This window comes from Talpa occidentalis, unplaced genomic scaffold, assembly GCF_014898055.3.
Source record: "Talpa occidentalis isolate TD23 unplaced genomic scaffold, MPIMG_talOcc4v2.1 talOcc4.12, whole genome shotgun sequence".
Lineage (NCBI taxonomy): Eukaryota > Metazoa > Chordata > Mammalia > Eulipotyphla > Talpidae > Talpa > Talpa occidentalis.
This window is the reverse complement of record NW_023601212.1, coordinates 21,803,286-21,947,464: the sequence shown is the minus strand read 5'-3', so window position 1 is coordinate 21,947,464 and position 144,179 is coordinate 21,803,286. Positions and strand designations below refer to the sequence as shown.

Below are 144,179 nucleotides of genomic sequence, written 5' to 3'. Positions count from 1 at the left end.
CTTTACCAGAGTCTTAGCAGTTAGCTACTAAAATTTAAGACTAGGCTGTCTGACTGTAAGTAATATGATTAAACATTGTGCCAAGTGTCTTCCTAAATAAAACTTCCCCTAGTGGAATTTGTAAATGGAAAGTTGCTCGGACTGATTGGGTTCTATAGACATGTGCATTGTGTGGTTAAGATACTGACCTGATGTTAGAACTGCAACCAGGACAAGACTTTCCTCAGCATAGAAGAGGTAAGGATAGTAGAATTTATGATGGCCATCACCGTCTTGTTAGCTCACATCAGAGACATGCTTTTTAGATAACTTTGTTTTTCTTTATTCCAGTTTCTTTTTTTCTTTATGAGGTTTTGGCAATTGTTTAAAAAGTTTATGCATTTTTCAGTTGTGTTAATGGGAAGCCAGGAAGGAAAATCATCCTATCTGGTTTCAGGATTGAAGCTTGAATCCTGAGCCCGCAGACTTGTTGAGAACCCAGAGTGGATGGAGGTGGCAGAAGATCTTAACTTGGGGGATTCTTGGTGCCTCTATCTGTGCTAGAAGACATGGCCCCTCACCTTCCTGCCACAGTGTTGATTCACAAATAGACTCATGGCTAGAACTTGGAGCTGAGACACGGATGTCAGACTTTGGGGCAAAGAGACTTGCACAGGTCCCGCTGTGGAGAGCCCAGCTAACTATAGAATACCCCAAAATGTAATGACATAAAAAAAACTTGGTTATTGCTCATGATTCTGTGGATTGGGTGGGCAGTTTTTCATCTGGTCACATCTGGGCTCACTCATACAGCTGCTGCATCAGGTGAGAAATTGTCTGGGAGCTGAGCTGAGCTGGGAGCCTGGTTGGCTTTCTTGATATGTGGTCTTACATCCTCCATGGAGTTTAGTCCAGGTTTCTTCACATGGTCAGGACTCAGGACAGTGTTCCAAGAAAAAGGGGGAAATTATTATGGCCTTTGTCGTTAAGAGGTGGAAGCTGTTTCTTCAACCTAAAAATTTGGGACATCCTGGTGATATTCTTTGACCAACAGAATGTGGCAGAAGTGATGTACAGCTGCCCAGATGGGCCTTGAAGCAGCTCCATCCTCATCCTCCTGGAAGATTTTCATCATTAATGGAAGAAGTAGATTTAGTCTCCTTGAGGATAAAAAACATGTGTGGAGAGGCCCAGTTTTGGTGGCCTTCCCAGTTGAGCCCAGCCCCAGTCTATCCAACAGCAGAACATTGTCACTAGTGAGTCCAAGAGAAGTGATTAGAAGGACCTCCAGCCAACACACAAAACTGTGAAAAAGAATATGTCATTGTTTCAAGTCACTCAATTTTGTGGGGATTGTTATGCTGCAGTAGATAATTACAATACTCCCCCAATTGCCCTGCTCAAAGGGGCTTCCCAAAGTGTGATTGGTCTGCACTTACTTTGATTCTCTGATTATCCTCTTAAGTCATTTTTCCCTTCAAGGTAACTAGAGACTATTTCTGTTGTTTCTGATGAATATGGGTATAAAAGAACCCTATGCAAAAGGAAGAAACTAAGTATATTCTGGACCCCCTTGGGGGATCTCTATCCATTTGCCAGGATCTTTACTTTGAAAAATTTATGCTTTATGTCTTTTTTCTTACATTGAAAATCTTGGATCCTGACATTAGTGTAGCTGCTTATCTTTGCACAATACATAAAATAGTTTTAAAATAATCAAACTAATATTATTACCAACCACTAGACTACCAAATGAGGTTTAAATTTTCCAGCTCTGCCTCAGAAAATATTCCTTTACTATTGTGGTATAAACAACTTGGAATAATTATTTTCTCTGAGTGTTCAACAAATTGTTTTGTAATTAATTGCATTTGTTATTAAGTGTTAGGGATTACTTTTTATATAATATCACTTTTGAACACATTAAACTTTTGTTTTCACACTTGATCTTAGCCAAAAGGCCGAGAAGCGATGAAACTTTTGTTTTCAAAGTCAAATTTGTATTGAGTATATTTAAAGAAATCTTGCTTCCCGCTATGCTCCTGCCAATCATTCCCTACTTTTATTAGCTTATGTTTGTCTATTGTTTCTTTTTGCCAGTATAAGCAAATACATATGTATATTTGTACTTGTTTTCCTTTTTTTTTTTTTTAACACAGAAGGTGCATTCTATATACAGATATATTCCACATCTTGCTTTTTCAGCTCATATCCTGGAGCTCACTCTCACTTCTATCTCATTACCCCTTACAGTTTCAGAGTTTTCATTCCATCACATGCATGTCAACGAGTTATTCATGGACATTGGATTATTCCCCATCATTTTCAATTACAAATAATGCCACAAAGATTAACTTTGTGCAAATTTGTATCTTTGGGATGGATTCCTAGCAGAGAGATTTTTGGGTTAAAGGTTAAATGCACATGCAATTTTTCTAGATATTTACAGATCTTCTTTTAAGACAGTGATGCCACTTTGAGCCCCCCAAAACAACAAAAGAATGACTATTTCCCCACCTCCTTATTAACAGATATACTCTTGAGCTTTGGGGTTTTTGCCAGTCTGGTAGATGAAAAGTAGCATCTCACTATAGTTTTATTAGTTTTATTTTGCATTGTATCTTCTCATATGCAGGATGACCTTTTTTTTTTTTCTTTTCTGCTATAAACTGCCTGCTCAATTCTTTGACTATGTTGACATATGACAATCGTTAATCTCATAGCCACCCAATGAGGTAAGGGGTTGGTATCATGACTCTTGCTTATAAAAATGAGAAAATGGCAGATTAGAGAGGTTAAATTATTTAACCAAGGTTACACAGATAAAATGTGGCTGAAGTTAAGCTCCCTGACTATTAGGCCCTAGGGATTCTCTATGGATCTATTTCCAGGAGTGAAATTTGGATCTCCTTTGTTTTGTTTTTAATAAAGGATCAGTATGTGGATTCCCATCTCTCACATAGGTAGGTGTCAGGAGGTTCTATCATGCTTGGCCTGGGGGTGGGCAGCTGAGGTTGTGCTTGTAAAGGGTGGTACACAATGTGTCACCTAGCAGCACCCAGCACCCTGGGGCACTTGGAATCTCAATGGTAGCAGACAACAGTGAGAGACCTGCAACCTATTTAATTCTGTTAGAGAATCAGTGAGGTGCTTGATGAAGCCATTAACTGGGGTTCGTGTCTCCCTTCTACTTATAAGACTCCAGGAGGGCAAATGCTGATGGAAATTTATTGATTTCTTTTTCTGCCTTTACCGAATGGGTCAAAAACATGGGCTAGCACCGCTGGTTCCAATTAAAATCACCTGTTAGCTTACAAAGGTTGGCCCTCTCCACCCTCCTCCTTCCCCCCCATTTAAAAAGGGTTTAAAAGATTTTCATTTAATTGATTTGCTGTAAAATGCCCTTTACAATTACCCAGATAAACTAGGCGTCACCTGTGGAGTAAGAGCCAATTTGAGCTGTTTATCAAGACTTCGCCTCTGGCCACTTCTCACCCTGGGATCTTGAGTCTCTGTATTGATAGCTTGCATCTGTCAACATTGGATATTTTTAGTGGGCTGCAGAAAGCTTTTAGGGAGATGGGGATGGTGGGGCTGCATCTTTGAGCAGGTGAAGAAAGCATGATGGTTTTTTATGTTTTTGTTTGGAATGAAAATGCCTATTGTGCTGAAATCAGGTTCAGAAAATCGGTCCTAGCCCCGTATGCCTGAAAATTATCAGAATTGGCCCCACTTAAACTATAGGCAGTGGGTCTCAAGGAATGGGAATGTGGGCAATGAATAAAACTGGTTAACAAATTTGCCCAGTTTGTCTAGGTTCAGGTTCCATGTCAAGCTGTGTTTATTGTTAAGAAGGAGAAGTCAGGGAGCCTCTGCGAAGTGACATTTGTGTTCTTTGAGCTGATGGGGGTTGTGGGAATTTATTGAGGGTGAGAGACAAAGAACAAATGATGGAGGGGGTGTCTTTATTCTAGGTCTTGTGCATTTTTGAAGCCACATACTTGAATCTGCTTAATTGTGGAGGCGGGTACAGTTCTGGCTAAAGAATTAACAAAACTGGTACTGGAAAACAAGAGACAGGTAAATATGGGCGAAGAAGATAAATTCTGCTAAGTATACACTAAAAACCTTGAACTTGATCATGACAGCATTCTGGAATAAATTACGTATACCCTTTGATAACCTTTGAAAAAAGGTAGTGGTTGTGAAAATTAAATGGGCTAATTTTATAAAGTACTTAGAGTGATGACTAGCATCCAGTGAGCATTATAAAATAAATGGGAACACATGGGAGGGGGGCTTCTAACCCAAGTGTTTGGAGAAGTATTTAAGAAAAAATGTTCCAGAGCAAGTGACAAGTAAGCTGAGACTCAAAAGGCAGAATGACCAGTCTTTGTGAAGGAAGGCCTGGAAATGAGATAGTGCAAAGAGAATTGCAAAACTGAGGATGGAAATGTCTAGAGGAATGAGTGGTGAGAAATGAGGTTAGGAAGCTAGATAAGCAGGGACACAGGAACTTTTACATTGGACTAAAGAGTTTGGGACATTCCCTTTTAGGTACTGGAAGCCATAACAAGATTGAGGCAAGAGGTGATGTGACCAACTTACCCTTTAGAATGATCTCCAAGGCAGCCGAGTGGAGATTTACAGACTTTTGAAGGGTCATCTTGGAACCTTAGGAGTTTTTTTTTTTTTTTTTTTTTTTTTTTTTTTTTTAATAGAGGCATGTTTTGTTTATTTATTTATTTATTTGTTTGTTTGTTTGTTTATACATGCACTGGGTACAGTCAGAAGCGCGGGAGGGTGAGAGAACTCACCAGAGCCAGAGCGGGGAGCAGAGCAGGCAGAAGGACCGAAGTACACTGCTGAGGGGAGCAGCGGGCGGCAGGAGAGGTCTGCGCGCCATGCGGGACCCTCCTCCGGTGGCCGGGGAGCAGCCAGGGATCGAACCGGCGCCGCAGATGCTGCGGGCAGCTTCGCAACCCAGCGCTCAACCGCTGCGCCACCGGGGAGGCCCATTTTAGGAGTTTTTTTTTTTTTTTTGTTCCAATTAGGAGGTGGTGGCAGGCAGGACAAAGGGAAGTGGACAAGTTTGAAAGATGTTTAGAGAACTGAAAAGATTTGCTTTTCACTAAAATATGGGCACAATTTAAAAAACATCTTTATTGAGATAATAATCTACTTACCATACAATTCATCTATTTAAAGTGTACAATTTATGGATTTTTAGCATAGTCACAGAGTTGTGCATGCATTATGACAGTTAATTTTGGAACACTTTGTCACCCCAAAACAAAACTCCTTACCCATTAGCTGTTACTCCACAATTGTCTCTAAACCTCCTTTGCAAAACCCCTCCCCCCAGCCCTAGGCAGCCATCCATCTCCTTCCTGTCTCTTATGGCTGTGCCTATTCTGGATATTACATATAAATAGAATTATATAATATACGGTGTTTAGTGACTGGTTTCTTTCACTTAGCACAATGTGTTCAAGGTTCTATGTTTTAGCATGTATCAACACTTTATTCCTTTTTATGACTGAATAATATTCCCTTGCAAAGATATATACCACATTCTATTTATCCATTCTTATGAGTTGGAGATTTGGATTAGTAGCATTTTTTGATTATTAAGAATAATGCTGTTGGGCCTCCCCGGTGGCGCAGCGGTTGAGCGCTGGGTTGCGAAGTTGCCCGAAGCCTCTGCAGCGCTGGTTCCATCCCCGGCTGCTCCCGGCCACTAGAGGAGGGTCCCGCAAGGCGCACAGACCTCTCCTGCCGCCCGCTGCTCCCCTCAGCAGTGTACTTGGGTCTTTCTGCCTGCTCTGCTTCCCGCTCTGGCTCTGGTGAATTCTCTCACCCTCCCGCGCTTCTGACTGTACCCAGTGCTTGTATAAATATAAATAAATAAATAAATAAAAAATATTAAAAATAAATAAATAAAATTATAAAAAAAAAATAATGCTGTTATGGACATTTGCATATAAGTTATTGTGTGGGCTCATGTTTTTGTTCTCTTGGGTACATAACCAAGAGTAGAATGCCCAATTTCATATGGCAAATCTATATTTAGCTTTTTGAGGAAGTACCAGAATGTTTTCCAAACTAGCTGCCCATTTTACATTCACAGAGCTGTATGAAAATGGAGGTACAAAAAGTCTTGGTAACTTTCCCAGCAGCTAGTTGTGGAGCTTGGATTTGAATCCAGACACTATGTTTAGGTTGTGTGCTATTATATTCTGTTGCTGCAATTGCTTAACACATCACAGAAGGTAAGGATTATGTTGAACTTAATCATTGCTGTATCCCAGCATGAGATTTAGCCCATAGTGGATTAATTTAAAACACTGTTGAATGAATGAAACAATTAATTTATTAAGCTACAGATATGTAAGATGTATGAGAATTATCCATTTGTAGCTAGTAGAACAATGTTATGATAATGATTTGATATTATATTAAAAGGCCTCTAATTTGTAAGTTACACATCCCAAGAACTGGTGTTCTGGTAAAGTGCCTTGTAAATATATGATCAATAGTCTTTGCTTGTTATTTTTAAAAAAATTTCATTTTGAATTAATGTAAGACAAAAAATCATAAAAATAAGTTGAAGAATTACTATATATATTCCTTACCTAATTTCCTCGACTGTTAACACATTGTATAACCGCAGTACAATGATAAAACCAGGAAATTAATTACAGACCTTATTTGACTTATTTGATTTCCATTAACTGTCCCACTAGTGTCCTTCTGGTCCAGGGACCTATCCAGGATTACACAGCACATTTATATGTCATGTCTTGGTTTCTTTTAAACTGGGCTAGTGTTTCAGTTTTTTTTCTTCTTTCACAGCAGCATAATTTTGAAGAGCGCTGGTCAGTTATTTTGTAGACTATCCCTCAATGTGGGTTTTATGTGTGAAACAAGGAAATAAAAGTGGAAGGAAGGAAAGGAGAGAGGGAGAGAGATGGAGGGAAGAAGGAACGGAAGGAAAGTAGGAAGGGAGGACGGAAGGGGGAGAAAATCACCCAGAGTAAACATTACAGTACTAATTATTTCAATAAATCATCATTAATAGATGCTAGAACTTGTGGCAACCAGAAACATGATATTTACAAACTAAACTTCCCATTACTTCGATCCTACCCCTATAAAATCTTTTGATACTTGTAAACCACTTGGTAGCTGGGGAGTGTTCTGTGCTACTATCAGTCCCACCAGGATCCAGTGTCTTCCTGTCTCTGAGCTAAGGGACACCACCAGGTGGCGCCTCAGAGTCCACTGCTGTCCCAGTTTGAGCCAGCTTTTCTAGTTAGGTTAACTTTAGCTAGTAATTCCATTCTTGAGAAGGACCAGGGTCATTCTAGTTCTCTGTTAAATTTAGTTAAAACAAGAACTATTTTATTTAGCTCTTCATATTAGCTCTCAGGCAAAATGACAAAGCAGCACATTTAGCCCAGTCTTGTCTTTGCCTAGAAACCTTGGACTATTCCTTTCATTAAAACTTGTGCCATGGCTCCCCGGTGGCGCAGCGGTTGAGCGCTGGGTTGCAAAGCTGCCAGCAGCTTCTGCAGCGCCGGTTTGATCCCCAGCTGCTCCTGGGCCACCGGAGGAGGGTCCCACGTGGTGCGCAGACCTCTCCTGCCGCCCACTGCTCCCCTCAGCAGTGTACCTCTGTCCTTCTGCCTGTTCTGCTCCCTGCTCTGGCTTTGGTAAATTCTCTCACCCTCACGTGCTTCTGACTGTACCCAGGGCTTGTATAAATAAATAAATTTTAAAAAGAAAAGAATATTAAGATAATCATAATGAGAAAATGATAAAAAAAAAAAAAAAAAAAAAAAACTTGTGCCATGGAAAAAATAAGCACACAAGTTTGTTTACAGTCATAATGGCTTTACTTTCCAAAGGAGGGGTAGGGGTGTGTGTGTGGACTTCTTCATAGTAAGTGTTTCTGAGCTCCTAGGTGCCTCAGCCTCTCTGCAAAGATTAGGCTCCCCCCCCCCCCCCCCCCCCCCCCCCCCCCGGGCTACAATTCATGTAGAAACTTCACCACCATCAGCTCTTCCTTGAGAGTTACTCAGCTTTGCAGACTTCAATTTCTCATATGTAAAGTGAAGGGATTACAGAGTTCCATGGTCTCAAGCATAAATCCCTTAGAAACAGGAGAGATCATGCAAATCTATTATGAGGCTAAAGATGGGTTTAAAACAATAGGAAATTGTGTGTTACCTAGCACTGGGGTCTCTTCCAGTTATGCATAGATCAGGTTTTTTATTTTATTTTTTCAGATCTGGTATTTGGGAAATTGGCTTTATTTGTGAATTCATTGGCAAGCAGGTTGTTGATGAACTCAAATCTATCTCTCAATTAAGAAAAGGAAATGAGGTTATATAGGTTTGGGGGACAGGGCTGAGAAAAAAAAGTTAAATTTTGGCTAAAAAGCAGGTTGGGGCAAAGAAATGTGTACTTGACTGAAGTTCTTTGTCTATTAACTGAGCACTTCAGACATGAAGCATAAAGAAACTTTTTTCAGATCACTGGAGTTTGAATTTTAATTTTTTAAATTTTTTTTAGATTATTTTTTATTTATACAATAGCTGGGGTACAGACCAGAGGTGCAGGAGGGTGAGAAAATTCACCAGACAGGAGGGGCCTGCTGCACCATGTGGGAATCTCCCTGGCCGGCTGGGAATAGAACCCACACTGCAGAGGCTGCGGACAACCTCACAGCACTGCTCTCAACCCGCTGCGCCACTTGGAGGCCCTGGAATTTGAATTGCTGTGGGTGTGCCCCTGCTTTTGGGTATCCCCCTCCCCCTGTCCATTCTCAATCTCTTGCTGAACTTGGAGCTCAACTCAGAGTTGTTTGCTTCTACTTTCTTAGGCTGTATCAGATAAGGTCCTGGCACCGATGTCTATAAATACAAACCTCAAAGAGAAAAATGTAGATAAGTTTGTTTTTTCTTTTGTGCTTTTAGGGTCTGAATGTAATTCTATTAGGCTTGATTTCACAAATACTGTTATTTGTTTATACACTTCTGTGTATAACATTAGTGATAGCTGTTGGTATCCATCACCTCTACATACCTAAATCCTAATTTCTTCTTATAAAACCCACATTCAAAAGCCACCTACTCCAGGAAGTTTGCCTTGATTTGTCCCTCTTTAAGTTGGAAAATATTTTCTTTTTCCTCTGGATTTTTCTAGCAAACTAACATTTTCTTCATGGTCATTATTGCTTCTTTTTGCTATATATTAATTATGTGTTGCTCATCAATCTTTCCCTACATATATTTTTTTAGGCTCCTTAAGTACAGAAGCAATTTTTTTTTAAGATTTATTTATTTATGCATACAAGAGCTGGGGTACAGGCCAGAGATGCGGGGGGTGAGAGGATTCACCAGAGACAGTGTGGGGATCAGAACAGGCAGATCCACCGAAGTACACTGCTGAGGGGAGCAGCGGGCGAGACAGGAGAGGTCTGCTGTGCCATGTGTGGTGCTCCCTGGCCAGCTGGGGTTCGAACTTGTGCTGCAGAGGCTGCGGATTGCTTCATAGTGCGGTACTTAACCCCTTGCACCACCAGAGAGACCCCAAGGGCAGAAGCAATTCCAACTGAGTTTGGTATCTCCACCATCTGGAAAATCAGTTAATGAATATTGAGCTCCTACTCTGCGCTAGACATGGTTTTAACACTACACTCAGCACCTAGTGGTGAGGACTCAAGAAATGTTTCTTAAATGAATGGTATTGAATAACTAACCAGAATAATAGAAATGAGAAAAACAGATAATACCGAGTATAGGGAAGATGTGGAACATCTCACACTCTGCTGGTCTCCATCACCTTTGCCTCCTAGTGTCTTCCCATCATTATTGTATGGTATGTGGCAAAAGGGATTTTGAGGATGTAATTATGGTTACAATTCAGTTGACTTTAAAATATGGAGATTATCTGAGTGGGTGCAGTTTAATTATATGAGCACAGAGTTTTCTTCAGCTGTTGACAGAGGAGACAGTCAGAGATTCAAAGCCTGAAAAGGACCTGATGCATTGTGGTTGACTTAAATGGGCCTGCAGGTGACCTCTAGATGACAAGAGCAGCCCTCAGAGGGTAGCCAGCAAGACAATGGGGAGCTCTGTCCTATATGAGCACAAGGTACAATTTTGCCAATAACCTGAATGAATTTGGAAGCAGACTGTTCCTCAGGGCCTCCAGATAAGAGTCCAGACCGGGTTTCACCTTGATTCTGGCCCTGTTAGACCTTAAGCAGAAAACCCAGTTGAACCTACCTGGAATTTTGACTACGTAAGTATGAGATAACAAATGGCTGCTGCTTTAAGTTACTAACATTGTGGCAATTAATCAGGCAGCAATAAAAGACAGCTATAGACACTCAACCAGCACTATGGTGAGACCCAGGGGAGAGGAACTGAGGCCTCCAGTAAAAACTAGCACCAACTTGCCAACTATGTGGGTGAACCACCCCACCATCATGCTATGGCTCTTCCAGCTTCAGATAAGACTTCAGATAATGCAGTCTGGATCAACATCCCAACTGCAGCCTCACAAGGGATGTAGACCAGGAAACCCCCGCAATCAAGTTGCTTCTGAAATTTCTGACTCAAGGAGATCATAAGAGGAAAGAAATGATTATCATTGTTGGGAACCTCTAAGTATGAGGGTCGTTTGTTGGGCAGTGACACGTGGCTAATAGAGTGGGCGCTCAGTAAATATGCAGGAGGTGTCAGCCTCCCTTAGTGTTATAATCAAGCAGGGGCATTTTAGGCCCTTTGGTCTTTGGCATCCCAGAATTCAGACCATGTGGGCAGCCTCACACCCCTAAGGCAGGTCCTTCAGCTCTTTTGCCCAACTCTGCTACCCTCCCACCTGGCCCTACTTGGAATTCCCACTCTGGGTTCTAGAGCTGCCTGAGTTGTTCTCAGGAGCAAGCTTAAGAGCAAACTAAGCTTTCACAGGAAGAAAATGAGAGAAAAATGTGATTTTTTTTTTAAAGATATATTTTTATTTATTTATTTATTTATTTATTTATTTATTTATTTATTTATATAAGCACTGGGTACAGTCAGAAGTGCGGGAGGCTGAGAGAATTCACCAGAGCCAGAGCGGGGAGCAGAGCAGGCAGAAGGACCGAAGTACACTGCTGAGGGGAGCAGCGGGCGGCAGGAGAGGTCTGCGCGCCACGTGGGACCCTCCTCCGGTGGCCGGGGAGCAGCTGGGGATCAAACGGGCGCTGCAGAGGCTGTGGGCAGCCTCGCAACCAGGCGCTCAACCGCAGCGCCACTGGGGAGGACCCAAAATGTGATTTTTTTAAAGAGAGAAACATATTTACTTCACAAGAGTCCTATTCATTAAGCGATAATGGTATGAAAACAAAAGACGACAATCATTAAAAGGTAGGAGAAAAGCTCTCTATTTATAGATATGGAACGCTGACCAAGATTAACAGTAACAGACAACAGGTCTATTTTTAAATGAAAAGAGCAAGGATCAGAATACTGTGCACATTTAGCTATCACTCTGTCATGAAAAAGATATTTATAAATATATTCTGTATAGGCATAGAATGTCTAGGGTAACAAAAATAGCCTTTTGGGAAGAGAACTGGATGGTTAGGAGGATGGGAGGGAAATCTTTTTTACTAATACTTTTTGTCCCTTTGGGATCCTTGTCATGCACTGCCTATTAAAATTTAATTCCTTTCTTGGAAAGAGAGTAGGAGCTCACCAACAATTTCCTGCTTCCTTACTGCCTTCCCTAAACATCTTACAATTAGGCATCTTTGCACACGCACACATACACTTCCCTTCCACATTTACACTTGAACAGTAAATATGTAGCCAATGCTCTCCCTCACAGCCACACAATCCAAGTATGTACACAAAGGCAGTTGTGCGTCTGTTGCACTCACAGACTTCCCATGCACGCACTCAGCATGCATGCAGTCCTGTGTATGCACATATATGTGCACACAGATACACACAGATGTTTATATACATGCTGTCTATATACATATATACCTTGTTTACATACATGCACCCATGATATATACACATGGATGTGTGTGTGAAAATGCATATACGTATGTGGCTTTCCCCCCTACCCTCACCTGTGTCTGCTTCCTATCTGTGTATACCTAGGCGGATGCCCCGAATTGCAGGGCGAAACAGGTTAAAAGTATCCTATTCTAAAGCACTAAAGGGGCCTAATTATAGGTGACTGTAAAACTCTAATTAGGGGAGGACTCATTAGCCTTTAAACAAGGGAGGAGAAAGCAGACATGAAATTAAAAGACATGAATGACAAATGCACCCTCCTCACACGAGAGAGGAGCTTAATGGCCCTTTGACAAAACTGGATGGGTAGACAGGAAGAAGGAATCAAAGGAGGCCAGAACCAAAGGAGGGGCGTCTGCACACAGCACCTGGAGGGTTTGGCTCGCCTTCCACTGCTGCAAATGAAGCAGAAAGAGCTTGTTCCTTGAGTCCTGTGCTCTCCTTCCTCCAACGCTGAGTTTCCTGCCTGGCTCCCCTTCAGGAATTCTGTTCCCACTTATCAAAATCCACTCTCTGGGGGCCGTACCATAAATTTTAATATTTGTACCATTAATTCTAATATTTATTGTGCATTTGTTGTGTAGCAGGTACCAACCTAAAAGAGTTGACATGCACTCACTCATGGATCCTCACAGTGTCCTTGAGAGGGAGTACCTTATCAGCACCGCTCCCCATTTTAAAGAAGAGGAAATAGAGTCCAGGTTAAGGAACTTATCCAAAACTACAATACTAGTAAGTAGGGAAGCAAATTTTGAAGCAAGGCAATCAGGTTCCTCAGCCTACTCTCTTGACTCTGTAGAGTTTAGGCACCAGCCAGCAGGCAGTGAATGCCATTTAGGGTATGTGGTCTTTTTAATGCCCTTGAATTTTAGCTCTAGCTAACATTTCTTGAGTGCCTATATGTACTACACTCGGTTCTAAGACTTTTGCATCTATTATTTCCTTTAATCCTTAAAAACAACTGTATGGAATAGGTGCTGCTGTTTACATTTTGTTTACATTTGATAGCTGAAGAAACTGGTGACCAGAGAGTTCAAATCAATTGCCCAGATCAGGGCAGGAGATGAATGTGAGTCAAAGTTGAAAACTCATCCATCTGACCAGCCCATAGCCTGTACCACTTACTTTTTTTTTTTTTTAAGATTTATTTATTTATACAAGCACCGGGTACAGTCAGAAGCAGGGGGGGGTGAGAGAATTCACCAGAGACAGAGCGGGGAACAGAACAGGCAGACTGATGAAATACACTGCTGAGAGGAGTAGCGGGCGCAGCAGGAGAGGTCTGCACACCATGTTGGACCCTCACTGGCGACTGGGGATCGAACCGGTGCTGCAGAGGCTGCGGGCAGCTTCGCAGCCCACTGCTCAACTGCTGAGCCACCAGGGGAGGCCCCACTTACTTTTTTTGCAGTTACTTTGCAATCTCTGCTGCCTCCTTTGTTGAAGCTTTAAGAATGGTTCCATGTGTCCAGCACATCTTGTTCTGCAAAAGGAGTGAAGTCCAGTGGGGAAGGACCTCCAGAGGTAGAGAAGAGACTAAATATGAAGTAGGAAGAGAGACAAGGAAGGAGAAAGGTGGGAACAATGTATCTCCTAAAAGTGTGATATTTTCGTACTCACTTGGGTGTGAAAAGATGATGTAGGCCCGCTCCCAAGGACTTTGTAACTTTGAGATGGGCCAAAACTAACCCTCCCATGGTGATGCTACAAATATCACATGCTAAAGAGTGCTTTGGCTGTTCATCATGGGGAGATATGTATATATTGGATGGAGTCAGGAAAACTATCCTGGGTAAGGAAGAATTGGATGTAAGTGCAGAGAGAAGAACAGTAAATGAAAATCACTGAGAAGGGCTTTCCAGGAATTGTGGTTGTGATGCCCAAACTTTTCCTTTTTGAAATGACCCCACAGTGGAAAGATTATGCCTATAATAGTAGATTTATTAAGTACAACAATATTTTTTCCTATTTATAAATAAAGACAATAAAACTGTTGGCTAAAAATGACTTAACCCTAATCCCTCAACAATCCTACCAAGCAGTTGTGATTCTTTTTCTTTTACTGATGTAGAAAATAAGAGTTTGGATAACATGCTCAAGTTCTTGCATCCTAGTTTTTTTCATGAGGAGCACCTAGAGACAGGAAACACTCCTCAAGGACAAAAGTGCTTTATTGGATTCATATAGTCCAGCAAGTTTCTGCAATTATAAGACATATACACAAGGGCCAGAAAGAGTCCTAAAGGGAGTGATGCTTATGGATGCTTGTCTATCTTCTTCAACCTGATCCTTCCATTGCTAAGTCAAACTCTTCACAGTCTCCAAGGCTACTGTCTCATATCCATCCTTCTCCCCAAACTCTTTGGTAATAAAATGGCTACCAACTTTTCCCAAGCCTCCATGACCCTAGGACTTCCCAAGAGTGTGCAAGAGTCACAGCCCCTACGAAAATTTGTAGGTGACCTTTATTTCCCTCCAGCTCAGTAGACTTGCCAGGAATTAAATCTTTGCCTGGGACAAATGAGATTATACTCCCTTTGGAGAGAAAAAAAAAAGAGAGAGGCAGAGAGAGAAACAATCTTCACCTCTTCCTGGGCACAGATTTTCATATGCCTGATCACCTGCCAAGCAGATGAGCCTCTGAGGCACCCTCTTTCTTGTTCACTTAAGGGTGAAAAATTACCAGCAAGAAACAAATTAGCATCTATATGACTAGGTCCCAAGCCTTCTGGTCCCAATTCTTTTACTTCATCCTCTACACCAGAAGCCAATCTGCTTTGGGATCTTGTCTTAATTGAGTCCAACCTGTACTGTTCTATTTGTTAATCATTGCCCCTGAGACAGTGAGGGAGGGCTGGAGGGCTGGGGCTCTATCTTTCTTTTGTCTCTAGTCTAGAAGAAGGCAATCACAGAAAGGGTATACTGCCCATGGGGTCAGAGGTCAGTGAAAGAGGAACTACCTACACACTTGGGTCACTAATTTACAAACAATGAAGAATAATAAAAAAGTATCTTGCTCGAGCACTTATTCTGCACAGATGCTATGCTAAATGTTCTCAACAACTCTCCAAGTTAGGTGTTCTTATTTCCACTTAAAAATGAGGTGAAGGGAGGCATTTAAAGGTTAAGGAGTAGTCCAAGGTCATGCAACCAAATGAAGGGATGAGATTTATGGCTTACAGGTCCTGCTCCTGCTTCTGTGTTCATACCCACTGTGCTGTGCTGCCACTCAGTGCAGTGGCCCTTTGCTGCTCTCAGAGAGCTGAGTAATCCATCAGCTGCACCACTGAAGCAAAGACAAGTTCAGCTGATGCTGCTGAGAAATCATGACACCTCGGTCTCATGGTCTCCACGTTATCTGCTGAGAGGCCTTGATGTGCATCAGGTAGGAGATGGTCCCTGAAGGCAGAGCTCTGACTTGGCTGCAGAGGGGAAATGCAGAAGAAAGAGAAGTGGCCCTAGGGGAGCCTTGGACTGATAGGGAAATGGATGTGCAAAGGACTGAGATCAACAGAGGCAAATTAATATCTGCCAATAGAGGCAAACAGTCTAAGACCCAAACCCAAGCTCCCTAGTAAAGCATAGGAGGTCTTGTGGCCTCTGCCAGCCTCCCCAGTCTCAGGGTGCTTGCCTTGGATGAAACCTGAGAAGAAGAAATCCCTCTCCAGGTTGCAACTTCTCATTTCAACCCTACTGGCAAAACCCAACATCCTCCTTGCAGGAGTAAAACAGCTTGGCTACAGATAGAAATACCAGATTCTGACCTTCTGCTTCGTAGAGCACAGCATTACCTGTTTGAAGGTCCTCTGTGGCTGGGCACAAACAAACACCTGAGGTCCCACCCCAAGTCTGAGTGGTGCATCTGGCTTATCTGAAGTGTGCCCATTTTATCTAAAGATTTTCAGGATAAAAAAAAAAAATCTAAATCCATTGTGCCAAGCAGGCAAAATCCTCAAGGTCCTTCACTGCAAGTCTCATTGCTCCCAAGTGGGAGGAGTGAACCCAGAATTCCTCCTTCCTGTGAGTTCCTTTATGGTAAGACTCATCCACCACTGTAAACGCATGGAGGGCTCTAAACCAGATTACCTGATTTTGACCCCAGTCTACTTTCTCTTGGCCCTGTGACTTTGTACAAATTATATGTCTCCCCCTCTCTTGGTTTCTTTATCTGTAAGAAGGGAGAATAGTAAGACCCACTTATGGGCACTGTTGTAGGAATTAAGTGAGTCATGTAAAGTGCTCAGAATAGTGTTAGGCATATACTTTGTGCCATGTCAGAGTTAGCAACTATCATTTCTATGGTCCCTATTTCACAGGTTCTGGATGCCGTGGACATATGCCAACAACCCACACTTCTCTCTATTGTCTGACAGCAAGGAGGTAATCAAATTATACTTGGGTTTCCCGGGGTCCACCTTTATATCTCCGTTTATTTGTTTATAATAAATAATAATTAGTAATGCTATTATTTTTATATGATACCTTAGTAATAAAATTAATTAAAAGTAATACTATTAATAGATTACTTAAAGACTTTTCTGTGAGTTGAACACCGGGATAAACATTTTATGTGCATGTTATTTCCATCTTCACATTAATTCTATGTGACATGGACACAATATTATCTCCATTTTCCAGAGTGAAATACTGAGGTTTAGAGAAGATAAATAATTTGTTCAGTCAATTTTTTTTAAAGATTTATTTATTTATACAAGAACTAAGGTACAGGCCAGATGTGTGGGATGGTGAGAGGATTCACCAGAGACAGAGCAGGGAGCAGAACAGGCAGACTAATGAAATACACTGCTGAGAGGAGCAGCGGGCGAGACAGGAGAGGTCTGCTGTGCCATGTGGGATTCTCGTCGGCCGGCTGGGATTGAACCTGTGCTGCAGAGGCTGCAGCTTAACAGTGTGGTGCTCAACCGCCTGCGCCACCAGGGAGGCCCTCAGTCAAATTTTTTTTTAAAGATTTATTTATTTATACAAGAACCGGGGTACAAGTGAGATGTGCGGGAGGGTGAGGATTCACCAGAGACAGAGCAGGGAACAGAACAGGTAGACTGATGAAATACACTGCTGAGGGGAGCAGCGGGCGAGACAGGAGAGGTCTGTTGCACCATGTGGGATTCTCGCCTGCTGGCCGGAATCGAAGCTGCACTGCAGAGGCTGCAGACAGCTTCACAGTGCGATGCTCAACCACCTGCACCACCAGGGAGGCCCAGTTCAGTCAATTTTAAGTACAAAAGTGTGCTGCCTAAATTTTATATACTCCGATACCAATATCTATGAATCTTATAGACAAGAAGTTCAGGGAACAAGGAATAAGGAAACTATTCTTTAAAAGGAAACTTCTAGGGTTTGCTTCCAGGTAATGACCTGGTTGGCTAGGGAGAGATTGCTTGGAGCAAAAGGGAGCAGAGAAACTCAAGGCTGAAATTTTCAACTGCATAGCATTCGGCATTTTATTAGGTACATTATGGTTGCCCTAGATCTTTTTTGAAACATAGTATTGCGTAGCTAAATCAAAGGCAAGTTCGCATTCTTTTTCTTGAACAATCCTCCACAACAAAATCGTAAGATAGGTATTATGATCCTCACTTTACAAATGGGAAAATGCAGATGTGGACAGCTTAGATGACTTGCCCAAGTTAAGTCCAGGGCCTGGGACTCAAATCTTCATCTTACCCATTTCCATCTAGCAGCCATCCCCTGCACTATCCAGTGCAGGAAGAGCCGATGCCACTGCCAGGTGGAGTCAGTCAAGCCACCACATTCACAACCCCACTAAATGCCATGGGGAGTCAGAGCATCTGGTTGGACATTCCTTATGCTTGAAGTAGAGGGGCAAGACATGGAGAGACTAGTTAATGATAGAAAAAATGCTCCAAAGCCATAAACTGAAAATAAAAGAAAAGCAGTTTTTAAATGTCAGTGGGGAAGTCAGTTTCTCTGCATATAACAGATTTGTGTACAAAGTATGAGAAAACTGCTGACTGGATAGATAGACTGGAGAGGGGATGAGGACAGCTGCCCTGCTCAGCCTCACAACCCCTCAACTTTGAGCTAAACTCACATGCACAGAAAGAATCCTTTATTGCCACAAAATGTCGTCTTTCTTCCAGTTGTGTGTGTGTTTCATTATTATTTTGATTGTGGGCTGGAGAATTAATTTATGACCTGCAACTCTTTTCTCCAGCATTCTCTTCACTTTAATTTGTTGAGCTGCCTAATTACCTAAATACTTTTGGCCAAAAATCAGGATGGGGATGTTGGGGCTGGTGTATCAACTGGCCTCCTCTTCCCCCAGCAATGCATCCCCATCTCAATTGGAAAAGCCCAGCAATTTCCATTGGAGTGTAGCTGCTCCATTTCCCTCCAATATTAATAATTATGACATTAGAAGGGTGATCTGCTGCAATTCAGCCTTTCTATCTGCAGGCTGGTGGCTGCATATCAATGGCATGATTAGGCAAATGAAATCAGATTGGCACTGTTATGAAATATTTACATGGCCAGAATGCATATGCTTCAATCTCATTGTTCCCATTATTAAGCCATTTTATAATCTCATAACATTTAGACTCACACTTTGCATTTCTAATTAACTTGAGGAGTGACTTCACTGGGAATTAATTGCAACTTGTGCATTCTTATACACACAAACTCGCTGAGAAACAAACTCTGATTGGCAATCATGCAATTCACCCCCAAGATGGACTCTAGGCTGACTTCTGTTCTAAACCATCCTCTCTGTCAGTTGGGAAAAGTGGCTGGTGACATTGATTTTCATTAAAATTTGGCTCCAAATCACAGGCAGAACCAATCTGAGTGTGAGAGTCCCTTTGGAGGGACTTGTTTCCACCTGAATAGCCTTTGACAAAGAAGCAGTTGGATGTGTATGGGGCAGTGGTTTTCAGCCTTTTGGGTTTCATGCATCAATAACATCTCTAAAATAATAATAATAATAATAATAATAATAATAATGGAGTTGGGGTATCTAAATAGTTATATTGAACTATTATATTTTTGTCTTTATTTAAAATTTTGTCAGTACAAGGGGTGTATCTCTCATCCTTCTCTGTGGTTAGTTACCATTTGAAAGTCTCTAATCAGAAATCCATACCCCTGAAGTGACCAGTATAAGCACTTTAACGATCTTTATCTCTGATTAACCCCAGAATTTTGTTAATATGCACAACTGGTGTTAGAAATGATTTTTTTTTTTTTACAACTGAAGTGAGTGGTGTTCAAGACAAGTGGCTTGGTGAGGGCATTTGTAATGTTTGGGGGCATTTTTTGCTGTCAACATTGTGTGTGTGTGTATGTGTTTATGGTTTGGGGTTGTTACTTGTATCTAGTGGGTGGAGACCAGAGATGCTGTTAGACATCAAACAATGCACAGGACAGTGCCCCCCAACAAAGAATAACCCACCCCTAAATCTCTACAGTTGCAGAAACTCTGGGAAAGGATAGAACTAAGACTTCTTGAGCTCACAGAAGGGGCTGTGTGACTGTTTTGACATAATTGCTAATGGTTGTGTGTGGCAGAAGTTAGTCTGAGTCCCTCTTTCACTGTAATATTTGACTTGATGGGGAAATTAGGGGAAGAAAACTAAATCCCTTTCCTCTTTCAGCTATTGGAGGATACCAAAAATTATCAAAAAGAACCTAATCATTGTGCATGAACGAATTGTTTAGGTCAGTTTGAAACAATGGTGTAGTTTCTCAGTTTTTTTATTTAATTTTTACTCAGTTTTTTATAAACTTTATTTACTCCGTTTTTTAATAAACTTTACATTTTAATTACTAATTTCAAGAGGAAACAACTGCCATCCACTATCACCATCATATAATAACAGCATAATAAACATTCCGTGGGGGTAGAGGGAGATGCCTTCTATTGGTTTGTTCTGGATGGCTAGTATTAGGCTCAGGCAGAGCTCTCCTAGATTCCTTGGCTCCCTTCTGCCCTCTTGGAGAGGTTGACCATACCCCAATGGGGAGAGGAGAAAAAATACAGGGCTGGGACCTCAAAGGGGCTCAGGGTGATGCAGAAAAAAGGGGATTACCAGACACCCAGATTAAATGTCCATCAGAACAGAGCAGAGGCTGACACAAATCCCATCACTTTTGGCAAGAATGAGGTGTTAGGAGGAAGAGCTCCCCCTAGAGGCTTCCTACTGTGCTCTTGGTGCCATCACATCTGCAAGTTGTCCTCAGCTTCAGGTAGGACTTTTTTCTGTTCTCGTTCTTTAATTTTTTCTTTTGCTATCTTTTTGCTTCTCTAACAGTTGATTGTGAATTTCCTCCTTGGATTGAAGAATGAACATTCTTACTATACCTTCATGCATGTAAGTCTTGGCTATAAAGTCATAATCTTGGTATCTGTAATCTGTGTATGCTTTTTCATTCATACTGACCAAATGTGCCCAATTTAGAAGCCAATATTACCCTTGCTGTCTTGATTCTTGGAACCAGGTAACCGTCTAGAAGGGAGAGCATCTTTCCCAGAGAAGGTTAAGGAAATCTTCAGGCAGCCAGAGCACTGGGACAACTTCCAAGCTCCTTCCTTCACAGTGCTGGAAAAACAGAAATGGTGGAAACCCCTTTACTAGGAAAAAGAAGCAGCATAATTCCCATTTTAAGAGGAGGAAATTGGCTTTAGTGATTTGTCCAAAGTCATATATACTAACGCATGTTTTCTAGTATCTAGCCCAAATCTCCCTGCTTCTAAGGCCTCATGGGAAACATCTCTGATGTGATGTGTGACATGGGCCATGGGATTCAATGGTCTTTAGTGGATCATCTAGTCAAGGGATTCCCACACTTCAACAAAATAGATCAATAAATCTTTTGAAAGATAATAATTTCATTTTTTTCAAGGAAATTTTCTTTTCAAAATCCTCACATTTACTACTAGCACCATTTCATAGAACAAAGATTATTTTTATACCAGGAAAACAGAAAGGAAATAATTCCTTCTTTCATTCATTCAATGAATATTTATCAAGTGCCTATTATACACAGGTATTCTTATGGTTGCTGGTGAAAAAGCAAGAACTTCAAAGTCCTTGCTCTCTTGGAATCTACCATCTAATGATATAATTTCAGGATAAAATATAATCTTCAAGTGAAATTAATTGAACTTGGAAACATTCATTACAGCGTCCTATTCTTTTTTAAAAAAATTTAGGGGCCTCCCAGGTGGCGCAGCGGTTGAGCACTGGGTTGCGAAGCTGCCCGCAGCTTCTGCAGCGCCAGTTTGATCCCCGGCTGCTCCCCGGCCACCTGAGGAGGGTCCCACATGGCGCGCAGACCTCTCCTGCCGCCCGCTGCTCCCCTCAGCAGTGTACTTCGGTCCTTCTGCCTGCTCTGTTCCCCGCTCTGGCTCTGGTGGATTCTCTCACCCTCCCGCGCTTCTGACTGTACCCAGTGCTTGTATAAATAAATAAATAAATCTTTAAAAAAAAAATTTAGCTGTTTTAAATGAAAGTTGTATGTAAGGTTACTTTATTCCTTCATCTTCTCAATGTTTCTCCATTGTATTTGCTCTTTTCCTTTCCTGCTGGTGAGTTTGGCTTGGCCTTCTACAATCTTTTTGTGGTCTTTGTGCAGTTTTACCTTTGTCCAGTGATACCTACCTGGTTGGACTGAATGTTTGCCTGCATTATTGTGCCATTGACCTTCTCCTCCTGCACTTGTTCCAGGTAAAATGACACATTTTTCCCTGTGAACTTGGATTATTCTGTCAGATTGCTGCCCTTTGTAATGTTCTTGCACAACCTGAACCTCACCATCCTTCCAATTGGGCAGAGGCAAAACTTCGTACATCTGTCTCAGCTGTTTGGAAAGAGGAAAGACATAATCTTCCTACGAATGCATGAAGGTGCATTGAAATGCCTTTTATGGTTCTTCTCTAATCAGAAGTCACAAAGGGATTGAACTTCATTTCATCCTCTGGTACTTCAGCAATGGCTACAAGGGGGAAGAGAGCCATACACTACTTAGGGTTCTGTAAGTTTACCCTGTGTCCTATTGTTCTCATTTCATCTAATTAATAAAAAGCTTGTCATGTGTCAGCTTTGGCCCACTGACCAGCATTTGGGAACTTTGATCTAGCATTTTTATCTGCTCCCAAACACAGAGCTCTGAAGTTATTGCAGATGGGAGGAAATCAGAGCAAAATCTGAATGTTGTGTGGATTCCCATGGAACCAGGTGCTCACAGGGCAAGTGAGGAGTGGAATGTGGCATTGTGTACTGCAGGGTAGTATGAGCCAGATTTCTGGGAGTGCAACTTCTGGCTGTGATTCAGCTGGTAGTGTGGCATCACCATTTTCTACATCACCCTTCTTTGTCTGCTTTTTCTACATGCAATGGTAAGATGGGCAAATTTCAAAACTGTTTTGAAATTTTCATTCATCAGTAGCCCCAAGAGGCTCTCTGAATTTATTTCACATATAGGGAAATTGTGCCCTGGGAAGAGGTAACCTGGCAGCACAGAAATGGTTTCAGGACCAATCCTAGCCCTTCTGCTTTTCATCCTGAATCTACTCATGGGATGAGTCAGAGAGTCATCTGTAGTCAGAGTAAAAAAGACTAGAAGCTTATTCTCCAGGTCTCTGTAACAGTACCTTGCTTGTTATTTACCCCTCATTTGTTTGGGTCCTACCTCTTCAAAACTGCCCAAAACAGTGACATTGATCTTTAGGGGAACAGGTTTGCCTGGCTAATATTTCTTACTTACTGAGCTGCCCAGCAAGCATGGAAATACCAATGAATGATACAAACACTGAAAAATTATACCTCAGGGCAAGCATAATAAAGAGGTGGGAATTAGGCAAAAAAAAAACATTTTGAAAGTCTGAGGCTGGAAGGGTCCCAAGGATCACTGAAATCTTGAATGTGGACATGAGAAGGCCAAGATCCTTGCTTTAGCTTGACAACTGGAAAATAAATACCCAGCTTCCCCTATTCTGCATGAGCATGGTTTGTTTTGCTTTAGGAAGAAGGACATTCTGGCTTCCCAAGATCTTTAAGGGCCATCATTTTTTGCATTTGGCCTCCCACCAGGGCTGTGTTTACACTACTCCTACCAGAGCTATGCTAGCCCTCTGCTCTTCCACCCATATTTCTGCTCATAGAGGTGCTCTTCCCAACTCACCTCCCATAGAAACCTCTGCTGAGTTCAGTGTGGTGCATTTACAAGCCTAATCTTGATAACTCTCATTCCATTTTCTTCACTAACTGGAATTCATTTTCCTTAGCTCATGAAGAAGGCAGCAGGGTCACCGTACAAGACCCTGGCCAATACCAAGATCATTCTGCTTGGCACTGAGAAGTGTGAAGTCACTTTTTGAAGGAGATGCATCTCTTTTTGTTTTATTCTTAGGTTAAGGCACCAAATGAATTCTTGGTCCCTGAATTGAAAACAAATGAAGAATCACAGGAAACGCAGTTAGGATGATAGCAACACCCTTGAATTAATATTTTGCCATGGATAATCTTCAACATGCACAAGTAGAAGGTAATCTTTTATATATAGCATTTATTATGCTGCCTCATATAGATGCCCATTTATGTGACTAGCTTAGTTTCTGCTGTCAATAAATGTTGGATTAATTAGCTAGTCAACTTCTGCACAGCAAAAGAGACAATAACAAAAACAAAGAGAAACCCCACCAACTGGGAGAACATTTTTGCACCCAACACTAATGATAAAGGACTGATCACAAAAATCTGCAAAGAGCTGATGAGACTCAGCAACAACAAAGAAAATAATCCAGTCAAAAAATGGGCAGAAGAGCTAAAAAGAAACTTCTCTGAAGAGGAAATGAAAATGGCCAACAGACATATGAAAAAATGTTCAACATCACTTGTAATCAGGGAAATGCAAATCAAAACTACCATGAGATACCATCTCACACCAGTGAGAATGGCACATATTAAAAAAACTAGCAACAACAAATGTTGGCGAGGATGTGGAGAAAAAGGAACTCTTGTGCACTGTTGGTGGGAGTGCAAACTGGTCCAACCACTATGGAGAGCTGTGTGGAGATTTCTGGACCTACTAAACATAGAGCTTCCATATGATCCAGCAATTCCACTCCTAGGTATTTACCCAAAGGACACAGAAACATCAATTCCAAAGAGCACCTGCACTCCTATGTTTATAGCAGCACTGTTTACAATAGCTAAGCTTTGGAAACAACCCAAATGCCCAAAAATAGATGACTGGATCAAGAAGATGTGGTACATATATACCATGGAATATTACTCAGCATTCAAAAAAGATAAACACATGCAATTTGCAGCAACATGGATGGCGCTGGAAGGGATCATGCTCAGCGAAATAAGCCAAAAAGAAAAAGAAAAATACCGGATGGTCTCACTCATAGCAGGAATCTAGAAAACTTAAATAAGGGACCAGGAAAATGAATATAAGAAAGTGAAAATCAAAATCAACAAAAAAACTATGAACCAGAGACACTTTTTGGGGGGTGGGGGGCGGGAGGGGAAGGATTGGGGTCAGAATGGGGCGTTTGCAATTGTATGGGGGAATATAAAAATAAAATTTAATATTTAAAAAAAAAATAAATAAACAAGTAAATAAAAAAAAAAAAAAAAAAAAAAAATAATTAGCTAGTCAATGAGTGAATACGATATGTATTTCTATCCAGCATTATTCAGACCACTTGGAATATAAAGTTCAAGTTGAGGCAGGCACCCTTCTGAAGACCAGGGCTAAGGGTGAAAGGTTTAAAAAAAACCATGTGTCATGAGGACTGGCAAGGCAGGTTCTGGATATTTTTTATGGGAAAGAGGTCACTCAGAATGAACCACAGAGTTGTTTTTAATGTTTGTTTTTGGCATTAACACTTTCTCAAAATTTAATATTTAACATTTTTATAACATTATAAAATATAACAATTTTTAGCTGTAGCAGTGAGTTGTCTTCTATATGATTCCAGAGGTCAGAATAGGGATCAGCAGGAAAGTAACCTGGAAATAAATTGAAGCTTTGCAGGAGAACTGCTGTGGACGTTTTGGGTGTGACACCTACTGTGAGTGGAGGTTGGAGCAGCTATTCTTCAAGGCCCTTTCTTGCTTTAAATGATATTATATGTATATGTGCATGAGTGTGTGGATAGCTGCTGTCTCTCTCCTTCTACTCACATATGTTGTGGGTTTTTTTTTTTCCCAAATGGATGGAAATACACTGTTTGAGGGAATGTGAATCTGCTTCACACATACATATACATCTAAAGATGGATAAGCACATAACATTATTGACTAATTTTTATTAAGTAGTTACCACATGCCAGGCATTGCATTAATCACTTTCCATGCACTATCTCATTGACATTTTCCAATATTCTGTGAGGAGACAGAGACCTTTTATTTCTGTCCCCATTTTACAGATGAGCCTGTCCCTGAGAGTGCTCATAGGCAATATGCCCAGGGGCAATGCAGCTAGGGGAGCTAGGAGGAACAACAACCTTGTAAAGAAAATGTGTGGTTGTATTTTAAAACACACACATATTATAAACACACACACACACACACACACCCTAAGTCTATGCATGTATTTCAGAGACCAAAGGGCAGAGCCACAGAAAAACCTGCTGCTGGTGTCACTGGCTCACCAAATGATGAGTTTGGAGAGGTGGTGAGTTAGCCTTTTTTTTTTTTTTTTTTAAAGATTTACCCATCCATGCATATAAGAACTGGGGCACAGGCCAGAAGCGTGGGGGGCAAGAGGATTCATCAAAGACAGAGTCGGGGACAGAACAGGCGGAATGACTGAAATATACTGCTGAGCGGTGCAGCGGGGGAGACAGGAGAGGTCTACTGCGCCATGTGTGTTGCTCCCTGGCTGGGGATCGAACTCATGCTGCAGTGGCTGTGGACAGCTTCATAGGTTGTGTCTCAACCCCTTGTGCCACCAGGGGGGCCCAGATAGCCTTTGTTTTAAGTGAGGGTTTCTTCCTCTCTCCAGTAGGGTCACGCACCTCACCTTCAAGTTGCTCAGAGGCCATGGCCATGCTAGGCAAAGCTGCTGATCTGGGGCCTTTTTACTAAACTGTAAATAGCCTCTGATATCTTCAGTTGAAGCAAATAAAAATTTTGGTGACTTCTTTCTTTTTGGTATTTGTGTGTTTTGTGTCTACATATATATGTGTGGGTGCGGGGAATGTTTTTATTTTTCTAAGCATGAATTTGGTATTGGGGTAGCTAGCTCTTTCCAGTAGGCAGTAACCTGTAAGTGAATGAGGATGGTTAAATGAGAGGAGATGCTTTCTATAATTTGTCTCAAACAATCACTTAATGGGCGCAGGAGATTTCTGCAAAATGGGTGAATAGCATGGCTCCATTTTATCAGCCCCTCAATGAAGTACAGGCTGCTGGCTTTTAAGACCCAGGCAGCAAACAAAACGTAGTCTTTATCCTCACACACCAAATCTGTGCGTCAGTAAAGTGCAGGCCCTGACAGGAATTTCAATTATTTAATCAAAAAGAAAATGAAAGAGGTCTTAAGTGTTGTGATTCGAAGACAGCCTTTTCATAGACCAATCTAGTGTGTGCTCACATTGAATATGAAGCAAAATGGGAAGGAAATTAAAGCGGCTTTGGCTTAAATCATGTGATTGCAAATAGTAAATTAGTTTCTCGATGTTTTCATTTAAGTGTTTAAGTGGAAGGTTTTATTCCTAATGTAGTGTAGTGACACAGAAGAGAACCCTCAGCCGATTCCAGCTCCCCCATCCTTGCTTCAGTGATGCATTTGCCCTGGGGAGGGTGAGGGAGAAAGAGAGGCTAAGATGGAGAGAAGGGAAAAGAAAAGCCTCAGCCACGTTAAGGTGCTTTTGTTTCAAATTGCTACCAAAGTAGGCTTTCACAGCAAACTCATTAATCGAGCAGATGAGTAACGTCTGTTGAAAATGTACTAAGCGAAATGCATTTAATTTGGAAGGGAAATCAGGAACTGCATTAGTCAGAGCATATAAATGGCAACATCATCCATTCGACTCTTGTTTTGCTTGATGTGTATTCACTGAATTTGTTCTTAAGGAGCAACAGTTAGGGAAAAAATGGTAAACATTGAGCTCGAGAGAAAACATGCCCCTCTGTCTCCCCAAGGCTTCTTGGGTGGTTTTGTAGGGTTAAAGCGAGAGCCGACTGTGAGGATGGGGGACTGTGTCTCAAGAATCTCTGGGGAAATACTAATTAGGTTGGACTGAGTTGACCTCTTACTTGTGCAACAAGTAGCTGGAGGTCATTTCTTTGTAAATGAGCATCCCTTTGTGTTTGTAATTAGCTTTGATTATTTAGCTGGGAGCTTAACAGCTATGCTTGGTGGAAGGTCAGGCTCTGGATATACTCTCTGTAGACCAATAGTGATTGAACTTTTAATATCAAAGTAGGCAATGAGGCGCAGCATCTCCGCATCTCCGAGTGTCAAATTGGCCAGCACCCATCCTGCAGCCCAATCCCTCCGCAGGAGGAGTGTGGAGGAAAGTGTGTCTCTAAAATTGCAGCTGCCAGGGCTCTGCTTTGATAACTGACATTCAGCCTGCCCAGTGCAAGTTCAGTTTCATTCATCTGAGTCTCCCTCCTCCATGAAATATTCCTTGGCCCCCTCAGGCTAAGAGATCTCTTTTCCCCAGACTTCTAGAAAGCTTTGGGTCTGTGTTTCTTTCTGGACAATGGGTACTGAGCGTATACTCACTTTTACCATTGTTCAACTTTGTTTTTATGGCTGAATGATATTTTTGTGCCACCTTTTTCTTTGATTTATGGAAATTTTCAACAAAACTAGAAAAACAAAATAGTATAGAGAACTTCCATGTTTGTATCACTGAAATATAACAATTACCAAGCATTTGTTATAGGTAGATCCTCTTTTTCCACCAAGGTTTAGAGTCAGCACAGACATCATGATGTTTGAACATAGTGAAACATCTAACATTACTAAGACTGTAATTCTTTTTTTTTAAAGTGGGTCATTTTCCTAAATAACCACAGAGCCATTATCACATTTGACAAAATAAGCAATTCCTTAATATCATTTACTACCTAGTATTTACTTAAACCTCTTTATTTTTAAAAATTATTTATATATATTTTACATCATTGTTCATTTTTGTACAATATTTGCTTTTTTTAAAGATTTATTTTTATTTATTTATACAAGCACTGGGTACAGTCAGAAGCGCGGGAGGGTGAGAGAATTCACCAGAGCCAGAGCGGGGAGCAGAGCAGGCAGAAGCACCGAAGTACACTGCTGAGGGGAGCAGCGGGCGGCAGGAGAGGTCTGCGCGCCATGTGGGACCCTCCTCCTGTGGCCGGTGGCCGGGGAGCAGCGGGCGGCAGGAGAGGTCTGCGCGCCATGTGGGACCCTCCTCCTGTGGCCGGTGGCCGGGGAGCAGCTGGGGATTGAACCGGCGCTGCAGAGGCTGCGGGCAGCTTCACACCCCAGCGCTCAACCGCTGCGCCACCGGGGAGACCCTTAAATCTCTTTAGTTCTCAAAAAGTTTGTGGTTTTTTTATAGTTGATATGTTCAAAGAAGCAGTCAGGATCATACATAGCATTTGATTTTGCTACTTAAGTCAACAGTCTTCACTTTACTTTTATTTTCCTCATACTGTTCCCCTGTTGAGGGAAATGGGAAATCATCTTATAGAACCTTGGACCTCCTGAATTTGGCTGCTTCCATGCAGTAGTTTAGTTTGCTTTTCTAGCCTTTGTATTTTCTTGAATTTGACTATAAACCTGATTGGATTCAGGTTAAACATTTGGCGGTAAGGTATGATTCAGTATCATAATAGGGGCACATATAATATCTACCGCCCCATTAGGGTGCTAAGACTAATCACTGAGTCGAAGTGGTGATGGAGTGATCGCATTATATAAAGTTATACTTCTTGTTAGTATATGTTCTCCTCTGCCAGGAATAACAAGTAATCTGTAGGGTGATATGTTAGCACCTTGCAAAAATCCAGTTTCCCCTATTTCACAGTTCAAATCAAATGAGGGACCCTGCATCAAAGAGTTTCCTAGTTTTTGCAATGCCAAGTTGTGAAAGATATATAGTAACAGTCAACAAATACTGGCTGGAGTAAATGAATGAAAGGATGCATGTGTGAGGCTTTAAGTGGGTGAAATGAAAAATTAACATAATGAGAACTTCTGCAAACCTACCTGTGACTATTACATTGGTGAGAGAATCCAACCCCTTTGTCATGAAATGCTAGCACTTCACGGGTTGTGGAGAGACTTGGGTTTTCTAGCCTCAGTTTTGCCACTAATTTGCTAATTTAATCTATGGTAGGCAGTGTATTAAATGCTTTAGTATATTCTCTCTAGTCTATATTATGAAGTAAATATAACTAGAAGCTCAGAAAGGGGACTTTGGACAAATCACCTTCTCTGGGATTTACTTGTGAAAGGAATACCAAAAAAAGAAAAAAATCTCTAAGTTTCTACCACCCCAAACACTCCAGAATCCTAAAAGCAAAATAAAGAATCATACAGACAAGGTAGTTAGAGACTACAGACCCTGACCCCTCCTGAATCTGTCCCCCCCAATTTCAGCTGTGCTAAACAAATCTTTATTGGCCCCTGCCTTTAGGAGTCTTCTGACGCTTTAACAGTATAATGAACAATATTCTAGTCAATCTTCCAAATACTACTGCAGGTTCTGTAGTTATGCTGAACTCAGTCTCCTGCCAATGTTCTATGTTCTGTCCCAACTGCAAGCTCTCATATATGCTGGTCACCTCAGCAGGAACAGTTCACCAAATCCATTCTTCTTGCCTGCATTCCACAATCTCTGGCAGTCTAGCTCTCGTCTTTGTCTTGCATGAAATCTTCACTGATTCATTATATTTGATAGATAATTTAAATAAAATTTTATAAAAATTAAAGCATCCATAGTAGCTAATTAAATTTTAAGTCAAAATGAGGTTTGGTGGAAAAAACCTGATCTTTGCAAGTGCAAGTCTGGGTTGAATACCTCTTCTGCTGTTCACTTGATTGGAGTGCAGGGCAGAGGTGTGGGGGCTGAGAGAACTCACCAGAGACAGAGTGGGGAGCAGAACAGGAGGATTTACTGAAATACACTGCTAAGGAAGCTGCAGGCAAGACCGGAGAGGTCTGCTGCACCATATATGGGCTAGCTCCCTGCTGGGGATCTAACTCAGGTCATTGGGGTGATAGCACTGAGACTTCACAGGAGGCCACCAGGGAGGCCCCCAGATATAACCTTTGGAAGTCCCCTTTCTGAGCTTCTAGTTACATTTACTTTGTAATATAGATTAGAGAGAATATATTAAAGCATGTAATACAGTGCCTACCACAGATTAAATGCTAGCATTGAATCTTTAATAATAATTAACATTTTCATCCTGCTGCACAATTTTTAAAGCTCTTTTGCATATTTTCCTCAAAAAATAGTCCTTACAAAGGATCTTTGAGGTGAGAGACATTATCCACATTTTGGTGATAGAATAATAAAGGCTCTTAAAGTTTAAGTGACCTACAAAGAAAAAGAATATTTTCTGATATTTTTGGTATAGATAGGAGTATAAATTAAAACTACCTTTATGGATTATAGCTTGTTAAAATCAGTTAAAATCACAAATTTGACCCAGCAATTCATTGCCTAAGAATTCCTATGGTTGAGCTGGTGTGGGTGTACTATAGTGGTGATACCTGATGGGGACAATCCAATATTACCTTATTTAAAAGTTAATTAAAAAATAAGAATTCCTATAAGCATATCTGCTGTCACGCAAAATAATATAAATGTGTGGTTATTTACCACATTTATTTACTTATTTTAAAAAATATAGATGCAGATGGGCAGACTTAAAAGTCAAGAGTTGCATTTTTTTTTTTTAAAGATTTGTTTATTTATTTATACAAGCACTGGGTACAGTCAGAAGTGCGGGAGGGTGAGAGAATTCATGAGAGCCAGAGATGGAAGCAGAGCAGGCAGAAGGACCGAAGTACACTGCTGAGGGGAGCAGTGGGTGGCAGGAGAGGTCTGTCACGCCATGTGGGACCCTCCAGCACTGCAGAGGCTGTGGGCAGCTTCGCAACCTAGCGCTCAACCGCTGCGCCACCGGGGAGGCCCAAGAGTTGCTTTTTTGAAAAGGGTAGGTTTAAGAGAAACCTATATACCCACAGGTGGTCAGCATATTGCAGCATTGTTTACATTATCAAAATATTGGAAACATGCTAAATGTCTTATTATCACCAAAGGTGATAATAAACTGGTAAAATAAATCATGGTATATCCATAAATGTTAATGATGTGCAGTCCAAAAATTAAATTAAGTAAAAAAGTGTTTTCTAATTTAAAGTTACAAATTTTGGCTGGGAAAGAAGGAACATAAATAGTGTAGCCATTCAATAAGATATGGTCTTTCTTAAAATTATTTCTAAGCTGCATTCTAGATGCTAACTATATGCTCCCCACTTGCACGCAGAACATTCCTGCTTTTATATCAACCTGCTTTTAGGTAGAAACATGGTATTATACTCATTCATCACTCATGTTCATGGTAACCCAGGGGTTCCTGCATTGATCACTAGGCTTGCTATTTTCAGTTAGTAAGACCACCATCACCAGCACCTCCACAATCACTACCACCACCATCAAATCATCACCAGGAGCAGTAGCAGTAGAAGCAGTGCTACTTATTGAACATTAACTCTGGGCAAAGTATTTTACATATATTACCTATTTTTAAATTAAGATAAAATTGAAATATTGTAGGTGCATAATTAGGGTGTATACATTACCTTAATTACTCCCCCAAACTATCTATGAGGTAGATACTATTATTATCCCCATTTTACAAATAAGAATAATGGAATTAGAGAGGGTTAAGCAAAATTTCCATGGTCATACAGCTAGTATGTAATAGTGATGGAATGAGATTTCTAACCTTGGTCTGTTTGACTTCAAGCCCTGTCCTATTTACCATTGGTAACACATACTGCCCTCAGCACTTTGAAATAATGGTGTGTGTGTGTGTGTGTGTGTGTGTGTGTTTATACTACAAAATAAAAACCTTCAGGGCCTCCCCGGTGGCGCAGCGGTTGAGCGCTGGGTTGCGAAGCTGCCTGCGGCCTCTGTGGCGCCGGTTCGATCCCCAGCTGCTCCCCGGCCACTGGAGGAGGGTCCCACATGGCGCGCAGACCTCTCCTGCCGCCCGCTGCTCCCCTCAGCAGTGTATTTCTGTCCTTCTGCCTGCTCTGCTCCCCGCTCTGGCTCTGGTGAATTCTCTCACCCTCCCACGCTTCTGACTGTACCCAGTGCATGTATAAATAAAACAAACAAACAAATAAATAAATAAAATATGCCTCTATTAAAAAAAAAAAAACACCTTCAGTCATCCTTCAGGTTCTAGTTATTGCAGGTCATGACATGATTTTATAAACCCTCTAGGGAGAAGAATTAGGAGATTAGCCTTTTAAATCAGGACCTATTGTTCCAAGTTCCACTGCACATGAGAAATAAGTAACATCTGTTATTGTCCATAATCCAGAGTATGGACTCTGAGGTCAGATAAACCTGAGTTAAAATCCTGACATATAAAGCTGAATGATCCTGTGCCCATGACTCTCTCTAAATGATCCTCCATTTCTTTATAGGTAAAAAGAAGAGTTGTGATATTCAAAGTTAGAGGAAATTATATGATATGTAATAGAAAGGAACCCACCTCATTATCCATAGCACCATCACTAATTAGTAAAAAACATTCCTCAAAGACTTTCTTTAAGTGATTAAATAGATGTTACCCCTGGTTTCTAGATGGAATTGGGGTCTGTGATCAACTTTTTGAAATTATATATGATTTATGTGAAAGTAAAGAGTTGTAGAACTTTTACTAAGGAGGGCCTCCCCTGGTGGTGCAGTGGTTGAGCGCTGGGTTGTGAGGCTGCCCGCAGCTTCTGCAGTGCCAGCTCGATCCCCGGCTGCCGGCGAGGGTCCCACCAAAAAAAAAAAAAGAACTTTTACTAAGGAATAATAACTTAGTATTCCTTATAGGTAAATGTCAATTAAACACAATTTGTACTAATTTGGGTCCAGTAACTTATAGAGAAGGGTTAAAATAATAATAATAAAAATAATTTTGTTAATTTTGATTTGGACATTTTGAACATCCAAGTTATTTTGAAGTAAAATAATTTTCTCTTGTGTTTTATGTTTAATATTATTTATTTTTGACTAAATGTTGCATTCATATCATTCTTACTCAAAGGTACAAAAAGGCATATAGGGGAAAATCTCACCAAGTCCCCAGAACCTCAGTTGTAATGGCAACTAATTTTGTGTGTTTCTTTTTTTTTTTTTTAAAGATTTATTTATTTATGCATACAAAAACTGGGGTACAGGCCAGAGGTGTGGGAGGTGAGAGGACCCACCAGAGACAGAGTGGGGAACAGACAAGGCAGATTGAAATACACTGCTGAGGGGAGAAACGGGCAAATCAGGAGAGGTCTGCTACACCATGTGGGTAGCACCCTGGCCGGGGATCAAACTCAGGCTGCAGAGGCTGCAGATAGCTTCATAGGTTGTGTCTTAACCGCTTGTGCCACCATGGAGTTCCCCTGATTTTGTGAGTTTCTTATACATCTTTCCATAAGTATGTATAGCATAAACAGTCAAATTTGTATAGCTTTCTCATCCTTTTCTCCTTTAAAACAATTGTTAGCATATTGTATTTGACTCTTCATTTAACAATGTACTTAGAGCTCTTTTCATTTTGAATTTCTGTAACTTAGCCATGGTGAAAAAATATATCTGTTTGATAAGTTTCATTTTTTTAAAAGATTTATTTATTTATGCATTCAAGAGCTGGGGTATAAGCCAGAGATGCAGGGGGTGAGAGGATTCACCAGAGACAGAGTGGGGAACAGAACAGGCAGATTGACCAAAGTACACTGTTGAGGGGAGCAACAGGCGAGACAGGAGAGGTCTGCTGCGCCATGTGGGTTGCTCCCTGGCTGGCCGGGGATCAAACTCATGCTGCAAAGGCTGCGGACAGCTTCATAGGTTGTGTCTTAACCCCTTGCACCACCAGGGAGGCCCTGTTTGATAAATTTCAGTGTTTCTGGTTTATTTCACTGAGCATAAACCAGCTCCATCCATGTTGCTGTGAATGGCATGAGTTTATCTTTTTTGATTGCTAAGTAGTATTCCATTGTGTATATGTATCACATCTTCTTGATCCAGTCATCTATTTTTAGGCATTTGGGTTGTTTCCGTATCTTACCTATTTTAAATAGTGCTGCAATAAACATAGGAGTGCATGTATCCTTTTGAATTAATGTTTTTGTGCCCTTTGGGTAGATTCCTAGGAGTGGAATTGATGGGTCATATGGAAGCTCCATTTTTAGTAGTTTGAGGAATCTCCACACAGCTTTCCATAGTGGTTGGACCAGTTTGCATTCCCACCAGCAGTGCAGGAGAGTTTCTTTTTCTCCACGTCCTCGCCAATATTTGTTGTTTCCTGTTTTTTTAATATGAGCCATTCTCACTGGTGTAAGGTGGTATCTCATTGTGGTTTTGATTTGCATTTCCCTGATTACAAGTGATGTTGAGCATTTTTTTCATATGCCTGTTGGCCATTTGCATTTCCTCTTTGGAGAAGTGTCTTTTTACCCATTCAAAAATTGTACTCAATCTCTTTTCCTTGTTGATGTGTAGAAACCTTTCATATATAATAACTCATCACTGTGTCTGGGATATGAGTTGTAAATACTTTCTCCCATTTTGTTATTTATGTTTTTGCTTTCCTTATATAATTTTTGCTGTGCAGAATTAAAAAAATTAATAGTTAATTTTACAGTGTTTTTTTCTCTGCCTTCCAAGTTATTTGTTTATACAGAATGACTTTTCCTATTTTAAGCTTATTCGAGGAAACCACTCCTATATTCTCCCTTCTGTTTCTTTTAAGGTTTTATACCATTTTAGTCACTGGAAGACAAATTTAATATTATCCTCTTACAAATTTAATATTATCCTCTTATTTATTATCTAATATTTAGTCCCATGCACACAGTCCTTTTGGGAAATGCTACAAGCTTACCTCTATACCCAACAACAGAGTTGGAAAGGGTGTTATAATCTTTTTTTTTTTTTTAAGATTTATTTATTTATTTATACAAGCACTGGGTACAGTCAGAAGCGCGGGAGGGTGAGAGAATTCACCAGAGCCAGAGCGGGGAACAGAGCAGGCAGAAAGACTGAAGTACACTGCTGAGGGGAGCAGCCGGCGGCAGGAGAGGTCTGCGCGCCATGTGGGACCCTCCTCTGGTGGCCGGGGAGCAGCCAGGGATTGAACCGGCGCTGCAGAGGCTGTGGGCAGCTTCGCAACCCAGTGCTCAACAGCTGTGCCACCGGGAAGGCCCGGGTATTATAATCTTTAACAACAGAAATTCACAGTACAACAGATAATGGTAATAATTTGTGCCCCTTTATATTCAAAACTAAGCATACTGATTTGGTATAATTGTTTGAAGTTTATTATTTTAGTAGGTGCTATGTTTTAAGACTGACAATAGAATTTGGATGGTTTAGAATAGAAGAAAAGGATATTTAAATTGCAGTTTTTTGTTAGGTTATTAATTTTTTTCTCTGGTAATATATTTGGCGGCTCTTTTAGGACTGGATGAGGAAAATGGTGAACTCCTAATCAGAAAGTGATTTGAAGATCATTTTCATTTTACCACATACCTCTCAGAGGATTCAGAAATGATATATGACCTCTCATATTTCAAATCTTTAATTCCCCACTCCAGGTCTTTCTACCAGTTGATTTGAGAAGTCAGAGAAATACAAAGCATAGAAAACTTCAAGAGAGAAATGAAAGGTTTTGATCCTGTAGACTGATCTGGTCCCATATAAGCAAATTTGGTGTATCTAAACCTCCTTACATGAGAAATAGTCTAATTTGAATATTCTACCCTTGAATGTAGTCTCATGCAACTTCCCATCCTAATTTCCAGTGTAAAAGCATTATTTGAAAATGCATTTGCAGGGAGCAGTCAGTGACTCCTGTCCTTTCTCTAGACATGTCATCCACTTTGGTAGTGCTTAAAATAAAGTACTCAAATAGAGGTAAGTTGAAACAGACAACAAGCAATATAATACAAAATGTTATGAGTAAAGTGTGTTACTCAGATCCTTCTAAAATACATTTCTCCCTTTATTTTGAAGGCCGCAGTATAGGCAACTTGGCTAATGGAACCAGTCTCTTCCTTTGATCATCAATAGGGTTATCTTTTCGGGAAACTAAGTCCCAGATCAGATGACAGTTTTAGATGAGGCTGACATGAAAGAGAAAGGGCTGTTTAATTATTAGCTCCCTGGAAAACATGTCTTTTCTCTTTTTAAATTAGTAATACTTCAGCTGAAATTGTAAGCAGAAATTCTATTAGGTCTTGCAAGCAGGATGGGGGAAATTCACTTCGTCTTCTTTTTTTTTTTCCTTAGGCAGTGTGCAGGATCTGACTTTGTGTGTCAGTCTGGCAAAGAGCTACTGCCTGATGGCTTTGGGTGACAGATTTTAGTCAAATGAGAATTAAAAAGTAAATGCAATATCAATATATTTATTTAATCTTCTTAGGTTTGGGGAAAGTTTGGGAAGGTATGTAGTGAGTAGCCTCATGTATGGTAGATGCTCAATGAATATTCACAATAATTGAATATAATGGATGGATGAAGGGCCAGCATTGAAAATGTGCTAGGCTGGCATCAGTGACAGCTTTCCATTTTCTGTGTGTTTCCATACTACATTGGGGAGAATTATGTGGGTTACAGCATTGGTTAGACATGTGTAGACAGCCATATGCAGTTATTGAATGTCTGAAATATGGTTAATCTGAGTTGAAATGTGCAGTAAGTGTAAACTATATATTGACTTTTGAAGATTTAGTATAGAAAAATGCAAAAAAAATCTTATTCATATTTATGTTGAATACATGTTGAATAATAATTTCTTGATATATTGTGTTAAATGAAATACATTAATATCTCATCTATTTCGTCTCATCTATTTAATCACCTATGTGGCTGGCATTATTATTTAATAGATAGCACGGGTCTAGGCTTTAGAAATAATCCAGGAGAAGAAACCTCTCCTCTTTGATGGGGAGAGTTGTTTCCAAGCTATCTAAAAAGATAACATTTACCTGTTACCTAGACTGATCTGAGGCTTGGTGGGAGCAGGAGAGGGGGAAAAAAGGTTTGCGGGCTCTGGAATGCCTCCCTCTTCCTTCTACCACAGGACAAATTAGAAGTGAATTTCCAAAGGGGTCTGAACATCTTGGAGCGGGAGGGAGTGGTGGTGGGGTGGGGACTTCCCCCAACCTCAGCCAAAAGATGGGTCAGTCCAGTGCCCCTAGCGGAAATAGGGATTTGCATCTGTAACCACAGCATTGCGGGGTGAATGGGGGGGGGTGGTTTCCTGCTCTGGAGCCCCACCAGCAGAGAGAAACTTCCTAGCTTTTTGGACCTCGCGATTTCCTGGAGGGCCTGCGCCCTAACTCTAAGAGAAAAGTGAGACAGGGACCAGACAGGAACTTTCCGGGACAAGACCTGTTTTCACAGCCTGCCCATGTGGGTATTGGACTCAGGTCCCACGGCCCCTCCGCGACAAACTCGGGCAGTGATTTATCTGAACACCCTGGAAGAACCGGGTCTCCACTGAAAAGGTGGCGAGCCCGGTATCCCGGTCTTGTCCTCCGCTCGAGAGAGCCCCAGTTCTCGCCCCAGCGCCCCCAGGGGCCGGCTTTGGTGCCAGCGGCCAGTCGTACCCTCTCAGCCACAAAGCATTGTTTCCCAGGGTAGCTGAAAAGGACAGAAGGGAAAGGAAAAGGAAAACGCCAGCAGTCCTCAAGCTCCTGCCGGGTCTCACAGCTTTCCAGTCTCCTCCCTCAGTATCTTAGGTTCCTACCGGGGCCTGGGAAAGGCTACATTGCTGGATTCCCATGTGAAATGACTTCAAGTCTTTCGGCTTTCGGGCAGGCAAGGTGAATCCCAATGTGATCTAGCAAAACTGGAAAAAGGGAAACCAAAGGAGTCCCTCTGACCCCCACCCTCAACTTCCCGGCCACGGGGCAGGGCCTGGGGACAGAGCCTCAGGCTGAGGGGAGAGCAGCTGAGTCCGGGGTATAGTAAATGAAAAGGAGGCTAAGGATGGAGCTGGCAGCCTACCTCTTCCCGTCCCTCCTCCGATGCCACGAACACGTTGGGCAAAGTCTAAGGTTAAGTTCTTAGTAAGAATCTGCAGTGCTGTGGCTCAGGGGTAACTATCACCCACAGACACTTTTTACTGCCTCTGCTCCCAAAGGGCTATTCAATAGTCTCTTCCTTTCAGTTATTGAGGCAGAAGTTAGTCCCCGCCCTAGAATGAAGGTGAAACCCGACCCCCCAGGGTGGGTACAGATGTGCGTGTAGGGCTGGTGTGTAGGGCTCATACTGGCAGAGTCAGGTTCTTTACTGAGGACGGGGTCTGTATACTCCGCCCCCACCCCCAGTTGCTACTCAGCTTTTAGGGTCTTTGTTAGATAGGATAGCTGTTCTCACACTTGCTGGATTCTCTTGAGTTTTCGCTGTGGACTTGAAGCTCTAGACTCACAAGTTAGGTGAGGACCGTCACTTCCAACACCGTTTCATGAGTCTTCTGCTCCCTCTAGCCCTGTGAGAGATGGTGGAGTCAGCGCTAAGGATTAAGGAAGGACTCCTGGGAATCTATTTCCCTCTCAGACCCACCTGCCCTTGGGTCTTCAGTTTTTACCATTACAAACGTTAAAAAATCACATGCTAGACTCCAGGTCGAAGTATCTTGATTTCCTTTAAATGCCTCCTCTCCAAGATCATATTTTAAAGTTATTTTCTTCTTTCTTCGTCCTTCCTCTCACTCTCCTCATCTATTTACTATTTAGCAGTTCATCCGTATGGAATACGATGCTCTCACTTCCTGGAGCACTGTAGTTTGGGGCCTAATTGATTCTGGTAATTAATTTGTTCTACCTGCTAGATCAGATGGAAATCCTACCAGCGCGCCTAAGGATTAGCACTTGGCTTTCTAACATCTCCCCTAATTATCTAATAGCATGGGTTGTGAGGACTCAGTCTCTATTAAGACACTTTTACTATTAGCTGTAGTGATTGGAATTGTGATGACGACTAGATTTCAACAAATTAGAGCTTAAAAATGGGGAGATGGAAGAGAAGTGGCTTCTTTTAATTTCCCTGAGTTTAACATCAATAATTAGAGCAATTTTCGGAGATGCGAGCTGAAATTACCCCTGCTGTGCTGTAGATGATCACCTTAATTTTAGCAAATTTTCTCCAGGGGAATAAATGTGACAGATTAGAAAAAGACAAACATAAAAAAACCCAAAAGATGGGGGGGGGTTTGAGAGAAATGAAAAGGGACTGAGAAAAGGAATGGGAAACAAAAACCTAGCACAATTATTTTGGGGGACCAGGGTTGAAAGGGCTAGTATAGCACAAATAGCACACTATGTGAGTGGAATGAGAAAGAAGTAATGAAAATTTGATAGGAAGTGGAGGCTGGTATTAAAAAGTAGCTCTGAAAATAACCAAATTACTTGGCTGATATAGATATAACTTTCCTCATACCCCTCTCCCCCAGTATAATTGAGGTAAAGAATATTATGATCATTATCAAATACTTTATCTCAACGACCCAGTCATCCCTCATTCATCAATTTAAGTTAGCTCTGGCAGATTTGAACTCTTTCTCCACGCACCTCCCCTTCTCAGTTTGCTATCATTTCTCTAAAGTTTTAAAACCCAGATGCCTGAATAACTGCCTTGTCCTTATTGTTTTGGGGTCCTCTAAATGCTTTCTTCTCTCTAAAGAGGAGTTTGTCGGATGACAGAGACAGTTTACTTTTAAGTGGCCTGGGAGCAAAGCAGCTCCTGTAGAGGCGGAGCAGAAATTGAGGACAAGAAATCTGGTAGGAACAAGGAACTGGTCTGCTCCGCAATTCCTCGGCCTGGCCGGTCGTATTCAGCACCGCAGACAGCTCCCCGCCCCGCCCCGTGTCCACCGCACCCTCCCCTCTGACGCTGGCAGCCTTGCCATTGGCTCTCCAGACTCCCCTCTCCAAGCTGCCAATTCTCTTACACGTAAACCCAACCTACCCTGGAGCTGGTGTTCTCGCCTCTCCTGCGCCCGGGGTAGCCCTGGCCGAGCAGAGAGCAGCGGGGATCCGAGCCTCGGAGGGTGGTGGTTGTTGACTGTCGACTAGGCTAGCTGAGACGCTGCCTGCTTCCAATACTTCGTCCCCGGCCCTCGCCCTGGGGCAGGCGCTCGGCTCAAGATGAATCTCAACTTCACCTCCCCTCTACACCCTGCTTCTTCTCAGCGGCCCACATCCTTCTTCATCGAGGACATCCTGTTGCACAAGCCTAAGCCGCTAAGAGAGGTGGCTCCAGATCATTTTGCCAGCTCTCTGGCATCCCGGGTGCCTCTGCTAGACTATGGCTACCCCCTCATGCCCACACCCACTCTCCTGGCTCCTCACCCCCATCATCCTCTGCATAAGGGAGACCACCATCACCCTTATTTCCTCACCACTTCAGGTAAGTAAGAGGGACCTTAAGGAATGGGGAATGAGAGACTAGGTCTTCCAGGACCGTCCCTGAGCCTGTGGTGGAGCCTTGGATAAGCAGAGCTGGCTCCACCTGGCTTGGTGGCCTCCTTTTCTAAGAGACTAAGGAAGGTAGGGGATGTAGTTGAGAACATGTGAAACTCCCTCCAGGCATGCCAACCCTCAGGGATAATTCATGGTCACTCGGTATTTCTTATATTGGGAATGTGCCTAACCAGGAGGGGGCTGGAGGTTTTCACGGTATTCTTGATAGGCAGTATTTAGTCTCCCTCTTCCTGGCCACTTTGGTCTCTCTCACAGTTGAGATTATCCAGCTTCTCCTTGCTCTGAGAGAGACCCCATACCATCCCAATGCATGCATAGACTGGAACACAACTTTCCAACTCAGGAGTTTGAAATGCTCCAGTGGGGCCAGCTCTCTCCTCCTGGGCGCTGAGTATTCATACTCTGTGGGTATAGAAGTTAATCATGGTTTGGGATGCTCTGAAGACTGAAGATTTGGGCTGGACTGCATAAGAGAGAAGGGGTAAGGAAAAAAGGAGAGGGACGACACAGCCCTCTTTAACTCTCTTTACTCCCAATATCTAGCATTTAACTCACAATCTTGGACTCCACTGCTCTCCTCTGCCCCAGTTGCCTGTGAGGTTGGAACACTGTCAGAGTATTTTGATTTTCCAGGCGTGGCGAGGAGCTGGAATCAGCAAAGTCAGGTTGGAACAGGGAGACATGGAAAATACCTGAATTTTTTCTGCCACTCTCTGAAAGGTCACAGTCAGGCTTATTTTTTATGTTTTGGCGTTTTTCATGCCATCCAGAATGGACTAGTTCCTTGAGTCCAGATGCAGAGCGTGCATCAGGACAAACAACTCTGGTGGGTTTGGGACTGTGGAGAAACATGTGGCAGTTTGTGAAATATGGGCACTGGATTGCAGGGCAAAAGCTAAAATTGTGTGAGGTAGTCAACCCCAGATTCTGGGACACTGGATTGAACAGGTAAGGTAAGAAAGTCTAGTCTTTGATGTCTATATCTGGGCATTAGCTTCACTGCCTGGCTAGCAACAGTTTCTTCTGGGCTGCACACATGTTCCCCCACAGAGCGGTGCCCAAGCCCATGATACCCAAACTGCTAGTTTGATGTTTTTGTTTTTCTGGGATTCGCCGGTATTGATGTCTGTGGCAGCTTGTCTGCTTGGTGAGTCTCTGACACAGCGGAAGCTGGAGAGTATCATGAAAGACATAAGTCTCTCCTAGGGAAGGAGAAACATGAGGAGAGTGGGAGCTCCTCAATTCTTTTGTTTGCAGTCAGAGGAAAATAATGAGGAACAGAAAGTTGGGTCTCAAGGCAACCCCAAAACTGATTAAAAAACGCGCGAGGCGAGAATTGTTCCAGGATTCTTGCTCGGAGCCTTTTTGGATAAGAGTTTTTTTTTGATCTGTTCCCTTTGGCTGCAGGCGGGAAAATGCGAGGGCTCTGAAAAGAGGTGTTTCTAGTGAGATTGGGAGGCAAGGTCATATTCACGCAGTGTCGTCAAGGGTTGAAAGGATGGGGGTATATGTTGGGGGGACAACTGCTGGACCGAGGGATGTTCGCAAGAAAACTTCCAGGGGCGCAGTAGAGGACTGGACGCAAGCAGACGCTATGGGAGGTCTTTCCAAGATGACATTTTTACGGCCTCTGGCTCTATTTTATAATTTTATGTTTCCATTTTACTTACTGTTCATTGTTTGTATTTCTAGGTGGCCTTCCCGATAATGATCTCCAAGCGCTATTCTGGCGATCTCCGCCCTCCCCCCTCGAATTCCTGGGATTAGGTTTTGGGAAGCTTTGGGCTGGAGGAAGGGAGTTGAGGGAAGCAAGAAGTGAGAGGTGCTAGGGACTAGGGGTGGGGAGTGAGGTGAAGGTTGCTCGGGAGTGACTGGGCTCTGCCCCCTTGGCTGCTCTCTCTGCAGGGGTGCCAGTCCCAGCCCTGTTCCCGCACCCCCAGCACACGGAGTTGCCGGGGAAGCACTGCCGCCGCCGCAAAGCTCGCACGGTTTTTTCCGACTCCCAACTCTCTGGTCTGGAGAAAAGATTCGAGATCCAGCGCTACTTGTCCACGCCGGAGCGGGTGGAGCTCGCTACAGCTCTCAGCCTGTCTGAGACGCAGGTGGGCAGGAGGGAGAGGGAGGCCTTGCTTTGGCTTTGCTTTTCTCTCCCGCTCAGCTCCTAACACCTTCAGGACCCACTGCAGCGTTCTTGAGTGGGAATGATCCTGCTCGCCTTTATTCCAGGATTCTCCGAAGAGCCTTAGTAAAAGCACCAGCACCTCCAACCTCAGGTCAGACTTACTGAAGCCAAATCTCTCCAGCCGGCTGGACACCAAGGAAAACCCCCCTCGGGTTATTCTGGGGGCTAGTCGCTCTGTTTGAGAACAATCACATGTGTGCCTCCCTCCCTCCTCTCGGAATCAGGGCAGCAACCCGGGTCAGGCGTAAAATGACAAGAGGTTAGGTGGGCTCCTTATGAGAAACCCACGCAAGGGGATTTCCCCCTTCCTATTTCAGTCTCTCTCACAGTCACAAGTCCTATCTCCTCCCCTCTGCTGTAATTTTAGCCTCCTATTTCCCTGTCCCGGATGGAAGAACTGTTTTCATCTTCTTCCAGATACTATTCACCTGCAACCTCAAAACTCCTTCCTTCAGGCGCTCTTATCTTCTCGCTACACCTGGAAACCCAATTTACTGTGGAATCACTAGCCCTGCCAGGCCCCGTGATTCTCTCCGAGGAGAATGAGCAAGTTTGGAGCCTTGCTGGAGCAGGTGTTTAGGTTTCACACCCAGAGGAATGTAAATTAAATGTAAAGGAGACTCATCCAAGCAGCACTCCACTAATTCTAATTCATAAGAGTATTAGTGTTTACCAAACACAAAATTTTGACCCTCATCGTTATTTCGGGACAGTTACTTCCCTCTGGGAACTTCAGTTTGTTTGATTCTCACTCGACCTAAGACGGTGGGTGACTTGTCAGGTGACTTGTCAGCACTGATTTTGATAACTTGTCAATGGAATACGGTCTATTCCCCAACCCCCGGCACACCCTCAGCTCTTATCAGTAACTGGGTACGAGGAATGACGTTGTTTCATCTTTTTTCTCCTTGAAATTAGGTGAAAACGTGGTTCCAGAACCGACGGATGAAGCATAAAAAGCAGCTGAGAAAAAGCCAAGATGAGCCCAAAGGGCCGGATGGGTCCGAGAGCCCTGAGGGTAGCCCCCGCGGTCCAGAGGCCGCGCCCGCGGAGGCTCGGCTGGGCTTGCCTGCCGGCCCCTTCGTGCTCACGGAGCCCGAGGACGAGGTGGACATTGGGGACGAGGCGGAGCTCGCCTCGGGGTCGCACGTGCTCTGAGTCCTGGGGCTGGGGAGGGTGGGTAGGAGACCGCGGGCGGGGCGCGGTTCCTTCCCGCACTGGAAAACTGGGGCCCGGGGCCCGGGGCCCGGGCGGGCCTGGGAGATCAGCTCCTGGAAGACAAAACAAAATCCACCTGTGAGCCCTCCAACCCGTGCGGAACGTGCGCGGCCCGTGGCTCGGCTCCCGCCCTCCCCCAGCTCCCGCCCGCCTTATTATCTGTCCGCGGCGACGTGCGCCTGGGTTAGTGCATTCCTGCGCCTAAGCGCGCCACTGGAACAAGGGCCCTCGGCTTTCTCATTCTGTGGGAGACGTTTTCTCCGCCCGGATCGCAGACCCCCTCGGCCCTCTCTTCTCAACCACCTGCCCCCAGCTCCGTTGTCCAGGTTTCGCGGCCTCTCCACCCGGACCCTTTGCCTTTCCTTGGGCTGATCGATTGGCTGCAGGTAAGGGGCGTCTGGGCCTCCCGCTCTGCGGGGATCCAGGTAGAGCCACAATCTGATCCTTCGAACGTCCACTCCGGGACAGACTCGCGCTGCTAGTCCTTCACCTCCCACTGGGATCCCCTGCACCCCCACCTCAAATACTAAGGCGACTCCCGTCCCTCCTCAGGGCAGCGCTTCCATCCTGTCTGGTCGCTTTCCCCTTCAAGGATTCTCAGTTCCACACCCTAGAATCCTTCCTGAGCGGTGGCCCCCGCAAATACCCGCGTTCTTAACCCCCATCCTCGCCCCCATACTGAGCAGCGCCCGCGCCGCCGGAGGTCCGGGCAGAGAAAATGCGCCCAGCAGTTTCTACTCGCCGACCTCGTCGCCCGCCCGTCTCACAACTCTTCCAAGTCCCAAGAGTCACAGATATGTTTAAAGTGTTTCTCGGGCTGTGTGTGGAAATGCTCCTTCTTGTTTGCATTTTAAAGAATATGGAGTTTGAGCCAGTTTGTGGCTAAAGGGGAATCGCATCCCTTTCCCGGCGTGCACCTGTTTGGGGATTGTTGAGGTGCATCTGGAGTTTGACCCTGCGCGTAACTCCTCCCTTCCCCCGGGAGGTCTATTCTATTCCTAGGTTTGCAGACTCAGAAAATAAAGGGCTCTCCGGGCAAAACTGGGAACGAACTCGAGTTTCCGGGAATCGTTTGTTACCGCGTCCTCCTACGCACGCCCCCAGCAGTTTCCTGTTCTCGGTGGGAGTCAACAGGGCTAAGGACCTTTCCTTGACAGATCCCACCTCCCTCCCTGGTTTTTCGGTTTTTAAACGTTTAAAATAGTGTTGAGTTCCACCTCCATGGGAATGTCCCCGCAAATGTTTTCTTTCTTTTATTTACTCAAATGCTAAAGGTATGGCGATCTCTTGATATTTGCAGTTTGAAATTATGCTAACGAATTGTGACGACACTACATACCTAGTAGTACACTTTCCAAATATAGCAGCTTGCCAGAGGCCATCCTCATCCTCAAGTTTCCGACTTCCTGTAACTCGGGTGTATATTTTCGTAAGTGAGGCCAGGAAGACTGGAGGAGGGTGAACTTGGCTCCGTGGAGTCCGGTCCTAGGTATTTCTAATGATGTGAAGTAACTAAGAGAACACAGTGTGAGCTTCATTATATTTACTCTTTTGGTTCCTTATTTCTATAATGGTATAAATCCTAAAGATCCTTCTAGGTCCGAGTTCTATGATTCTATGAATGTAGCAGAACATTTTTTTTTTTCCCACGGAAGAGTTGGGGGAATTAATTTAAGCAAAGATGAATGCCAGAGTGAGACCTTTGTCTAATCTGCACCATTTAGGAGGCAAAGCTCTTGCTTTAAAAACACAAGCATTGTATAGCTGTTTGGATTTTCCGAAGTGCTCTTTATCAGTCAACCATCTTGTGAGGCACAGATAACAAGGATTCATTTTACCCTTCATAGATGGGGAAATTGAGGCTTGGCAAGATGGAAGGAATTCCTGATGAAAATCAGAACTAGCTCAGAATCAGAGTAGGACCCAAACTTCTAACTCCTTGTTCATTTCTTTGCCCAATACATTTTTTTTCTTCTGGAAACGAAGCATTATTGGCATTTTGTCTTTACCACTATATGAATCTCTCATTAACTTAGATGGTGTAGATGTGCCATTAAAAACAAATCTAGTCTCTCTTCCCCCAGTTTAGGAAATGACAGCAGCGTTTTAAGGCAGGAGTTTTGGGCAAATGTTTTACTTGATTATAGAAAATAAGTGATTAGGAATAAGAATCTTTCTGGAAACCTGAAAGGGAAGGTGGATATTTTTATACAAGGGGAAAAAAAAATCTCAAATTCTTCCAATCCCAGGAAGAACAGCTACTCTAAAAGATTTGAGAATCTTTAAAGTGAGTACTGTGTTTTGGGGGGAAGTTTTTAAACATTAAGTGAGATGTTAGCACAAACTTAAAAGCACCAGACATTCACTTTCTTCTGCGTTCACAAGGAGATGCTAGAGCTTGTTAGAGGTTTATGATGAACAGGTTAGGTGTATTTCATGACCTTTTGTCTTGAAAATGCAGGTAACTTGTGAACACCATTAGCATGATTGCTTGATTGATGAGTCCTGCAGTCCTCAGAATGATTGTCTTCTATTCACAAGCATTAAACATGGGAAGGTGCTCAATTGTCTTACCCTGGTCCTCTGTGGTGGTTCCTTCTTTTGGGCTACATTAGGTGGGCAGGGAAGAGCTCAGGCCTGTGGCAGCCGCCACTCTGTGCCATGATTTTCTTTCAGACAGTATTCCCTGAAATTGGTAGCAAACAGTTCAGTAGCAAAGTTCTCTTAGTTTTCCTTTCCTTTTTTTATACAAGGGGGTTAGTGTTGACAGTGGAGGATAGACACAATTTAGCTTCAACTTAATGTAACATGATAGCACTTTTTGTTTTTGGCCTTCAATTCTGATCAAAGACTCCATAGGCTGAAAAGATACTTTGTCTGAATTACCCAGGCTTTTGCCTCAACTCAGTTCCACTTGGTGAAGATCTGACAAAACCACGTTCATTATGATATATTAAAGCAAGACATACATAGGTCTGATTCTGAAGAGGTAAAAACATCTTAAAATAGTCAATTGGGCAAGTCATCATACATATAACTCAAAATGTAGTGAAGAAATTTTTCTGTATTTGATCCTAATGTTATTTTGGATGAGCTGCTCAGATTGTCAGAGTGGAACTCTTGGTGATATTTCTGCTCATAGGATCTAAGAACGTAAGAAATGGACAGCATGCCATCCAGCCTGGTATTAGCTGATAAAGGCACTAAGAAATGACTAATTGGAATCCTTGACACCACTGTGCAAGAGAGAAGACTGGCTCTGGTTGATGTCTGATATCTAGATACAGAGATATGAAGGCAAGCAGAATGCTTTCTGGTACTAAGAAAATTGTGCAATAACCTATTTAGCTGAAGTATACCGACTCCCTGGTTTTCTGGAACTGGGCTTGATATATGTGCAAAAATAATGTATTAATTGAAATGTTTGTTATATTTTTGGTATAATATCTTAAAGAGGATGTCAGCAAGCTAAAATCACCCAATGTCTAGGAACCTGGATAGTAAAGGTGTGGAAAACAAAGGAATGGGAGCTTTATAGCTTGGAGAAGCAAAGTTTGGGAAGGGGTGGGGGGAAAAGATGAGCTATGGTATTTGTATCTGAAAGGTTATAGGATTGCTAAGAATCAAGAGGTATATCCATTCCGACATGATAAAAAGCATAATGAGAACCAATGAGTGGTTTTAGGGAAGTCAATTTTGGAACATTTGAATATACCTTCTGCAGGCTAGGTTCGTCAATAGAACAGGATCAATGCACACAGCACTAAGCACCTTACACTAGAAAAGTTTCAGCAGAAACTGGAAAGCAAAATATTTGGGATAATCTATTCTGGATTTCTCCCCTAGTGGGTGGTTGGGTTGGCTCTCTATTGTGTGTGTGTGTGTGTGTGTTTTTTTTTTTCTGACTTGTAAGATTCTAGTACTCTGTCTTTTTTAAGGAAATTATAAGATTTAACTTATTAAAAATTATTTGTCATTTCACTAAGGTTAAGATTTCAGTTCATGCATTTGTTCAACTATATCCATAACAATTAGAAGAGGTCAGAGAAAAAAAGAATAGGATATTTCTCTATTCATGAAAGCCCCAAATATCTCATTCCCATAGTGAAAACAAAGTGAGGTTCCACAGAGTTCATGACCAAGATGCAGCCAGAAAGAAATCGTCAGTATTAGAAGAGACATGTGATAAATTCTAAGCCCGTTAGTTACAAGTGAAGAAATCAAGATCCAGACACTTGTCAATGTCAGATATACAATGGCAGAAACCAATTTTGATTATCAGACCTTATAAGTAACTCATATAAAAGTGACTGTGGGACTATTGTCATTGCATTATGTGGAGGAGACAATTTTGCATCCCAATTTTTGCTGTAAAATTTAGAAATGTTTTTAGGTGCAAAATTACTAAATGTATGGGAAAACTTGTGTTGTAGAGCAATCTGAAACTTGAATTCACTTTCCTGGGAGATACTGAGTCCCTTAATTCCATTTTCATTCAAGCCAAGGTTGACTTGCACTTGTTGGGATGTTTTAGAAGAGCTTCATATATCCACTAGGAAGAATTAGATCAGTAAATGACTTTAATACATTTTTCCTATTCTAAAAATTTTGGCCTAATCTGCTTTCATTAGACAAGTCATCTGAGAGAGAGATTGGCTTGCCCACTGTCATAAAGCCTGTTAGTTTTAGTAAATTACAGAATTAATAATGTAGAGGTCAGATGATTTCAATAATTATTTAGGAATGAGGTGACAGTTTGAAATGACTCACGTGTTCTTTCTGTTGTATTTTCTGGTTTTAAGTCCCTTCACCTAAGACATATTTCTTTTCAATTTTATTTACTTCCCTCTCAAAATTCTGTGTGCACACCAGATAACCTTTCCTCCATGATTTCATTTGTATTATTCAGTGAGACTTCTTTTATTACTCTTTATAATGTCATTGAACCACAGCCACTAAAAGACTTATATTGGTTTCAGCATCACAGCCACTAAAAGACTTATATTCTCACTCTTACTTTTGCTAATGATTAGATGGCTGAGTGGGCATCTGAAAAATAAGGAAAGTCCCCAATAAATCAGTTAAGAGTGGTGAGGGGATGTGACATAAGAGAGAAAGAAGCACCTATTATGAAATCTTGGATGAAAAGTGCAAAGGAAAATCATAGATTACAATAGAGACCTGAATATATCAGTTTGTTCCTTGTTGCAAACTGCACAGGACTGTACGTAACAACATGGTTAACTAAAAGGTGAGGCTTGGTCTTGTGCTTATCTCCATCATTACCGAGGGGTTATTAGTCTCTTTTGAAGGAATTTTTTTTTTATGACTTTATGTTATTTTCACTTTGTCATTGTCCTGTTGCGTGGACTGCAACAAGACACGTGAGCCCTGATGAAACAGAAAATTTCATAGGACGCTCAGTTTTAATTGTTACTTTTTGTCCCTCTTATCTATCCTATCCCCATTGTCCCTCCAAGGTCTCGTTTCCTATTTGGTGACAAAGGTGATGCTATGTAGGGATGGTGGTGAGAAATTAAATTCACGGGAACCTTCTTGGAGATAAAGAATTGTCTATGATTCCAGTGCAGACTCTATCAGGGAAATCTACCAGCCTCCTTGGAAGATTAAAAAAAAATTTTTTTTTTTCAGTTCAATAAAGGCACATCTTATGAATATCTCTGCAACAATAAACAAGAGTTGTTGAAAAAGGTTAAATTACAATCTTTGGAATCATCTGAATATTTCTCACATCTGTTCTCTCCCTAACTACCATGGCTACAGATAATGGAGAACTAAGTGGACTTGCCAATATTCTAGCTAGAAATTAAAGAATGGTCAAATAGTGTTTGCTCTTTCTCAAATATTTGGGGTTGAGGAAAAAAAATGTAGGAAACTATGAGAATAAAAATTGTGGGCAGCTCTGTAAACTGAGTTTCAAATGAGAATAATTTACAAGTGGAAAAAAAAGGATTAATACTTCATGCCTGCTCTGCTCTTTTCCCAATCATTTTTTTTCAATCCCTAAAATTCTGATTTTAATTTTAAGGAGTTTTATAATTTACTCATGCACTCCATCAAAGAGTCAAATAGTTCTGCAATGGTTACTTTAAAAGGGACTAGGCTCCTATCTTCCCTGTTTTGGTTGATTATTTTGATATCTGCCCTCATGTTTCTAAATGGTTGCTGCTTTTTGATGTTTCGCTTTCAGGAATTATCTAGAACATCATGCTATAGTTCTTTTGCTCCTCCTCTCACCTGACATGTGCATTCTCTCCATCTTTTCTTTCAATACTGTAATTTTGGCTCAATCATTATTATATGTATGTGTAATTCTCAGCTAAGCTGGGTCATCAACTATGATTTTTTAGTGTGAGACTTTTTTCTTTGGAATTAATACTTACTCTTAAGTTAGTCACAAATATATTTAAAATTAACTCCAAGGCCTCCTTGGTGGCACAAAGGTGTTAAGATATAACTTATGAAGCAGCCACTGCAGCCCCGGCCAGAGAGCTACCCACATGGCACAGCAGACCTCTCCTGACTTGCCCACTGCTCCTCTCAGCAGTGTATTTCGTCAGTCTGTCTGTTCTGTTCCCCGCTCTGTCTCTGGTGGATCCTCTCACCACCAGTACCTCTGGCCTGTACCCCAGTTCTTGTATGCATAAATAAATCCTTAAAAATTTAACTCCAAATCTCTTCACCATTTGTCTGTTTTCCCATCCCAAGATACTGCATGTATTCTAATATTTCATGTTCCTGAACAAATCTCTCCCAGAGCCTTCTGGATTCTCTGTTAGTGTGTCTCCCCTCCCCTCTGTCCTAGGGATTCCTTTAATTTTACTCTGACTTCCTGTGTCTTCCTCTTTCATGGTTTACTCTCTTTAGGTGGGAGAGTCTTCTGTAGTTTCCTCATGTGTGTGTGAAAGATAAATGTTTCGAGGTCAACCTTGTTGAAAACATTCTTTGGTTTCATGGATTATTAGCATTTTGGCTAAGTATAGAATTTTAAGTTGGAAGTCATTTTTGGGTAATTTTGAATAATTTCGAAGGCAACCCTCAACTGATAATTAGCTTCCAGTTGCTATTGTGAAGTCTACAAACCATTTTGATTTTTGTTTATGTATCCTGTTCTACTTTTTAATGTTCCTTTTTGATAGCTTGTAAAATATTTTGTAGTCAGTATACTGAAATTTTGCAATTCTGTTCCTTAGTGGAGGTCTATTTCCACACATTGTTCTGGATATTTCATAGGCCTTTTCAGTGAAAACTCATTTCTTCCGGTCATGGGAAATTTTCTTGAATTAATTTTTTTATGATTTCTATTCCTCATTTTCTATGTTGGTTTTTCAGGGAAATCCTATTTATTTTATTTTTATCTTGTTTTTTACTTCATGGATTATCCTCTAATTTTCTCTTTGCCTTTTTGCTCTGCTTTCTAGGGAAATTGTCTCACTTTCTGACCTTAGAGTTTTTAATTCTTATTATCATATTTCTGATTCCCAAAATACTTCAAAATATCCTTACCCTCCTCTTTTAATGGTATCCTGCATAATATTTTCAGATGTTCGGAAATCCTTGATTGTCTGCTCATGTTTAAGTATGAGAAACTAAATGGCTAATGGGAATCTGAGTACCCAGGGGAACTAGTTGACTGTGAGCTTTCCTTCAGAATAACATAGTTGAGTTTCTTGAGTTGGGGAATCTCTGAAGATAGAATTTTTAGGTCATTTCTTTTAGCTCAGTCAGATTCCCCAGGAAAGAATTTACCTTTTCGTGGTGGACAGAATATAGTATCTACACAAGCTGATGTTCAGTGATGCACACCTGAAAGAAAAAATAACTTTCCAAGCTCCTGTTTGTAGACAGATGAAGACCTAGTGCTAAGGGTCTGGGTGCCCAGTAGTAGAAGAGGATGAGAATTCTCAGTATTCAGAACACATGGCCCAGTGCTGACTTTCAGTGCTTGCTTCAGAACAGCCACTTGTCCTTACAACAAAGGCATTGGAGTTTCAGAGACACCTATGCAGGGGGAGGGGGGGGGCAGTAATTCTTCCTTTATCCCACCCTCACCCCTACTTCTAGAAGTAATTAACACGATCAAAAATTGAGCACATATCAAATTGATTTTGGGATTTCCCCTTGGCTAGTTTAGAATTTATTTTTTTTAGAATCAGCTAAATTTTTTTTTTTATTTGTAACTCATTCATCTGCTTTCCAGATTGTTACTATTGTCCCTCCTGTTCTTATGTTTGTCTTTTAAAGTTCCCTTTTACCCGGCCTCCCTGGTGGAGCAAGGGGTTAAGTCTCAGCACAATGGAGCTATTGGCAGCCACTGCAGCACTAATTTGATACAGGCCAGGGAGCTAACGGATATGGCACAACAGACTTCTCCTGTCTTGCCTGCTGCTCCCTTCAGCAGTGTATTTCTGTCAGTCTGCGTATTCTGCTCCCCACTCTCTCTGGTGAATCCTCTCACACACCCCCACCTCTCCATCCCTCCCCTCCCCTCCCCAGCCTACCACAGGATGCATAAATAAAATCTTTAAAGAAACAAAATTCCCTTTTACCGTGGTTTCAATGGAGGCTTGCCAAGGGAGGGAAATAATGTATATATTTTCACTCTACCATATTTTCCTAGTAGTCTCAAAATTTGAATTTAATTTATTCTGACTTCTACAGTGAGTGAGAGAGGTATTGATCTTTTATCTTGATGTTTCTTTTATGTAACTGAATTTGTTGAGGCTCAAGAGAATTGCATTTTCATTGGAACAGATTCAAAGGCTGACTTTATTGTTAAAGCGCAGGGTAGCCTTTTCTACCTCTTATTCAGGGACCCATCACTTGGATATAACAGTTTGAGAACATTAGATGTTACAATTAGTCCTGAAGAATCTTTGTCTGGAGAAGGTCCTGACTAGTTTTATAGGATATTCTTATAGATTTTAAAGTGAGGGAGTTTATTTCATTTTCTTTGATCTCAGATTAATTTATAACTCAGGTCCCTGGTTCTGAGTAGAAAAACAGGATAAACAGAGAAAGCAAGACAGAGCTACAGATGCAAATACATACACACATGCACACACACTCACTGTGAAAGAGAATGATGCAAACAGGACAAACAGGACAGGGAGAATTGGAAGGTGATCAATTAAGACATTAAGTGTTTTGTGACACATGGACGCATCTGCATTTTGCTCGGATAACAAGGCCATCAGCTCATTTTCAGAGGGCTGCTGCCTTCTTCAGTTCAGTCCTCAGATCAAAGCAGAACTGTCTGCTTGCATTTTCCAATCAGAATGGGGATGCTAATTTATACCCCTTAATGTGCGATGGTAAGAGACTGCTTCAATTAACTGAATTCTATAGCCAGCAAAATAAAAGGTATACAAAAGAGGCGCAGGCTGGAAGAGCCAAAATTCTCATTAAATCAAAAGGTCCGGTATTCATTACCTCGTGCATCTGAGGCTAAACACTAAATGTGGGGATCATCAAAGGAGGTTTAATGGGTTAAATTGAGAATATAATCTAATTAAAATATTAGACATGGCTAAATAGTTCTTTGATATTCATCTAAAGGTTTCATTAAAAATAGGTGTTTGACAGGAATCTAGAAAACTTAAATAAGGGACCAGGAAAAAGAATAACTATAAGAAAGAAAATATCAAAATCAACAAACAACTATGAACCAGAGACTCTCTATGGGGGGTGGGGAGCTGGGAAAGGAGGGCTTGGGGTCAAAATAAGGGGGTTGTAATTGTGAGGGGAATATAAAAATAAAATTTAAATAATAAAAAAATAGGTGCTTGAGTTTGTATGATAGGAGATTATCAATTTTAAGTAGAAAGAAGAAATTTCGGGACCTTCTCAGCACTGCTTCAAAGTGTCACCATTGTGTGGAGACAGAGGAAATAGGGATGCGTCACTGCCAGGTGATGGGTTAGAGATTTGAGATGAGGCCAATCAAGCTTCACGATAGTGATTTTGATGGTTGTCTGGGCGGCAAAAGAAGCCATAGAACTAATTTGGGGAATAAATCTACCATAGAGAAAAGAGAATACTTGGGGCCCATGTTACTTAGCATAAAGATCTATGTTAGTTTTATTTGCTGGATATTTATTTTCTTCTCTGCTTCCTTCTACTGTTTGGACAGTTTCCCAAAGGATAAGTGATTATGCTTTTTTTGGTTTTAAGTCTCTGGAGTTATTTCCCCCACACTCAAATTTGCACCATAAGGTTGCCTATTTAAATATCTCTCACACGAGGTCCACAGCCTGGTGACCAAGGACACCTTGAGAAGCTGTCTTGCAGCTGGTGTCTATGGGCTGGCAACTCAATAAAAGATATTTGTGAAATCTTATCTTTCCAAGGCTTCATAGATATATTTTCCTGAAATGCTCCCATCATTATAAAGCTCTCAATCTGTTAGGGCTGTTTAGTAGTGAAAGATCATTTATTCAGCTTATTGAAAATTAATTACTTAGATGGCTCAGGTTTGCAGGGGGAAATGAAAAGGCAATGGAGAGGCAGCAAGGGAGATAAATTCTGCCCACCAAATTCTTTTTTCCTCTCTTCATAATACCCAGGGAGCCCCATATTGAGGGATAGAGAGCTGAAAAACGATTTATTTTGTATCTTGTTGCATCTTGTAAAGTGAGGTTTTCATAACATTTTGGGAAGACCCTAACCTTCCAGTCATTTCAGGGAATCAAAATTAAGTAACCAAACATGAAAATGGGAATCTGTAGGACTAGAATATAAAAAAGAGGGAGAAAAGAAAAATTTGCCATCCATGCATAACCTTTTGCTTTCCATTGACCAGATGTTCGCTTAGGAAATTGAGATGTTTTATGTTTTCTCTGTACCTTTGTGAGAAAGATGTATGGCTGTGCTTAACAAAACTAGAGGGAGAGCAGAAATGAATACTGTATTTAGTCTGCAGGCATTGGATGAGGAAACCATTTTGAATATCAGACTTTTAGCTACCCTGAGATCCTATGTATATAATAGTAAGTAGAATAAATATCTAAATAAAAATTTTATTAGACTACATGTTTCTCCATTATTTAGCCTTTTGTAATGTACACATTTTGTTTGACAATATAGACAGCTTCCTATCGTTAGGGATGGGAGGTGCAGTGAGGTATTATAGACACACAAAATCCACAATAATTGCAACCTTTCACCTTGAGCTACGGTTTTAAATTCTTTACTCACTGGAAAAACACTAACCAGCAAAGGGAATATTTACATGTTGTTTTTGTTTTTAACTGTTCATAACGGAAGCTATGGAAATGCACTGAGTTTTAAGGAGGAGAGACCCCTGTTCATCGTAGGAATATTTGAGAGTTAGATGAAATATGATTTATTCTTATTCTAATAGGGAAAGATAAATCTTGAAAAAACAAGGTGTATTTAGGGAGTCCCTTTGATTTTTTTTTTTTTTCCCCTTAAGAACTTTATATTTTCAAATGCTGCCTCTAACATAAGGGTAATGCAGGTTTTGAAGCACATCTTGGCAAGAATGAGCTAAACTTGCCCTGATATCTGCAGACTATCACCTACATTCAATTCATTTTCTGCTGTTTTTCCATAAGTAATTAAAAGAGAATCCCCCTTGAGTTTATCTAGTCTGCTATTGTCGACCATTTGCTATCAACTCTAGGTTCTCAATTAGCTTCAGTGTTATTATAATTACTGGATGTGTTTGCAAACAACTCCCAGCTAATAACTGTTGGGATGAAGAGTCATTTTCTCACTGTAGACTAGACCGTGCACGCTTATGCTTGCTGTGATGTTTTGACAATCATTCATTAACCAATAATAAGGCCCCAATTGGAACGATTAGGCATCATGTCTTTGCTAGGCCTACCTTTTATATTGTTCCTCAATATTTTCTTTCCTTGAGTTGGTTTCTAGATAATTCCCAAGAGACCCCTTACTATACAAAACAACTGTCATGAAGATGGCTGTCATTAAATGCAGCTACTTGTGAAAAAAATCTCCCTGTAAGAGGATGCTCTTGTTGGAGACTTGAGGTGGAAAAACACCATAAAAAGGAGGCTAGAATAGGAGAGGATATGTGGTTTAAAGGTCCTTTATTTACACCAACTTCTATGGAGATTAGGCAGATTAGGCACTAAGTCTCTGTGACAAATGGAACATCTGGTCAAATACAGGTCCTCCATCATTAAAATCACACACAAACTTGAAGTTCCCTTCTATCTAACAGGCAGATTGTACTTCTTTAAAATACGAAGCAAGTACCATAAAAATTGATCATGAATCCACTTGGATCTATCAAATATCAATATTGTTATTAGTATAATTTAAAGGAGCAAAAAGGTATAGGTGCAGAATCTTAAGCCCATCCTGGTATAGCTGAGGGATGTTCTGACATGGAATCCCACCACTGGGATGACTTGGGGCTAGAAAAAAGCCCGTTTGGATCCATTTTTTTATTTCAACCTCAAACTTTCAGCAAATATGTCTTTCTTTTTCTAAGGATTTGTAATTTTAGATACCGCCTATTACTTTCAATGTGCAAGAACTCTTGATGTTTTAGAGTTTTATATACTAGATGATAAAGACTTGTAGTAATAAAGATCCTGTGTAATGTTTGACATCAACTGAATCTGCTAAGGATGGATTCTTCTGCTAAGGATGGATCCTTGACCTGCTTCTGCTAAGGATGGATTCTTGACCGTATGTGTGAAAGTGCCTGAAGGATTTCAAAATGCTTAGGCTAACTGAGAAATGATTATGGGAAGGCTTTTAATACTCTGGAAAAAAAATTGTACATGGAGTCTTTTATTAGGCAACATCAGAGTTGCTTTATTAATGTCTCATAACTTTATCAGTGTAGTGATGAAGTTGCTGGATGATACGTGTTTCAAATATGATAGAGTAGTACATATTTCTAAAAATCAAATTTGATGGAAGTTCAGGTCCAGAATTGAAATTCTTAATGTTTTCATTCCTCTTGCTTGGAAAAACCTCTTCCATGAATAATTAGGTGTGAAAGATTGGCGTGTAGATCAGTTACTCTCCCGTAACTATCAGTAGGACTGACCATTTCAGAGTCATCTGTCCTTTCTTGACATGTTTTCTCTTCTGAAAAATTGGCAGTCGGGTAAGAAAAAAACATTCCAAGCTCTAAATCTTTTTAAGATCTTCTAATAGAAATGGAATATTTAAGCAATTTACCCTGCCCCTTTAAGTATGAAAATGTGGAAATCTCTATCTGTACTATTTTATCTTCTGGAATAAGTTTAAATTTAAAAGCACTTAGGAAAAAAAAATTGTTCTATCTCATATTTCTAAAAAAGTCTTCGCCATGTACCCTGATGGTTTTTTCCTTTTTTTTTTTTTTTTTTTCAAATAGCTGTTTGGAACAGCGTGGGCAGTGATTTTCCTAAAACAAGTCTTCAGAACTAATATGATCTTCTAAATATCATTGGAACATTTCACTAGTTTTCTATTCACTTTCAGATACTTATTATCTTTCTAGAACTGCAATTCTACTTGCTTCCATCTTTAAGAGAAAGTTAGATAGCAGGAACTTGTATACCACAACATGGTATATGTAAAATGAGACAACATAAGAGTAAATCTCCAAACTATGCCACTTGTATAGGTAAACAGATGTGTCCTAAGTTATTAAATCTAATTATTTCTGGATGTGACCATCTAAGAATGCAATAGAACATGTAACAAAAAAATTAAACCCTCCAGCTATTTTAAGACCTGGAAATTTTACAATGTTCAGTTCCAAAAGATGAAGAAAAGTAAAGCAATAGTCAGCAGTAAATTGTGGAAGGCTTTTGTCTTATCTACTCTTCTTTTGTGTGATAGCACACATTTGACAGCTTACGAGTGTGACGGCAAGATGCCTAGCAGATTTGTATACTCGGAGTAAGCCACTTGAAGAAAGTAGCTCCCAGGGTGCCTGAGACGGGTGTTTCTGGACTTGTTGGAAGATTCCTGGGGAATGTCTTGATGCTCTATTTGGACAACATTGGGATTTGATCCACTTGAACAGGCACATCTTAATGTACCTTTATGTTTTCAATCTTATATATAAACCCTTTGGTAAATCTAGAAATATTTTAGAAATGGTATCTCAAAATCGACTGGGAATTAGCCCAATTTGAGTTCCTGTTAATAGAAACTGGAGTGTTTTTACTCATTTTTCCTTATCAAGAGGGTGAAAGAGAAACACAAGTAGATGAACTTATTCTTTGGGCAGCTTCAGAGTTTTCATTATTCTAAGGAAGGGTGGAGATAGTTTAAGAAATCAAAAGATTCATTATAAAACAATAGACTTTATTCCCTACTTCTTCAGGCCAAATTTTAACTGATTTGAAAATAAATACTTAAAAAAATTTCTTCCTAGAAAGTAAGTATGACACCATAAGAGAATAGGGCCCTTATTTTAAATCTTACACGAATTGAGCATGGACTGCAATTATGGTGATAATAGGTCATCTCCCTCCAAGCAGAGTGGCTGGTTGGAGTTTCTTTACTGCACATCCATTTCCAGGAGTTTGGTCTCCTCTGCATGTGTTGCCTATACAATGTGAAGCACTTTGAAAGCGGCCACAGCCTGCTTTTCCCTTTCATGTCTGTTCTGTAGTATTTCCAGCAGTGAGATTTCTGGTAAAGTTTCTTCTTTTCCAGCATAGTTTGGATTTTTCTTTTCCTTGGATGTTTGATCCGTCAGATTTGACGGTTTGGGTTTGGGGATCGTCTTAGCATATTCCAAAGCCTAAAAAAGCATAAAGGGAAAATTTTATTTGAAATGGGAAGTGCATCTTGGATTCCTTAAATTACATCTAGTCTTAGGAAAATAGACGGTTGCTACAGTAACATACTATAAGACGTAGGTGGAAAGGGAGATCAAATGTAAAATGTGAGTGATGCAACAGAACACAATTTAAACAAAAGAAATTAGCCACATGACCTTATGCTGTGGGGAAAAAGCAGGAGTTGCAGATTGATGCATACAATGGTGCCTGATATTTTCTTTATAAAACTGAGTTTTTGATCAAGTGTTTGAAAATAGGTGTCTCATGGATATGATTTGCTTAGCTTCTGGGAGTAATACAGAATTTCTTAGGAGATATTATACCTTTCCATCCAAAAAGAACTTTTTACAGCTTGAGACTAAAAGACATTGTGGCAGTGATATAAAACTGAGCCGCCATCATCACACCAACTATTCTTGTTTCTAGGCTCTTAGAATGCTGCAACATACATTTTGGAGCCCTGAAATGATTTCTTTAATGTATTTACAGAAACCTGGATATGCAAAAAAGGCAGTTTTGTTTCCTCCAGTGATGTGAGTTCTGAATTACAATACAAATGAGATCATAATATCTAAATCTCCCTTTATGTCAGCATGATATTTTAATAAGTTTATTGAAAGCTGTAATAAGAATAGGTAGTATATTGAGGTCCTGGAGAAAAAACTCCAGACTTCTCTGTGTGGAGGTGACTTCTGTAGGAATTTCTAATCATAGACTTGTTGCCTTGAATCTCTTCATGAAAAAATTAAGGAGAAAAAAAAGAAAAAGTGGCACCATGGAAACTCCAGTGGATTGAGGTCTTCAAGGTCTGAGGAAGAAAGGCAATAGGGAGGAAATATGATGGTCTGTGAAAGAGAACACGGAGTACAAATTCCTAAAAGAGTCACTTGTCCCTCATGCAAAGGGTCCCATGTCCTTAGTGGGACGGAGGCAAATCAGCCACATTCTGTCTCCCTTGCAGAGCGTATTTCCTTCACATCACCACTTGTAGTCTGATGACAGCTGAGCAGGAGAACATTCTGTATTTGCTGAAATCACTTTTCTTGGGTAGAGGAATCTATATAGACAATCCCTCTGGAAACAGATAGGGGAACTTGAACTTGAGAGAAACAATGAAAATCTTTGCTTATAAGTACTCAAATAGCCAGTAGGCATGGATTTCGTTAAAATTTATTTCATGATAGAGCAGGAAATGGATAGCTAATCAGGATGATTAGTTTCTTCTAAGAAATCACCATATTCATTGTGTGTGTGACAAACATGAAATACTATACTTGGAAGGAAACACGCTGAGGACTAACAACAGTAGCAAATATCAGAAAAACATAAGGTTCACCTTCAGCATCATTTGTGTGTACGTGTCATTTTTACATTGACATCCATGAATGTTGAGTAGCTGCAGGAATGGCAATAGCTAAAACATCCCTTGTGTTATGTATAAGCTGGGGGACCTTGTTAAATGATGAGGTAACAGAAATTTTCTTTTCATTCCAATCGAAAAGACAGCTGCTTCGGTGAGAATTTCTTACCTTCTGCCGGGGGATGACAGATTTATTTTCGGTTTTTGCTGTTTGTGGCTTTGAAAGAATGGATAGTGTCCTCATGTTGTGCTCCTTCACCTGCTTTGCATATTCCTTTTGCTGTATTAATTTCTGCATCTGTTTAGAGAAACAAAGTTACAATGCCTCCCAGGTCCAGTTTGAGCCTCTTTTCTCTATTTAAAGTGACCCTCATTGTAGTGGAGAGGCACATTGTACCAGCACAAGGGGGAGCAAAGGGGTGGCCACATGGAAGGAGGCGGCAGTGAAATGGTTAAATTCCTGTTGCTCTTCGAAAGGGTCTCTCGGAGGGGGACCGTCACTGCAACAGCACAGCCAGTGTTCCCTTAACAGTGGCTAAATCACTTTCAGCCCCTTCTTTGTTGCATTTACCCAATTTATTTTCATTTTTGCTTCCAACTTTGAACTATACTCTCTTTTTATGCCTTGAGTGCAACTGCAGTTAAAACACATTAAATGAAGATCTCCTTTCACTAGAGGAAAGAGAATAAAGTGGATGCACTTTTCATGGGTTGGGAAACTCTTACCCTAAGTGTCTTCTCTGTAGCCACTCTTCAAAATTACCAAGATAACTCTATTGGGAAAGACCAACAACCCTATAACATACACATCTCTTTTCATGTACACGTGGCCCTCTTTTCTGTTTGGGCCTTCAAAACTAAAAGGTGGATCCATAAAGCCACATTGGCTAAGTAATTTCATTTCATGGTAAAAGGAGTGTCTGGGTCTCTCTAACCAATGCTGTTGCAGAAAGGTCTCTATTCAGAGCGAGACATTTGAATTAGGACTTTGTTACGGGGGCGTTTATATTCAGTTTTGCTAAAGGACAGATGGGCAAAGCCCAGTGTGAGGCTGTTGTATGAACATCATACTCACTTTGTCTCTGATGGACTCAAGGTCAGGTCCAAGGCCTCCAAGCTTCACGTCTCTTTTCTGATACCCTTTCAGCTTGGAACTCTAAAAATACAATCACAGAGACAGTTTCTTCTAAGGACCTGGATGTCCCAAGTTGTCACAGCCACATAAGAAAAGGTTAAGGGAGAAGGAAGGACAGCAAGTCGCTGTGGACTGTGGAGAGTGGGTGCCTTTCCCAACTATTCTTCCATTGTAATGGTAGTTGTGTGTAGCTGGTTAGTTAACATGTTTGACTTTTCCACTTCTGCAATAAAAGTAAATTCTAACAATTATAAATAAACATTTCAAGTGAGTCAAGAGCTGTTTTTTTTTTTTATTAACATTATAAACGGAACACACACATCACCCCTTTGAGTGGCTGCTGTTACTATTATGCTGAACATGTTAAATGGCTTTTTTTTTTTTTTAAAGATTTATTTATTTATACAAGCACTGGGTACAGTCAGAAGTGCGGGAGGGTGAGAGAATTCACCAGAGCCAGAGTGGGGAACAGAACAGGCAGACTGATGAAATACACTGCTGAGGGGAGCAGCGGGCATGACGGGAGAGGTCTGTGCACCATGTGGGACCCTCGCTGGCAGCCGGGGATCGAACTAGCGCTGCAGAGGCTGTGGGCCTTAAATGGTTTTCTTGGGAGAAGCAATGGAAATGAATCAGGTAAGTATACTGCTTCAAAAGAGAAGCCCTATCTAATGATGTCACAAGAAAGTAAACATTTAGGGGTTCAAAAGAGAGTGCCCTGTCTAATGATGTCAGAAGAAAGCAAACATTTAGGGGTTAAGAGTCTAGGGGTTAATCATTTAGGGGTTAAGGTCCACTGAGAAACTAATTTTATACAGTGTGATTTTTGGATATTTTGAGGAGTACAAATAATCTCATATAACTTCCAGCCATTGCAGATTTAAAGGGAACAGAGTAACCTCTTGAGGCAATTTAATTATTGGGTTAGGACATGAGCAGAAATAAGCAGGAAAAATGCAAATGGTCTCTCCTGACTGTAGCATAAAGGTGTTCCCCAAACTGCTGCGTTCGATATTAAAATTGACTTGCTACTTGCAGCAGATGCCCTTGTGAGGAAATCAAATCTTTTTTTACTTTGAGTTTGTGAATTCATTTGGTTTCCTTCCTTGGGGAGGGTAGGAAGGATAGGACCAAAGAGATGGTTAAAATGAAAGGATTGACCTTAGAGCACATTTAAGTTGGAGGTGGGGATTGAGAAAGAACAGCCTTGCTGAAGACTCTGCACCGTAGGCAGGCTACACCCCAGTAGTGCTGATGATGAAGATGGTATTTTTCTAGATTTTGTAAGCTCCTGTTCATTAAGTCTTAAGATATGCTGTGCAGCTAGCATGCCTTTTATAAGAATTTGGCAGAGATAGTCCAGAGACTTAGAAAATTTCAACAAGAGATGTAGTTACTGAAGATTCCCAACCCTTAGAAGTGAACATATACAAACATGAGCGTATGGAGACATGTGTGTACACATTTGCCGCATGAACCATTATAATGATGTGTTCTACCCACAATGGCCTACTGACTGATACCCAGAGGTCATACAGATGAGCTTCTCTCTTACTGTTTCCCACTGTGGAGGCTCAGAACCTCTGAGCCCTAGCCCAAGAGGCATGAGTGCAAGTTTGCTGGAGTAGGTTGCAGGCACATCTTGGAAAGCTTTTACTTGGGCTGGCACAGCCTCTCCCTGCCTCTCCCTCCCCTTTATCTCATTTCCAATGTGGAAGTGATTCCTTAGAGATGGAGCTGCAGCAATAATTTTAAAGCCAGGACAGAAAGAAAAAAAAAACAACAAAGGAATCATACAAGCACAGATTCTGATATTTTGAGCTATGGAACCACTAGTGCTTGTAACTACCTATTTGTGGACTCCTGTGTAAGAAGAATGAAACCCATAGATTTTTCCATATTTCAGAAAAGAGGCAATAAGGATTCATGCCTTAGGTTTATTCACAAACATATCTAGTCTGCTGAGTTCAAGAGCTTGATTTTTCAGAGATTGCATTATTTAAAATGCTCCTCTTCATATGTGTTTGTGGTTGAGCAAAAACATCCTTATTTCTTAAGCAATTGATATCAGATCTCTAAAGAAAGGCTCAGCAAATCCAGATCACACAGTCATCAGAATTAGTAGTTCTTGTTTTTCCAGTAAAAATGGCAGATTCTTTCCCTAACCCTAATGGTGGCCACTATGGATCACAGGGGCTGTGACCCTCCAGGAGCTGACCCAACACAGTCCTGTGGGAAGGTCTGCGAAAGGAGAGACCCACGGCAGGAGAAACGGTGGCATCCACCATGACTTCTTTTCTTCATGACCTTGTTTCTTAGCATGAGCCTACATCTTTGATGATGCTGTAAATGGTCACTCTGTGACTTGTAGCTGAAAGCAACATCTCAGTTGCTTTCTGTACTGCAAGGATGAGAAATTCTAGAAATAGAATTACCTGACTAGAGAACGTTAAAGATTTATAGTCAAAACTTTTTCAGTGTATATAATTCTAAAAGGTAAGAGAAAATTCTTTCTAAAACCTTTGGACTCAAATCATCATATTCTTAGACATAAATTTTTTTTTAAAGGAAAAGTCCATCGAAGGGCATTTCAAAAAGAAATCCTTTAAGAAGAGGCATTGTATGTAGTAAAGTCACTCTGGCAGCTTCCTGTCCTCTACCTCTCTCTGCCTATACTTCTATAAAATTGTCCACCACCTAGAAATATTTTTCTCCACTAACCAGTTGAGCGTTACACCATTCTAGTGTATTTCCTGTCATTAAATGCTTTTTTTATGCATAATGTTCTTTTGTCTAATTTGGTTTATTTTTTAGCTATTCCTCTAAATTCCAAACATTTGAGACATGTATTGTTTATGGGCTACTGGTAGTTTCTTTGAGATAAATGAAGAGAAGTGGAGTGATTGAGAAAAAGTGATAAATGTTCAAGGTTGTTCAAGGTCATACTGAGCACTGCCATTAGTGATGTATACCAGTGCTCATGTTGCCCAAACCTTGATCACACTGTGTATTACCCCGTTTGAAAAATCCTTGCTCATTTTTAATAGGTGAATGAATGCAGAGATCGTATTTTTCACATTTGGAAATTGATTCTTTCTCTTCTGCCATCTGTACCGCTGGTTTGTGACCGCTCTTACTAGCTGCCAAAGTAAACTAATAATGAGAAAGAATGTAAGAACCTTGCTCCTAGCCAAGACATAAATCCAATTTGACCAAAACTGATGAGAATGAAATGATTACTGCCCAGAAATCACATCCTTAGTCTGAAGCAGCTTAACGTTGAATTATTCCACTGACTTGCAAGACATCGTGAGGCATGAATAATTGCTCATTCCTGACCCCCCTCCGTTCTTACACTGTCAAGGTCTTGACTGTCCGGCCAAGGTCTTGACTGTCCTAGGAAAACAGAGCCCAGGATCTAGCAGTACATAGTGACCTGAAGAGAAGGATGTGGTTAAAAGGGGCTATTTCTAAATGCCATGGACTCCCTAGCAGGATGAGCTACTTCTAGCAACGAGACATTTCTCCAAGGAGAGGATGACTCCTGGAGGAGTTTGTTCTGGATGACTGGCAGTGAAAAATCCTGGATTTACTTAAGTTTAGCTCAAGTAATCTTGATTGGTTCTCAGCCCTGCAATTTTGTTTGATCTCTTTCCACTGAGACTTTCCTAACAGCTTTATCGAGAGATAATTCATAGGCCATAACAAATGAAGTTGCACAATTCAGTGGTTTTTAATAGATTCTTCAAGTTGTGCAAACATCACCACAATCCAATTTTAGAACATTTTCATCACCCTTAAAAGAAACCTTGTCCCCATTATCACTGTCCCCACTCCACCTCCAGCCCTAGGCAACCACTAATCTACTTTGTCTGTTCAAAAGGCTTTTATAGTAAAATAATCCAGGGAATTTACTTTGATTTACCTCTCCTTGGCTGTTAGGAGATTAAAAGGTCACAATAGCATTATGCCAAAAAAAAAAAAAAAAAAAAGAATTTAGCAATGATAGTCCCATTAGGTCTCCAAACACAGCAGGGAGTCATAGACATGTCCTCAACATACCCCTGAGGGAGGGGATCACTGTTAGTCTCTGTAGGAGATGCACCCTAGCTGTCCTCACCCAGCCCTGGGACCATCTGAGGATTACCAAGACCAGGCCTGCCCCCTCCCACGGCTCACCATAGATTGCTTTAGCACAGGATGCTACAGGACAGTCCTCATGGAAGGCTTCAGGCAGCAATCAACTACACCTCTCAATACAGAAGTGAGGTTTTTATTGTAAACTTGGGGTAGCGTGTGCCTGCATCGAAAATGACATTGGCTGTCTTATGGGAACTTGTTTCAACTCTGAAATATTGTGCCTGCTGCAGGGGGGGACACCGCAGGGCTTCATTCCAGAACATTCCTCAGATGTGTAAGTGAGACAGTTATTCAAAAACAGGACAAAAAACAATGCCTCCAGTCCCAGGGACCAGCCAGTAAAGGAAATTTGCTCTGTGGTTGCTAAACTTAATCCAAATAAACCTCTTCTTAGAAGCAGTCAAGCAGCAATTGCCAGATTGTCTGTGAGCACAAACACATGAGTTAATTACTGCAGTCCAGCTCAGCATGGCCAGCACAGAGAAGTCCTTAAGCTGTGATTTTTGTGGCGGATGGTGACAGATATTTTTATACTGTTTGTCATCCCTTGGCCTGCGTTGATTTCGCCCTGCCTAATGTCTGGATTTTCTGGCGATGGACAATGCTTAGTATTCATCAATCAGCCACCACAGAACTGCCAGGAGAGAAGGAAGGGCGCTGGGGCCTATTATCTTCACAAATCCTCAAATTTTTAATGTGATTCAAGTCAATTCCCTTGGAAACCAAAAGATTGGTTGTGACCAGCAAATGGGCATGACCTGGCTAATGATTCCCTCTGCTGGTGCCCCGGCTACCTGCTGTCCCTTACAAATAGCTCACTTCTAAGTCATTTTAGCTTCTGGAAGAACTTACAAGACAAAGAGTGCTTCTGTGTGCTTTGTCAGATGTAGGCTGGAGGCATTAGAACAGGAGAGGGGAGACTTTGGGATTGTGACATTCCTGACAGAAAGCAAGTAATTTTCTAAGTTGAAAGTGGATTTGGGAAGCAGAAACTGGATGCCCTCTCTCTTCCCCTTCCCACCCTTGCTTGTAGATTTCTGGGGACACATGCTGTCTCTGCCACGTCCCCCCTCTATTCTCAGTAAGATATGAATTCAATGGCTAAGAGGAGGTGGAGGGAAATTTAGTTGATGTTCATTATTTGCTAGGGGCCAAGTGGAGCTGTTGATATTTTATTATTACACCAGATCTACAAAAAAGGACAATTCTGATTGTGCCTCTGAGGAAACAGAGCTCCGGTGAGTTAATAACTCGCCCATATCACCGAGTTAGTTATTAAGAGATAGAGCAGAGATGAGAACTTGGGGATGGCAGAGTCCATGACTTCCATTAAACCCTCCTCACCGAGAATTGAGTTTAAAAGCTTGTGTTTTCAACAAACCATATTGGCAAGAACCCTGAATCAGGAGGTTTTCTTCTGAGGTAGTGTGTTCAAGCTGTGCTTTAGGTCCTGGCAATACATAAGCTCCGAGTGAACAGGCCGTCCTCACCTGCGAACATGGTTCCAAAGCGCTGAATACATTTCCCTGTAGGAATAATATTGATAGCATGCATGGTGTCTGGCTTCCCGGTCTAGTCTATAAAACCTATTTAGGAAGTACTTGAAGCTAGTACTAAGCATGCCTCAGAACCCAACTACCATGTGGTGGTTTTGGTGAAAAAAAAAAAAATTATTTATGATCCTAGAAACACCATTTCCTCTTATTTATTGTGAAACTGAGGATTATTCCATCTTCAAGCCGCTGATAGTGGTTTCCATGGCCTGGACAAGGATTAGGGACCCTAGCAACATGGATGGCTGAGGGAGCAGGGACCCCAGGATGGGGTATGTGGGTAGCTGAGGTGGGTGAGCTGAGTTCTTGGCTGCATGTCTGAGGTCATATTGCAGCCCTGAGCCAGTCCTCCTTGTTTTCCCTATGCTACAACCTACTGCCCATTCTAGTCTAGCTTCCCCCTCAAGGAGAAGACAACCCTTTTTTCTTGGTCCAAAGCTCCCTATTAGTGTCTCCTTTATTCATGATCCTTTTGCCTCGTATCTTCTTACCCCAGCACGTAGGCCTCCATTTCAGAATCTCTTACTGGGAAACCCAAGTCACCGCAGGCCTTTTGCTTCCAGCCAGGTCTTTCCTTGTTGCCCTATAAAACAGACTACATTTTGCACCTTCTCCTTACTGTTTTCCTCCTTGCAGAAAATCATCTTTACTAAGGAGTTTTTATTACCTAGAGAAATACACCTGTTTCTTCCTGAAAACATTCCATTTTGTGACCTTGTCCCTCATATTCCCCTTACAAACCAGAAGAGCTAATGGAAAAATTTGTTCACAGAGGTGCTAGTGATGGTGAATCTTATCGCAGACAGAGAAACTCAGTAAAGATGAGCCAATGTTTCAGAAGAAAGCTAAGTCATTGCTCTCCTTAGTATTCGTTTTATTGTAGGAGCTGAGGTGAGATTATGGTCAAGAGGAGCTCTTGGGGAGGGGAGAAGAGAGAGACAGAGGGAGATAAGGAAGATGGCAGTGGCAATAGGGCATTTTGCTCGTTCGACCCTCTTCTTGGGAGTGAGAATGCATCTGGGGTGACTCAGCCTAGATGGGGTTGAGATGGGGTATGGGGTCTTTCCTGAGAGTGTGATGACCCAAAGGAGGACCCTTCCTGAGATAAGGAGGTGGAGATGGGCATCTGTGGCAGCAACAGCTTCCAGGAGGAAGAAAGAGACCTCCAGGAAATAGCAGGGGCTCCAGCAAGGAAGTTCCTCAGGACCTTGGTCCACCCGGAGTGGCAGAGACTGTGAACGCACCCACCAGCTCCAAGGCTTAGAGCAAGGGGAATGTCAACCAGAGTACTCCCCAAATTAAAAGGTTACTTGATAAAAATGCTTCCATACCTTAGTGCCGCTTCTTTTCCTATGCTTTTTTCCCTTTTCCAGTTGTAACAGATAGCCTTCAGAATTGCTACGACTAATTTTCACTTGGTTCCTTTGGCTTCTCTCTGAACTGAGCTGGGACTCACTCTCTACCCTTGACAGAATAGGTGGGAATGTGATGCTGGATGAGGCCCCGTCGCTGGGCTGCACCTCCGTCAGCTGCATCAAGGCCTGCTGGTGCTGCTCCATGATCTCGGCCAGCCGCGAATCTGGAGACTCTCTAGCAGGTTGGTCTGAGGTTGAGTGGAATTTCCTGACGGGATAAAAAAAGTTCAGATCTGTTACTACAACCTGGATACGTATAATGATCAGATAAATGGTCCGAAAGTGATTTATGCTAATGTATTTCTTGCTCCCCAGATCAAATGAATGAGCTTGGATTTAACCTTATCATAAATATATTGACTTCTTCAAATTGTCTCCTTTGTTTCTTTAATATATTTTGGAGACCTTTCATTTAGCACATTCAGGATAGAAAAGATACTAATAGGAAATAAATAAAAGTCTTTCCCACTACAAAAGACCTGGGAATGTTGGATTAAATTAAATAAACAGACTTTAAAATACATAGTTGGATTTATGAGCGAGGCAGGGAATCTTCAAAGGTCAGAAATTTAAAAAAGGAACTAAAACTAAGCCGACTTTGGATAAAATGAAGCTATGGATTTCTTTGTGCAGGTTTTGAATCCAAGAGCTTGGGTTTTAACACTTGATGCTGGTACAGGAGAAACAAGATCTTGGCCCTGTATGAGGCAGAGAATCAGAGCTGATATGCCTGTATAAAGGCTGTGACCCTCAAAGAACTACAGTGACACACACACACACACAAAACAGCACAAAACCAAAACACAACAAAAAACCACACCAGAAAGGGGTGGATTTGTGCAAAACTCACTCACTAGCCATGAGAAACAACAAAGCAAGCCTATAAGCCTATCTGTCTTGGTGTAGGTTCTGAATCAGAAAAGTATGCCCCTGAATTACTATGGGACAGTATTTGGGGTTCAGTGTTACGTTATTCACATAATCATGGAAATCCAGCACCAGGAAATTAAACATGATCCTAGAGGAGGGATGCATTTGATTGAATGACATCAAATAATGTCCCTGAAGTGGTTTTTAAAATGACTTTTTTTTCCTGATTATAGAAGTAATATATCAACATTGTAGTAACTGAAGGATTCAAAATATACAACAGAAGAAATGAAAAATAACCCCAATCTCTTGCCACAGATAGTCACTGTCGACATTTGGGCGCATTTTTTTTTCATGTGTCATTTTGTATCTTATTTGTATTTCCTCCTAATCATAATTTATAACGGCTACATGATATTCAATATCATAGTTAATCAAATTTTTAGATTATTGTCATTTTTAAAAATGATATTTTGTGCATATTTTAGGTTATTAGGATAGGCTGTTACAGTGTTGGAGATCATTTGTTTCCCCCCAACATTATTTGCAAACTTCAGAATATACAGATCTCTTTTACTGGGTTTCCTAAATCCCTCCCTTCTGCCAACATCTGGTTTAACCACTGTGGAAAAGTAGATGTAATGGGGAAGAAGAAACGCGTACTATTTTAGGCATAAATCACAGCTAAGGACGTGGTTAGGTGAATGGTTCCCTCTCACCTGACAACCTCCACACCCCCTTCCCATGTTGTCTCTCCTGCTTCATCAGGGTCTCATTTCTTCCCTAGCTAATCACTTGAGAAAAGGGAATTCTTACCATAGTATTTCTAAGTTCTTGTATCTTGTCTCTGCAGGAGTCTGTTTGGGTTGCTTCTTCTGTTGAGTTGGCCCATTAATGTTTATGTTGGAGACAGACTGAGTGTCTTTCTGTCTCAGGGGCACCTGTCTCTTAGAAAGTTCATTAAGGTGATTCAAGTCCATGTTAGAAAGGGTGTCGAGGTAGAGCTGCTGATAGGAAAGTTTCTTCCCTTCTTGGTCTTTGCGTGCTCGTTCTTTATTAACATTCATTGTGTGATAGCCAACAGTGTTTTTGTATAACACCTTGTCAAAAGCCTGCTTTGGTGGAGCAAATATATCGGAGGTTACTTTGGGATCCTGGCTCCTAAGAGGGTTCGACTGATGTACGTCATTGTTTGGGGCATTTGCCATCACAACAGCTTCATGCTTTGCTGAGGTGTCAATGGCTTTATTTTGATTTTGCTGCTGCTGGAGATTGTTATTCTGGTTTCCTTGACTGACTACTGGCTCCTCAGTCACCAAAGACTTGAGGTTTTTGTAATGTTCATACCGTCTTCGAATCTTGTGCTTGGCTCGTCTTCTGGAAGGTTGCTGGCCATTGGATGTTTCAGAAGATTGGCCTCTTAGTCCATTGTTGGATTTTGTGCTTTCCTGTTGAGACCACTGTTCCTGGTAATTCTAAAAAGATATTTTTATTTAATGTAAAATTGAAAGATAAGGCATGCTTCACCAACTTTAAATAAGGCTTTTTCAAACTGGGAGTTGAAACTTCTAATCAGGTTACCATGGGATTGAAAGAAGATCAGAGGACAGAGGGTCCTTTCTGAATTTCCAGCAATTAGGGTGGTTATTGGAATAATTCTTCCTGGCCATTTTAGGTTACACATTTTCTAGACAGAAATAGAGAGCTTAAAATGGGATTTTTATTAAGGAAAAGCCTTGACTTAAAATACTTAAAATGCAGTACTACCACATGGGGAGAAAAGAGTTTTACCTCTAAAGATAAGGAACTTCTTACAAAAAACGTACAAATCTACATCCAAATATGTAAGCTTATTTGAACCACAATGAATATTTAAAAAAAATATTCAGCAGGAAGAACATCAATGATTTGCTTTACTGACTAAGTACAAGTATAGTATGAAATACAATTCAGATGATCAGATCTTCTTACTCATAAAAGTCAGAAGCTAGAAATGACCCCTTCACCAGATGAAACAAATTAGATTTTATTCAGAGGGTTTTAAGAGAGTCTGCCTGTGATAGGACATCTGTGAGACCACAAGGGTTGTTTTGCTTCTGTTCCTTAATATAGCCTGTACTTAGGCAATCAAACATCTGGGGGATATTTCAATTTCAGAACAGTCTTTATGCTTTTCAAAGTCTTATAACAACAAAATGTACTCTTGGTATAATAGATACACTATGTAACTATATTGTGCGAAAGCCATTTAGACATATTTTCCAAGGAATAAAGTACTCATTATTTTGTGAAAAACTAGCCGAGTTAAGAGGTCTTTGGAAAGAATGATTAAATGCTTACTGAAAACAGTAAGGTACCATATGCACCAGTGTATTACCTAATGGGACGTACTTTTCCCCTTTCTGAACACACACAAAAAATCTCTGTGGCCTGCATCTATGAAATGTTAATTGAAAAATGCAAGTTACCTGGGTCATTTGAGAAGAAAAATCTCGACTAAATCACATTTTTGCTTGCTACACAGAACGACCAAATTACTGCTATGAGTTCCACTTATGCTTCACATTTCTGATACAATTGCTAAGATTCATCCTATTCTCAGAATGTTGAGAGGCCTTCTATTGCTAGTGAAATCTCATTATAATGGAAAGATTGACATCGTTAGATTTAAAGCAGTGATATACATGGTATTTTTATATCAGATTTTTTTCATTAATTTTTTTTCCTTAGATCAAATTTTGAAATAAGAATGTATAACTTATGATTTGAAATTTAGAGTATGTTTTCTGTAGAATTTGAGCTTTTGGAGGGATTGGTCAGGTTCTGGTTAGTTCCTCTAAACTTCATTTTCACCTGTGCTGTTCCAAAAAGAAAACCTTCCTGGTCTTTCAATTGAGAAAGGTTCTCCCTCCCATGCAGTATTTTGAGCTGCCTGGGGGAAATGTAGGATGAAGGTTTTGCAAATAGCCCCGAGCGAGCGCATGCTTCTGGTAGTAGAGCCAGAAGAAATGTGTTATTTTATAATCTCATGGGTGTGTTCATGAAACAGTCTCATTGGTGTGTTCACTAGGGTCAAAAAGACCCCCTTGGTTACCATCTATGCATCAGTTCATACTGATTATGACATTCTTTCCAACATTTGTTCAGACTTTTAAATGACCAAGAACTCTTTTCCTGCTGTTGTCAATTGTCCTTTTCTCTCTCCACTCTCCTATCCCCACCAAAAAGGGAAAAATTTATCAAGATAGCCCCCCTGGGATACCAGGCCCGAAATCTTGGGTTACCACTTGGTTTTAATCACATTACACCTTTGCTGCTGACAGTTCGCTTGCAAGAGAACTCTTCACAGGGTGCTTTGTCAATAGGGCCAAGAGCTCATCATTTTATGAAACTTCAATTGTCTCAAGTGTTAAATCTGCTATTCACATACACGTAAGTGCCCAGAGATGCCATTTCACTTCCAAGAAAGGAAGACATTTAGGGGCTTGATGTGATTTCTCTCACCTTCCAAGCAGCCTACTTGAGATCTGTGGGTTTACTGAAGATTTATTACCCCACAATTGAGGCATAAGGTGTCACTCTTTAGGTGGCAAGACCCGAGTCCCCTGAAGTTAATATACAAAGCCATTCTCAGGCTATTTAATCTCCATCAGCACTGAAATCCTCTATTTCATCCCACTCTCACTGGGGTTCTTTTGTTACCCACACTTGCAATCAGTCCGTACTACATGCACTCAGAATAACTGCTTAATGGTGGTGGCTTTCCCGGCACATGCAGAGCGGGGCCCTTTGGCTAAAGGAGCGCTCCTCTCGGGAATCCTGATGCCTAATGCTGGGTTGATAATTTCTTAGTAAGACCTGTTCTTAGTTATTAATGTTCCTTCATACTGTGCCGTCCGAGGGAAGTTTGCCCCCAACCCCGTGAAAGGCAGCGCCCGGCTGTTTCTCTTTTACCACAATTCTGTTTCTGCAGCAAGAGCAAAGGGGAAAACCAGCGCTTCGGAGGCAACCAGAAACTTCATCTGCTGTAAAACAAAAGCCATTCTTGATTTTCGTTTCTTGACCAACCCCAGAGTCCTGAGGGTCGTGCCTGGGCTCCAAGACCAGCTCTAATGTGAAGTTTCTCTTGTGTTAACAATAAAGTGGTACCTTGAGCTTGGATTATAACTTTCATCTGATTATATTCAGCAAATTTGCAACATGCATATTAAGTGGCTTTCATTTTTCAGCATCAGCAAGGAAGCAGTGTATGCTGCAATGAGTTAAAGAAGCCTAGATTTATTGATAGGGTTGGAGCTAAAATCAAATTAACTGTTTGGTAAGGTGGGAGGATTCCTTAGGGTGTGATGACAGCGCGTTGACATTAATTAGTCAAAAATCATACATACTTTTCACTCTGCCATTCTTTTTCCTTGCCTGGAAATCAAGAGTTATTTTAGAGTGGCAAGAAAGAAGACATCCTATTTCATCTTTGTGAAGGCTTGCTTAATGGTGGAACTTTCTATTTTGTCTATTGAGGGTCTTCTGCTAGTGGGCTGTGCTGCTCGACCTGGCCAGCAGGGGTCAATATTGCATCCAGTACCGGGTGCACAATGGTGATGGGATTTGGAAAACCTGTGAAAAGTCAACAGGAGAGCACAGAATGATTCAGGACATAGGTGGAGAGGTTAAGTGAAGAGGGATTTCTTGGCCTGAAGTAAAGATCTCAGGTGCGTAGAAGACTCTTACATAGAAAATGAAGATGACCATCAATTGTCAATATTTTACAAGTGAAAACACAAAGACTTAAATTATCTGGGAGACTTTCTCCCCTGCATATATTCTCTTTCATTGTCCCCTGTCTAGTTTCTTTTTCTTTTTAGCATGTAAATGTGTCTGGTCTTGCCCATTTAAAAAAAAAAAAATCCCTCGGCTAATCTCAGTCTCTTGTTAAACTCTGTCTCTGTTTTCTTAAATGTTATTTCTTTAATCAAAAGAGTTGAATAGATTCAGCTAAGAAAATAAAGACACATAAGGCTCAAGTCAAAGCCAGATAGGATGTCCTCTCTTGCTCTTTCCTCTCTCTTGGAGGTTGATTTCTTCCCAGGGCTACATTCTGGCTCATCTTCCTCCATCTCTTTCCTTGTGTTAAACCTCTTGACCTTATTTTTCTTTGTCATCATTATTATTATCAGCGCTCTCATCAGTGGATAATTATAAACTCTATCTCTTAATACACAGCCAAGCATCTTGAAAGTATAGACTGCACAGCTTTTCATTTCTCCATCTTTCATCCTGACCTCTGCACCTGCCACATGCCCTTGTATTCACCATCCCCTGATATGCCTCTGCTCAGGACACCGGTAACGTTGCTAAATCCCATGGGCATCTTTTCCTCAACCTCTTATTTTTTTTTTTTTGTTCTTAGTTTACTTATTTTAAAATTGTATTTCTTTTTATTGCACTAATATTGATGTATAAAACCTCATATGATTCAGAGGTATCGTTTCACCCTTCAAAATTATGCTTAACAGAAAAGTTGTAGAAGTAGCGCAGAGAATTCTCAGATACCTTATCAATTCCCCAGCTTTTAACATTTTGCCACATGTCATCACTCTTGCTGTCTCTGTATATACAGGTAGACACACAAATAGATATATTTTTCATTTATATTGCTTGCATTAATATAAGTTATATAAATATTACAAAAATAATATATTTTTTTCTGACTCATTTGAGATTTGCATATGAGTCATGTATATCACCTCCCTTTTGTGGCTCATTTTTACTTATTTGCAGTTTGCTACTGTTCACTGATGCCTCTTTCTTAAAAGCTTGTTCTTCAGGGTCCCCCCACTCTATTTTTTCCCTGGTTAACTGTTTTACTAGTAACCACTGATGTTTACTGGTTAAGGATCTCTCTCTCTGGCAATTCCTTCTTAGTCTTCACCTTCTGCTCTCTGCCTCTCTGACTTCCCTTAACATTCCTCCATTCTCTCCAGGGCTCTGTTCTTGACCCTCCTCTCTTCTCTATAACCTGTAATTCCAGGGGGCATGGTGGCAATTCCCACAGCCTCAACATACCAGTGAATTCTTAACTGAGTTCCATGTTCAGATCAAATGCCTCTTCCCCACTGGCACCTCCAGACTCAGCATCAAACCCACCCCTGACCTCAAGTCCTCCCTGCCAGCCCCAGGGCCCAGGCCCTCCTTTCATCCCTCTGCAGACTGATGCCACTAATCAGACACCTAGAAACCATTCTGCTTCTCTCTCCCCTATTCTCCATGTCTTTAAGCAACTTTTTAGCTTGTTAATTGCACTTCCTGACCCTCTCTAGGCAGGGGCAGAGGGGGGTCTGAGGCTGTCCTGACCAGAAAGAAGTTTAATCCAGTTGGTGGAGGAAGACACTGCCACTATGCTGAAAAGTGAACTAGTTGTAGGTGGAATGTGACGGAGCAAAGGCTGCCACTTTGCGGCCATGTTCTCTCATCCTCTTGGGTGGAAACCACAGCAAAGGTCACCTGACTGTCTAATCTTATTTCCTTCTAATCTATTTTTCAGACCAGGGCCAGCATGAACTTTCTAGCATGCAAACCAGATTATGTCATTAGCCTGCTCAAATTTGCCAGTGCTTGAAAAGCCTTTCATGGTCCTGTGCTGCGCCCACCCCACCTCTCTTCTCCCTCACACTTCTTGGTCAGTTACTGGCCCATGGTTGATACTGGAGTACTGTATTCTCTCAAACTTTCAGGTCTTTGCCCTCGTTTTTCTGCTGGGCAGATTTTGATTCATCCTTCTAGGGTCACTTGAATGCTGTCTCTCTCTGTCTTTTCCTGTCTTTTTAGGACCGAATTAATGCTTTCTTTAATACCACTGCATTTTGTACCTATTGCTTTGTAATGGTTATTGCTTTGTAATGGTTACATCACTGTCTTCCTACTAAAGTTTTGAGCCCCTTGAGGGTAGGGAACTTTTTTTTTTTTTTAAAAGATTTAATTATTTATTTATACAAGCACTGGGTACAGTCAGAAGCGCAGGAGGGTAAGAGAATTCACCAGAGCCAGAGCGGGGATCAGAGCAGGCAGAAGGACCGAAGTACACTGCTGAGGGGAGCAGCGAGTGGCAGGAGAGGTCTGCGCGCCATGTGGTACCCTCCTCCGGTGGCCGGGGAGCAGACAGCCGGGGATGGAACCAGCGCTGCAGAGGCTGTGGGCAGCCTCGCAACCCAGCGCTCAACCACTGCGCCACTGGGGAGGCCCAGAGGGTAGGGAACTTTTAAAAAGTTTTTTTCATTCACTTTTATTTTTTTTTTTGCAGAGGTTTTTTTTTTTTTTAATTTATTTACAGCCATGGCTTTTGGCCTGGCATCTAATTCCCAGTACCTGGACTATAATAAAAATACTCAGTAGTAAATATTTTTGTATGAATTATTTTGATCCCTTATTAGAGTCATCCATTATTAGGGTAGGTTTATCGAGGGATATTTATCTTCTCTGAAAGTCATCCTGCAAGAATACAATTTCAAATGTAATCTATTTTCACTTGCAGACTGATGACATGACATTTAAAGGTCTCTTCAACCAACTAGAAAATACTTACTGGGCATCAACCCTGGGCAAAGCCGTGTTAGGTGATATGGGAAAAGTGCCATGTTAAGTGTTCCAGGTGCTTATGGTGTACAAAAGTTGGTACAAAAGCAGCTCATAAGACAAGGCCAAATATGCTGAGCCTTGAGGGAATGTTCTGAACTGCTGGTACAGTGGGAGCGAAGAGAGGTCCTGAGCATGGGGTCTGGGGAAGGCTGGGAAAGCTGTGCAGGAGAGAGGACAGAGAGAAGGCATCAGATCTGGATAGTTGAAGGGAGAAAGAGGCAACCTGGAGTGTTTGTGTATAAGTGTCTACCCCGTGTGTCTGAGGCAGTGGGCAGTGAGTGGATCTTTTCTGAATAAAGAAAGGAAACCATTGCTTGTCTACTCTGTTGCTGTGATTTTAGGACTAACAATCTTTAGATGTTTTGATCTCTGTCTGTGGAACAGGTTATAAACAGATGAGTTCTAGTCTACACAGAGAATAAGCAGCATTCTTTTGTCTTCTGATTTTCTTCCAAAGTTTTTTTTTTTTTTTTCTTTTTTGGCTGCTTCTGTCTAGGGCCATGCCATGCATCAAGGACTGTGATTTGACCTTGATTATTTTATTATTGCCTAAGAATCCTATAATTTTCCTTGGTGACAGGAATACTATAATTTTCCTTATGATAGCTCTAAGCTATAAAAATTGTGTATACTTCAAATGTGTTTTGTAAAATAGTTTAACAAGAAATAGAAGGTCCTAGAACCATAGCATTTTGTAGTTGGCATAGACCTTGTAGGTTCATTTTGACCAGCCCTTGATTTACTAAAGAAGAAACTGAAGACTTGGGGAAAGTTTGCCCAAAGTTATTCAGCAAGTAAATGGTTGGTGAAGGCCCAGAAATTAATGTCTTTGGATCCAGCCTGTTGTCTACAATACACAGTGAGCCTTAAGGCATTTCCTTTGTCCTCTCCATCTTACTGGCCAACCTCCCCAGACTCACTATCAGGTACTCAGCCCTGGTGTCATAACCTGTCCTCTGGCCCCATTTCTGTTCCTATCCTCTCAACTTGTGGGTGTGGCCTCTCGAGCATTAGACCTGATTTCTGGAGACCTAGTGCACTCCAGCTTTTATTTCTGCTTTTACAATTCTGAGAGTGGTCTGGGGAGGGAAGATGATGATTTGAGTGCTCCCTCTTTTCCAACTTCTCTGAAAATGGAGTGAACTTTATTGTTTTACTACTGTTACCACTGTATATAATTTTTTAAATTTTATATATTTTTACATCATTTTTCATTTTTGCACAATGTATGCATTTTCCTCTTGTTTATAGTCCCTATATTATTCCCACCCCCTGTCTTGATCCTACTCCCCGCTACCCCATATGTATATAATTTTAAATGATAGTGTCCATAGGCTTCAGTGATTTCCAAGGGCTCATCCCTTCTTAAGCAGGGATAAAACGTGGCCCAAGAGTGACCAGCTCCACATAAATCCATACACTGGCTCAAGCAGAAATCAGCTGCTCATGCTTTGCCTGATTTTTCTGGGAAAAGCAGTCAATGGGAATAGTTTCACAAGAATCTGCCCTGAAACCACCTTATGATGTCAAAGTAGCACACCTTTCTGTGTCAGAAAAGGATGTTTTTATGCTCAGTGCTCATTAGTAGACTTTCCTATTCTGTGAAGGATGATTCTGTGGGATATCCATTATTGGGCACATGTACCCCATCACCTAGACATACAATGGAACTGCTAACTCCAAAAGGAAACAGACTTCAGAGAAGCATAGAATTGGCCAATGTTTTGTATCTGTGATTTTTTTCGGCCCCCCTGTGTTTTCTCCATGCTCTTCTTCTGTGAGGGCTTTTAACTCTGTATGTTTAAAGAGTGATAGGATGAGTTTCCTCCCTGAAACAGAACCTTTGGAAAAACAGAGTTGGCTGAGCAAGCATTGGCTTATCTGGGCAGAAGCCAGGCCAACCCATAGGGAGGTAGGCATAAGAATAGACCCTTAAGTGATAAGAAGTCAGTCACGAACATTACTTGTATTCAGCAGTAACCCTTGAAACACACTTAAAATGCAATCTAGCAGGTAACCTTTAGCTGTTGGGCTCTTTGATGCCATTTGTCTTCGGGATCGATGGCAGCATTTTCCATCTCTTTGGCATTCTGAAAGGACGTCTTGTCACTTACTCTGACCATGTAGGAGATCTAAGAGGGTAAAACATATATAGCATGTTAACTGTATTCATTTTAGTCTTAGAGGCTTGAGGCTCAGTCTGTGTGCTGCAGAAAGAAGTCCTGCAGGGCTACGTTTTACTTTCAGTTCATTTTAAGGATTCATCTCCATCCTCGGGGACCTGGATGGTTCCCAAGGAAAATAGAATAAACAATGTGTTTTTTGGAGGCATGATGTGAGAACTTGTGCTTTTAGGTGAAATGAATAATTACTTTCAATGCTTCATTCATATTCATGGAGATATGATTTTAGAACAGTTATTTGAACTGCATGCTACAACTACTGTTTGAATATGTCAAATGAAATATGAATATAATGATGTAATGCTATACTCGATGATAACAATAATAGAAATATTTAATACACATTGGATGCTCATGGGGTGCTAGTAGCTGTTCTAAGCACTTCTTCTACATCATTTAATCCTCATAACTATCTTATCAAAGATACACTATTATTATTTGTTTATTGCAAATGAGAAAAGGGAGGAACAGAGAGGTTAGGTAACTTGTCCAGAATTGACCAGCAGCTAGTAAGCAAAGGAGCTAGATAGTCCAACGCCAGCACCTGCACACTGAACAGTTTTGTTAAATGAATTTACTTCTTAGAATATCATCTTTGACTTGCAGAATTTGTAGTTTTGGCACTCAGTGAATTTGAATGATGATGGTTTTCAACTTCAGTTAGATAGTACAATAGTCTAGGAAGCTTTTTTTAAAAATAATAATGCCCTGAAGCTCTTGGGGGTGGCAAGATATCAAAAGTTCCCCACCTGGGTCTAATCTGCAGCCAGCTTTTGGAATCCCTGATGAAAGCAGCTACATGGGAATTAGGTCCCCAACTAATTGAGGAGTCTTTGTTGCCTCTATTGCTTTCCTGTTTTAAATCAAGAAATGAAGTAGTCTCACTGCTGTGTGGAATCCTAACCATCCTATAGCATTTCAGAAAACAACTTAAAGTCATACCTTATCTATGATGGAATAGATCCTGCAGGTAATTGAGTTTAACTGCCAGCACTTCTATCCCTGGTGCGTGTTCACCCCCTGGTTGCCTAGACACATGTCCCGTCTCCTGGCAGGAGGGGTCTGTTTGTCAGTGTTAGTACAGCTTTTAAAGATCAATGACCAGGGAAGAGAAAAGGAATATGGTGAGGGGCCTCCCCAGTGGTGCAATGGTTGAGCGCTGGGTTGCGAACCTGCCCGCAGCCTCCGCAGCACTGGTTCGATTCCCTGCTGCTGGGCGAGGGTCCCATATGGTGCGCAGACCTCTCCTGCCACCTGCTGCTCCCCTCAGCAGTGTACTTCGTCAGTCTGCCTGTTCTGTTCTCTGCTCTGGTGAATTCTCTCATCCTCCCGCGCTTCTGACTGTACCCAGTGCTTGTATAAATAAATAATAAATAAATCTTTAAAAAAAAAAAGGAATATGGTGATCTACAAAGACTCCCTTTCTCTGGAAAACCTGGTCTTTTCAATCCCCCATGGGGTAAAATGTTAGATCTCTTAATCTCTTTCATGGGTGATGAACCTATTCTTCCATCAGTGAGCAACTTTTCTTCTAAGAGTAGTGGTATGTCATCTTGCCATTTCTGTCCCTCTGCCCTCTGAAATAGACTCTCTCTCTCTCAGACTAAGCCCTTCTCTCTCTCAGACTAAGACTGTTAGAAGTTGCTGAGGATCTTTCCTAAGATTTCTCTTAGGTATAGACCTCTCTCAAGGTTTAGCTGCCCTTCCTGCTAGAGCAGGTTACTTGGTTTGGGGTCATTTGGCCACTTTGCTTTATCACCTACACTTGCTGCTCTGCCTCTCTAAACTGATGTAATTAATTTTTAAATTTAGATTCAGGCCTTCATACTTGTTTTGCCAAATGCCCATGGGTGGGCTCGATCTTTTGGGAATTAAGTGTAACACTGGATAAAACAGAGGATTGAGATTGTGTCCTGTTGCATTCAAATTCTCCCTCTGGTACTTGCTTTTACATCATACTGATGTGAACTAGTATTCAATATGAAAAGAAGCCGAAATATTTGCTGAAAGCAAGCACTTGGCAGTGACGAGAACCTCATTCCTTACCATTCCATGTGGCTTCTCTGGTAAAGACATGTTCCTTGATTTGGGGTGTAACCCTTTCTCGACCTCAACTCCCATCTGTGCTCATATACAGTGGCTATCCTCACATACAAAGGGTAAACAAATAGGCTATTTGGAAGTTTCAATACCTGAAGTTTGATCTGAAAGTGGGAAAAAATGAAAATAAAACTTTCTAATGCATGAATCTTCACTGCTAATATAAGGAACAAACAGTGCTATTTAAATCCTGAGATTTTTCTGTTTATAAAGGGTCATAATCACAGGTTTGGGTGACTCCCTACTGCACCAATGGAGAGGCTCCACACCACCATGAAATGGCTTCACTTGTGCAGAAATGGGAAATCTAGAACTGTAAATGCTGCTGTTCAAACACTTCTGTGCTTTCAACTCCTACCTTTCCCAGTTCTGGCTCAGGAAGCACTAGTGATTATAAAAATACTAGCTTTTACAACTTTTTTCATTATTGTCAAGATTTCAGTCCCCTATTGTCACAAATGAGAAAGGAGTATAGCTCATTGAAAAGAAAAATCAACTTTGTCCTGGAGGAGAAATGAAGGTCACGAGAGCAAAAATAATCTAAAGAGCCCTCTAAGCTGGCCAGCAAATAATCCTTTTCAAACTGCAAACAGGCAGTGTCTGGAACTTGGGAGAAGGTGAATTTGGCTTATTCCTAGATCTGCTCTTAGGATGTCTGATTCCCTGGCTTTTTGTAAAGGCCATTTTGTTTAGTTAATTCAGGCTTTCAATTTTTCGATTGTTCCATTTACAATTGTTTGATTGACAATAATGGGATCCCTTAGGTAGCTCTGGGAAAAAGTTTACAAATTTAAAATGCATCGTCCTGTGCTTCCTTCCCCAGAGAATGTTGGATGTATGTGATTTCTAGCCACAGGCTGTTTTGGTGGAACTCAGTGCCTGAATCACCCCAGAGAGAGTCTCTGAGCAAGTAAAGCATACTTCTACATTATCTCTTTGAAAGTGGAATGGGACACAACCTCTGCCAGCTATTTTTTTTTTTTTGTGAACCATTCTATTAATACCAATCAAATCGAGAAAATGATCAAATGAAATTGCATTTTGAGCATCATAAGCTGTGTAATGTCTATTCTGTTAAATTGGGGCCTATAATTGCTTCTCTACTGAAAAGATACAACAAAGACAGCAATCATGGCATGTCATTATCCCAGACTAGAAAACCGGCCTTTGCAGGGAGGACTTCAAAGGCTTGTGGTTCTCGAATTGCATTTGGCTGCTATTGTTGAAGCACAGGCAATCTTGATTAGGTGTTTACACTGAGGTAAGGCGCAGAGCAGAGAGCCTGAGTGCCTGGGTCTAGAGCCATTAAAAAATTGTACATTATGTTCCTTGCTTTGAAGTGAGGGTTTGTAGGTAGGAAAGCAACTCAGATTGAGTATAGCTGAGCTAGATTGGGCTGCTACTTCGCTCTCAGAGAAACTCATCAGGTTCTTAGAGATTCAGCATCATGAAAAAAGTCGATGCCTTTGCCACGGACTCTATGTGAATCTGGGCGTCCTGTACAGACACACACACCAAAGCAGATAAGCAGCATGTTAAGTTCTCCAGCCCCTGGGGGGTTTGCTCCTTTTTATTCTTGATACTGTTTTTTATTACATCCTATCTAGTGTGTAGATATTGTGGGGGACCCCATGTTAATTCCTTAGTTTCCTTGGTATTCTCATTCCTGGATGGTAGTGATGACTAGCATGTAGCTGAATTAAAATAAACCACAGAGTCTGGTGTATGTTTAATGTCACGTTTTCTTACTGTCGTCCCAGCACCTCTGCTGTGTAATCTGTCTTTTCGGGGGCATATTTCTTTGTTACCTTGGCTAATGAGGGATCAGCAGTACTAGTTCCCTGTCCTGGTGCTGAGACATTTTGCTCCGTGTGGGTTTGTGCCGGCTGACGTCGGCACGACAGCCTGTCCTTCCCCATGGCCGGCATGGAGGTGGAGACGTGACAATACAGTTGGCCTTTGCCGGCGTCAGCTTGGCTAGCCCAGCTGTTTTAATTCTCTAGTGATTTGTATTAATTATCCTGCTATTTAGAGACAAACACAGGACTGATATATTTTGGTCCTGCCATTGGCCATTTTCTCCATTCCTTTGGGACATTTCAGAATGCATTTAGTGTATATGAGCTTTGTAAGAATTTGATGACATTGAATCCTTGAGCTATGTTATTTTCTTCCTTAAAGATTTAAAAAAAATTATTTATGCATACAAGAACTGGGATGTAGGCCAGAAGTGTGGTGGGTGGGAGGATTCACAAGAGAGAGAGTAGGGAGCAGAACAGGTGGATGTACTGAAATACACTGCTCAGGGGAGCAGCAGGTGAGAGAGGAGAGGTCTGCTGTGCCATGTGGGTTAGTTCCCTGGATAGGGATCGAACTCATGCTGCAGTGGCTGGTGATAGCTTGATAGCACTGAGACTTTAACCCCTGTGCCATCAGGGAGGCCCGAGCTATGTTGTTTTTATATCCATTATCCACATAAGTTACTCAAGTTTATAAAGCACTCCAGCATTTATGTGTCAGTCACATGCTTAAAAAACCTCCCATGCTTTTCCACTGTCATTAAACTTCAGAGGTTTATAAGGGCCTGTGTCTGCTACTCTTCAGCCTTAGCTCCATGTTCTCTTTATACTATACTTTTCAGTTCTACTGGTATGATAGATACACTGTTACTGCTGGAAACTCCTCTTTACCTCACTTTTTCTAATCACTCTCACTGACTGTTCTAGCTTCAGCTGAAATATCACTTCCTCCAGGAAGCCTTCCTGATACCCCAGAGGAGTTAACAGTGGATGCTCCTGAGCATGTGGACTTGGTACTCTCTATTTTCCCTTAGTAACAGGTTTTGCCCTGGTGACTATGTGTGTGTGTGTGTTTCCCTTCTAGACTATAAGTCTCACGAAGGCAGGAGGGGGTACCAATTCTGTGCGGGGCTCTGGTGCTGCACAGCTCCAGGACACTGCCTGTCTGATCTGTGGTGTGCCTGGCACATGCGTACTCATCAAATATCACAGAGTGAAAAAGATCCTTCTACATTGCTCACTGAGCTCCCCATCTGCACGAATACATGTAATCTGTTGATCTGGTTAGAGTTGTGGTTTACATTGAAACCAGGCAGTCAACTGTCAACAAAATAAGGGGGAAATTAGATTATTCCATTTTTTTCCCTCTCTCCTTGGGTCTCCACCGACCTTCAAACCTTTCCATTTGCTGTTTGTTCCCTTTTCCAGAGATGCTTTACCCCCAAATATTTGCAGAGAGGTGAGGGCTCTCTTGCTTCCTTCCTGATCTATTTAAAATTGTAATTTCCTCTCCCCACACCACTCCCTGTCCCTCTGCCCTGCTTCATGGCTCTCCTCAGCACTCACATCACCCACTAATACACGACTTTATCTATTTTGTCTTTGTCCATCTCCTGCTAATAGAAAGCTAGTCCCACGAGGGCTCAGGTTTTGTTTTGTTTTGCTCAGTGATGTATTCCAAGTACCTAGGACAATGCCTGACACATAATAAACTCTTAATAAATATATGCAAATGAATGAAGCAATTAGCTGTTTTCAAGAATGTGAAAGAGATTTTAGAAATGTCTCGTATAACCTAAATGAATGTTGATTAGCCAGCAACCTGAAGTCTCCTCAAGCAACTCAGCTTATGTGAGTGTGGCCTCTGGAAGGTCACTATTTAGTGTTCAATCACTAGCAGCCCTCCACCACTCACATCATTTAGAGGAAAGGCCTAACTCTAGCACAACGGCCCTGAAACTTGAGCTTGTATCACAATCACTGGAGGCTGTTAAGACTGGGGTTGCTGATGCAAGAGGCCTGGGATGGGGACCAAGAATGTGCTTTTCCAGTGAGCTCCTGGATGATCCTGCTGGTGTGGTGACCATATTCTGAGAGTCCTGGCTTTCAAATGACATGCCAGGGCCTCCAGGAAAGGTAGCTGCTGATTCCTCTGGCATAAAGCCCCACATCCCTACTCTCGCAACTAATCACATCCAATGTGGCAGCATCCACCTCCTCCTTAGCTGACACATAGGGTTAAGTAGCATCTCCCAGTTCTGTCTTCAGCCAGCCTAACTCCTGTCCGCAGCTGACTGCTCATGGCAGGTGGACAGCTCCCTAGTCTGCCTTGTTCTGTCTCCACCAGTTGAGTTGCGTGTTTCCAAAGAGTCTGATACATCTGTTCCCAAAAGCAAATTTCTATTTTACTTGTGAAAATTATGAGATCCACTTAAAAAATTAGATCATTTGGAGAAATCCAAGCATGAATGGGCTTTGTTATTTTCATGTAAATTCAGTTACAATTTAGAACGATTCAATAAAAACGAATGGCGAAATAACAAGTATGTGTGAGGAAGCACTGTGAATTAGGCAAACTAGAGAAATTAGGCAAACAAATCTAGACAGATGATGTTCTTAGCTCACTTCCAACGGCGTTTCATGTTTTCACTTTGCTTTCAAGAAACCCAAAGTGGAACTCATCGATCTCTCAAACTAATGGGGGGAAGACAGTGCCATCGCCAATCAATAGACTACACAGGGACAGAAAAGGCCTTCGCCCCTCGCTTGATAAAAGATTAGTGAATTCATGCATATTTACATGCATATTTATATACTTTAAGTGAAAATCAAATATTCCAAGTCCTTATTTCTCATTGGCTTTAAGCAATTTATTTGATTAACTGGCTAAGTACCAGTTCCTAATAGAAAGTATAGAGGGGTGCCTGCAGGCTTTACCTGACTTTATAAAGTCCTTCCAGGCCTTTATACCATTGCACAGACTCCCTTGCTGTCCACCTCCATCTGTTACCTGCTACTTTTTAAAGAATCAGTTCAATGATCACCTCTTCTGTGAAGCCTCTCGAACATCCTTTGACACACAGGAACACTTCTTCCTCTGGGTCCCTTTGGGACTAGGCATGTCTAGTTTAGCATCTGTCACTTGGTGCTGACCACTTACAAGTCTATTTCTCTCTAAACCAGAGGCTCCCAAAGGGCAGATGCACTGACAATAGCATAAAGTGCTCACGGACTCATAACAGTCTGGCATTTAATAAAGGGGCAATGAATGGTCCCATGGTCACAGCTCCTGACTGATACAGATAGTGCTGTGGAGCCTTGTAGGATGGAGCACAGAATTAATCAGGGTGGGATCAGCCCTTTCACCCATATGGCCTGAGTTCCATCCCTGGCAAGGGAGCTGGCCCACGTGGTGCAGCAGACCTCTCCTGCTTCACCTGCTGCTCCCCTCAGCAGTGTATTTCAGTAAATCCATCTGTTCTGCTCTCTTCTCTGTCTCTGGTAATTCCTCTCACCATTCCCTGCTCCCTGACTTCTGGCCTACACCCCAGTTCTTCTATAAATAAATAAATCTTTTTTTTAAAGATTTATCAGGTATACCAGATATACCAGGCATGAGTTTGAAAGCTGTCCTTTGAAATGAGTATGTTGAAATTCTGATTTACAAAAGGGCTTGCTCTAGTTACAAAACAACTTTTCAGGAATCCCTCGATAATGTTGATTTGATGAAGTATCATCTATAGATCGTACAAATCGGTAGTTAAGCAACTAAGTGCTGAGTAGTGCATACAGGAAAGGTGCCCTAAGAAATGTCTTGCATGGAAAAAACCATGAAGTTCAATTTAAATTCTGCTGTCATAAGTAAGTGCTCTTACTTAAGTTGTGGTTACACAGGGCAAAATGAAAAAAAAAAATCTAAGAATCAATGCACATTCACAGAGTACTTACTCTATAGGATGATTTTACAAGTACACTATGAAAGGTGGAGCTCAAAAACACCAGCAAGCTAGAGTAATTCAATAAAAAAAAAAGAATTCTATATGTAATTAGAAAAAGATCATGATTTAAATATAGGTGAAATTTAATTCTTAGACAACTAAAAGTTTCATTAAATTCAAAACCGTGGAAAAGGAGAGCAATAGGTCAGAAATTAATCTTATCCATTAGGAGACTAAATTTGAATCAAATGTTCAATAATAAATACAGTATAATATGTAGAGCAACATAATTACATAAAGCTTTCACATGCAGTATTGCAGTTGGTCATGCTAGTCATACTGGGTCTGCGGTAGAAGGCAAATGTGTAACCTCCCTCTGACTGGGAAGAACAAAGCTCTTTAAGATTTTGTCATTTGTCAAAGGTAACGGATGACTCTAATAATAATGGGGCTCAATCAGATCTTTTAGTGTCAAATTCCAGTATTGAAGTCAGCAGCACAGACTCTAGTTAGTCTTTTGTCTTTTTTCATTTTGAAATTAAACACATTCTGGACCAAAGCAGTGTATTAAAGATGATATCCCTTCACCATGTGGTCAGATAGTGTTTAGTCCATACTGGGCTCCCAGAATTCTGTGAGGAGTCAGACAAGGCTCCTTCAGAGCTAAGACAGGGGGAGACACACTCACATAAGAAAATGTATGACTGTGTGAGCTATGGTGGGTGCTTGGCGTGAGGGAGGGTGGCCATTCAGAGAGTCTTCAGAAAGACATAGGCCAGAGTTGAATCTCAGAAAGAGGGTAAGGTTTTTTCCAAACAAATAAGGCAGGGGAGAGAGGCCTGTCAGCATGAACAGGGGCCCTGGAGGAAATGCTGGGAGTCTGGGAGCTATGAGTTCCAGATGTAGCTGGAGATTAGGATGCGAGGGGTGGGGGTGTTGCAAAGGGCCTTGTCTCACATCAACTCAGAGTTTTATGTTGACTTGACAGGGACTTGAACAGCAATGTAATGGCAAGAAGCGGTTGATCAATAGGATCAGATTTGAATCCAAGAACCCTTGGGAAGGCAATAGAGAAGATTAACTGGAAAGAGTTGTGATATAACATTGAACTTCCAAACCAAAGTATCAAATATGTGATCCCAAGATTATTCCTACCTTCCTTATCACCAAGTATAAATATTTGAAACAATGTCCGAGATCAAATGCAAATTTAAAGAAACATGGCTGAGTTGGATACCAGATTGTAGGGTCAGGTCAGTGTTGGGCTGATTGGGGACCCTCAAGAGGTAGCACGGTGGTTGTGATGTTACCCCCTTTTGTGGACAGTGTTGAGGAGTCATACCATAGAATGGCCTACTACAGCACACAGAGGCTATTCTTTTGACTACATTTTGTTCTTATTCTACCTGAAGTCATAGCCCTTTCATTTTGAGCCACTGTTGCCTAAAAGAAGAAAGAAAAAGCTGTTTAGAAGGACACAATCCCAGCATGGATTCTTTTCTTTCCTATGGCTTAAGGAATACCAGTGGTAATAATAATTACCATTATGTGTCTGGCACGTGTCAGGAGCTTTGTATAAATTCTTCCAATAGCCTTTAAGGCATAAGCTGACCCCCTATTATAGATGAAGAAGATAAAGTTTAATGAGTCACTTGCTCAAATATCTATACAGTAAGCGGTACCACCTCGCAGTGGAGAGCCAGGGTTTAATCCAGGTTTGTCTGACTCTTATACCAGTGTTTTGTTTTGATTTTTTTTCTTTTACTGTATCATGTTGCTTCCATGAGAGGGTACCGTTCCCAAGGTGGGGGCAAACCAAAACTCTGCCCCCAAATCTTGCATAGTTTTCTCCTTCTGAGCCACTTCCATCTCAACTTGAAAGGCAGCTCCTCAGATTCCTCCCCTAAGCATCTAGTGACAGCCCCACCTGCTTACTTTATTAAAGTTTATTCAGACTCCTTTGAGGGCTTATCAGTATTTACAGTTATTTTGTTACATGTTTCATGCCTGCGATACATATGAGGACTGTAAGCTCCCTCGCAGCATCTGCAGCATGGGTTCAATTCCCTGCCGGCCAGGGATATACCCACATGGCGCGGCAGATCTCTCCTGTCTCGCCCGCTGCTCCCCTCACCAGTGTATTTTGGTCAGGCCCGTCTGCCTGTTCTGCTCCCCGCCTCTGTCTCTGGTGAATCCTCTCACCCTTCTGCGCCTCTGACCTGTACCCCAGTTCTTGTATAAAAATAAGTAAATCTTTGAAAAAAAAAAAAAGATTAGGCTCTGCATGTCTTACTGTTACACCCCTACACAGAGAAGAGTATCTAGCACGTAGCTGGTGCTCAGTGTTTGCTGACTGACTTTCCCTCTCATTGACAGCTACAAAGGGGTGTTGATTCTCAGAATGAATGGTAGATTCTAGATAGGATTTTCTATAGAATTCAACAATATAGGTGATTGAAATCACCTTTTCATGGTCTCATTGCTAAGCATCTGTCATTTCTTTCCAGGACATTACAAGGAAAGAACAGAATAGTATGTATAAAGCACTTACTGCTCTTGTCTGAGCCCATACTAAATTTCACTCTCATCAGTCTTCAAAGTTACATTAGAATAAGATAGAAAGGTAGCTCATTTTCCAAGATACAATTTCCTTTAATGGTAGATCATAAATTGACTCAAATTCTAATGAGTTTCAGACAAATACTTGTGGCTACTGAACAAATCATGAATATAAGCAAGCACTGAATATTCACCAGCAAAGTTATTGGCTGACCGTGATACTTAGGTGCCCTCTAGCGTGTGTGAGTTTTCACATCAATTCCTTGCTTCACACATCATGTGATTAAGATCCGTGATGGACTCGGAGGTAATTTTTCCAAGATAGACAATGATCTGTCTGATCAACAGATATATGAGAAATGGCAAAAAGGTTGTGCAGCAATTCAGAAATCAGTAGTTCTACTCTGAGCCATTACTTAGAAGCATAACATGCATTTTGGTGACTGAGAACCAGGGGTGTGCATTTACAAAGGTTTTGACAAAATGTTGTATATTATAAATTCATAGACATGGTTCCAAAATAAGAGATATGAAGTGCAAAGTAAAAAATTGAGCTCCCATCATGTGTCCCCTCCACCCATTATAAACCATCTATGTAGTCTTCCAGTTTTTTATGCATACCTACTAACAAGTGATTTTTTAATTTATATTATGTATATTTTTATTCCTCCCCACTTTTTAATACTGGGTATATATTGTGCTACATCTTTTATTTCTCTCTTAATCCTGATTAAAATTTTCCATAACAGTTTATGAAGAACATTCTCATTTTTTGGTTAACAGCTCTAGTATAGTCTATGTGGATATAGCAGTTTGTTTACATACTCTCCATATGATGGACATTTGGATAGTTTCTAATCTTTTGATATTACAAAGAAATGAATGATCCTATACAGGAGTTATTCTGCACACACATAAGTAGGACAAATCCCTAGCTATTTTGAAGATTGTAAATAAATATAAAGCATAGTTTCTGCCTATAAGGGAACATGTAATTGGTCTTGGCAGAAAAGACCTGTATACATTTCATATATAATAATTCGAAAGGAACATATTACTTTATGCTGCTGACTGTAATCCAATAAAACAAGTTACATATATCATTCTATCCCTGTTAGATCAAGCTAATTTCGCTCCTTTTTAACAGAATAGGAGTAAGATGAGGGAAATGCATGTCAGAAAATGAAAAAACAATTTTGAGTACAATAACTAATCATCCCTTAGACATTTGATCCTGCAGAATCTGTGGACAAGGTCAATGGCCACTTTAAAGAATAATTCTCCAGCTTAAAGACTGAGCAAACCTAAAATACTTTAAAGTTTCCTCCTTGGCATAATGAAAATTAGGCTAAGCAATTTCTGACATTTGTCTCTTCCCAATATTGTTTAGTAAATTAAATTATAACTACTAAGAAAAATTAGCATTTAAGAAATCAGCAATTAGAGAGTTTATAATAAAGCTCTTTCCCCTTTTATTACTAGAAATATAACTATTTCTTTTGGCCTTATTATTTGTTTCTAGATCAGCTTCTATTGAGAACATATTTAAAAGTAATGAAAAAATATTACTCTAGCATGGAAGAAATTAGTACCTAGAAACATTTTTACACACATCGGACTGTTGGGCTTTATATTTTTAAATGAGCAGTCAAGCAAAATTCAAAATTTCACATAAGTTTTATGAAACAAAGAAGTGCAGTAACACCCAAAGTTAGTAAAAAATGTCAAAAATGCTTTAAACTAGCTATTTGTTTTGATAATTCAGCCAAATATACTACACCCATTCCTTTGTTTTGTTATTAGTTACAAAGGCAAGGATGTGACATTATTTTTTTTTAAGATTTATTTTCATTTATGCATGCAAGAACTGGGGTGTAGGCCAGAGGTGCAGAGGGAGGGGTGAGAGATAGCGTGGGGAGCAACAGGCAGATCTACTGAAATACACTGCTGAGGGGAGCTGTGGGGGAGACAGGAGATGTCTACTGAGCCATATGGTTTAGCACCCTGGCCGGAGTTCAAATTCATGCCGCAGTGGCTGGCGATAGCTTGATAGCACTGAGACTAACACTTGCGTCACCAGGGAGGCCATAATTCTTTAAGACCAGAATGAGAGATGCTGAATCAAGAGGAAAAATCACAAGAGTTCATCATACCTCATCTTTCTTATATCATCAGAAAGTCTTTTGAGTTTGTTTAGGTTAAAGTACTTTACAGATTTCCCCACCATCTGAAAATACAGTGTTATGTGGTGTGATTTGGCAGGTTTTTTTTGGAAGGGGTACACTCTTAATATTCATTTATGTGGAATAATTTTCAGGGTTCCCACATTCCAAAATAACCTATCAAATGATACCAAATAGTGACACTTCACTTGTAGATACCAAGGGAAACCTGTAATACCAATTTGGATTTAGAGTAGTTCTGAAGGCTTCAGTTTAATGCAATACCCCTGCCTCATATCTGAAAATGATCCCACATTAGTTGATGAATTGCAAGTTGTTTCAATAAAGGGGACGGATGCACTGATCTTAATGCTTGTTTCCACAAATGTACCCACTAGGAGGTAGACTGACATGATCTTTATGTGGGTCCATGAAACAGATTCAAGTTTATTGGCTAACTGGTACCCACCATCTAGGATAGAATTTAATCCTTAACATGATCAGAGGAGAAAGAGAGGACACTGAGTATTCTAGTTTTATAGATGGAGAGATTAAGGATTAATTCTATCACATCATTTGCACAGGATAATAAAGGACAGTGCAATGATGATCAATGGGAGCTGGAAATGTAATAGAATCACTTGGATAATTCAAAAAAATAACCCATGTTTTAAACCCTGCCCCACTCCTACCATCATGCAGAATCTGAATTGAAAAATCGCTTCTGGAGATGAGTTGTTATTCCTGATATATCATGTTATTACCAGTGTTTTGGAGGCATTTACCAAGGTTGAACACCAGTGCTGAAGGCAGATACCTCAAGGAATCAAACCCTTAGTCCTGCAGTTTGTCTACTGGAGTATGCAGTTTTTGAAAATTCTATGAATTTCCTTGAATGGAAACAGTTTGGATATGATAATGGATTATCAGCAATCACAGTACACAGACGGCTTTCACTTTGCTCTTAAGAATTTGGGGACTCATTCCCTTGATTTGTCAAAGAGGGGCAATGTCTGGGGTGCAGGGGTTAGTTTGCTCAACCAGCTGGTTATGGTGACATCATCCCCCCAAAGGATATCCAACCATTTCAAACAAAGGCAAATTCCAGTTTAGTGTTTCAGGAGAGATTTTTAAGTAGCCACCATGTACGTACATACCTGTTCGAGGTGAGTTTCGCCCCTTTTTCTGTTGTGAAGTTGAAGGTAAGAGTCCATTTTAGGAGTGGGTAATCCCAAAGTCAGCTTGTTTTTTTCCACAAAATAGTGTTTGGACTTCCTTCGCCGAGGACCACGTGATCCTGGCAGGAAAACCTCATTATGTGAACTTGAACTCTTCAAGTACCCAGAGAGGTTGCTGGACTCCTCCAGATCACTGTCACTCAGCTCAGAAAATGGCTGGCTGCGGTGGGGGGCGCTGTGCTCATAGTTTGGGCTTACAAATTCACTGCCAAGTAAGGAGACCACACTCTGAGGGCTGTTCTTCTGCTCGCCTTTCCCCGCTGAGAGCACCATTGAGGTCTCCTTCGAAGGGTAGAGAGGATCCAGAGTCAGATTTTCTGTTGAGCTCTCCATAGACTCGGGCAGGGCTTCTATGGTCAACAGCTGGACCTCTTCTTTCTTATTCTTCCAGTTGGGGTCATATCGGAGGTCTGAATATTTGTCTTCTATTGGTTGTCGGCTGCCCAAAGCACAAAAGAGATTATTTTCTTAAGCAAAATAGATTTACACATTGCATTTAGTTGATCATTTTATTTGAAAGCAATGTCAACCTTTCTCCTAAAAGTTTCCTCATCCCATTGTTATGTTCAAGGTATAACCTAGGCCTGCATTAGGCCTAAATGCTACACATAACTTGGTTTTAACTAACCAAATTGATGGGTAAATGGAATAAAAATGGGGGTAAAGTTAATTTCTTTTTTAAAATTTCTTTTTATATATTTATGCGTACAAGAACTAGGATGTAGGCCAGAGGTCCGGGGGGTGAGAGAGTTCACCAGAGACAAAGTGGGGAGCAGAACAGGCAGATCTACCAAAATACACTAAGGGGAGCATTGGGTAATACAGGAGAGGTCTGCTGAGCCACATGGGTCAGCTCCCTGACCACGGATTGAACTCTTGCGGCAGTGACTGGTGATAGCTTGATAGCTCTGAGACTTTAAGCCCTGCGCCACCAGGGAAGCCCAAAGTTAATTTCTAAGTGTAGAAAACAATGAAAAATAGATAGTTAATATCTATAATGCCAAACCAGGGAATCAGAGGTTCAAGCAATGCTATTACTTATGTAGACCATAAGCCTTTCAGCTGGTGAAGATAAAATGGACTTCACACTTCAGCTGGTGACAGACACATTGGGCTGTTTATCTAGGAAGTGTGTTGTCACTGCCATCTGAAGCAAAAACATTTGTCTCAGTCTGCCCTCTTTTCAGGGGATGATGGGAAGCAAGATTTATTTCAGCTGAATACCTACATAGTTTTACCCTCCTGCTCGGTGATTTTACTTTTCGCTTTGTTTTGCCTTTGTGTATCTTAAAGACGGCACTACAGAATGATCCCCGCTATTTAGAATCCGGTGGTAGCTCCTGAAGGGCTCTTGGCTCACAGTTGCTTGCTTGTTGGGCAGATAACCCAAAAGTCAGTGTGCACGTTAGCCCTGGTCAAGTAAAAGGTGAAGCATGAGGTCCTGCCAGAGGGACATGAACGAGGTCTATAATCAGTGTGAGGGCCCCAAATAAAATCCCCTTTTCCCAGGACAATCTCAATTTGTAAAGCACCGCCTAGCCTTAACCAAAAATGAAAAAAAAAAAAAAACTGGTAATACGGCATATTTAATGGCCCCTTTGATCTTCAAAAGCTAAATGGGAGAGATTTTCCTTCCTTGAGTACAGTAGATGCAATCCTCTAATCAAAAAGAAAATGTAAATCACCTAGGCTTTTTATGCTATTTGATATTCCCGTTTACTGCGGACATAATTTTATGCTGGGTAAACAAACTAATGGTGCCCCTAATGCTAATTTATTCTTCTTAATGTGGACCTAGACTTCTTTGATTAGATGGAAAGCAAGAACTGGAGCAAAAAGCCAAAGCTCCCATGTCTTGCTCAGTTGTCATTTTGAATTTTTAGTTCATATATTAAGATGGAAAACTTCTTAGAAGAGGAGTTCTTCCTTTTCCACCAGGGAAGAGAAGTAATATTCTCGTCCAGCAAAATGCCTGTATGGAGATGGTAACATTTGTCAGGAAAGGGTGTGTGGAGCTGTATGTCTCACTGTCCCCTCCCCACGCCAGGGCACCTGACCTGGGCTCTGATGGGGGCACTTTCTCCCATGTGAACACATAGCGCTTTCTGGCCCTGCCTTTCACTTGGCTCTTAGGGTTACTGGGTATGATCTGGGTACAGTCTGGATTGGGGACTGGATAGACCTGAGCTTAGGTTCTGGGCTTGTCACTACCTGTCTGTGCATCACCTGGTAAATCCGTGTCATCTCTGAGTCAGTTTCGCTCATACATGAGTAGGGATAAATCTTATTGTTTATTTCTTGGGATTGCATAAAAATCAAAATGAGACTCTGTATCTTAAAGCTCTTACTTGCATCTATTTCACTTTGGTAATCTTGCTTCCCCATCTAGTGAAGGCCAGGGCAGCTGGGAAAGGGGTTTACTCTTCCATCCCTAACCTCTGTCTTTACTCTTAATTGTCCGGTGGGCAGCGGAGTCAATGAATGTTTCTTGAATAAGTAACTTAACCTCTCAGAGTATTGCAGTCAGTGCAAATCTAGCATTAGATTTATATATTTTAAAAACAATGTCAGTTGGTGGTGGGAATTTTAAAGGGACTACACCTGGGAGGAGAAAGCACATACATTGTACAAAAATGAGCAATGATGTAAAATATAAAAAAAAGTGTCAATAAATTAGAATCTAAACGTGGAAAAGAGCTTCTTGCATTGAGCCAAATTGGTAAATGATTTTAGGGCTTATTTTGTACTGAGTCAAACATAAGTTTCAACTGTAGTTGCTTAGGTGGGAAGAAAACAATTAGAAGTATCTCAATTACATCTTCAAATAAAAATAAAAAATTTTTAATGAAGATTTTTTTAAATGGGAAAATATAGGTATTTTCCTGTATCTGTAATATGCTGAAAAAAAGTGCATTTAACTTTGCTCTTTCATTTGCTTACTCACTGATTTTTTCAGATGTTTATTGAGCACTTACTAAGTCAGGGACATACAGTGGGGGACTTGCAGCCTAAAGGGGCATACAGGCAAGGAAATAAGCCATTTAATGCCGGGATGCTGAGTATCCAGATGGGAATATGGGGCCAGCCAACCTTGGGAGGGCAGGGAAAGCTTTCTGAAGAGGTGGCTTAGCTGACACCTAAGGACAGAAAGGGCATGCTAGCCTTGGGAACAGCATGTAAAAGAATAGAAGGGAGGAGAATGTGGGGCTTCTAAGAACAAATCCTGTATGGATAAAATGGAGGGTGAGAGGAGGGAAAGTTGAACAGAGGTGAGATCTTGAAGGGTTCGGTTAACTCTGGGGGAGTTTGGCTTGAGAGTTTGGATTTAATTTGAAAGTGAGACTTCTAGTAAGACATATGTACTTCTGAATAGCCAGGGTGATAGTTTTAGTAAGGGATTATCTACAGAGGTGATAGAGTCTCTGAGGGCAAAGTTTTAGAACAGGTAGTCTTCTGCACTAAAGCAGAGGTTGGCGATCTTAAAAGTGACACATTGTCCCATCGAGGATCACTGTTCCACCCCTTTGTCATGGGTGGGATGTGAAGAGCTGACTTTGGGACAACACCACAGTAGGACTGCATGCTCGCCTATGGAAGCGTACGGTGAACCTCCAGTGAACCCTGTGAGGGAGGTGCAATTGTTATACCCATTTAATAGATGAAGAAACTGAGATTACAAGAGCAGATATCATTTTCCCAAGGTGGCAGAACTAACAGGTGGCCATCTGGAGGTCTGCTCTGGCCCTGGCCCATGAAGTGGCCCTTGTTTGTGCAGCTCTTCCTCTTCCTTGTTTGTGCAAGCGCTGGCGAGGGCCTGCCTCGTGTGAGTTAGTAAATCTGTCCATCAGTCAGTTGGCCAGCCAGCGAATAGCACTGGGTAGCTCCCCAGGGACTGAGAGCTGAAGATAGAGTGGTGAATAAAATGGAAGCAGGCTGATAGAGCTTGCCTGCTAGTGAGGAAGACGGGCTTTATGCACCAACTTTAATGACCACGTTATGAATCTGATGCATAAAGAAATGCAGGATGTAATGGGTATTTAAAATAGGAAGACTATTACCACTGAAAATGTTAATCTTCTATTTCCAGATTCAGTTGCTAGATGATTATCTCAAACTCTGTTGTTCCAAGATCCAGCAATGAACTCACAAAGGAAACAATAAGGAATAGCCACTATTCTAAAAAAGTAGTTAGTCTTCAGTGATTGCAGGAAGTGGTTTCCTTCCTTTCAATGACTTCCCTGACTTCCATTGGTCATACTGGCTGATCATATTTAACCAGCATCCACTGATAATGGCATAATGCCCATTGTCATGGTCAGAGACCCTTCTTGGGGTCTCTGTGGTGCTCCATCTTTATAACATGGAGTATTTTGTGTCAGGGAAATGGCACAGCAGAGTGTCTCAGAGGTAGGGTTGTAGATTCAGACTGTGTTATACTCAATTCCTGGTGTCCCAAGTCACAGCAGGAGTGTGGGCAAGTGACTTCACTTCTCTGTGGCTCAGCATCCTCATCCATAAAATGGGTGTAATAATGTTGGAGAGGATAAAGCAAATGAATATATATAAATGCTTAGAACCATGCCTTAACACAGAATGAGGGCCCAAAACAGACTCCGTCACTGGTCTTTGTGCGCTAAGTGTTATGATCGGTTGGGTGTTGTGATTGTGTATTGTGCTTGCTTCCTGCTGACGATCTCAAGGGATTCTTACCTCCCTGGAGCTTAACTTATTTCCACGGCACAACATTACTTTGTGATGCACTACATTAAGTGGCACCTTGGTGACCTGAAGGAATTAACATTTATCTTAAAAACTCCAATACTGTGTCATGACTTAAGCAGTGTGGAGAATCTGTTTGAACTATAATTTAGGAAATAGGATTAAGAGAGGCAGTGTTTCTGCATGATGAGATATCTTTTAAGGACTGCTGAAAGATGATGAACATGATAAACCTAGGAGAGTGAAAATTACTTTAGACTTTTGGAAAGGGCTGTGATTTCTAACCTCCACAGATTCCCATTCTTAAATGTCCACAGGAATAATAGCACGTGCTACTGGAAACACTGGTGTTTTAAGGGGAACATAGAAAATAGAGGATTTTGAAATACATCAGATAAAATGAATTGCTCTGGCTGAGAAAAATGTTTTTGAACCACTTGTTGAAGAAAAAGTCTAAGAATATATATACAAGGTTACAATCTGGAAATGCGGCTCTTCTAAAAGAGCTTTAAATACGCTGCACTACTTACACCTGCAATGACTTTAAATTTCCCCTTTCTAGATGGAAACCTGATGTTGAAACAAATGGGAGGTTATGTTTTGCAAAATCATGAGCATTGACGAGCTGTAATACTTCACAGGAACAAATGTAATGGTTGAAATAGGACATGATACTAAAGGACCCCCTTGTACTGAGCTTGCATGCTAAGAAGCTCAATTGTCGTGTGTGGGCCAGGTCAGCACACTGGGACCAAATGAGTATGAAGGGCTCCTTCACCAGTAATCATCTGCACACCAAATATGCACCTCTTTTCCTCCCCATCTGATAGAAAGGTTACGCAGACAATGAGCACACAGTTCTTTTGTTACTGTTCAGACAACAGATGCCAGGTCTCCTCTTGAGATACCTGGGTTAGAAATGGATGCAGAGAGGAAGAGGAGGGAGAGAATGGTTTCATGTGCATGTGCCATGATATTTGTTGGCTTTAATGGACCCCATTTGAGTGCTTACTGTGACAACTTCAAACAAAATAAAATCAAATCTCCATTTAATGAAGAACCCATATTCAGTATACTATTCAATCAAAAAATTACTAAAATTAGAGCATGTTTCTAGTACAATTAACATCCTTTGCACTCATAATAAAATATTCAATAACTGGCCATTTTGCCTGTTGAGGAGGTGAATAAAAGCATTGCTATTAATCATTTAGCTGTTATTTATTTGCCACTTTATTTTAAGTAGGCCGTTAAATTGAAACTGCACATGTTATTATTGATTTAGGTTTAAATTAATCCTTTTAAACAGAACAATTATTCCCAATTTATATGCCATTAAATCTTTTATGCTTATGAACAGCAAATTCAATTTCTGTTTAAGTGTAAAGTTTTTAATGCTTCTTTAAGAAACTATAAAACTGACAATTGTTTCCAAGGATTTCTGAATTCTCTGCTCATCTTTATCCTTTTATCAAAGGCTTTTAAGTAAATAAATGAAATAAATCCAAAGGATTAAAAAATCACTTTTGCAAGTATGACATAAAATGGTTCCACAAATATATTGAAGTGCTTTGGAGAGGTTATATAGAACCCAGAAAATTTCATTTATGAACATTTATATAAAAAGAGTATTTACAAGGGAAAAAAAAGGCTGTTTAATGAACCAAAGGCCAAAGGCTGTCTACAGTGAAGGGGCTGAGTTGTTACCTAGTGAATTTTATTTACAGCAATTACATAATTTGGATAATTCCAATCAAACTTTCTTTTAATTTTTTTTATTTTAACATTTATCATTTTTTTACATTTATTTTGATAATATTTGCTTCCCCCACCCCCTCAGTTTGAGTCCCCATAGAATTTCCTTCTCCAAAGTACCCATGCACCATCACCACAGTTCTTTGATAACAAATTTATGTTTACAAAGTAACAGATATTTGCCCCAATTTCTTATTAGTACTGGTTTTGATTCATGGGCAATCTATGAGTTAAATAATTTTTCTAAAGAGAGCATGCTAGTAATTGCAATGTAAACTTCTATTGCCTTACTTTTATTGAGGTTATTTTAAGTGAAATTATTTTAAGGAGAATGCTGTTTGACAGAGTACTTTGATACATACTTCCTCTCATTCGGTGAAGGTTTGCAATGTTCATGCTTACAATTTTCATGGAAGGTTTGGGTGTCCTTTTCTTTTTCCAGGAACAATGGCTAAGAGACAGAGATCCAGATTCATAAAATTTCTAGGTGACTTCTCTTTAGATAGTTTCTTGTATTTTAAATGCCAGATGTTAACAGCCCTGGACTTGCTAGGCAGCTTTATGTCATGGGGAAAGCAATGGTCACACCTTGATACCTAGTCAAGATTTTGCCACTGAGCAGCTGTGTGAACTTGGGGGCTGCGCTTCACTCTGAACCTGGGGTTCTGATTGAACTTTAGGAGCTCTAAGAGTAAGTTATTCTATTAGTTGGGCTGGATCTAGTATATGAAACTAAGCATTTAAATTCAATGCATTCAAAAATTACAGCCATCAAATCTTCCTGTTTTCAGACTTATCGGGAAATGGAAATAAATGAATACAGTAAAGGTCATGCATTAAAAAATCCTTTTAGTAACTTGGTTACAATCTTCTTAGTCCTCTTGATAAACTCACAGGATTATGGGTGATATAAATTTAAATTACACCTTGTGTGGTTTTGAATTCATTATTTATTTACTTATTTTAATGCTGTAATGCATCCCAGCTTTGAAATAAGCCGGAAAGGAACGTGGTCGTCTCTGAGGGCAGCAAGTCCCTGGAGTCAGGTGGCTTTAGCATTTCTGGCGGGGATTCTGCCTTTAATAGACACAATTCATGCCCACACACATGCTTTACTTTTCCTCTGGCTGCTCATCTGTTACGATGGCATCATGCCTGTTCTGAGGAATACTCTAGGGCTTAACTACAGCATAGTTTGTGAGCAAGTGAATCAACATAAAGCAGAAATGACTAATATGACAAAAGTCTTCTTCTCAGATCTAGCTATTCCTATATGATCAGAAATAAGTAACTAAAACACTAGTAGCTGTTCCCCAAATAGTTTGTGAACCCCCTAGAATAGCTATGTAGTGCAAAGTATTTGTAGAGGTTGGCCAACCAATAGCTTTCAACTGAAAATCTAATGAAGTCAATAGAAATCAACATGGATTAATAGAAACAGAAACTGATAGGAATGAAAATTGACCTCTGAAAGCTCTCAGAATGTTTTCCACAATACTAGAAGATTGGATCTCTTTACTCTCCCAAATAGTGCAAAGAAAAAAAAAAAAAGATAGTACAACACCTATGAGAGAAAGCAGTGCACCCTCAGCTTAAATATTTCCAATGTGTTCTAGAAAATAATCTGGGAAATTTGAAATGCTGAAAATGCTGAGTTTTGGTCTTTACTAAGGCTCTCTTTACCCACTATATGTTCTGGTTATCCAGGACTGCTCTCTTAAAGTCCTAGAAACCATCACTTACTATATCTGATTCTTGTATTATTAAGAGAAATCTTATCTATGGAAGGATTTGAGATGGAAAAAAGCATACCACGACACAAAAATTCAGATTATTACTGAATCCCTTTCTTCCTTTCAAATAATTAGGGATACTCAAGTTAACTTTTAACACCTCACTGTGTCTACTCCTACCCAGTAATTTTGGACAAAAGGTCGTTTATCAGAGAGAATATGGGTTCTTTGTAAAGGTGACAGTTCCCAAGTGTAAGAAAGGAAGACACCTACAGGCCTCAATGAAGAAAATCATTTCTGTTTCCCAGGTGAGGTGCTAAGGAATACAGGCACCTATAACCTACTACCCAAAGGAAGATGAAATCGTTATTGGTTTATTACAAGGACACAAGACACACTATCCTTTAAAATTTTCTATTACTTTACTAAAATTTATAATTTTGCATGCATATTTACTGAGACCTCAGTTCAGTCCATATTGAAGCTGTTGTAGCTTTAATTTTTGCTAATTAGTGAAACTGAATCCTTGATCAGATCAACCCTTGATCACCTGGCTAGATACTTATAAGTAGAGTCTTAGGCTTTGGAGTTAGGAGAGAGTTCATTCAGTCTAATTTCTGGCTCTGCCACAGAGTAGCTATATAACACCTACACAGCTCCCAGAGCCTTGGTTCCTTATCCGCACAATGGGGATAATAATGCTGACCTAAGAGGCTCTTGTAAGGATACATGTGGTAGTAGATATAAAGCAAATGGTTCTACAAATGGTAGCTAATTATATGTAAGTATTCTTGTAAACAAGACCTTATTAAATACATATACTAAGTACTATACCGCTGTCTTTGCTTTCTTTTTCTTTCTTTTTTTTAATGTATAAGGTTTCAGAAAGCCCCAAGACTGAAGAGGTTATTTCTGATGCTCTAGGAATTACATTGATCTCTTTCTTCTTGAGCGCTGAGTGTCAGAAGGCTTGTTCTGGAGTGGGGTTTAAGGATTATCACATGAAGATCCACTCTCCACTCTTGACTCATTCACTGCAGTCAATGCTGCTCCAATTTCCATTAAGTAAAAGGTTTTCTCTAATCTATATACATTGAACTATGGCTTGACTTTGGTGAGCTACAAGGGAGTAATTGCTTTGTGGAGGTTCTGGGAACATCAAAACATAAGAGCTGGACTCAAGTGATTTGTCAGGCAGCTTTTAAAATAGTTGCTTGTAAAAGCAAGAAGAAAGAGATTTTCCTTGGTTTTAAAATGAGGCTTTGACTAATTTTTTTTGAACTACAATTCCCAGAATGCCATCTACCTTCCGAAATGAAAGCTACTTGAATTTCATATTGAGAGCCTGAGATCAATTTGTCTTTCAAGGTTCATAAATGACTCAGCTCCAAACAACCAGACACCCAGAAAAGGTTTCTAAGACTAAAGTGAGACAGAGAAAAGGCCCAATAGCCAACCTCACCAGAATATTTTAGAGGCGTTATTTGGCTTAAATGTTTCAGCTCTATTTGCCTTTGTAGTAAGAACTGTTCCTCTTGATCTTCAATGTATGAGCCACTACACAAGTACACAATTGAAGTACACAATCCCCCTAATCTGACCTTGGGGATCATAGTCTATCATTAAAAATTTCCAAGGCAATTCAGTCTTTGGAATATAGCATTATTTAAGGATCTCTGAATCAGAAGATTAAGATCTAACCATCATTTTGGGTTTTATAAGTATTACTCTTTATTTTGACATAGTTGAGTGGCATTACATTGTCCTTGGGTAAAGAACAGGGTAAACATCAGGTCCCTGAGCACTGGTTTGAAAGGAAAAACTTGACATTGGGGAAATGAGGTCACTTAATGGATTCTGGCTTTGGTTTTTTTCATCTTAAAAGTACATACAAAAATCTTTCCTTCCTGATGCCCCTTTTCTGTAAATAAAACTACAACCACTTATTACTTAGGAGACTATGACTCGCTTAGATTAGAGCTATGATAAAAACGTGGCTCAGGGCACAGAGCCTGAGTTTTCTGTTCCACCACCCACTAGATGTAATAAATGGTATAATATAAACTCTTCAAGTCTCATTTGCTACTTTTAAATTTGGATTATCGTAGTGTCTGCCTACCAGGCTGCCATAAGGTGGAATGAGATAATGCATGGAGTGTTTAGCCAGCAGTGGGCTCATAGTAAGCAGTCTAAGTGCTAGCTACTGTTAGTAGAATCTTAAAACAATCTTTGGCATTTCCTGTTCCTTCATATCCAGTATGTCAACAAGTTCTAACAATTTTTCTATCTTTTTTTTTTAAGATTTATTTATTTATTTATACAAGCACTGGGTACAGTCAGAAGCGCGGGAGGGTGAGAGAATTCACCAGAGTCAGAGTGGAGAGCAGAGCAGGCAGACTGACGAAGTACACTTCTGAGGGGAGCAGCGGGTAGCAGGAGAGGTCTGCGCACCATGTAGGACCCTCACCCAACGGCTGATTGAACCAGCGCTACAGAGGCTGCGGGCAGTTTCGCAACCCAGTGCTCAACTGCTGCGCCACCGGGGAGACCCACAATTTTTCTATCTAGCCCTCTCTCTCTCATCTGTCTGTCTACCTACCTACCAATCTGTATCCATTAATTAAAAATTACCCTTGAAGAAAATGCATAAACATTTGCTAAGTAGGATACACACTCACCTGAGAGTACTGGTTATTTCTGAGGAGGAAGATGGGGGAATAGGTTTGAGAAGGGATGTATTTTGCTTTTAAAAAAACATATCAGAAACAAACATGGCAGCAAAGGTTATATCATATTTTCTTCTGTGCCTTTTGGTAGCTTAGAATTTTAAAACTTTAGCTTAGAATTAAAAAGACCAACACAAAGCAACAGACATCCCCTCATAGCACTATGGTGTTAGGCAAGTTACTTGTCATCTTCCTTGTCTGTAAAATGGGAATATCAGCACTTGCTGCAGGATTACAATGAAGAATTAAGTGAATTTCAGAGATATTTTTCTTCTTGTTGTAATCATTAGCATCTGGTAGGTAGCTTCTTTGTCCACTGTGTTGCCTGCTAACTCAAAGTGCATCAGAGTGCAGAATAATCTTCTTGCATGCTGCTTCCTCTCATGGCTCCTCCAGGAACCTGCATTCTTTCTTCCTGGCATATCCAACCCAGGTCAGGCAGGCCTGCTGGAGGCTGAATCTCTTCTTCTGCCCTCAGCACTATGGCTGGTGACAGCCGCAGACACTTTTGTGTGTATACTGAGAGCCTCTAAAAAGCCTATGTGGTCCTGTTGGTGGGAGTGCAAACTGGTCCAACCACTGTGGAGAGCTGTGTGGAGATTTCTGGACATACTAAACATAGAGCTTCCATATGATCCAGCAATTCCACTCCTAGGTATTTACCCAAAGGACACAGAAACATCAATTCCAAAGAACACCTGCACCCCTATGTTTATAGCAGCACTGTTTACAATAGCTAAGCTTTGGAAACAACCCAAATGCCCAAAAATAGATGACTGGATCAAGAAGATGTGGTACATATATACCATGGAATATTACTCAGCATTCAAAAAAGATAAACACATGCAATTTGCAGCAACATGGATGGCGCTGGAAGGGATCATGCTCAGCAAAATAAGTCAAAAAGAAAAAGAAAAATACCGGATGGTCTCACTCATAGCAGGAATCTAGAAAACTTAAATAAGGGACCAGGAAAATGAATAACTATAAGAAAGTGAAAATCAAAATCAACAAAAAACTATGAACCAGAGACACTTTTAGGGGGGCGGGGGCGGGAGGGGAGGGATTGGGGTCAGAATGGGGGGGGCTGCAATTGTATGGGGAATATAAAAATAAAATTTATTATTTAAAAAAAAAAAAAAGGAAAAAGCCTATGTGGTCAATTCAACTTGATATTCCCAGTGAAGGAAAGGAGAAAAAGAAGAAAGAAAAAGACTGGAGACTAGACTCAACTCCTGGTTCCCACATGAGCTCAGAAGTGACTATATTCCTAGGGAAAGTCATTTGAGTTCCGGATCTCATGTCCTTTTTGTGCTCTACAGTGGCCCCTACAATCCAGTTCTTACTCAGAACGATTCCTGTCTACCACGCAGGGCTCCTCAGTGGACCACACATGGCACTTGAATTTTGTTCCTTTTTTCCCAATTCATACCCAGTCTCTAAAACTCTGCCTGCCTAAGTTCTAGGCCTTTCCATAAACTTTCGTCAATATATTTTACCTACGATTAAAAAAAGAAAAAAGAAATCTAACACATTACTTATAAAGTTAGTCACTGTTCAAAGTAATTTATGCATGTTAATTTATTTTAGCCTCACAATATCTCTAAGGTAACTATTACTATTACCCCATTTTTATTGACGTGGAAACACACATAGAGTGATCAAATGACCTTGGCTAAGGTCACCCAACTAGTTAGTGGCAATATTGGCACTCAGATGATCTGCTTCAGACCAATGTAATTTCCTTTATAGTATGCCCCCCTTTCTTAAAGTTTTATTTTAAAGTATGAATATAGGGCCTCCCCGGTGGCGCAGCGGTTGAGCGCTGGGTTGCGAAGCTGCCCGCGGCCTCTGTGGTGCCGGTTCGATCCCCGGCTGCTCCCCGGCCACTAGAGGAGGGTCCCACATGGCGCGCAGACCTCTCCTGCCGCCCGCTGCTCCCCTCAGCAGTGTACTTCGGTCCTTCTGCCTGCTCTGCTCCCTGCTCTGGCTCTGGCTCTGGTGAATTCTCTCACCCTCCCGCGCTTCTGACTGTACCCAGTGCATGTATAAACAAAACAAACAAACAAATAAATAAATAAAAACATGCCTCTATTAAAAAAAAAAAAAGATTAATTATAAAAAAAAAAAAAATAAAGTATGAATATAATAAAACTTACCCTTTTAAAGTATATGATTTGGGGGGGTTTAGTATATTCATAGCATTTTATAATTATCACCTTCTGATAAATTTAAAATTTTTTCATCATCCCCAAAGGAAAACCATTAGTAGTCATAGTCCTCCTCACTTCCAGCTGCTGGCAACCAATAATCTATATTCTATCTCTGTGGAGCTGCTCAGTTCTGGACTTTTCATAGAAATGGCATCGTAGGACATGTGGTCTTTTGTGACTGGTTTCTTTTAGTTAGCGTAATGTTTTCAAGCTTCATCCATGTGGTAGCATGCACTGGTTCTTCATTCCCTTTTGACAAATATTATTCCATTGTATGGCTATATCTCACTTTGTTATCAATTCATCTGTTGATGGACTTCTTTTTTTTGCTTTTATGAATAATGCTATGAACATTTGATTTCAAGTTTTTGTGTATATGTACTCAATTCTTTCAGATCTAAAATCCTTTCCTAATCAATAGCTTTTCACTTCTTCCATCATAATTATATTTTCATTAAAACTGAATAATATTGCCCTAATTTATATTTTCTTATTTTTTTTTTGTAGTCAGAGCATAATGTTAACACCCCATAAATACCGATGAATAGAAATTAAATCTCCATGTAATTACAGAAGCTGGGGGAGGTAGCTTTGGAAGGATGCTGTTCTCAGAATATACTTTCCAGACACTCCTAGGAATCTTGTGAGATACTCAAGTTGGATCATTTGACAGGTGAGAAAAAGAGAGCTGCTAAAGAGTTTTCTGACTTACTCTAAATTGTATGCTAAACAGCAGTGCCTGGACCAAATCAAGACCACCTACTCCAAGGAATGAGCTCGGATTTCTCCAAGGTCAGGTCAGAACAGTAATGATCTTGGGATATGGAAAGGAAATATGGGTAAAGATACAAACATTCTTATTAATACCTATTCTTGTCTTTTGCATTTTTTAAAATAAAATGAATGAGACAAAAAGCCTGGCTCCAAGATATCCTTAGCTGTCAGGAGGGATACCCGCCTCTCACAAGGTGCTCATTATGAGAATCACTTGAGACCATACTAGTCATTATTCAACAAGACATTCTAGAACCCACTACTACTATCTTACAGAAACCAAGTCCTCACCTGCTATTTGCGCCCTTGTCCTGGATGTGCAGGTTGTCCTTGCTGGCCCTCTGTGCAGCTTTTCTGCTTGCCTCCTCTTCTGTCTCACTCAGACTTTCCTGGACAAGGCTTTCTTCCTCTAAGCTGTCAGCCTCCATGTCCTTGTTTTGAATTCGACCTTCCAGTCGGGACTGGGATTTAATCCCTTGAGTGACACTTTCTGAATCAGATTCCAAGGAGTCTTTTGAAATCACTTGCAAGTCTTCTTTATTAAAAGGTGGTTCTGTGGACTTGACCTTTAAGTTGCTATGATGGACAGGAGACTGACTAGAGAACTTGGGGACTAATTTACTATGACTCATCTTGGAAAAACACAAAAATTAGCAGGCATCTTCATGTTGATAGGAGCGGTTGGCTGAATATTTACAGTTGTGGGTCACCAAAGCATTACCTAAGGAAATTACATTTTTGTTATATTGTGACTACTGAAATAGTTTTGACATCAATGCTAATCAAAAGTTTAAATGAGTAAGAAAACCTTGTTATATTATCTGAAGGCTTTTGTGTGTACCCTTTTGTGTGTGTGAGATGCAGGTCTATTGGAAAAACGATTGTGTTTTTCTCTCTTCAGAAACACAGCTGATGAAGAGCTTATAACCTGCCTGAGAAATCGAATGCAGCTTTATCGAGGCAATCAAATGGCTGCTTGGAAACACATTCCTTTTTCTAGCTTCTAAAGGCCTGTGACAGACAAGCCTGGACAAAGCCAAATGGTTAATTATGGACAGTAATGATTTCAGTGGCCTTATTTCAGACACCCAGGGCACCGAAACAGATATGCCATAATCAGCAGTACTCATGAATAGAGCGACTGGGTCAGGGTCTACCTTTTGGAAAGGAAAGGATGTGGAGGGGGGAGACTGTAAACTCCATAGTTGAAACTATAGAGAGGGAAGCTGTTTTATTCCTAGATCTGGTTTCATCATTTGGAAGACTTCTTGATACTTGAGTTGCTGCTAGAGGGAAATATACAGCTTAGGTGGACATTACATGGAAATCAAGCTCTGCTCAATATTGACAAAATAACAAACCATAATGGTTAAGACTGTTCAACAAAAGCTTTGGTGGCTTTGTGAATCCTGTCACTGAGTGCTCATAGCAGAAGCTAGGCGTCCATCTGCCTGAAAGGGATGCTGTCCTGGGAAATGTTGGGGGTTGGTGAGGGACATGTCAGAATAATAGCTAGGGTTCCTTCTAACTCACTGCAGAGTGTGATTCCAAGTGAGCTCTCTCTGTCTCAAAGAGCTCTGATAAAGACCTACGAGGTGGTTTATGGAAAGGGGGCTTTGAGTTCATGTAGGATTGAAAGGAGATGATGTTATTGGATTGTGTTTCCTTTCATCTCTACCTAGTGTTTCTATTTTGCTCTGTCTTTATCTCACTGCCTTTAAGCCACTTTTTTCTGTGGGTCAGATAAGAGAAATCTTTACCTTCAGAGATTACTGTGAGATTTGTCTTAATGGGTTGCTCTTGTTCTTTGGACAAATCCTAACTTTAATTGAGTAACACTACCTTATTCCTACTCCTAATAATGTTGACCTTGTTGCTAACGTTTCCAAGGAACAGCATCAACTCCTTGGAGGAAAGCACCTTAACAAACAAGACAGACGAAAGTTAGCATTCATGTTTAAATGCACATGAAGTGTATCCCCTGTTGGTAGACTGACATATATATATTTATATATAATTATATATACATAATTATATATATGTACACATACATACATAATTGTCTAACCATACATAGACTAGTTTGCAATATTTAGCCTCTTATTTTGAAACTAGTTACTGCATTCTACTGTATTATTTTAATATTGATAATTAGCTGTGGCTTTTTTAGGGGGGTTTTAGAAAGCAGTTATCCATCAAGTACTAATATATTTGATCTGAAACCTTTTGAAAATATTGGTTTTACTGTAAGAGTTCAAGTCACTGTGTTTAAAGAAAAAAAGCTTAATCATTTCAATTTGGAATTGCTCTTTCATGAAATAATTCGATTCCTTCAATTTATCTTCTTTTCTTGAATGAGATACATTAGGGTTTCCTGGAGTTAGCAACAACAACAAAAACAGTGCTCATAGAATAAGATAATAATTGTTAACAGAGTAATGAAGTTGGGGAGAGTATGAAGAAAACAAAACCAAATACCATGAACGCTGGGCCTTCTGTGGAGGTCTGATCTTATAAAAGCATAGGATTAAAGGAGGAAAAGCTGACAGTTGGGCTCAATGAGAAAGTGGGGGGTTTGAGTGTGGCCCCCTAGTGGGACAAGTTTTTCATTGAAATTTCTGACAGGTCAGAGTCAACATGACAGACTGAGCTCTATCCCAGAGTGCCCTTACCTAAGCAACTGGCCAATTCCCTGGGGCCTCCTCACTGCCTAGGGTCTGGCCCTCTAGTACTGGGGGAGAAGCAAGTTTCATTCTTTGCGTGGAAAGGAGGCCTTGCTAACCCTCACAAGAGAGGAAAAAGTTGCTGTTTTGAAACAGGCCACCCTAAGGGACTTACGGCTTGTTTTCTCCCTTTCTCTCTATTCGTGATGGACAAATTCCAGCAGTGGAGCAGCACATGAGGGGTGTCCAGTGCGTCCGGTGCCCTGGACCAATATTAATCAACCAGAGCTGCTCTGGAGGTCCAATGCTAGAGTCTTTCCAGACCCTGGTCACCCAGTCCCTGACCCGTTGGCCGCCCCGCCCCTCCTGCCCCATCCCAAATGCTGGCAGGGGTGGGGGGGTGGGGGGGTGGGGGGGCGGGCTCCTTTGCGCCCTCTCCAGTCCTGATTTGGTTTTCCATGGAGCTTTGCTGCTCAGTCCCCTGACCCTGTCCTCAGACCCTTCCCGTTTCCCTCCCTGCACACGTCGCCCACCCCGTTCCAGAAGCAACCGCCCGTCACCTGCCGGGTGCTCCTCGGGGCTGCGACCCCCGCAGCCTCCTGCGCAGCCGCCGGGGCTCCAGCAGGGCCACCTCCCAGGCCCCGCCCGCCGCGTCGCCAGCGCTGCCTGGAGACGGGAGGCCGCAGCCAACAGAGCCCAGCACGCTCTGGGAGGGCGGAGCCAGGTCAAGGCCACCGTGTAGGGTGACACCACCTGCAAGAGCCAAGAGCCAGGGCGGATGGTTGTGATGATAGCTTGGGGAAGAGCCCCCAGGATCCCCGAGGGAGGTGGGGTTGAGGGGGAGGGTTTGCTGTCAGACCACCCAGACTTTCCAAAGTTGGAAAGCTAGAAAAGGCAGGCCTCCCAGAGGGTGGAGATATTTTGCAACCGATACTGCTAGGATAGGAGAAGAACTAGTCTAAGAATTCAGTGAAAGAGTAAGTTGAAGAGGAATCTCACAAAAGAAATCCAAATCGTCAATAAATACTAGGTGTTGATGAAAACAGTGGCCAATTAATTACAAATCAGAAGAACGCACATTAAAACCCCAGTATCTGTCCCTACACCCTCACCAGAGGGGCAAATATGAAAATACTTGGACACGCTGGGTGCTGGGGAGGATGGAGAGCAAATAACCTCATTCACTGCAGATGAGTGTGAGGGCCACAGCCACTTTGGAAAATGGTTTGTGTTTACCTGGGGCAGGTATACTTTGTGATCCAGCAATTCCACTTTGAAGTGTTCACCCTAAAACAAGTGTGTGCTTATTTGTACCCAGACTGGAATGCCTGGAATGTCCAATGATAATAGAGTGCTTAATTCAATGGAGGTATTCTGTATATTTATGTTAAACTGTGACAACTGAAATAGCTTGGACATAATACATAATAGTGAAAATGAATGAAATCCTACTCCATAGTGGCATCATAAAAATACAATATTGATGGGTGAAATAAACCCAGAAAAATAAGAGTGTATGTTTTGTATACAGATATTAAAAACAGACAAAATTAAACTGTATTGTGTTTGTGGATGCATAGTGGAGAAAATTGTGAGGGAGGGGAAAAAAAGCAAAATAGTGATTCCCGTAGATTGAGAATCATGTTCAGCTGTGGCAGGCAGGATGGCGGTTCTGGGACAGTGCTTTTGAGATTGTATTTTCTGACTTTTAATGCTGGTTACACAGATAATTCAGTTTATAATAATTCATTAAGCAATATACATTTAGTATGTGTAGACTATTTTGCTATGATAAAGACTCCAAAGAAGACAAAAGAAAGGCAGTGTTAATATTTATATTAATGAGAATTAATATTCACATTAAGACCGCAAGTGGATTTAAGTAACTATCTTCAACGAGGCAAGCATGCTTCAATACGATTTGCCTCACAATGATCAGAAGCATAGAGAATTAGAAAATGTTTTTACTGCTCAATTTTACCATTTTCTGCTTTTTATTAGAATTAGATTTTTTTAAACTTTTTTTTTTTTTGACACGAGAACTTGTCTGAGTATACATCAAGACCTCAATATTTCTTGAAGAAATGAAAGCAAGGTAGCTGGAGACATTGGTGTTATTCTGCCCAGTGTATCACACAAGTTAATGCTAGGACAAGTGCAAACATGCAAACAAGCCCCAAGCAGAAGGATTTATTCCTCATAGAAGCTTCTAGAAGATGTTTGGAATGGGCGCTGAGTCATTCACTCTTGCCCACTTTCTGTCTACTGATCCATGGAGATGGATGCTGTGGTACTTCTGGTGCTTTCTGCAGATAGGAAAACATGGCACCCAGATGATTCAGGATACTTCTTCAATCTAGCACTTACTTGCAGAGACTGGTCACATGTAGAAGACGGGAGACCCTCAGCTTGACTTTCCTCCTTGTGATGGTGGAAGACTGGAAGAGTAAACATGGATGGCAATCAGGTTCCAGTCAGGAGACAGAAGTCACACCAGTTACTTTAATGGAAATAATTTAATGGGAATATTAACTAAACAATTGTGAAATGAATATAGGTATCATGGGCATAGTAACTATACCACTATTTCAGGAAAGAACTCGGGAAAGAATTTGTTGTGATTAACATTTAGAAACTGGTGATGAAGCCGGTGCTGGGAGCATCGGGGAAATTGTAATCAACTCTTGCTACTGAAGCATTGAGTTGCTCCATGAAGAAACACTGTCAGTATGTCCCTGAGAGGAAGCAGGGCAGTCCCTTTTCATCTGTTCCAGTTCCAGTATTGTAGTCTTCCTCTAGTGCCCCCTGCTGGCAGAGGAAGGACAAATGTGGTTGGCCCAGGTCCCCTCTGATCACATCAGAGTATTTTGAGTGTGTTTGAAGCTGAGAGACGGTGTGGTTTAATAAGCAGCACAGCAATACTCTGTTCTTCAGAATTCTTAAGGATTATGGAGTGCACATACAAAATGAAGCACAAAGTACATTTTTTTATGGTAACAATAATACTTTACATATGAATAATACTTCTCAGCATTTACAAAGTGCTGAATAGATTACCTATTCAGAATTAAGCTGCCAGTCTGATCCTGAACTAATGAAAACACAAAGGCGGAAGATCCAAAAAATGATCAAAATGGATACGGTAGTGATACTAAACTGATTTTAATTCCCTCCATCTGTCCCTTCAACTCCCTACTTATTTCCTTCCCCCAGAGTGTTACTCATGTTCTGCTTGCAAACCCCTTACTCCTTTCTGGCCCAGCTACTGTTCGGTCTACAAGACCTAGTTCAGTTCCATCTTCCCAAGGAAGAATCTTCAGACAGCATTGTCCTCATGGCTCTTGGACTAGGATGGTTTTCAAAACTCTTTCTCAGGTGAAAGGAATCTATATATTCTTTTTTTGCATCTTGCTCTTGGAGGGTCAGTTCCCCAAAAGGATCAGATAAACTTTTCTCAATATGCCCTGACTAGGCCTCTTGCCATCTTATATGGCAATTAAACGTGGGTCATGAGCCTCAGGTGGGGTATTATTGTTACTTAGAGAATGTAGATCTGGAGTTGAGTGTAGTGAGAGTCCTGGAGGCCGGGCTTTTGTCCTTGTAGGAGTACTTGGTTCTTCCCCAAATGAGAAGAGATTGTCCCTCCCTAAGCTTTTATCCTTTGCCTAATCAGAGAAGTCATCATTGATTCTCTCCCCCCTTTTATGACCTAGAAGAATGTAGCTGGGGGGGTATCACCATTTGTAAGTTTCCATGAAGTCACCCCCTTATCTGTCACGTGAAGTCTCCTCTCTGGCCTTGATGCCTCAGTTTCCTAACACAGAATATTCCCAGCCTGTTCATTATTCTTTAGAATTTGCTGTCTGTAAATTCCCCATGTGGGTTATAAAATTTTGTCTTTTTTCTCCTACTAGCCTGTCAGATGTAATTTGTTTTTCTTTTTTTCTTTTTTTAGATGTAATTTGTTTTTCTGTCCAACCTTAGAAGCACCCAGATGGGGCAGGGGAATTTTTTTTTATGAATTATTTTATTTTATATAATTGTTACATCATTTTTCATTTTTGCATAATGTATGCATTTTCATTTTGATTATATTCCCCATACAATTCCCAACACCTTTTTCTGACCCTAATCCCTCTTCTCCTCCCCCCGCCCCCCAATGTAGTGTGTCTCTGGTCTATAGTTGCTTGTTGATTTTGATTTTTACTTTATTGCAATTAGTCTTTTTCCTGGTCATTTATTTAGGTCTTCTAAATTCCTGCTATGAGTGAGACCATCCGGTACTTTTCTTTTTCTTTCTGGCTTATTTCGCTGAGCATGATCCCTTCCAACTCCATCCATGTTGCTGCAAATTGCTTGAGTTTATCTTTTTAGATTGCTGAGTAATATTCCATTGTGTATATATACCACATCTTCCTGATCCAGTCATCTATTTTTGGGCATTTGGGTTGTTTCCAAAGCTTAGCAATTGTAAATAGTGCTGCTATAAACACAGGGGTGCAGGTGCCCTTTTGAGTTAATGTTTCTGTGTCCTTTGGGTAAATACCTAGGAATGGAATTGCTGGATCATATGGAAGTTCTATCTTTAGTAGGTCAAGAAGTCTGCATTTCCTCTTCGGAGAAGTTTCTTTTTAGCTCTCTGCCCATTTTTTGACTGGATTATTTTCTTTGTTTTTGTTGAGTCTCATCAGCTCTTTGCAGATTTTTGTGATCAGTCCTTTATCATTAGTGTTGTGTGCAAAAATTTTCCCCCAGTCGGTGGGGTTTCTCTTTGTTTTGGTTATTGTCTCTTTTGCTGTGCAGAAGCTCTTTAATTTGATGTAGTTCCAGCTGTTTATCTTTGTGATGTAGTCCCAGCAGGGGAATTTTTGCCTGGAATTTTTTTATTTTTTTCCCAGGTCTATAATATATCCTGGTGACGACACTATAGATATACACAATGAGCTTCTTCATCGTCCCTTTTCAACAGTTATGTACTACTTCACTGTGCGTCCAAACAACGTCCTACTGATAAATACTTGGTTGTTATAGATGGTCTGGCAAAGAATAGCTGTAATATTCTGTAATAATGTAAAATACATACTTTGCTTTCATGTTTCATCTATCTATCTATCTATCTATCTATCTATCTATCTATCTATCTATCTATCTATCTATCTATCTATCTAAGCAGTGGGTACAGTCAGAAACGTGGGAGGGTAAGAGAATCCACCAGAGCAGGAGCAGGGAACAGAACAGGCATACCAATGAAGCACACTGCTGAGGGGAGCAGCGGGAGGCAGGAGAGGTCTGCGCGCCATGTGGGACCCTCGCCGGTGGCTGGGGATAGAACCAGCGCTGCAGAGGTTGTGGGCAGCTTCCCACGAAGCCCAGCGCTCCACTGCTGTGCCACGAGGGGAGGCCCTGCCTTCATGTTTCTGACACAAAAGCTTCTGTCACTCAGTGATAGAGGTAAGAAAAACGTCTGTTGTTTTCAGATTAAGCACCTTCCAATCCTACCTGAGTTTATGCTGATGAGGTGACTCTGGGGCCTGAGAGAGCTTCAGAGTGTGGGCTGGTTACCAGAGAAACCAACTGTGTCAGCACAAGTTTGGAACTTTTAGCCTTATCCCCCCATATCTGGAGAGGGGAGGAAAGAGGGGCTGGACTTTGAGTCAGTCACCCATGGCCACTGATTTAGTCAATCATGTCTACATAATGGAGCTTCCATAAAATCCTCTAAATTATGGGGTCCAGGCAGCTTCCAGATTGGTGCCAGGAAGGTGGTGCAACCCAGCTCCTGGAGACTGGAGCGTCTTCTTTTTTTTTTTTAAAGGAGCGTCTTCTTTTTTTTTTTTTTTTTTTTTTTTTTTAAAGGTTAACAAAATGTTTATTTACAAGGGAAGGGGAATGAGGAAATGTACAACTCAGGGAGAAAAGAGGGAGATAAATTCTTAAATGTGTCCTGCCTGTTCCGCTGACCTGGAATCCCAAATGACCCACCGAGACCAAACCTGCCTGGCCAAGAGCACAAGCCAAGTGTGCCTGACCCCACTAACATGGCTAGTTTTTATTTACAAACAGAAAATGACTGCTTAACTCCGCCAAGACTGGAGCTTCTATGCTCAGGCCTTCTCCACAGACCTCACCCTTTGTACTTTTTCATCTAGCTGTTCATTTGGATCATTTATAATAAACTAGTAATAGCAAGTCATATTTCCCTGTGTTCTATGAGCTGTGGTACAAATGACCAGAAGTGCAAGTGACCTGGGACCCGTGATTGGCATCTGCAGAGGGGTCAGTCTTGAGCTAAACACTTTGGGGTCTGTGCTAACTCTGGGTAGTTAGTATCAAAGTTGAGTTGAATTGTAGGACATCCAGATGGTGTCCAGCGAGTTGACTGAGGTGGAGAAAAATTCTACACATTCATTGTCAGAAGCTATTGTGTCTAAAGGCAGCTCAGACTGGTGCACATGCCATTTTCCTTTGGGTTAGACTCCTAAAAATCAGATTGCTGGATTAAAAGTTATATGCCAATATAATTTTGCTAGAGACTGACAAATTCCTCTTCCTAGAGGCTCTATTATTTTACATTCCCACCAGCAATATATGAGAGTGCTTGTTTCTTTACAACCTAGAAAGTTGGTGTGAAACTAACATTTTTTTATGTACTGATATTTTCTATCATTTTAACCAATATGATAAGAAATCATATTTCAATGTAGTTTTAATTTTGTATTGCCCTTATTCTGAGTATCTTTTTATATGATTAAGAATAATTTGATTTTTTATATGATTAAGAATAATAAGAATTTTTCTCAATGTTGGAACTTTATGCTATTTCTACTTAGGGATTTGTTTGCCATGTTAGTTGCAGTTTTTTTTTCTCTGTTTCTCATTTGTTACTTTTGCCACAAAACGCCATTTTATATTGTCAGATTTATCAATCTTCCCCCTCTTCTGGATGTTGAGTTATTGTTGGGGGTGCTTAATCTACTCTTAGGTTTTAGACAATCAACTTGTGTTTTATTCTGGTATTTCTATGATGTTGTTTGTATATTTAATTAAATGTTGCAGCTATTTGGATTTTATTTCTAGCAGCTATATTTATAATAGCAGCTATACCGCCATTCTTTTTCTATTTGGCTACCCAGTAAGTAAAAAGTTGATCTTTTTTTTTAAAATAAAGATTTATTTATTTATTTATACAAGAACCCGGGTACAGACCAGATGAGCAGGAAGGTGAAAGGATTCACCAGAGACAGAGTGGGGAACAGAACAGGCAGACTCCATTTTACAGAAGGGGAAACTGAAGACACGAGATTATTCATGAACAAAACCAACTAACCATAATTTGGAAGTAAGGAATTAGGGGAAGCAAAAGAGAACATCCCCTCATTTAGAGAGTAATGTTCATTTATTTGTTTTATGTCTGTCACCAGTAAAAGGAGTAGTTCAATTTGAAAATGTGGTCTGCATAGCTGGGGCTTAGTTTCTCTGAAACTGCTTGGAAGTCACAGGGTTTAATATTTTTTATGGGATACCATTTTTGCCCTACAATCAGGCGCAGAAATTGAACGCTGGGCTGCGAGGCTGCCGGCAGCCTCTGCAATGCCGGTTCGTTCCCCGGCCACCGGCAAGGGGCCCACAAAAGAGATGTCTTCTCACACTCAAAAATTCTGACCCATTGTCTCATGGTGTTACAGAAGAGCAGAGAGAATCATTTTCTCTTTTTAAATGTTAGTATAGGGTGCTCCCGCAATTTAGACCTTCCTCCGACTAGGTTAAAAAATTAACTATGAGATGTTTGGGGAGAATATAAGTTTGTGCTGCCTTAGTTTTGACTTGATTCTTTCTGAAAATGAGACAAAATTAACATATTTCAACAGGTCTGGAGTAATGATCGGTGATGACAAATTTGCTTATGAATGCATTACAGGAAGGAATAATGGCTTCTTTCTGAAAAGGTGTGACATTGTAAAAATAGCACTGCATTTCATCTAGATCAAAACCCTGTGATAAATACAGCAAATTGCAATAGCTTCCACCAGAGGAAGTAACAGGAGATTATGTTGTTGGTTAGATGAGTGGACATGAATTAGCAGCAGTTCAAACTGTCTTCTTCATCTGCAGGGAGTCTTGCTGCCTGGTGTGTGCTCAGTCTGTGGGCTGCTGTAATTTTGCTCTGTTATTTCACCTAGTGATAGATGTATGGTACAGCAGACCCTTGGAGCCAGAAAATCTTGGTTTGGGTGTTTGGTGGTTTTTATTTTTTTAATTCATTTAAGAGAAAGAATATATGCATCCTTTTGACTTAATTTCCAAAAGTTCACTCATAAGTATTTTTAAATAGAGATTTCATAGTTCTTCAGTGCCATCTTCCAGAGACGAAGAAGGAAGCATGAGCTGCATCGCTCTGGGGGGTTAAGTTGTAGGTAAGGAAAGGGGCAGCACCTGCTTTGGTCTCTTAGGAACCGGGAGACCAGGGTTCTAATCCCCACTGTCACTGATTCCTTGTGTGGTCTTTGATGACTGGCCATACCTCTCTATGGACCAAAAAAAATTATCCTGGATTAGTATTTCCCAAATTGTGTTTGTGAGAATGCTAATGTTCTGCAAGATGACCTATTTTGTAGTTCAAAAGATGCTCCCTTTAGGGGTTGAAAGTAAGTTTAAAATCCAGCTCACGTGGCTTAAGTAATACAAGGATCTTTATCTCAAATTCCTCAGCTGTCTGCTGAGAGGACTTGATAACAAAGAAATCAAATGCAACATGTACACCTAGATTCTAAATACTATTTTCCATTAAAAGGAACCAAGGTTCTTTGGAGAAATAGCTGGTTACAAGACTGGGGACAAAAAGTTTAAGATGACCTTGATATACTTTATAGCAGATTGGAAGAAAGTGCTCAAAGATTGAGGACAAGAAAGACAGAAAAGTCTATTTCCTCATTTTGATTATCACATTAGCCACAGATTACCTTGATAGAAAGAGATTGTAACCCATGATTAAGAGGAAACCATAAGTACATACAGATATAAACAAATACATGAAATATATGAAAGTTTGACAAGGAAAGGATATGTAGATCATTCTTGAAAATCATTCCTGAAAATACCTTAGAAAGGTGGAAAACATAGTATTATAGTGGAGAAATCTTACACATACCTCCTTTATCACATAATTAAAGTAAATATCAATAGCAGGATAAATAAGATGCAATGTGATAAGTAAAACATCACTTCTGTGATAGTCCTGTCAAAGCTGGATAATCTGAATCTGATCATGAGGAAACATCAGACACAGCCAAAATCTACAAAGTCTACAAAGTAACTAGCCTGTAAACTTATCAAATGTCCAGGTCATAAAAGTATAGCCAAGAGTGAGGAATGGTGTCAAATTGAGACTAAAGTGAAACATGATTCTGAACTGGATCCCCTGGGACAAGTGGAGAAACCTGAATGAGGTCTGAGGCCTGTTGGAGATGAATTGACAGTCACTTCCTGATGGGGATGGCTCTCTTGTGGTTACAAAGGAATTTCCTTGTTGCTAGGAAATACACACGCCAGTTTTTAAACAGTGATGGGGAGTCATATCAACTCACTCTTCTATTTTTACACCTTTCTGTAATTGTGTGATGTTAAAAAATCGAGAAAAAATTCAGCCCCTCATGTTCTGAACCCCTGTAACCAATGACCATAATATGAGTGTGTATATGTGTGGGGCCAGGTAGTAGTGTTTTACAATTAGTTTATAAAGTTCCAAGTATTGAGAAATGTCGAAAGTAAATGGCAGGGTTGGCTATACCATAATTAAACTGAGAGGGGAAAAAAGACATGCTACTTATCACTTTCACATATCAAGGTGAAAGGCAGAAGTACAATTTGGCATCCAGTCAGTAGAAAAACAAATACATATATGTATTCTGCTCTTTATTAAATAATTCTTAAAGCATCCATTAGATCTATAATTAGTACACGAAACTCATTATTTTCTCCTGTACGTGGTTTTATAATGAAGCATCCTAGTAAAAACTTTCTCTGCCAGATCAACTTGTGATATGGCAGATTTAGCAAGAAAATCTACAAAACCTGAATCTTCGGCCCCATCTTGAACTAACCCTGGTGTCTTGGGTATTCGCACTCATCAGAATCTCTCATTAGGACATGCCCCTTCTGATGCTGCACTTGCTGGAGACATCTTTTTAAAGTCTATCTTGAAAGTAAGAGCCGAGGATCTGAGACTCTTTAAAGGTCATTTACATCCCAGCTCTTTATTTGGAGACCAGAGGAAAGATTAAAAATAAATTTTTTAAAAGTCGTTCCACTAGAGCCCAGCATCTAAAGATTCCTGTTCCCTTTATGCCAAGATGTTAGCTGGTCACGTCGACCCTGATGCCCAAGGCTTAGTAGAATCCTCTTGCTCTGAAGTAGTGTCAGGCATAATAGATTCGCTCTTCTTCCCCCCTCCTATTTTTTTTTTTTTTTAAACTACGAAGCTTGCGGTCTATGGTTTAGTCCTCATTTTGCTGCTCTGGATCCAGGGCAGGTTACATCGGAGGATGCCACCTTACATTGCACTCAGAGTATGTTTTTCATGTTACAGCAATAATTACGCTCCTTGCACAGGCTGCTCCAGCGAGGCGACGGTGTAGCTTCTCTGGAATCATGTTTTCTGTTGTGGTGGGGCGGGGGAACTATACGATGCTCTCTGGTATGTCGGTGTGGTCTTCCTTCTGTTTTGATTGGTGTGCCTTTGTTTTTGCTGCTGAGTACAACTGAGTGATGTAGGTGATGCAGCCCTTGGAGCTTGAGCTTGGAGCTGAAAGATAAGCAAGTGAATGATTAATATTTTAAATAGTATTGTACCCATTTGTCTGAAACACTATGTACATGCTTTTTTAGGTCTATATATTAATGTTTTCAAAATCAAATCTGAAATTCACTGATGCATATAAATGGTCTGAATGATGTGTGGTAGTCTAAATTTTTAAGACTTTCGTTGTATAAACAATATACTCTTAAGCCTGAAAAATAACATGCAGACATTTCTGCCATACAATAACATGTGTGCCTGAGAAAACCACATTCCCTTCAGTAAAATTTCATACTAATTGTAGTAGTATGAGTAATGAGTAATGAGAAAAATAAGCAGTAAAGAGGTTTCTCAAAATATTAAAAATAGAGCTATCATTTTGACTCAGCAATTCCAGAAGTACCTAAAAACATTAATTCGAAGGGATCTATGCACTTCTGTGTTCATTTGCAGCAGTATTTACAACAGCCAGCAAGGGAAACAATCTAAATGCCCAAGGACAGATGAGTGGGGAAAGATGTGGTTTATATGCACAGTGGACTACTACTCAGCTATAAAGATGAAATCTTGCCATTTCAGCAACATGCATAGACCTGGAGGGAATGTGCTAAGCAAAATAAGTTGAGAGGCGAAAAACAGATACCCGATGATTTAACGCACATGGAATTTAAAGAAACCAAAGGAACAGACAAAACCAAACTGAAACAAACCCTTGGACTCTGACTGCAAAACTGAGGTCACCAGATGGGCAGAACAAAGGGGGAGGGGAGGTGTGGGTATTTGGTACAGAGTGCAGTGTGGCAGCATTCATTTGAAGAGATGTGGACCTTTGTTCCTGGAACACATACGGTTTCCTAAAATAACATGAGCTCAACTGAAAAAAGAAAACAGGGCTGGATGGAGCACTCAAAGCCTGTGCAACCATGTACATGGACTGGAGGTGGCTCCAGAGGTTATCTTTTGAAAAAACAAAAACAGAGCTGGAACCAAGCTGGATTTGAGGATGCTGAAGGATGGAGGAAGAGAGTCGAGGCCTGAGCCCAGGAGAAAGTCCAGTCTCCCACAAACAGTCCCTGGAGATGGACTTTTCTGGGGTGGGTCTTGGAGCACAGATGCTCATTTTAAATGTTCCTAAGTTGACTGCAAGGCCTTCTTGTTCAGCAGCTGAGCTGAGGACTTTTCTTTCTCTGCTGGAGATTCTAATTCTACTCCCATTGTTTTGATTCCTTGCATAGGAAGCTCAGCATAGGAAGCGAGCCAGTTCAGGGTTTATATGGACACCATCCTCCTCCTTACTTGCCAGTTGCGTGGGTGATTGATACTACAGGAACATGGGTTGCAGCAGAGCAAGGAGCTTACAATTTCCTCTCCCACCCCAGTTCTCACCCAGTTTGCTCACTTGAGCCCCACTCCTTGCCAGCATTGCTATGCTGTCTTTCCATTTCACACTCTGCTATGTCAACACACACACACAAAGGCAGAGATATTATAAAGACTAGCTTCCTACAAAAACCTCAAACCAATATATAATAGTGGCAAAGCTCACTGCATTTCTTGCAATTCTTGGCATGATTTGCATGGAGGAAACAATGGTTGGGAGGTAAATGATTCCTGCTTTTCTCTAGTCTTAATCTCTGTCTGCTGAATCTTTGTCAAGAACACACACACAGACATGCATGTATGTGTACATAACACACACACATACACACACACACATACACACTCTCTCACTCTCACTGTCTTATTTTAGACTCTTCATCATTTCCTTCACATATTTTGCTTGAGGAATTGCAATGAAATCATCCAAAAATGCTGAAACATTTCTGTTTGCCCTTATATTCATTTAGTCAATATAAATTTATCAAACATTCCATTTGTGCCAAGCGAGGGTATAGAGACACAGAGTAAATAAACTACTACCTAAAGGGACACTGGTAGCTAAACCAGCACACCAAAAATTGACAATGCAACGTGGAATTGCTGCATTGGTAAGGTGTGTGTAGGGGATAGTCTGCAGGACGGGAGGGGTGTACAGACCCACAATGGCCTCCTGGGGGGAAATGCCTTAAGCTGCATGAATTCACAGGTTCCATTTCATTTATTAAGATGCACTTCCTTGACTTTCTAGTGCAGAAATCCAACTTTGATTTCACTCTCCCCCTAAAGGCAACAAATTAAGGATTTTGTTTTCAAGTCTCAGGTCCCTGAGTTGACTTACCTTGGCCATTTTTCTCTTGGGAGGATGTTTCTTCATTATTTGACCTTGATCTGTAACTTTCTACAGTGTGATCTGAAATTTCATTTTCTGTAAGAAAAGATACCCATTATTCATTTCTCATGTCACAGACGTCATCTATACATAGAAATGTGAGTTTGAACAGTACCTCTGTTTTCTTATAATAGTGGACTTAACACTCCCTCCCACCCTTCATGTTTTCATTCAATAAGCTTTTATTTCTTACTATGGTTCATACAAGGACTGTATTAGGTAGAGCTTCAGAAGGCAAATGACAGCAGATTAGAATCATGTATTATACCTCGAGAAGGAACAATTGTAACACCCCTTCAAGAACGAGGGTACATTAATGGGATATTTTTTGAAAAATCCTATGCATTTGCCTATCAAGTGGGTAAAGTCAGTCTGTTTATGATGAGAATTAATCTATCTTAATGTCTAGTAAGATTGATATTAAGGTAGGAGAACTGATTCAAGAGGGTCAGCTGTTCAAAGACATAGTATTTTGTCTTGGGACATAATGAATTCTCAGTCACTGTAGGTGTCTGAATCATATGTGACTAAGTCAGCAATGTGCATGATAATATCTATCATACAAGAAATTTTGAATTTCCTAGTACCACATTCAAAAAATAAAAAAATCCAAGATTTTATTATCAGATATATTTGTGTGTGTATGTGTATTCAGTCTTCAAAACTGGGTGTTTATCTTTTCCTTACAGCACATTTCAAAAGCAACTAGCCACATTTCAAGTCTCATTAGCCATATAGTGGCTACTATCCTGGACAGCACAGGACTTAATTATCATTCAGATTAAGAGGGGATTTACTCATGGACACATTTATGAAATGAATTGAGCAACTGGTTATTCTGAATTACTTCTAAGTTCCTTCCAGCTTGATATATATTTGTGTCCATGTATTTTAATAGAAACTTCCATGCTAGCAACATATTATTTTTGTTTCCAATGATAACTATTAATCAGAATACTTAAGGATAAATTGCTGACATTATTGTTGAGGGAGAGTGAGCTCATTCTTTCCATGTTAAAAGGGAACCAAACAGTCTGATATTCAACCTTTGATTGTCCTCTCCTACAAGAGGAATTCCTTAAGAGTAGAGACTGGGCCTTTTTTGTTGAAAAATGTGTTCCCAGGACATAGATCAGTGCCTAGCACTTAGTAGGTACTCAATGAATGCTTACTGAATGAATGAATGGATACGTTGTCGCTTTTGTATCCTGTTGTGAATAGAAGCTTCTATAATTTAATGCTCATTCTCAGAGCTGCTCTAAGTTTCTCTTGGTGCGTTCTCTTTGACCATAGTCCATGGAAATTCATATCTTCTCTTTAGTGCAAAACAAACAATCACTTCTTTGAATGACAGCACTTACTAAATAGATCATGCCACATTTATATAGAAAAGCTTTAATCGACAGGATTTTCCTTTTTCCCAGCCAATTGTTTCAGCACCCTGCGCCCTCCACAGGGCTCTCTGCCACTCACCTTTTTTCCATACCACATGTGCTTTCCGGACCTTCATTATGAAAAGCTGGACTATGATGAACAGGATGAAAATGAGGAAGAACACGAGACTGAGCAGCAGAATGCCGCTTTTCTTCTTCACCAGTCCCAAATACTGAGGATTTGGTGCTATAAGGAAAATGAAAGGACGTTAGACAATTGGAGGGTTTTTTTCTCCTTTTTTTTGGTTATTGAGGAATATACATAATACTTCCCAAATGTAGTCTAGGCATGAGGTTTATCCCTGCTGTGTGTAAACCTCGTGCTTACAGACAGGGGGTAGTTCTTTCTACATGTCAACAGATAATAAAAACAAACAGAAATAAGATACCCAGGCCAGGTTGAGGGCCCCCTGTGTGTTAGCATAATGTGTTCAGGGGTTCAGGGCAAGACTGGGCCCCAGGGATGAGGTGGGCCAGGAAGGTTTTCAGTGAGGATATTGGACCTGCAGGAGGTTGTCAGGAGAGCACCCCTGGGGTCTTTCCTCCCATGGGGCAGCTCAGGTGAACAAGGGCAGAACAATCAAAATTGGATGAAGTATGCAGAAAAGAATGTGGCTTGTCAGGGCTTTCTAGAAGGAGGGTGGTGGTAGAGTGCATCTTATGGAGGGCTTAAGGCTCAGGCTTGTGGTGTAGACTGGGGGAGCCATGGAGGTGTTCTGAATACAGGTGTGAAGAGTACAAAGGGGTGTTTTGATGGTAGGGTGCTAGAAATGGACCCTAATAGGAGAAACTGAAGTTATAATACTTCATGCAGCAACCTGACAAAGGCCCAGGTCAGGTTGGAGATACTGGAAAAACTCCCTGAAAAAGAGAACTCCAGACTCCTTGGGAATTGAGTGATTGTGTGTGTTTGTGTGTGTGTGTGTGTGTGTGTGTGTGTAGGATAGCACCGAGGTTTTGCACCTGTGTGATGCCTTAGACAGTAGATTTTGTGGAAAAAGATGCGGTTACTTTTTGGCAAGTTTGAGTTGGAAGAAATGCCAGAAAGTTCAAGTAGAGAAGTATATAGGAATGAAATGAAACTGGCTTGTGCTCAGGTGAATGTTTTGGAAATAAATGTATGGGAATCTTCTGACTGGTGATAACAAGATTGATCTTCAGAATAGGCAAACTCGTTAAGAATTAAGAAAGAGCCAAAGATGGATAAGTAAAATCAGAAGAATATTGACATATAAAAAAAGAGATGAGGGAGGGGAGCTAGCTGATGGACACAGAAGAGGAATGGTTACCAAAAAGAAAAAGCACCAGGGAGAGTGTCAGGGAAGCCAGTCGGGGCAACTAAGTCAAGAAATAGGAGTCATTAACCAATAGAAGGGTCAGGAAAAATGAGGGCTGACAAGGCCTTTGGATTTATTGATTCCAAGGTTAAAAGACTGTTTTCATTCTAAATGGGGGGACACTTACCGGTGGACAAGTCAATGTCTTGAGTGGTTTGTTCTTCCTTTTCCTTGTCAATCTCTGATGTACCAGTCTCTAACAATACTGCAACAAAGGTGAAAGAAAGACAAGGTGTATACCTATGACTATAGTGTGTGTACACACATACATATACAAAGCAGCTTTGGAAATCAAATTGAGTCTCTTTAAAAAGTCCAACCAGATAATTTTTGAATTACTGACTTCTAAATACAGTTGCAAAAGGCCAGCCTCACTTTGACTAACTTTTTTTTTAAGGTCCACATTTTCTGACCACTTACTTTGTGCCAGGCCTTAAAGGAGCATTTGGTGTATATATATTATTTCTCCCCACAGCTCTGGATAAAGGGAGGTTTAGAGAATTTGAGCAAATTGTCTCAAGTCCTGCAGCAAATACATGTAGAGCTAATGCTGAAACTCAGAATTCCAACTTTAAACCATTATTTTAGACTCCCTTCCTGATTTAGTGAGGTTTCTAGGATGCTTCAAGGTATCAAGCAAACACTGATGAGTGGCCCCCCCAGCTTTAAGGTGAGAAAGCCTAATCTCCTGAGAGGCACAGAGCAATGCTTTTGATGTTGAAACACAGGCTGACTTGTCATGCAGGCCCATGCATGCCTTTCCCTTAGACAGACAAAGTTTTCGTGGGGTAAGCAGAATTATAAAATGAGAAATCTTTTTCTGATTTTGTTGCTTGTGTTTTCTCCTCTGCTGACTTGTTTGTTAGCCATTGCACAGTGCCACCCTGTGGCCTCGGAGGGGAACGAAGTCACCCATTTCACTGAGAGCGGGAATTAGAGTGATAAAATTGTAGAAATTGGAAGCTGAATGGAATTGTAGAAACCGCATTTCTTAAATCTTAAATTGGAGAAGATTGAGCTGTTTAGTAGTTGTGTCAGCTATAACTGTGTTCTTAAACCACAAGCATCTACTTTTAAATGTTATCCAGGATAAATTATGTGATCTAAGTCTGCGAACTATGAATGTGATCACAACATGAAAACATATTCCCACCAAATGCAATTATTGAGAAAGCATTTGAAACAGAAAGAGGACACGTAAGAATTTATGCTTTTTGGATGAGGCTGTCTTGCTGAAAGTACCATAACATATGCATAAATTCATCCATCCATCCTTCCATCCAGATGGCATTTTCTGAGTACCTGCTGTTGCCAGATACTCCACTCGATAAAATACAAAGGTAAATCATTTATCTGATTATTACTCAGAGGTAGCGATCTAGGGGGGCCCACTATCCAAGAAACTAGAGTTATAGTTGAGGCTTTCTAATTTCTCCTGCCTTTATAGTTCTTTAGGGGAAGGTCCTGTAGAATCTTATTAAAAAATGGAATAAAAAATATTCCTAAAGCTTAGCACTGGAAAGGTGATCTTCCTAAAGAAGCGTGATTTTAAGTTTCATGGTTTAGGCACTTACCGGTACTAGTGGGCTGCTGAGGGTCTTGAGAGGATGGAGAACTTCTCTCCGGGGCTTCTGAGGTTGTCTCTTGATTAGTGACTAAGAAAGGGGAAAAGCAAAATTCTGCAATGACTGAAAGCAATTTTACCCACATCGTGCTCAGTGCAATAGGTTAGAGATGGTATTTGGCTGCTACCTGCTTGTGGAGGTTTTGCAGAAACCTCAGAACTATATGTTCTGTAGCTTTTACTCTGGTTTTTGAATTTGGGTCCTGCTGATTGTCCATCTGCTAATCTGCCTGTGGACCTCCACAGAGGGTGCATTTGGCAGTAGCAGGCAAAGCATATCAGCCGTCTCTTTCTGTAGCCATCAATCTGTCGATCAGTCCCTCTAGCTGACTGTCTATATAAGTATCTCCTACTTGTCTATTAGTTAGGTGACTTTGAAACCAGGCTCAGATTGGTTGAGTTCCAATTTTACTTATTTGCTACTAAATGGTTTTGGACAAGATGCCCAATCTCACAAAGGGTGTTTTTTCCTGACCTGTAAAATGGAGATGTTAACAGCATTTACTTTTTAGAGTTTCTTGGTGAGAATTAATGTATTCATTTATAGAATGTATTCAGTTCAACATCTGGCTACTTATTCAGCATAAAATTGACTAAATACTATTGTGTAAGACAAGAAAATGTTTAGGAATGTTTCTAGGGGTTCAGTATGGGGCAGGTCTCAGCAGGCAATGCACAGAGCTGCCACTAGGGGGCATTAGGTGCCTTTTAATTTATAAATATTGATCCTGCTATGTGACAGGGGGTAATGTTTTCAGAGTGCTTCTTGGCTTTTTATTTCATCCAAGAATTTTCTGTGGTTTTGAAAATTTATTAAATATTTAAATTTTTTGAAAATCATAAATGGAAGAACATTTCAAGAACATTAGAGAAATAGTAATAAGGTGAAAATGAGCTCTGTGACCACAAAGATGCCAGAAAAAAATTGAAAAAAGGAGAGTTACTAGCAATGAAAAGTCAGTCTTCAAAGTTAGTCAAATAGAAGTATTAGAAACAAATTATAAAAGGAACATGACAGGGGAAATATTAGGGAACACAGAAAAAAATGTATCCATAATGATCTAGAATAATATGTATTATGTACAAAATAGGATGCATACTTATGTACATTAAAACTAGAGTCTGAATTTCCTTTGATTTATGCTCTCAGTTGGAAAGCTGCTAAATAGATTTATTTACAGTGAATGGTTTGATTAGGTAGATACTGGTACATTATGATTTCTCTCCCTACTTGGTTAGAATGTTATGGACCTGTACTGTGCAATACAATATCCACTAGATATACTATTTAAATAAAAAAATTAGATAGTATTAACAATTTAGTTTCTCACTTGCACTAGCCATTTCAAGTTAGAATTTTGAAAACCTGGTATCCACCACTCTGAACTTAACAGCTTCTATATACTTATCTATTTGTAATGAGAACAAACTATAATATCAAGGAAAGGGATTTTTGATGCTAAATGTGTCAACATTTGAAAGGTCTGTATACCTCAGTGAATTGAGATTTCCCAAATGATGTTACAAAATCATCCCTGGATAAAAGATCCATCAAAATGCAAGTTTGTTCAGTGGATTTTAATGTTACAACACATGACAAGTTCATTGACATGGTTTCAGAATCCCACGAAGCAACTTAAACTTATGAAACTACTTCCTGTCGAGTTTTCATGTAGCATCAAAGAATATCTAGAACTACCTGAAAAAGGCTAGTAAAATATTCTTCTCTTGTGAGGGAAGTATATACAGTTGGGTGAATCTAGTTATTAAATCAAAACAGCATATTGCAAGAAATTGAATGCAGAAGTTAAGAAGACCTAATTGTCTCCTATTAAACAAGACACTAAAGAGATTTTCAAAATGTAAAATACTATTTTCCCTACTAACTTTTTGATCATGCAAAATATATTTTTTTCTATAAAATAAGCCATTTCTGTTGATAGTGGATAAATTCTTTCTGAAATGAATAAAATTTTCAGTCTTATCTCTAATTAGTAAATCCATAGATACAATTCTGTAAAAATTTCTTTGGGGTTCTCACTTATTTGTAGGAGTACAGAGGATTCCTGAATTTAAAAAAAAATTGAGAAACGTTGCTCAATTTTTTTTCCTTCTCCAGCTAAGTAATAAAAACTCAAGGTCCTTCATTTGGAATACTAAAAAAATGAAATAAATCTAATGAAGAAAGTCTGGTCTACTTCTGTGGTTCTGCCTCCTCCTCCAAGCATTAATACTGTGGTTTTTGCAAAGGAAGGCAGCTCTCTTGGTGCTTCTTCCCAGCTAGGGTTCTTGTGTAATCCTCATTTGCCAGGTCCTACCATGCAGGGTGTAGAGATGAAAGGGGTCAGAATCCTTACTGGTACACTTGTTTCAAAGCATCCTCAGCTAGTGAACTTTTAAAAATGAATTGGATGAAAAAAAGTTTGTAATGGCTGCATGTCAATATAATAGCTCATCAAAGAGAAAAAAGTCATGAACAGCTGATCCTGGAATTCCTCTTTGAAAACTTACTAGAGATCTGGCTGTGAGCGTTAGATCATTCATAGGTCACAATTAAAAGTCAAATCATAACCTATTATTAATATTTGAAACATTTTATCATTGTGATTTTGAGTCATATAGAACCTTGTAGAAGACCTGAACAGTTCTTGGGATAAATATATGTATATATTTTTCAGTATTGATGCTTTTCTTGTTTAAGAATCTTAATGACTTTCAGAGAAGCATTTACATAGACAAAGTCTCATTTTCTCTTTGGTGAGCCTCCCTCACCCCCGACCTGCCATATACACCATTTCACAGATGGGGGTGGAGGCTGGGGGGCGGGGAGAATGAATCATAAAGAAGTAGGAATAGTTGTGTCAGATTTTTGTGGGTCCTTGACTGTTCTGAGTGCACCTTCCTCGTAGCTACTTCTGGTTTGATGAGAAAGTGACCTGTGGAAGGCACGTGGTGGTGAGTGGGGGGACCTGTTAACCACAGCAGCAGCCCCACAGCACCCCACACAGTGTTCCTACAATGAGGTTCTGGTTAATGAAAGTCTTTCATTATCAGCGATTGCATTTGATAAAGAGCTTTTCCCACAGTGGATGCCATCTGACAGTTTCTTCCTTCACTAGTAGAAGGAAATCCTTGTACTTTAGGAATCTCTTTTTACACCGAGATTTACTATAGAAAGTAATGAAGGTCAGATTCCTATTCATTGTAGACTTGTGATTCATGCTACTTCTTATATTTTACTTTTTGGCTCAAAAAGTTTTATACGGTTTTAAAACTATTGCTTTAACTTTTGATGAAGGAATCAGAGAACAGAGATTGTGAAAATGGAGCCAGCACCTCTTCCTACTGAATAGCTGGTGTTTTACTTTTATGTTACTTTTATTGTTGGTGTTCTCAGACTGTTCAAATGGCTAGGCTAAACTAATCAAAACAAGCATGATAAAATAAATCTAAGGAGCAAGCGTGACTTGATGTGGCTTTTATAGTAGCATAAAATGTTATCAACAAGGTTAGATTTATTTGAGTTAATGTTATCCCTCTTTGTGTTAAGCACAAAGATTTGGTCCATTTTATGGGATTTCTCCAAAAATGTGACTCAGTAAAACTAATGAAGGTCAAGTTATACTCACTGTCATTATCTCAAAGCAAACCGGACAGTCTTTGCATGTGGTGCTCTGCTGGGTTTTCTGTACAACTGAAATGTTGGCCCTGTTATAGCCCTCATGTGCAGCTGGAGACATTTCCATCATTAAAGGAATGTGCTATTAAGGAGAGCTTTATTGACAGTCATCTCGCTCTGAAAGACTATTGCCACTCCATTAAATTTTGTTTGATAGTGTAATATTAAGATGAATTAAAAATGATTAAAGATAATCATCAGTTCTTACCCAAATCTTCAAACCGGAATGGTTCGACCAGTTTGCCACCCTGCAGACCTTCGTGTCGGATGATGCAGTCCACCTTGGAGTTCTTGCTATAGGCGTGGACTTTGAGTGTGCTAGTGCTATTACATTTCTTCCCATCAGTTTCAAATTCCCGGTGAGTTTTACCTAGGGAGCAATATAAAGAGGTATGTGAGACTGTGGCGGTTTCTTGCTTTGGATTGGTTGGTCCTTTGAGAGTCTGCTAACCTTGACATCTAGACAAAATATTTTGACTTCTAATCTTATTCTAGAACTTTGTCACAAAGGGAAGATGCTGGACAGACTGTAGGTTTCTGTAAACTCTTCACTGCTGAAAAAGATAAGCAAGCTCTCCATAGTCAGGTAGGAAGGATAATCTGAAGATGTTGTGAAATAAAACTCCAAGACTACTCCTGTGGAATGAATAGGGAAATTAAGGCCGAGTTCTTTAGTGACATAAAATAGGCACTGGCCTGAGAATTAGATCTGAGTTTTTATGTCATTTTTCTCTAGAACTCCATGGGCCCTCTCTTTCCTCAACTATAAAGGGCTTCTTCCAGCTGTAAGAATCTATGATTATGTAAAATCCTTTGTAATGTCTCTTGAAATGTAAACAAATTATAAACAGTTCCCAAGCATGACAATTAGTTACCCTGTATCAATCCAAAGGCTGACAGTTTAGATTCTTTGTTACTATAATATTTGTATTCATCACTGGAGGTGTAACAGGGCTCTACAGTATATAAGGAAGATGGTATCTGTTCTGGTTGCTTGTATTATGTTAAATGTTATTTTCATTTTTATGCTAAAATGTTTACACTCAGAGAAATAGCTATCTGGTATCTTTTATGAAATTTGGTCAAATTTTAAGAGGTTATACTATTCCATTTTAGGTTTTCAGCTTGGTTTAATCAAAAACATGTAATGTTATTTTTAATTATCCCTTAAATATTAAAGTATAATACTGATTAGGATATAAAGATAATTTGGAAAAGAACTGATAGATTACTGATAAATTGAATGGTGTTTTTCTGGCACTTCATGCCACTAGGGGGTGCTAGAACATTTAAAAATCCCTTGGAAATTTAAGTAGGAAGGAAAACAAAGAAGGAAAGAGAACCGTGTTTCTACTTACCATCGATCTCTATGTTGTTCAAGAGCCAGGTTATCTGAGGAGGGGGCTTGCTTCTCGTGGTGGAACATTTAAGTATAACATGTTCTTCTCCATTTTGCGTTCTGTTAACTGAATATTCCAGGGTTGGCTTGAAAGGAGTTGCTAGAAGAAATTTGATTTTCTTGTGTTTAATTTGCTGGTTTATATCTTTTAGCAAAGCACAGAGCCTATAAGCTGTAGATATCACGTGTCTCATAATTGGCATGTAATTAATGGGCATATTTTTTTAATTGGCTTTTCCCAGAATACAATGCAACTGCTTTTATGTGTTTGTAAAGCTACTTTAGCTACAGATAGAATGTTTGTTACCCAGTGGGTCATTAGTCCCTGAAAATTCCAGGTATGTTATAAAAACAATTCTTAAATATGACCTAGGGCTGCCTTAGATTGATAAAACACTAGGTAGAGGCTTGAGTTCTAGTCCCATTTCTGACCCCAGCAAGTTGTAAGAATTTGAGTGCATCCCCCAGCTTCTTAGCATATCATTTCCCTTATCAGTGACATGAAGGAGCTAGCTTATGAGTTGCCTTTTTTAGCTCTAAACTTTTGAGGCCATGACTCACCTCAAAGTAAATTACTTCTGTCCCCTCCTAACATCACAGATGAATTTCTCTTATAAAAGGCCCATTGGTCTTTTGGCTTCCTACTCCTGTCTTGGGAATATTTTTTAGTTAGGTTTACTCCTTCCTCTCTCCCATCTATTCTTACTGCTAGCAAGCCGTGCTTTTTCACATTGATTTCCACATCCACCTGCCATTGAGACACCATGTAAGTCAGTTCCAAGTGTGCACTAGGTCCTTAGATGCTGATGATTTAGATATGAAAAAATTATGGTCCCTTAAGGAGCTTCTAGTTGGTGATAGGTCAGCTCCTAAACTGTTACTTAAGAGAGTGTTTTAAGTACAAAGATAAAGGGTGTGCCTGGGATACTGTGAGAGCCCCAAAGGGCACACAACCAGTCTAAGCTATAGTAGTGTTGGGGGTGACCAGTAAGGTGAGGAGAAGACAGCTCCCCAGCTGGGTCTCATTGGTAACCAGATCTTCAGAGAGCCCCTCCTGAGCTACTTTGCCTTTACCTTATGGTAGACACTAGTCTCTACGAACTCAACAAGAGAAGTCTAAGAAATTCCTTTCCGTGATATGTAGGATTATATTGTTTCGAGATCAGTAGAAAGCAATGGTTTTAATGGCTTTGTTGGGTCACACACAAGAAAGGGATCATAGCTGACCATCTGCAGAACTAAGTGACAGCAGATCAGGCAGCTGCGGCTTCCTGTCCACACCTCCCAGCGCCACATACAAAGAGAGGAACTTGCTGTGGCAGAGGATGTGAGCTGGTGTCCACTGCAGTTTCATCTGAATTCATTGTACCTGCCATGAGTTTTGCTTTATTTATATACACATTTCGCTTTAAGCTAGTGTGCAATCTCCTTATGGGTAGAGACTGTGGCTGATTCATCGCGATTCCCTAGCCGCCATCTAGTGGCACATAGTTGCAGCCCACCAAATATTAAGTCTCTTTCCTTTTAGTTCCTTGGAGAAAAAACTCAGCAGATGCCAAAGATGAATTTTATAAATTTGCCTTTGTATCTGAGTCTTGCCCCTATCAGTGCTATTCTGTTTCCTTTCAGCACAAGATGGCAGAGGAAATATGGCACCCAGGAAATGCCTTACTTTAGGCAACATTTTGTACCTAAATCCATCATTTGCATCCTGGCTCCTTGGCTCTCAGGTACCTACCTATCACTATCAGTTTCACTTCCTTTGTTCTCACGGGGCTGCTGTAATGTAAACACTTGTACACGCCTTCATCTTCCTGGGATACATTATGCACGGTGATGGAGAACTGATAGGTGGAATGATGAAGAATCTGGTATTTGGAATTCCTTAAACCTGTGCAAGAGGGAAAGAGGGCTGTTAATGAGGAAAGGCATCAGACAAATACAGACTCTCCATGGATTGATTCCTCACAGGAATAGCTTTTGATTTTCACACTTGAAAGGAACAAATGTCACATCCTTGATTGAGCTGCCTTTCAAATTCTGTTACCAGCTGGATGCCTCTCAGTAACTTGAAGCTAGTGTAGGAAAGGAAATATTTTGATACTGGGATCTGTGAAATGAACAATTTGCTTTATTTGTGCTTGTAGGAAATTAGGAACACTACATTGATGAAGGGCTCAGTTGCAGTTGAATTAATTTTAGGTGTACAACAGTTTTTTTTTTTTTTTTTTTTTACATCATGAAAAATGTCCAATGGTTGTTACCTGTTTGAAGTCTGATTATATGAGGTCATCTTGTCATAACAAATATGAAGAATAGAAGATAAATGCACTGCTTGAACTGGGGATTCTTATTTTTAATTTTTAAAAGTTCATTATTTGATCTTTCTCAAAGATTATGATTAGGGCCCTCCAGGGTTCTGGAAAGTTCTGGAAATTTCCAGCCAGTAACTAGTGTTCTTTTTGATCCTATATTGACCTGGGATTTCTATCTTAGGTCAAAACAATGGCCCCTTAGCCAATCAGAGACTCTTGAAATGAGTGGTTTTGTTTTTTATTTTTTTGCTGTTAAGGTTTATAATGTGAACAAGGCTAAAGTAGTTTAAATCTTAAATGACTGACCAAGGAAGGTTGTTTTTCATTTGGGAACAATGGCTATGTGTTCTGGGACACTGATGTTGCTTGAGCTGGAATTTGGGAGTTCTCAACCTCAACAGTGTTGACATTTGAGCCCACAGTCTTTGTTGTGGGGGTTCTATTGTGCATTGTAAGATGTTTAGCAGCATCTCTGGCCTTTCTATTCACTAGATGTTAGCCCTCCCACCCCACACCACTGCCCTTCCCAGTTATAACAACACAGACTATCTCCAGACATTGCCACATGTCCCCTGAAGGTAAAAATTACCCCCAGTTGAGAACCACCAAGGTAGATCAAGGCATTCTGCTGGAGAAATTTGAGAATGTCGATCTTCCAGTTTGCCAAAAACAAAATCACAGAAAGAGCTATTTAACAAAATTATCTCTCATTCTTTTCCTGCTTTTAGCAATTAGTATGTACTGATTCTATAATCGAGTGTTAGTAGATTTAACTTGAAAGACTTTAGTTATTTTACATTTAACATATCAATGCTTAATAATGTTTTCCAAGCACATCAACTTTTCTAGAGGCTCTGCTTTAACAAAGGAGATAAAATTGCTGTTTGGAGACCTTTCTGAGTATTTGGCAGTTAGGGATATTTAATGAAGATAAAATCGACTCATTTATGAAGGGGAAGGATTTAGTAAAATCCTGCCCAAAGAGATAAACTAAATGGATTTTTAAGAATGCCATTCCACAGAAAAAAAATACATAATTATGTGATGGGATGGTTGCTAACAGAATGTACTGTGGCGATCATTTCACAGTATATGCACCTACCAACTCTGTTGTATACCTGAACTCAATTCAGTGCCATGTGTCATAGCTCAGTAAAACTGAAGGAAAAAAAAGTGCCTTTTATCAGGCATTTGCTGAGGTCTAGGTCTCATTTAATGTGCTTTAATGCGTCCTCCTTTGCAAAATAATAAGTCCTATAGGTTCCTATCACTCTGTCATCTTGATTTTATGTTAAGACCAACAGAAGAGGAGATATCTGGAAGGGAGTCTTGTGATGTGACTTTGGCTTGCTCAGTTGGGAAGTGGAGCAGCTGGCTCCTGATGGGGGGGTGACTGTGTTGGCTGCGTGAGGATAAACCCCCACCAGTCTGCTGCCTGTCAAAGTGCTGTCATTGGTGGTTTCATGGCCACTGAGAGTCAGAGTGACGTGGGGGTGACAGGGGGTTATGGAACTACGTTTTATGATCTGCGCCCCCTTTACCAGCCATTCTGGTGGGGTTTCCATTTCAGACTTCCTGTCAGAAAAAGCAGCCAAGTGTGAAAGAACAGCCTCCTAGGCATGACTGACGTGAAGCAGTAGGTGGGGCCAAGCCCACTGTTGGGGTGACTCATACAAACTTTCTGTCCCACCAGCCTGTTTGGAAAATCCCTCAGGTTAGGACTGGTGACAATCTATATTTCTTTCACTTACCAGGACGATCGTCTAAATAAATGGTGAATCCAGAAGGAGCCACCCACTCTAGGGAGGTGGTCATGGTCTGAGAAACCACACAATTGAGAGTGATCGTCTGACCTTCCTCCACAGTGATGGTTTCTGTGTGGTTAGTCAGAAAGGCCTCTGTAAAGGAAGAGAGTGAGTGTCAGTCAGCTTTCTCCTGGGTTGAGGTCGGGTCTTAGACTCAACACCACCTGGTTTATTCATCTGATCATTTGCTATACTTTTCTCACAAAAATGAACCATAACTTAATGCCCATAAATGTGAGCAATGTTTGTGGCTCTTGAAGGAGGTCTTGAAGGGGTAGGTTCTGATAGGAAAGAAGGGAAGAGTAGAACATCTGTTGAGTACTTGTTCTGTCCTAAGCTGGGAACTGCAGACTATGTTATTCTTTTTAACTTTCAGACTCACCCTATTTTGCTCGCTCTACACCCTGGATCTGGGAATCTCTGCTCGGGTCTGTGGGCTTCCAACTCCATGCTCATGTCACTGAGTTGGACACTCTAAAGAATGAGACCCCAGAAAGCTCAGTCTTCCTGGCCTCAGTTTATTAAGTGGGCAACTTGTATCTTCAAGTCCAAGTCACAGATCCATGGTTCTAAAACAGAATTTATCACCTGCACTGCTCTTGGGCAACACAGATATGCTTTCCCAGGCAGCATCAAGCCCCACCTGCAGATGAGTCTCTGCCCCAGAGGGAGGATGTTCTAAGATCTTCCAATTTAATATTTCACAGCAGTACTTTCACCAGGCAAACGTGAGAATCTAATTTTCCCAAATCACAACCCCCAGCCAATGATAAACAATTGATTCTAAGCAGCTGCAAATTTACCCTCCTAAAAAGGAAATTGATAGAGAAATAAATTGGTTTTACTGCTGATTGGGTGCATTTATTGCCATGTGTTATTTCTTCAAGTTTTAAACTAAAAAAGGAATTTCCCCTCAAGGACAAAACAGTTCTCATCAATGAAAGTACAAAAACATTTCCACAAACAGACTACTGTGGGATTATAAATCCTGAATAGCAAATGTAATGAGCTTTTCTGTATAACCTTAAACCTTATATTTTAAAAATAAATAAAGAAGAAGGGACTTTATTTCCTTGTGTTGCATTTCAACTAATAGGAAAAAATGACTTGGAGAGCTCTGGGAATTAATTGGTGTAGATTTTTTGGTTGTTTCATTCCTAGGTCATTAATTTCAACCTAGCCTCCAGCAATAATAGCCCAGAATTATTGTATTGTATTCATATTGACTTTCATGGGAAAACAGTTTACTCAAATTCTAATGGAAAAATATCCATGTCATCATAATGAACAAGGAGGAGTCAATAAAAAGAGGCTGTTTTCAATAAAGCATTGAGGCTTTAGGACAGGATTCTGCTTAGGTTGGGTCATTTGTGACTTTCATCACATACAAAACCAACCTGTAATTGAGTAAATATGAGTAATATTAGTAGAGGTGCTTTGAAATGACAATGGAATTTTTTCTAAGGTTAAGCAGCTTCTGAGTCAAGAGTTTGAATCCAGAAGTAGCTTCCATTGCTTCCATAATCATTCCATTATGCTACTTGCCTTACTCTCGAGGTCTTGTGCATTGTCTTGCTTCCTTCAAAGAGACTTTTGTTTCTAGAGTGTCTATGTTTGCTATTTCTCTAAAATTTATTCCTGATGGACAAATATCATGGTGTGAGCTTGCAAAGCACTGGTTTGGTGCCAGCTTTCACCATGGCAGTATAGTGCTGGCAATGGGCAGATTCCTTTGCTCTTCTGTTTTATTAAGAATGCTGGGAGCCAGAGTGACTTACTGCACTGAATCAATAGCAAAGACGAGTGTTAAGCAACACATCCCAATTTCATCCTTTAAGACAGATTTGGACACTTAAAAGTTTGCCAAAATCCTCACCTTTGCTTTTTTTTTTTTTTTAAAGATTTATTTATTTATGCCTACAAGACCTGAGGTACAGGCCAGAGGTGCAGGGGGTGAGAGGATTCACCAGAGACAGAGTGGGGAACAGAACAGGCAGACTGATGAAACACACTGCTGAGGGGAGCAGCGGGTGAGACAGGAGAGGTCTGCCTTGCCATGTGGGTTTCTCCCTGGCTGGCAGGGGATCGAACTCGTGCTGCAGAGGCTGCAGATTGCTTCATAGTGCGTTGCTTAACTCTTTTCTCCACCAGGGAGGCCCTCCTCACCTTTGTTTTAAAATGATGGTTTAGACACTAGGAAGCTTGTCTTTGAGGGGAATGGAGTGGCGAGGTTCAACTATAGAAATAAATGCCTCCCATTTTAAAGATGTATATGTTTTTTTCTTGGGATGCATGCTTTTGAGTCAAATAGTCTCTTTGAACACTTATAAATGTCTGAAACATTATAATGAATTGTAGCTGGGCTTTTTAGCATGGTCTGTGCTAAAGAATGCTGGTTCTGGTGGTTGAAATTCAGGACCAGGCTGCCGATCAGAGGAACCACAGTGACTTCTGCCTGAATTTCAGAGGGAAAAGGCTGAGTCTGAAGCATAGAATATAGGTTTCTTCTCCAAATGGTTTGCTCCAAATGTTTTGCTTTTGGCTTCACTGGCCTGTTTCTCTTGTAGTGTGAACATATCGACCCCATGTTTGATTTAGAGACAGGAAATCACAGTAGCAAGAAAAGAATGACTAGCCCCAATGAGAAGCCACAGCCCACACTGCTGCAGCTATTGTGCTTCAGAATATTGTTCAGTGTTCATGGTCCTGTTAAATGCCAGAAAAAGAGGATAACTATGCCTCAGTGCAATAGCACACCTTCTAAGGAAACGTTCCCCTGTCTCTCATTGCTATTGAAAACTAGACAGGAATTCATCTTTTACTTTTTTTTTTTTAATCTAAGTTTGGAGTCGAACTTTCACCTTCTTTCTCAGAGGAGTGGAGTGTGGGGTACCTTCTCTGCTCACCACTTCCTCCTCTGCAGGCTCTAAAGACACGTGTATCCTACCCACTCTGCCTTTCTTGTGTAGATCCTGAGTGCCTGGTGCCTACTTGTTCTTCCCATCTAAGCTTCAGAATTCCAGTCTGAAAACGATCCCTATGTGGCTCAGAAATGCTGAGACAACAGAGCTTGGCAACAAATGATAGTGGTGTCTTTCCTGAGAGGTTATGATCATGTACTCCTGGGTGATCCTGTTAACTGGGTGGGATATTGAGTTCTGGGTTTGGGTATTACTCTGTGACTGGATTCATCTATCCATGTGTGGCTATATGTTATTATGAGGCTGCTAGTTGAGTGTGGACATACAAATTATGATTATTGTATATATAGAGGTGGAATCTGTGACGTTCATTGTCATCTTAGCCCCCAGCCCCATGAACAATAGTCCTATCCGTGGAACAGCTTCATGTCAAAGCATGTGACTGATACTTCAGCAAAAGGGGAAATGGTAGCCACAGTCACCTACCGAAGTTCACATAAACAAATCCCGTGCAATGTTTAAGATGCCTTGCTTTTCGCCAAGGTTTTGGGATTTGAAGTGTGTGAGCTCCACCTCTTCATCACAGTTAATGTCATCACAGTAGGTTGAAGAAAGAGTAAAGCTTTCTTTTCCTTTCCCCGGTAGCCCCATTATTGCCTACATGCTTCTGGAGGGACCTCAAACTTGGCGTGTCCAATTTGAACTCATCAACTCTCTGTTCCTATGCTACATGCACTCCTAACATAGATAGACCATCTGCTTCCTTCCAGGGTTTCCTTGTATTAATTAATATCACCATTGACCAGTAAGGACCAGATATTTGAGAGGCACCCCAGCCTCCTTTCTCCAACAGCACCCTTTAATCAGCTTATTCCTCTCTGTTCACTATTGCTGCCTTCGTTGAGGCTGCCCCCTTTTTTTCCTCCCTTAGGTCATTGCAATCACTTCCTTCTGGTCTCTTATATCTTTAATCTACCATCCTCATCTGCTTCTATAACATGAATTTTTAAGCACATAAATTTGATCATATCTCTTCCTTCATTACAGTAGGCCCTTGGCTCCTATTGCCTGTAGGAATCAAACCCAAATTCCAGGCAACTTGACTTCTCTCTTCTCCCCCAGTGTCATCTGCAGATTCTCCCTTCCAGAAGCTTAGCGAACATGGCCACTTGCTGTTTTCAAGAATTTTGAGGCTCCACCAGATATACTGCCTTTGTCCACACTGGTTTCTACGCCTAGAATACCTTTCTTACCTCCTCCTAGACACAACTCAAAGCACACTTTTGTCAAATCTGCCTGCTCAAGGCTTTAGCCTCCTTCCTCACCACAGTGTCATACTTTCTCTTCCCCAAAGGCATTGGCTAGTCTTCTATGATAGCGCTTAACATGTGACTTTATAATTATCTGGTTACAAGTATGCCCATGGATAGATTGCAGACTCATCATGGAAAAGTTTCTTGCCATTCATTCAATTTATATTCCCAGAGCCTGCTCAAGAGTTTGCGTCTTAATGACTAAAAATGAGTAAGTGCCTATATTCAATGATAAATATTTCAATAGGCTGCTAACTTTGCTCTGTAATGCTATTGAATAATAAACACTGTGTCCATGATCACTATGAGGTGGTAGACAAAAGGGTGCTTCAATTTTAATCATTATAAAAAGGGGTAATTATTATTATTCGCTAGAATCAATAGTGAGAACAACCAGTGTGAAAATGAACGATTTGGTCAAAATCAAATCACTTCCCATATAGCTTAAGGAATCTGTCTCAAGATGTCAACAGGTACAGATGGGACTTCTTGGTCAAAGGAAGGAGCAGCAGGCCCTCAGCCAATGTGGAAAGAAATGTTCTTTGTTTCCTGCATCCTACCTTCTAAATAACCAGAATAGGGGGTCGAAATTTGTAGCTTTTCATCTTCTCTGATATAGGTAAATGGAATGAATTTTTAAAAATTCTTTATTCTTAGAGTGTTTTTACCCACCCTAGGGCCTTGGTTTTTTGTTTTTTTTTTGGTCAGTAGTTGCCTTGAAAAGGGACAGACTCCAAGATTATGGGCCTGGTTTTGTCTCTCAATTTCTAGTAGCCATAAAATTTACTCTAGAAGAAGGTAGAGTGATCTTCCTATGATTCAGTTCATTAAAAAAAAGTTGACAAATTCTGTTATTGCCAACACTCCTGATTGCTGTCCTTTTTGGTCACGAGAAAATCACACACTCAGCTCCCCTCCCCCCAAATCTGGAACTCTGACAGGTCTGAGCAGTGTTAGGTCAGAATGGACAAATGCCAAATTCTGTTAAGTCTGGAGGCCTTCTTGGAGCCCTTTTGATGAGTTTTTAACTTGGGATTTTTTTCATAATGAATCTTCCAAATTGTAGAAACCAGTGGCTTTTAAACTTTTGATCCACATTAAGAAACTCATTTTCCATCACAACACATAGATACAAACGTTCTTTAAAACTTTGAGATATCTTTACTATGTGTTTTGCAGGTCAATCAATGTTTATGTTGCTACTTACTATAAAAACTTGGAATTTGCGCAATTATCTACTACTTTAAACTCAATTTTCTCATATGTAAATAGGGGATACTAACACTTCTCTCACTATCTTTGCTAGTATTAAAATAGTTACCATAAAGTGCTTAGCATGATGCCTGACAAAATAAACACATTTATCCCCCTTTTTATAGATAGTATTTGAATATATACTAGAGACTAGTTTTTAGGCTTACTGTAAGACATGATTATTGCTGCCTTGATTTAAAAACTTATATTGGTGAGGTATTTTTAGAAGGTAACTCGAATCCTAAAAAGGTTAAGGTCAGTTAAAGGTTTTATTTTAATCTTTGGAATAATTGAAAACATTCTTTTAGCTTTCTAAAAGTACTTTCTGAATGCATTAGTGATTCTTTAATCTCCTTTTTAAAGAAATGAATATTATTTATTACCAAACTTGAATCTTTATAAAGTGCCTCAGGGTACAGGGACCAAAAAAGAAGGCACTAATGGAAGCATATAAAATAGGAAGTTGAATTATGTAAAAATAGGAAATCTAGTTTTTGTTTGCTGGCATCCTTTTGGAACACTGGTATGGCAGATGTTGATTTTGAGGATAGGACCTTACCTGAAATCTAACTACAGACTTAGTATTTGGAAACAAACACACAACAAGCAAGCAGTATATTTATGTGTGATTTCTTTTGCAAGAATCTGACACAAGATAAAATCAGGCTCAGGGTCACCTACATCTCTGCTTCTATTTTTGGGTAGAGATAATCTAACCTGTGTCAAAAGGCCACAGTGTCTTTAATTTTCATAATGCCAATTTAGAATTAGCATTAAAAATCAGATCTGAGAACTATGAAAAAGTGTAAAGTTTAACTGACTCTGGGAAAATAAAGAAAACTTATCTTTCATTATTATTTTCTATTATTACTTCTGAATGAAGACTTACATAACATTTTGTCATTTTCAAAGTATTTTCACATTTGAAATTGGACCCTTATAACAACCCAGGGAGTTTGATCAAGTCTTGTTATCTTCGTTTCAAGATATAGTAACTGAGTTTCAGAGAAATGGCTAAGGTTATATAGCAAGGATTTTTTAAAATGCAAAACTGATATATCCTCAAAAGACAGTTCACCCTTTAAAGATAGAGCCAAATAAGCTTGTTACATCTTGCCATAACATAGATTCCCCCAGAAACACATACTTCCTATACCCTTTAGCGATTGACCAAAAGATTAAATAAAGGTAGTACCATCCCCCAGAATCATAATTTTGGCTTGGTCTGGAGGTGTGAGCAAACTTACCTGGGTTGTCTTCTGTCATCCATCCTCCATGAATGCAGGCAACCTACTGATAGGTTGATTTGGCAAAACATTAAGTCAACTGAACATCAAAAACATTAAGTCAGAGTCCTTACCTTGTAAGGGGAACCAAATCAGCAAGCAGTAGACTCTCCACCACATAGTGCACTGTGCTGCTACAACACTTTGTCAACTTCCTCTAGGTTCTGAAATAAATGGAGCGAGTGGTTTCTTTTGAAGGGGGAGAGGCAGTAGTTCTGTGACCTCATGTGTCTCAACTCCTCCATCTGCTCTGGGAGCCCCCTCTTAACTAGCTGCCCCCCAAACTTCCTGGTGGAACGTTTAGGGGGCCACATATGTCACCTCAGTTGTGGAGAGAGGTGAGTGAGATGTTGGCGGCACAAAACATCCTACCACACGTGGGTAGAACTAGTAAGTCAAGTAGACGCAAGGCTCCTGGGGGAGGAGGAGAGATGGGATGTTGAAATGTTTCTGTATAGTTTTTACTCTAGATTATTATACAAAATAAGACAATTTTTACTGAACTTTTCTGCTGAAGATTTAATATATATATATTTTTAAGATTTATTTATTTATACAAGCACTGGGTACAGTCAGAAGCACTGGAGGGTGAGAGAACTCACCAGAGACAGAGTGGGGAGCAGAACAGGCAGACTGATGAAGTACACTGCTGAGGGGAGCAGCAGGCGCTGCAGGGGAGGTCTATGAGCCATGTGGGACCCTCGCCAGTGGCTGGGGATCGAACTGGCACTGCAGAGGCTACGGGCAGCCTCGAAACATAGCACTCAACATCTGTGCCGCTGGGGAGGCCCCTGAAGATTTTATATTTCTAACACTAGCATCAATTTCTAATGGTCATCAGGCAGAATTCATTCATTCACATATTTAAAAAATCATCCATCCTTCCATGTATTCATCCACTCACTTATCCATCTATCCCTTCATCTGTCTATCCATCCACTAAGCACTGATCTAGGGTATATTGCTTATTTAGGGAAATATGATCTAATGGATGGTGGTATTTGAGTCTCATTGTAAATTGGGATAGAAAGACTTTATTTCACTTTTCCAGGGACACACAGCAAAATACTAATAGGCTGTGTTTAGCAAATAGAGACTAGCCTGAA

General features: G+C 40.7%; 3 protein-coding genes across 8 annotated transcripts; 1 reads left to right on the top strand and 2 right to left on the bottom strand.

Moving 5' to 3' along the window:
- Positions 1-40,264: 40,264 nt before the first annotated feature.
- BSX (brain specific homeobox) lies at positions 40,265-44,178 on the top strand. The gene is made up of 3 exons (XM_037504294.1): positions 40,265-40,695; positions 42,675-42,871; positions 43,870-44,178. The coding sequence occupies exons 1-3, from the start codon at positions 40,434-40,436 to the stop codon at positions 44,107-44,109; spliced, it is 699 nt and encodes a 232-aa protein (XP_037360191.1). The 5' UTR covers positions 40,265-40,433; the 3' UTR covers positions 44,110-44,178.
- A 12,597-nt stretch (positions 44,179-56,775) lies between these two features.
- On the bottom strand, positions 56,776-115,183 carry JHY (junctional cadherin complex regulator). Of its 6 annotated transcripts, XM_037505472.2 has the most exons (10): positions 115,143-115,183; positions 112,011-112,081; positions 107,272-107,701; positions 92,980-93,499; positions 79,100-79,213; positions 70,266-70,924; positions 68,496-68,787; positions 61,412-61,492; positions 60,506-60,634; positions 56,776-58,936 (listed from the first exon to the last, which is right to left on the bottom strand). In XM_037505472.2, the coding sequence occupies exons 3-10, from the start codon at positions 107,610-107,612 to the stop codon at positions 58,739-58,741; spliced, it is 2,334 nt and encodes a 777-aa protein (XP_037361369.1). In that variant the 5' UTR covers positions 107,613-107,701; positions 112,011-112,081; positions 115,143-115,183; the 3' UTR covers positions 56,776-58,738. The 6 variants fall into 6 exon arrangements, with proteins under 6 accessions (XP_037361369.1, XP_037361372.1, XP_037361368.1 ...); XM_037505475.2 differs by lacking the exon at positions 112,011-112,081 and having other exon boundaries at positions 115,143-115,161; XM_037505471.2 differs by lacking the exons at positions 112,011-112,081; positions 115,143-115,183 and adding an exon at positions 110,204-110,263.
- Positions 115,184-120,286: 5,103 nt separating this feature from the next.
- Positions 120,287-143,193, bottom strand: CRTAM (cytotoxic and regulatory T cell molecule). Its single transcript, XM_037504293.2, has 11 exons — positions 143,148-143,193; positions 136,246-136,392; positions 133,918-134,070; positions 132,139-132,279; positions 130,989-131,150; positions 127,052-127,132; positions 125,891-125,896; positions 125,605-125,682; positions 124,181-124,327; positions 122,657-122,743; positions 120,287-120,444 (listed from the first exon to the last, which is right to left on the bottom strand). The coding sequence occupies exons 1-11, from the start codon at positions 143,191-143,193 to the stop codon at positions 120,320-120,322; spliced, it is 1,173 nt and encodes a 390-aa protein (XP_037360190.1). The 3' UTR covers positions 120,287-120,319.
- Positions 143,194-144,179: the final 986 nt, after the last annotated feature.

What these genes read in the sequence shown, in the direction of transcription:
- BSX (XM_037504294.1), top strand. Translation starts at nt 40,434, where the DNA reads ATGAATCTCAACTTCACCTCCCCTCTACACCCTGCTTCTTCTCAGCGG. An exon ending in TTATTTCCTCACCACTTCAG is followed by an intron (nt 40,696 to 42,674) that starts GTAAGTAAGAGG and finishes CTCTCTCTGCAG; the next exon opens with GGGTGCCAGTCCCAGCCCTG. An exon ending in TCAGCCTGTCTGAGACGCAG is followed by an intron (nt 42,872 to 43,869) that starts GTGGGCAGGAGG and finishes CCTTGAAATTAG; the next exon opens with GTGAAAACGTGGTTCCAGAA.
- JHY (XM_037505472.2), bottom strand. Translation starts at nt 107,612, where the DNA reads ATGAGTCATAGTAAATTAGTCCCCAAGTTCTCTAGTCAGTCTCCTGTC. An exon ending in GACAAGGGCGCAAATAGCAG is followed by an intron (nt 93,500 to 107,271) that starts GTGAGGACTTGG and finishes TGCTTTGGGCAG; the next exon opens with CCGACAACCAATAGAAGACA. An exon ending in CTGTCATCCCCCGGCAGAAG is followed by an intron (nt 58,937 to 60,505) that starts GTAAGAAATTCT and finishes ATGCTTTTTTAG; the next exon opens with GCTTTGGAATATGCTAAGAC.
- CRTAM (XM_037504293.2), bottom strand. Translation starts at nt 143,193, where the DNA reads ATGTGGTGGAGAGTCTACTGCTTGCTGATTTGGTTCCCCTTACAAG. An exon ending in TTATTTAGACGATCGTCCTG is followed by an intron (nt 134,071 to 136,245) that starts GTAAGTGAAAGA and finishes CCTCTTGCACAG; the next exon opens with GTTTAAGGAATTCCAAATAC. An exon ending in AGTGAAACTGATAGTGATAG is followed by an intron (nt 132,280 to 133,917) that starts GTAGGTACCTGA and finishes AATTTCTTCTAG; the next exon opens with CAACTCCTTTCAAGCCAACC.